General features: G+C 43.2%; 2 protein-coding genes, 4 long non-coding RNA genes, 1 pseudogene and 3 gene segments (V, D, J or C); 1 reads left to right on the top strand and 9 right to left on the bottom strand.

Annotated features, from left to right (window-relative positions):
• LOC124086135 (uncharacterized) overlaps positions 1 to 2,800 on the bottom strand; it is a 3,871-nt gene extending 1,071 nt beyond the window's left edge. The window contains exons 1-2 of the long non-coding RNA XR_006849712.2: positions 2,263 to 2,800; positions 1 to 1,974 (exon numbers count right to left, since the gene is read on the bottom strand). The exon at positions 1 to 1,974 is cut by the window's left edge and continues 437 nt beyond it. This is a non-coding gene — a long non-coding RNA (uncharacterized LOC124086135). The remainder of the gene's footprint in view (positions 1,975 to 2,262) is intronic.
• A 34,390-nt stretch (positions 2,801 to 37,190) lies between these two features.
• LOC124086063 (small ribosomal subunit protein uS19-like) lies at positions 37,191 to 39,454 on the bottom strand (annotated as a pseudogene).
• Positions 39,455 to 54,490: 15,036 nt separating this feature from the next.
• Positions 54,491 to 57,742, bottom strand: LOC124086127 (T cell receptor beta variable 10-3-like). The segment is given in 3 exon segments: positions 54,491 to 54,843; positions 54,947 to 55,030; positions 57,397 to 57,742. Coding segments are annotated over 3 exon segments (594 nt in total).
• A 13,486-nt stretch (positions 57,743 to 71,228) lies between these two features.
• LOC124086139 (uncharacterized) lies at positions 71,229 to 75,960 on the bottom strand. The gene is made up of 2 exons (XR_006849716.2): positions 74,577 to 75,960; positions 71,229 to 71,656 (listed from the first exon to the last, which is right to left on the bottom strand). It is a non-coding gene; the product is annotated as an uncharacterized LOC124086139 (long non-coding RNA).
• Positions 75,961 to 76,229: 269 nt separating this feature from the next.
• Positions 76,230 to 79,633, bottom strand: LOC131423806 (uncharacterized). Its single transcript, XR_009225865.1, has 3 exons — positions 79,522 to 79,633; positions 76,488 to 79,385; positions 76,230 to 76,362 (listed from the first exon to the last, which is right to left on the bottom strand). It is a non-coding gene; the product is annotated as an uncharacterized LOC131423806 (long non-coding RNA).
• Positions 79,634 to 85,577: 5,944 nt separating this feature from the next.
• On the top strand, positions 85,578 to 91,195 carry LOC131423803 (endogenous retrovirus group K member 19 Env polyprotein-like). The gene is made up of 2 exons (XM_058575742.1): positions 85,578 to 86,117; positions 88,736 to 91,195. Exon 2 carries the CDS (start codon positions 88,781 to 88,783, stop codon positions 89,729 to 89,731), a length of 951 nt encoding a protein of 316 aa, XP_058431725.1. The 5' UTR covers positions 85,578 to 86,117; positions 88,736 to 88,780; the 3' UTR covers positions 89,732 to 91,195.
• Positions 91,196 to 97,686: 6,491 nt separating this feature from the next.
• LOC131423807 (uncharacterized) lies at positions 97,687 to 99,493 on the bottom strand. Its single transcript, XM_058575747.1, has 3 exons — positions 99,349 to 99,493; positions 98,570 to 99,208; positions 97,687 to 97,694 (listed from the first exon to the last, which is right to left on the bottom strand). The coding sequence occupies exons 1-3, from the start codon at positions 99,395 to 99,397 to the stop codon at positions 97,687 to 97,689; spliced, it is 696 nt and encodes a 231-aa protein (XP_058431730.1). The 5' UTR covers positions 99,398 to 99,493.
• A 3,380-nt stretch (positions 99,494 to 102,873) lies between these two features.
• Positions 102,874 to 103,572, bottom strand: LOC124086131 (T cell receptor beta variable 7-8-like). The segment is given in 2 exon segments: positions 102,874 to 103,358; positions 103,460 to 103,572. Coding segments are annotated over 2 exon segments (495 nt in total).
• A 21,049-nt stretch (positions 103,573 to 124,621) lies between these two features.
• LOC124086128 (T cell receptor beta variable 10-3-like) lies at positions 124,622 to 128,470 on the bottom strand. The segment is given in 3 exon segments: positions 124,622 to 125,672; positions 125,769 to 125,852; positions 128,163 to 128,470. Coding segments are annotated over 3 exon segments (579 nt in total).
• Positions 128,471 to 134,658: 6,188 nt separating this feature from the next.
• On the bottom strand, positions 134,659 to 138,894 carry LOC124086137 (uncharacterized). The gene is made up of 3 exons (XR_006849714.2): positions 138,784 to 138,894; positions 136,297 to 138,639; positions 134,659 to 136,170 (listed from the first exon to the last, which is right to left on the bottom strand). It is a non-coding gene; the product is annotated as an uncharacterized LOC124086137 (long non-coding RNA).
• Positions 138,895 to 144,179: the final 5,285 nt, after the last annotated feature.

Here is a 144,179-nt window from a genome sequence, read left to right as displayed (position 1 = left end):
GTTCAATGCTCTGCTGTGCTAGCTAGGCTTTGGGTCCCAAAGCCCAGGTGGCCTGGGTGCCTCCTCTCACCACCCTCTCTCTGTCTTCTTGTGCTTCTGCATGCCCTTCCCATTCTCTGATTTTAAATGTCCCTCACTAAATTTTCATTTGCATTTATTCTCGCTTCCGCATATTTTATTTTTTTTCTTTCACTTTTTTCCTGAGTTCAATCAACTTTTCTCATTTCTGGCTGATGCCAGTTCTGTTCTTTGGTTTTGAACTTCTGGTAATAGGTGACTTCTCAGGGACACGCCTGCCCCTGGACTGTATCTAATTCTGTTGGAAGCACAACTTAGTTTCCTCCAAACTCAGGTTTGCTTGGGTTCGGGGGCCGAGGGGTGGCGGCAGAGGTGAGGGGTTTCCTCCCTCTGTGGATTTCACATTCCTTTGTTCATTTGTGTGTTATTGGGTTCCACTTTAGTGGCATCCTTTTCCTTCATTCTAGGAAAGTCTAGACAGCCTATTAAGTGTTGTCTGGGTTCCTGTGCCAATGTTGTCAAGTCCTCTTCATTTGTGATTCTTTTTGTTTTGCAGGACTCTGGTATTTCCCCCTTTTCCTTCCTCTTTTTTCTGTATCTGAAGACAGTGTGTCAGATTGACAAAGGGTCCATCTTTCTTCTTTGCTATTTTTCCTCCTCCTTCAGAAAACAGTATCTTTGTAAGACTGTCCTTTAAATAATCCCCCTGGTGTTTAGAAATTCCCATTCTCTGCATCTGTCCTGCTCAGGTGGGGCTCAAGGTTTGGTGTCTTTCTGGTGTTCTGGTCTCTCCCTCAAGCCCTCCAAGCAGCAAACTTTCCCTAGCTTCCTGATAGATATTCTGATTTTTCCCTGCTCCCAGTGGTAGGACCACCCAACTAAATTACAGAAAATCAAAAGACCTGGGCTGGGGATGTGGCTCGAATGGCAACGTGCTCGCCTGGCATGCGCGGGGCTCTGGGTTCGATCCTCAGCACCACATAAAAGTAAAATAATGATGTGTCCACTGAAAACTAAAAAATAAATATTAAAAATTTTCTCTCTCTCTAAAAACAAAACAAAACAATAAAACAAACAAACAAACAAAAAACCCCAAAAGACCAAAAGTGCAGGACACTACAGTTTACGCTCCATGCTAGGAAGCTCTGCTTCATTTGGTACATGGGCATTTAGGTTACTTTGCATTTGTCTGCCATTTGGTTTTTAGAAATCGCTTCATTAAAGCAAATGATAGCAGACTCTTTTTTTGTAGGATGCCCAATGTTTTCTGAGTGATAATTAAAAAATATTCATCATGATAAAATACATTTGAAATGTACATTTCTCATGAACAGGAGCTGTAGGCCAGAAATTTTTTCTAAATTCTAGACCAATTTATCCACTGTTGCTTTCCCCCATCTCTCAGATACCCTATGTCCTGGCGTCCATGCAAAGCTGCACAGGCACTGGGCAAAGAGCAAGATGAGGATTTTGCCAGAAAGAATATCCAGCAGCATGACAGTATATAAAATCACAGCATCTCCATCCACACAAATATGAGTTTGAATCCTGTCTCTGCCACTCACAACTTCTTTTTGCTCTGTTTGTTTAATGAGAAACAAAAATTAACTCCTGGAAGATGTTTGTGCCTGGCAGTGACATGAGTCTGCACTGATGTGGATGTGGAGCTGGCACAGATGTACACTGCCGAGTCTTCCAGGTCAGCTGGCTCCATCTTCAGGGTGCTGGGTCCCTCTCTGGGAAATTCAGCAGAATATCGTTTTCTTGGCATTCCTGAGTCATTGATGACGTTTTCTTTTTGGAGGTGAGACATGAATTTCAGACCTTCTTCAGGGAGCTGCTGATACCAGAAAACATTGTTGTGACCTTTCTCTGGGCTACATCTCAGAGCTGCCTCTTGTCCTCTCCTCCTGATCAGGTATCTTGGGTTCTGGGTGATGTCCGCAATTGTGAGACCTCAGAGGAGAAAAGGTAGTATGGGATAGAATTTTAGTGGCAGAAGAATGAGTGTCCTACAATCTACCAGTCAACAGTGAGCAAAAATGTCTTTGAAGTGTCCTCTATTCTCTTAAAAATTCACATGAACTTTGCTTTTTACTCCATAATTACTTTTTTTCCACAAATAAATATCAATACCTTCAGAAAATGTTTTGGCCAAGAGAAGTCCAGGTTATGTTTTTTGAGAAACAATTGCAGAGCCAGAGACAAAGCCCAATGATGCCGACCCATTAGCTCAGAACACACCTGTCCCCAGGAGCCAAGTGACCACACAGTAGAGGAGCCTGATGCCCATGGCAGACCTGAGCATGAAGGTGAGCCTGTAGCAGGCCAGGAAGGACCCAGTCTGAGGCAGTTCAGGGCGCCAGACCTCACAGCTGCTTTTCACCAGGCGGGGCTTCCTGTGGGTCCTTTAGCGTTTAGAACTAACCTTGTGGGTTGAAACAGTAGGTCTTTTGTTCTTAACTGTATACACAACCTAGCCTACCGTGTGTGTGAGGCTAGGGCAGCACTGAGCTTCAAGATGTGTACCTTCTTTATCATTCCACTATAGTCAAATCTGCAACATCTGAACGTGAATTTTCACTACTCGTTTGTTCAGGATTTTTTGTCTTTTGTTCCTTTATCTTCCTTTCTTTGGTTCAAATCACCTTTTCATTTTCTAGCTGTTGCTGAATAGAGGTTGAGATCTAGATTATTGTTGATATCTTTCTGTTGATGACTAAAGGTGATATCTAGGTACATACAGCAAGAGACAGGGAAATGGAGACCAACATTTTTTTTTTTGCTGGAAAGAAAACTGGCAACAGGAAATGCTGTGCTATTTTCTTGGCTTCTTTATTTTCTCTCCCATCTCACCTAAAAAATGGTTGCATACATTTTGAAGGAATTTTATGTATGGTTTATAATTCTTTTTTTTCATCTTTTGTTATTCCATTTGAAGTTTTGATGTAAGTAACCCACTAGGAAAACTCTATAGTTTTGCTCTGACCTCCTGTCCCCGACTATACATCCATCTATATTATTCTCTACAGACATGTATGGGATTCCTATGTTTGAAAAGTCTTCTTCCTTCTGTTGTCTGGCCTCCTTTTTTACCTTTGTAGCACTGAATAAAAATGACATGAATGTGTCCTTTGTTTCAGATGGAATGAAAGTAGAAAGAACAAGGCACCATCCCTTCCTATGTATAGGTTCCTTGAGGACAGAGGTGTAGAATTTGTACATCTAAGATCCTCCATGCTTACACCAATAAAAAAGATCATGCTCATTTTGATATCAAAATAACAATGGTTCGAGGCTTTATTTATATCAAGATCCTAAGTTCTCTTTCAAAGGGTCTCCATTGTTTTGGGGAGTGTTCAACAGGCTTCCCCACATGCACACCAATCAAAATGCAGCTGCTGTCATCCATGGTATCAGATCTGTTCTTCTGGAAATAACTACAAATCATCCATTGAAGGCACTGATGAAAATACCCAGCTTTAAACCCTTATGCCTGGCTATAAGGAACTTTCCCTGGATGTTTTTAATCCTGATAATCCCTGGGCTACTAGAGCATTGTTGGAATTTCCACCGAAGTGGGAGAAGTGAATGGTCTCCTCATTATCTCTGAGTTGCCCCTTGTCACTCTGAGCTTAAAGCAGCTCCTCTTGAGTGTAGAATCTCACCAACTAGCTTGTGAATGGCCCCATCAGCTGCAGGATAGCAGCCTTCCATAGCAAAGGGCTCCAACCTGATCCAAGGGGTTTCATAGAAACAGATGCTTTACCATCCATTTTGCTCTCTTCTGTTCACTGTGGCAAGATGCAGACTGAACTCCCCCCTCAAGACTTAGCTTCAACCAGACATAAGAATGAGTACCATTTGATGCAAACAGTAAATCATGGAAGAAAGGAGCTCAAAAACAGGGGCTTTGAAATTCTCTTAGGAATGGTGGTGATGGTATGCTCTTTGTTGAACACAAGAGTATTCCAAATCAGCAGCTCAGAAGGCTGTGAGACCCTTGATACCGGGCATATAAGTGCCTTTGGCACTTGGAACTTTCCTGGTAAAGCTTGCAATTCAGATCTCCAAACTTAGCTCTTTTAATGAAAAAAGCATCTCCCTCATGAGCACACAAAGTACTTTCTGATGCCAAAAGACTCAAAACCCCTAATTTTCTTCTTCTTTCCTTCTTATTTAAAGCTCTGGCAATATATCCCCTCCTTTCAATTAAGGAAACACCTTTAAGAGTGAAGTTATTGGCCAAAGACAGGTGGGTAATAAAAGTTATTTTGTGAAATACAGAGTTTAGTTCAGGAGATACACAAGATATAAAATACCATTTAATATAACTTATCTGTCTTCAAAGAAGTAAATTCTTTTTTTTTCCTTTTTTTTTTTTTTTTTTTTGGTACTGGGGATTGAACTCAGGGGCACTCAAACAGTGAGTCACACTCCAAACTCTATTTTGTAGATCCTGTAGAGACAGGATCTTAGCACCTCCCAATTGCTGAGGCTGGCTTTAACTCCGAATCCTCCTGCCTCAGCCTCCTTGAGCCACTGGGATTAAAACATTTGGTAAAACACGTTTGGATTTTTTTCTTTGTCCTTTCTTTGGAGGCAGCTTTATTGAGGTAAAGTGGGCATATAGATAAATTGTATGTAACTAGACAGTCAGCATTTCCACCACCTCTGTGTTTCTTTGTGTCATGTCCTAACCCCTCCTTCACACCCCTGCCCATCTCTATTCCATCCCAAAATAATTAATAATATGCTTTGTTTCTATAGAGATTTGTTTGCATTGTCTAGGTTTCACATATATAAAATGAATAGAAAAATATAGTGTCTTAGATCATGCTGCCATAAAATACCACAGACTGGCTTCAACAACAGAAATTTGTTTTCTCAGTCTGGCAGTTGAAAGTGTGAATTTAGGGTGCAAACGTGGTCAGGTTTTAGTGAGGAATCTTCCTAACTTGCAGATAATGACTTCTCAGTGCCCTCACATGGCAAGGAGAGATAAGAGACGAGGAGCTGTCTGTCATCTTTTCTTATAAGATCCCATCTTGAGGGCCCCACCTGGGTGACCTCATCTAAGCCTAATTATCTCCCAAAGAACCCCCATATCCAAAGAGCAGCACATTGAGGGTGGGAGCTTTAACATATGAGTTTGCAGAATCATATGTTCATATGATTAAACATCAGGTACACTATGCACATGTACATTGCCAAGGTGTACATCAACAATCCAATCCACATCATGTACAGTATTTACTCATTTTTGTCTGATTTCTTCCATCACTGTAATTATTTTGAGATTCATCTATAGTATGTGCACCTGTGGTTGTGTAATACTTGAGGTCAACTAAGGAGTGCATTTACTCAGTTTATATTTTAGAAAATTGGCAAGTTTGCCAACAATACTGATACACATTACCAAGTGGAGAACACATATTCCTTTTCACAAGGCTACCTTGAAAAATATTCTTTATGATATTAGATGTAGATATTTGACTCTTTTTAGGTTGAGGTGCCAGATCTTACTTTAAAAAATTGATATAGAATTCATATATCACAAAATTCACCCCTTGAAAGTATCTGATTCAGTGGTTATTAAAAGTCTATTCACAAACTTGTGCAACCCTCACCACTGTCTAATTCCAGCACCATTTCATTGTTCCCAAAAGAAATTCCATATCATTAGAATTTGCTCCATGTTCACTCCTCCCCATAGTCCAAGGTGGCCATAAGTCACTTTTCTATATCTAAAGATTTGCCTGTTTTGGACATTGCACATAAATAGAATCATGCAATATGTGCCCTTTGGGTCAGGCTTCTGTTACTTTTTTTTTTAAAGAGAGAGAGAGAGAGAGAGGGAGAGAGAGAGAGAGAGAGAGAGAGAGAGAGAGAGAGAGAGAGAGAGAGAGAGAGAGAGAATTTTTTAATATTTATTTTTTAGTTTTCAGTGGACACAACATCTTTATTTTATTCTTATGTGGTGCTGAGGATCGAACCCAGTGCCCCATGCATGCCAGGTAAGCACGCTACCTCTTGAGCCACATCCCCAGCCCAAGCTTCTGTCACTTAGTGTATTTCTTCAAGGTTCATCCATGATGCAGCTTCTATTAGTGCTTCATTCCTTTTCATGACCAAGTTCATTTTGTGGATACACTATGAGTGGATTTCAACTGATGAATATTTCCATTTTTGGCTAAAATTAATAGTGCTGTTCTGAACAGCTGTGTGAAATTTTTTTGTGGGGTCACATACTTTTGATTGTCTTGGGTATATGCTAGGAGTGAACTAGCTGGTTATGTGGTAATCCTCTATGCTACGCTGAGTAATTACCAAACTGTTTTGCACAATGGCTATAACATTTTGCATTCCCACAAGCAATACCTGATGGTCTCAATTTCTGCTCATCTGTGCCTATGCTTGTTACTGTCTTTTTAAAAATTATAGCCTAGTGGTTGTGAAATGGTGTTTCATTGTGCTTTGGATTTACATTTCTTTACTGAGTAATAAATAAAACAATGCTAAGCATTGTTTTATGTAGTCATTGACCCTTTGTGGTTATGCTTTGGAGACCTATTTATTTAGACTTTTTCCATTTTTAAATTGGGTCATTTATTTTTTTTATTATTGAATAAATAAGTATTCTCCACATATTTTGGATAAAAGTCTCTATGAGATATATTATTTGTAAATATATATGTCATTTTAGTGTTGTCTTTAAGGTGTTGAAGGTGTCCTTTGAAGCACAGAGTTTTCTTTTTCTTTTTAATTTGATGAAGTTGGACTCATCTCATGTTTACTTGGTTGCCTGTGTTTTGGGTTTCATATTGAAGAAATCATTGCCTCTCTGCAGGCAAGTCCCTAGGTGGCCTTGGGAACCCAGTTCTGGCCAATTTTCTTGTTTGAAGTCCTCAATAGTAACTGTAGAATGTACTTGGAATGCAGCATCTTGAGGTAAGGAGGAGCTGGTGAGAAGAGTCCAGACTCTGTGCTATCTCTTCTGCAACAGGAGACTCCACAATTGCTTTAACTTAGCTAATAGACCCAGAGTTTAAAACCAGGAATAGAGGGCACTTCAGATTCTCTTAACTGCAGTGCAACATGGGACATGGGCAAATGAGATTTGAGATTTTCCCATCCGGGGCAGCTCTTTTGAGCCTTGGGAAGCTACTCACCATGAATCCTGGACTCTCCTGTCAGTTGCTCCCTATCTGCAAATACTAAATTTGTTTCACTTGTTGTGTGAGTGTTCCCTCTTCTGGACTCACACAAGAGGTGGACACTGCAGTCCAAGATGCTGCTGTGGGATGAAGTGTTCAGACTCCTATTCCTAGTAGTAGTGGGAGAGATGAGCCTTGCTAGTCTCCATCCACCTGGGATTGGTAATCAGGACATAGAAAATACACTTCACATACACGAAGGTCATGAGATTTACATGTTTGCTTCTGAGACTTTTATACTTTTAGCACTTACATTCAGGTCTTTGATCTATTTTGAGTTATTTCTTTTTGTGTAAGATAGAGGCAGGGGTCCAACTGCATTCTTTTGCACAGAGATATATAGTTTCTCAGCAGAATTTGTTTAAAAAGATTATTATCTCTCCATTAAATGGTCTTGGTACTGTTGTCTAAAAATCAATTGTCATAAATTTATGGATTTATTTGAGGACTTTCAATTCTCTTCCATTGATCTTTATGTCTATTCTACTCCAGTACCATACTGATAAGATTATGGTTGCTTTGTAATAAGTCTTGAAATATGAAAGTATGAGTTGTTTCATATTTTTCATATTTTACAGGAGTGTTTTGGCTAATCATGGTCTCTGGAACAGTCACATGAATTTTAATGTTGGCTTATAAATATCTGGGGAAATTGTACCTAGAATTTTGGAATTTTGATAGGGACTTAATCTGTAGATCAATTTGGAGACTGCTGTAATCTCAACACATTAAGTATTACAGTCCAAACATAAGAAATCTTTCAATTTATTCACATCTTCTCTAATTTCATCAATATTTTGTACTTTTCAGTGTGCAAGTCTTTTCACTTCATTTGTTAAATTTTTGCCTAGGTGTTTTATTATTTTGATATAATTGCAAAAGAAATGGTGCTCTTAATTTCATTTTTTAGATCATTCACTGCTAGTATATACAACAACAGAATCTGTAGTATATAGTACAACAGAAATTTTGGTATTTGTCTTTTATCCTAAAACCTACTGGACTTCTTCATCTGATTTAGCAAAATTGTGTGTATATGTTTGTGAGAGTCCTACAGTAGTTTTCTATATACAAGAGCATGCCATTTATAGGTAGAGATAATTTATGTCTTCCTTTCCAATCTGGATGCCTTTTATTTATTTTTTGTGCCTAACTGTCCTGACTAGAACAAGGTTGGTGGTGAATCAATTTCACTTTTATATTTCTGAATAAGTACGTCATTTCAGCTTTGAGAACATATTAGCTAGGTATAAAATTATAGTTTGAGTCTTTTCTTTCAGTGCTTTATAAATGATGCACTACTGTTATTCTCTCTGCCACCCTGTCCCCCACAACTGCCACTGGGTATTCTAGACAAGATCTTCCCTGCTGTACCTAGACTTACTTAATCCCAGTAAACAAAAGCCTCATGACAGAGTTAGCACCCACCCATAATGGGGGAGGACTGAGTATGTGCACCTGCAGCTCCAGGTACCATCTCTGAAAAGGGTTGAGAAGAGATGCTGAACTTTCTTTGGTTTATTCTAGCAAGAGTGAAAATGCAACAGATGGAGGGTTCTGGGTCTGATGAGCAGTTCTTTGATTTTGTAGTTGAGAAGAATTATATCCCGAATCATGGAGCCACATGGTTTTTCTTTTGCTCTAACGGCTTTGCATGCATTTCTTCTGATTTGGAAGAACAGCATGTGATGCAGGGTAAAACATATATCTCTATATCAGTGCCATACTCAGAATAGCCTAGTTTTCTCTTTCACTATTTAAATGTATCAGTTACCATAGGATAATTGTAATTACTCTCATGGCATCAGTTTGCATTTGAGCTTTTAATCCTGTGATGCTTCTTGTTCATGGTAATCAGTGTCTATAAGGACATATCCAGAAAAATCCCCCACACAGAATTTATTACTGAGTCTGTCTAAAATTAAATCCAGGCTGCTTGTGTCTATTTAGCTTAATGGTGGGTGTAAAGAAGTCTTTGTTACACACAATATCTGGGCATATGAAATAGATGTTTGTAAGCGCACAGATGAGGCTGGTGCTCCATTTGGGTTTTCAGGTAGAGCTGTGGAGCAGCAGGTGGCTGTGTGATTATAATTCTGCCCCAATGGGAAACTCTCACTTCATGCTGAAATGGGTACATTGGCCTCCAAACAAGGCCCTCTAGGTAATAAAGTGTCTAAAGGACATCAGACAATTATCTGAGGCAAGGCTCACAAGACAATGCAAGTGTTCACGTGCTAACATTAGATCTGGACACTGTGTAGTATTTGTTTCCTTGGACCCCTCAGAAACTCTAATTAGAACTTACAAGCCTCTTAATAATATAACATTTACTTTTTCACAGTAGTATTTTTGTTATATGTTAAGATATATAAGTAAGAGGTATAATAATAAAATGAAAATTTTCAATAGTAAAAATACTAATAAACTGACTTAAAAATGGGCAAAGGAACTCAATAGACATTTCTCCAAAGAAGATACAAAAATTATCAACAGGTATATTATAAGATAGAAACTGCAAATCATAGTCATTATGAGATATCACTTCACACATATCAGATGGCTATTATCAAAAAGACAAGATACAACTGTTGAGGTGGGGTGAAGGTGGCCCTCATACACTATTGTGGGATTGCTGCAGCCATTATGCAGAACAGCGTGGAGGTTCCTATGGAAATTAAAAATGCAGCTACCATATGACCCAGCAGACTCTCACATGGGGGGTACACACAAAGAACACAAAATCAACACCTGAAGAAGATCCCTTCATTTCCACGTTGAGCATTCTTCACAACAGCCAAGGTAAGGAAGCAGCCTCATTGCTGTCCTTGGATGGTCAAATGGATGAGAAAACTATGGTATTTATAGCAGAGTTTTATCCAGCTTTGAAATAGGAGACCTGGCCCTTTGCCACACATTATCTAAACCTGGAGGACATTGTGCTTCATGAAGTAGCCCAGACACAGAAATAAAAATAGTGCATTATCTCATTTATATTCAGAATCTTAAGAAACAATGTCAAATACAGAGGTCACAGAGATGGAGAATAAAACAGCATTACCAGAGAGATAATAGGTTCAATGACATAAAATAGCAGATATATAGGAGGAATGAGTCTAGAGATGTACAACATGAGGACTAGAGTTAATCATATCATACTGTGTTTGAGTTAATCATATCATCTATGCCTAATGAGTAAGTTTTAGCTATTTTGTCATACATGATATGATGGATATATGAATTTGATTCACTACAGTGACCATTTTATTATCTAAATGAATTCTATATCTTCATGATGCATACCTTAAATACACATAGTAAAATTTATTTGAATTGAATTAGAAAATTAAATGGTCTATGATAAGAATAGATAGCTTTGTTGATCTGATACTGCCATCTGCTGGAAAAGGCGGGGTGAGAGGAGAGAGAAGCCTGGTGTGTGCCTTCTTGGGGTGTGTGTGTGTGCATGTGTGTGTGAGTGTGTGTGTGTGTGTGTGTGTACATGCATGCACGCTCCCTGGAGCGTGGGCAGCAGTAGAGGAGGCTACTGGCCATGAAGAGAAGAGAAGAGATTTTTGTTTTTGTTTTTAAAAGGATACATATGTGGCTATCTTAAATGTAACTCAATTTCAAAATGATCCAAACTTGGTATGTATCTCCCCTCTCAAAAATATTCTTTAATCTTTGCTCTGTAGATTTTCTGGCCATATTATTATTTTTGGAGTCTTAGGGTCATTTTAATCTCTTTAATCTTCCTCACCTCCATAAGTGTTAAGACTTTGTCAGTTCTATACCTGGAAATCCTTTCTTCCCTTTGAACTTCCGTTACTGTTGTGGTAGTTCAAAGCCTTACAATTTCCTGTCTAGACCATCCCAATTATTTCCTGTATTTGTCTTCAAGTGACATGCTTTGATGTTTTTCCTATTTCTTCATTTTTTGTTAGGGCAAGGAACTCAACATGAGATCTACCCTGGTGTCAAAACTTTTGGTGCGCGTACTGTGTTCCTAGCATAGGTTAAGTGTCCCCTCTCCACCTTGTTGCCAGTGGTAACTCGGTCTAATATAGACCTTGTTCAAAAATGCTCAAGAGTTCTTTTTGAAATCAAAATACCATGGAAAACTTTGAGGTTCTCTGTGGTCTAATCTGAAGCCGCCCCTCTTGACTCAGCCCCCACCTGAGCTTACTTGCACCTGCTCCGGGTTTGCTGGACTCTCCACTCTTCCCAAATTGAGCTGCTCCCTCCGCCCATGATGTCACTTTCCAATTCTAATATTCAAGATCCGAGCATCAGTCAAGGTCACAGTCAAAGATTCATTTCCACCAGTGCTGCTCTTAAATTCAACCTCTCTGAGCAAGCTTAGAACATTTTTGTCTTTCACTGTGTGTGTGTGTGTGTGTGCGCGCGAGTGCACGCGTGCACGTGCACTTGTGTGTCTGTCTGTCTTCCACTAAATGGTGAGTTCTAGAAGTTAATGTCATATTCTTGTTTGTGTTGTTAACAACACAGCTCCTGGCATAGAGTAAACTCAGAAATTCTTTCATTAAATCTCCCTTTAGTCAAGATTGACTTTATCCTCCCTGAAATTCCTAAACTCAAGAAAGCACAAATCATTTTCTTCTTATCCACCCTGTCATTCTTCCATTACCTGAGAAGTTACCTGATTGCTTATAAATGAGTGTGCGTTTCTGAGTCAGGGAGTCACCAGGTCTTCTCCAAGCTCTGAGATTGGTATCCACACTAGGACACCTGAGGCAGGACAGTCCCCTATGGCCCCAGGGGACGGCATCACGTTGAGTGGCTGATGTTGTAGGGGAAACTCTTAGAGCTCTTTTAGACAGAAGTTTTTCTCTGAAACGATGCTTTAGTCTTAGGCAGACCCACTACAAATCCTTAGGATGACTTTCTCCAAGCTGTAATGAGCAAGTGGTAGCCCGTCCCCCTCCCCATCAGTTCTAGAACACGAGACACTCCCCAGGCCTTCCACGGCTTGTCTCATTCTCAGTTCCAGACCCATGCATCTGACTGGACATCATGCCTTCTGGGAGCCCAAGGACAGTGGAGAAAGAGACAGGAACTGGGGAAAGGGCAGAGGGGCTTAGTATAATGCAATGTCAGGGAAGGGCTCTGAGACAGGCCCTGGAGCAACTGGAACCAGGATCCCCCCTCCCCTTTCAGTAGAAACACATGGCAAATAACCTGGTGGGCAGGGCAGGGCTATGAAGCACAGAGACTCTGGTTATCTCTGAATGTCTCACGAACACCATGCTTAGCATAAGAGCCTATGTCTGTCTCTCTGTGCCTCCCCTGCCTTAGCTCAGAGGCCCCAATCCGTCACCAGTGTCCCTGTATAGGTGCCTCCTTGAGAAGCAGGCCCACCACTTCTGTGGTACCCAAGTCAGGGTCAGAAAAAGTCAAGCCACAGCCTCTGAATTCAGTCTCCACTCTGCCCAGTATCAGCTGCTAGATCTAAGCATCGGTATTTCTTATTCTATCTGACAGCCATCCATCCAAACTCTCTACCGAGTCACCATTCCAGCTTTCTTAAGAGCCAAAATTTTGCTGGGTGTGGTGGTGCACACCTGTAACCCCAGCAGCTTTGGAGGCTGAGGCAGGAGGATTGCAAGTTCAAAGCCAGCCTCAGCAACAGCAAGACTCTAAGAAACTCATTAAGACTCTGTCTCTAAATAAAATACAAAATAGGGCTGAGGATGTGGCTTAGTGGTCAAGTGCCCCAGAGTTCAATCTTGGTAACCCTCACTCCTGCAAAAAAAAAAAAAAAAAGAGTCAAAATTTCTAGTTTCCTCAAGTAAGGATACTATTGTTTGTCCAAACTATTGACAAGTTTTGTGGTCACAGCACCAGGTGGCCAAGCAGAGTTTGGAGCTGTGCAAACCTCTTGTAACTCTACTTATTCTCATCTTTCTTCAGAGAAATGCATTTTTTTCTTAGAAATTTTCTACACCATTTGCCTTCCTATTTTTCTACTTCCAAAAGCCATGCCTTAGCTGTCTTTGCCCTGGGCTTTCCCTCTCTGCTTTCTCTAACTGCTTGGCCATTTCTAATTCAATATGATAATGGTAGAAAGAACTGTACCCAATAAAAATTCTATTTAAAATGCCAACTGTTCAATTGAATCGCTGTACATCTTGTACTTATCCTCTTTGAACTTCAGATTTTTTGTTGGTAAAATGGGAATAAATTACATATTTTTAAGATGCTGGTGAGGATTAAATTAGAGCATATGTGAAGTGCCTAACTTCACATATTATAATATGTTCCTCTAGGAGATTGTCAAGTGCTCTAACATAACTACTCTTAATGACATGCCATGTTTATTTCAGACACATTATTTATGTCATTCTTGTAATCTTTTTTTCCCAAAAAGGTTAATACAAAGAGCTTAGGTATTTTATCTCCAGTCTTTGTCCTGAATTATAATGGTCATGAAACTTTGGGAAAATTATTGTTTTTGAGTCTACTGAAATAGGAATGACAGTAAAAGTTCTCCCTTGTTCCTAATAATGGAAACTAGTTCCATGTAACATATGATTGTAGTATCAGCATATGCTGATTGCATATATCAATTTTGACTGATATTGTCCAGAATTGCTGGACTGACCAAGCAGGATGAAGTCTGTGGACTGATTCCATCCCTCTTGGAGGGAGCAGGCAAAATAAATGCACAATTCTGGATTAAGTTTGAGTTGAAGTAGATATTGCATTACCTATGGAGTAATAAGGCCTGGAGTTTCTTATGTCAGTGATCCAGTAGGAAATAGAACATGGGACCCAGCAAGCAGCCAGAGCACAGCAATCCTGAGCAACAGCAGCTCAAAGCTATCTACACTAATTCACTAACTTCCAGGCACTGAGCTAAAGACGTTCATGGTTTATTTCATTTAACCCAATACTATAGGTAAGATATGGTTATCTACACTTTACAAGGGAGGCCCAGAGACATTCACAAACTTTCACAAGTTTTGAGTAGAGAAATTAGAATTGTGGTCCGTGTATTCTGAGTTCTAGAGTTCTTTTAAAATTTCATTAATTTTCTAAATTAATGAATAAAAACTGTATAGAGACTACACTCAGCCATCATTCTGAACTTCCTCATAGTGATCCATGGTAGGCAGCTTCTACGACACGGGTGGCCAGAGGGCAATTGAATTTCTTCTGGTGACATCAGTGATGGGTCCAGATCTGCAGACACAGGGCTGGTGCTGGAGACTGGAATTCTGGACACATTATTACAGTTGAGACTCAAACACAGGAGAGAAACCAGAGATCCAGTTCCAAAGGTTGGAAATAGGAAAAGAACCTGGTTTGGGATATAAGATGGAATAAAGTCTAATTTCTGGGATTGAATTACTGAAGAGAAGTGAAGAGTGGCCACAAAATTGACCAGACGTTCATGCTAGCGGGCTGAAATAAGTCTCCTAAAATATCTCCTGCCTGAGGTACAGACTCATCTGAAGCCTAAAGTACAGATGGGGGCTGAGCAGTTTACACCACTCGGGATAAAAGGAGGGGCCCCAAACTCAGCCATCAGGAGAGTTCTGGCAACACCAAGACCAATTGGTAGGGATGGATTTATTCCGGAATAATTCCTCATTGGTGCTTCAATGTTCCAGTTCTTGGAAGGGATGGTGGATTTGCTCACTGTGTTTGTGAGAGAGGAAAATATACACTTCACCCAGGAAGCCTTGCCGGGGGCCTGGGATGAGAGCTCTGCCTATGGTCAGCGAGTTCCCCTTGCTTTTCTGTGTCGGGGTTTAAGGTTTGACATAGTGGGAAGGTGGCTCTGGAAGGTTGTGACCTTGCAGCTGGCACAGGAACATAGAGCCTCGTCCTGTGGCTCACAGGGCTGGACACACAGGTTAAGCTGGAAGGGACCCCAAAGTCCACCATGAAACAACTCATTCACTCTTCTTTTTATGATGGTAGATAAATAGCCTTTACAAACACTGTTAGAATTTTGTTTAAACCAGGACAGATCATTGAGGTCACTCAAAGGATTACATCTCAATTCATGTCTTGTGGCCCAAAATCTGGGTGACTCCAGCATCCCTGAAACCTGTCAGGGACGTGCAGAAGCTTCAGGCAGAGCCAGAGTACAATGTCAGATATCAGCAAGGCAACCATGTCCAATCCTGCCTAGGACTGACCTGCTCCCAGGAGACCAAGGGCCACAGAGCAGAAGACCTTGGTGACCACAGCAGGGTCAGGGATAAGATGCTGTTGTTCCTGGGTCTGGAGTCAGCTTTCAGTCAAGAACAGGGAGGACCCAGACTTCTGTCACTGCCCCACTAAAACAGAGGCCTTCTGGGACAGGCCTGCTGATCCTCAGGCCCACTGGTGCCCATCCACTCCTCATTTCCTAGGAGTGCAGGATCCGCATTACCCTGGCCCTTGTGATGACGCTAATCCTAAGCCTGACCCAGGAAGCAAGAAGACCCATGGATGATAAAACATGTGCCTTTCTTGTTTATGAATCTATTTATATAAGAATGTCATCACAAAGTTAAAATTAAATCTTTTTATTAAATGTATGCGCTTGTGTGTGTGTGTGTGTTGGCAGTGTCTGAGATACGCTAGGAAGGGGAGCCATCATGTTTATTGCATTATTTTCTTTTTTTGATTTATTTTTTATTCTAATTTGTTATATATGACAGCAGAATGCATTACAATTCATATTACACCAATAGAGCACAATTTTTTGTATCTCTGGTTGTATACAAAGTGTACTCACACCATTCGTGTCTTCATACATGTACTTAGGGTAATGATATCATTCCACCATCTTTTCTACCGCTCCCCCCTTCCACGCCCATTAGTTTCTTTTTTGAGGTGTCCCTATTTTTACCCAGGGATTTACCATAGCTACTGCCTTCAGAGTCTGAAACCCTGCATGCATGCATTTTAATCTCTCCCAATACACCAGTTTGGGCCCCAATCTTGGGTGTAATCCAAGCACCTGGAGAGAACCAGTGTGCTCCCTGGTCACTGCTTTGTTCTGCTTAGTGTGAGGTCAGGAGAGTGTCCTCCATACTGGACTTTCTGATGTCTTCCATCACTTTCATCTGGCAGCAGTGGAAGAAATTGGCGGAAGTAGATATTCTCTTTGGCATACTACATTTCCAGGGAGCCTCAGTATTGCAGCATTAGAATTGTCTACAATGCCCCTTCCAACCAGAGAGTCTCTAGATCTGTGATATATATATATATATATATATATATATATATATATATATATATATATACACACACACACACACACACACACACACACACACACACACATAAAATTAGGCTCAGATATTGCCAGGTGGCAGGGACACAGCAACCATGGTTCTCCTATGTGTGGGAAAAATGAAGATGGTCTCCATATCCAGGGTTGAATCATCACAGTCATGCCATATCCTATACACCAAATCATGAATCTCTCTGACTTTAAAGAGCAGAACACTGAGCTCTAGGGAGGTGAGAGCACTTGTCAAGGTCTCATAGAAAAAAAATAAAATAAAAATAAAAATAAATAAATTAAAATAATCCAGAGTCAGGATTAGAAAAGTTTCCCCAGGGTCTATGGATCTGGGCATGCATGAGAAAAGTATTGGCAGTAACAGAGTAAAACTTCATGCTCTCCTGAGCAGCCATTCCAGGAATTGAATTTCCTGGAATCAGTGTTTCTCTGGCACCCTTCCCCCAGCAGGGCTGTGTTTGCAGTTCTCTCACTGTTGTCCCCATTTAATCTCTGTCCTTGAGGGGCCAGGAGTCTTGTGGAGGAGGCAAAGCTGTGATAGAAGGACTATGGTAAACCTGTAGTAGTCAACACACTGTTGCCCCAAACAAAGACGTTATTTCTCTGCAATGCGCAAAGTAAGCAGGGAAACTGTGTTTGGGGTCAAATCAGTAGGAGTATTTTAAGTGTTTTGGTAAGGTAATATTGACCTGGGTCTCTGCACTTAAAAACTGGGTTAGGATCTTTACTTCTAAACCTGTAATCCACAGAACGCCTAATTCTGTGTAGTGCTCTAGTAGTTTCCAGAGCCTGAATCCTAAAGTATGCCCACCAGAGATAGTCCTACTCTCTACCGGTAGAAGCCAGAGCCACAACAATTAATCTACCTGCTTCTTTTATTCTGAGAAATAGAGATGAGAAAGAAGTCTTTTCAAATGTCTTTCTAGAGTTTAGGGGGAGGAGAGGAACCAGAGGGTTTCTACCATGCTGTGTCACCGCCACTGGCACAGTGACATATGGCCGAGTCCTCTAGCTCTACAGGATGGATCTTCAGAGTGTTCCATTAGGCCTTTCAGCTGAGAAACATCCCTTGGGCCTGCCCAACTCAATCATGGTGTTTTGGAGTTGGAAGGAAATCAGAAAGTCCATTTCCTGCCTTGGATGTTTGTCAGTACCAATAAACAATTGGACCACACTTCAGAATCACCTGCTACCCATCTCTGTAACCAGGTGGCTGGGGCTGTGGTTCACACCAGGGTCTGTGTATTCTGTGGGAAGAGTGAAGAGGAGCCTACGAAGCCATATTCTACACAGTCACCCATGGACAACTAAATTCGCCTGCACCCCAGAGACACAAGTCCACCAGCAGAGGAACCTGGTGCCCAGGGCAGGTCAGGTAGGTGAGACTCTCCCAGCAGTCAAGGAAAGGAAGGAAGCTGAGGGCCCTCATGACCCCATAAGGTAGGATCTGATTGTGGCTTTACAGTCTCTGGCAACACCCACAGCCTCAGGAAACCCTCCAGGGGAGAGTTATTTTTTTACATGGATAATAAGAGCAAGGCTCAAACCCACTTGCAGGTATTTAAGAAAATTGAAAATTAAGCAAAATCTAAGTAGTAGAAATGAGAAATAGGAAAGAAAAGAATGAGAATAAAAAGAAAGGAATAATAAGAAGAATTGCTTTGGTGCTAATACCATGCTCTTTTTGTTACTGTTGCTCTGTAGTATAGTTTAAGATCTGGTATAGCGATGCCACCTGTTTCACTCTCCCTGCTAAGGATTGCTTTAGCTATTCTGGGTCTCTTATTTTTCAAGATGAATCTCATATTGCTTTTTCTATTTCTATGAGGAATGCCATTGGGATTTTGATTGGAATTGCGTTAAATCTGTATAGTGCTTTTGGTAGTATGGTCATTTTGATAATCTCAGTTCTGCCCATCCAAGTTCAAGGTAGATGTTTCCATCTTCTAAGGTCTTCTTTGATTTCTCTCTTTAGGGTTCTGTAGTTAATGTATAGATTTTTCACCTTTTTCGTTAAGTGGATTCCCAAGTATCTTTTTTTTTTTTTGAGGTTATTGTGAATGGGGTAGTTTTCCTCATTTCTTTCTCAGAGAATTTGTCACTGATATACAGAAATGCCTTTGATTTATGTTGATTTTATATCCTGCTATTTTGCTGAATTCATTTACTAGTTCTAGAAGTTTTCTGGTGGAGTTTTTTGGGTCTTCTAGGTATAGAATCATATCGTCAGCAAATATGCTAATTTAAGTTCTTCTTTTCCTATACATATCCCTTTAATTTCTTTCATCTGTCTATTTGCTCTGGCCAGTGTTTCAAGAATTATGTTGAATAGATGTGGTGAAAGAGGACATCCCTGTCTTGTTCCAGGTTTTAGAGGGAATGCCTTCAATTTTTCTCCAGTTAGAATGATGTTGTCCTGAGGCTTAGCGTAGATAGCCTTTACATTGTTGAGATATGTTCCTGTTGTCCCTAGTTTTTCTAGTGTTTTGAGCATAAAGGGATGCTGTATTTTGTCAAATGCTTTTTCTGTGTCTATTGAGATGATCATATGATTCTTATCTTTAAATAGGATGGAATCAAACTAAAAAGTTTCTTCTCAGCAAAGAAACAATCTGTGAGGTGAACAGAGAGTCTACATCCTGGGAGCAAATTTTTACCCCTCACACATCAGAGAGAGCACTAATCTCTAGGGTATAAAAAGAACTCAAAAAGCTAAGCACCAAAACAACAAATAACCCAATCAACAAATGGGCCAAAGACCTAAACAGACACTTCTCAGAAGAGGATATACAATCAAACAACAAATATATGAAAAAATGCTCAGCATCTCTAGCAATTAGAGAAATGCAAATAAAAACTACTCTAAGATATCATCTCACTCCAGTCAGAACGGCAGCTATTATGAAGACAAACAACAATAAGTGTTAGCGAGGATGTGGGGGGCGGGAAGCTACACCCATACATTGCTGGTGGGACTGCAAATTGGTGCAGCCAATATTGAAAGCAGTATGGAGATTCCTTGGAAAACTGTGAATGGAACCACCATTTGACCCACCTATCCCTCTCCTTGGACTATACTCAAAGGACTTAAAAACAGCATACTACAGGGACACAGCCACATCAATGTTTATGGCAGCACAATTCACAATAGCTGAACTTCGAGCCAACCTAGATGTCCTTCAGTAGATGAATTTTAAATATGTGGCATATATACACAGTGGAAATTTTACTCAGCAATAAGAGAATAAAATCATGGCATTTGCAGGTAAATGGATGGTGTTGGAGAAGATAATGCTAAGTGAAATTAGCTAATCCCCCCCCAAAAAATGCCAAATGTTTTCTCTGATATAAGGGGGCTGACTCATATTTTGGTAGGGAGGGGAAGCATGGGAGGAATAGATGAATTCTAGATAGGGCAGAGGGGTGGGAGGGAAAAGGAAGGGACAGGGGATTAGTAAAGATGGTGGAATGTGATAGACATCATTATCCAAAGTATAGATATAAAGACAAAGTATAGGTATAAAGTATAGGTATACTTTATATACAAACAGAGATATAAAAATTTTTGGTATATATATGTATAATAAGAATTGTAATGCATTCCGCTGTCATTTTTTTAATCAATGAAAAAATAAATAAATAAAAATAGAAACAATAAGAAGAATTGCTGTTTTATTATTCTTAAACTGTAGCATGAACAGAAATACCAGGGATTTGGTCAAATTATGTCTATTTCTAAAACCTGTCTCCAGAAGTTCTGATTCTGGAATTCTGAGTCTTTCCTAGAATATGCCTATTTAACTTACACCTCAGGTGGTACTAAAGCAAGTTCTTAGGCTGCGTCACAGATTAAAATTTTTTGAGCCAAGGTTTTAAAAAGACTAAACCTATCAAAAAGAAGACCACTTTTCCATTCAACCAGAATTTTAAGATTTAGGTAGAATAAGAATTTTTATGGGAAAGGAAATCTATCTAAGATATAATTTTGGAAACTGCACTAAAAACAAAGAGAACACAGAGAGGAAATGGATGTGAAGGAAACTGAAGGGAAGAAAGATTTTCAGGACTTGGGGCATGGTCAGCATGTGTCAAATGCTTCAGGAGACCAAACGGGCAAGGGAACAGAATGAGACTTTTGGTTTTGAAAGTTTTGTAAAAGTTTCAATCTTTAGAACAGTTTTGTAAGAATGGAAATATTCCAGGAAAAATCAAAGATAGCCTCCAGGGAGTGGATCATTTTACAACAGAAGCAGAAGTGTAGGCCACCAAGAGCAAGAGTGGACCTGGGGTGGTAGTGGAAAGAAGAGAACATTCTGGAACACTCTCTTCTGGAGATCTGTGAGAGTGACCTGAAATGAGAAGCCATGGTATCAGGTGAGCAGAAAACGGAGGGCTTCTGTTCCAAGGACTCAGAATGGAACTATGGAATTTTGCCCAAAATAGGAAGTAAATTTGAACTTCTGGGTGCAAGATAACCGTGTCCAGCTTGTACTGAAATAAGAGCAGGTGTGACTAGAGCAAACACATAGTGTCTCAAAAGATGAATGGCAAGTGGCGACCAGATTTGCAAACAGAGTGGATGGTTAAATTTTAACAGAGGTGCTTTGATTCTGAATCTCCTCCATGTGAGTGCAGCCTCCTACCAGGTAGAGCAAACCCCAGAACACCTCCTGCACTGGCCTGGATGCTGAATGCATTGTCTCTCCATACAATGGTGTCCACTGAGGATTTTTTTAACTGCTGCCACATTAGATGTTTTTCCACTGTGAACATATCAATCTTCCCTCCCCTTTCAGCTCCAATTAAGCACTTGTCAGGTCTGAAGTTGTCACACAGCTGTCATGCTGAAAATTAACATGCTTTTGTGTCATTTGGACTTAATCCTTTAAAACAAGATTAGCCAGAGTCTTTGCTTGGTTTGATATTTTTTTTCCAAACAAAGAATTTGATCTCCATCCAAACTCTTCTCCTTTCCCAGGGTCTGTATCTAGCAAATTAAATTATTGCCCCTCACTCCTTACTTATGATGCATATCTTTTGTGTTCCCTAGTTCCTCATCAGGGAATTGCTTTCCTTGAAAACTTTATCCCACACAGGTCAGAGGGACAGGCTTCCAGCTCCTTGTTGTTGTAAATAACCTATAACCCAACCCTCTTGCCTCATGTTGAAAAAAGCAGGATCAGGTTTTTTCCATGTTCTGGATTTATAATCTAGCATGACAGAAAGTCAAGCTGGTCCTTCTCAACAAGGCTGGAGGGCTGACATCTGAATCTATAACCTTCTCATCACTTCCAGATCTGAGAAATGGAAATGACAATTTATGGCAAAAAAGAATAATGCGGTCAACAAGGCGGAAAAAAGAAATAAGAGTTGTCAAGTCAACCATGTCATGGTTCCAAAACTTTGTTCCAATTTGCTTCTGAGAAATTCCTGTGTTCTTTTTGGGGAGTTCTATGGGACACATATTTAGCCTTAGAGTAAATTCCCCTTTGCCTTGAGCTGTCTCTAATTAGTTTCTGTTATTTTCTGCAAACCTCATGCCACCTGCTTCCTGAGCTGGGCCTGGGGTGGGTTTGTGCATGGAGATCAGCGAATATTTCACAGTGTGGGTTCGCTGCTGGCACACAGGTATGTAGCTGAATCCTGCAGCTCCGTAGGCTGGATCTCCAGGCTGCAGGATGAGTTTTGAGAGCACTCAGCTGAAAATCTTTCCTTGGGCATCCCTGATTGATCAGAGACCTTATTAAACTGGAAAGAAACCAAGAACTTGAACTGTTTTGCCAGGATCTGTTGGTACCAGAAAAGGTAGTTGTGTCCTTTTATTGGGACACAAAACATTTTTACTCTCTGTCCTTTCCCTTTGATCAGATGCCTTGGAGTCTGAGTCACTTCTTGACCAAGAGAGCCTGTAGAGAAAGCAGACAGGAGTTGGAGGCTGAGGCCAGCAGGGAGTCTGACAACATGGAGGAAAGGCTGAGAGCAGGGACCAGGGTTTCCCAAAGGGACTTGCCTGCAGACAGGAGACAAAGGACCATGAAGCAGGTGCGTGTCGTACACATGGTATCTGGGAAAGAGCAGAGGCGGGAGGCTTTCTCTGAGACTCGCTCTGACACTAATTGCAGTTTCTCTGTGACGTCATCACCTGGTAGAATCCAAGGATCTCTGTTCTGCTCTGTACAAGTAACCAAATTAGGCAGAATATATGCAACAACCATATTCTTTCGTTGGAAAACAGGCAACACAGGACAGCAATTCTGCTAAAGCAAGAAAAAAGATGTGGCAATGTCTATTCAGAGGGAGGGGAGAAACAGTACAACCAATTCTGAGTTGTAGGACAGAGTTTGAAAGATTAGACAGGTAGGTGGCTAGAATTTGTGAGGAAGACTGCCAGAGAGGAGGAAACTACTCAGAGAACCCAGTATCTTCCCAGGGATCGGCTTACATTTCCCACTAAACAGCAGCAATCTATGTGTAGGGTGAGACTCTAGGAGGCATTAGATTAGGACCTCATAAGGACTCCCCAGCATCCGCAGAAGGGCATGCTTTCAGAGAGGGACACAATTAGGCTGAAACAGGAGTTGGCAAACTGCACCCACAGGCTGGTCACCTGCCACCTGCTTCTGCAAACAATTTTATGGAGCCAGGGGAAATATTTCCAGAATGCCAATGTAAAGAGCTTTGCGTATGCTCTTCCCAGAGGGGGAAAAAAAAGTCACTGCTGAAAATTTTAAAACTACTACTAGAGGTCTCTGATAATTGTGCTAAAGACATCCAGCAAATAAAGAAACATTTATTCAGGAAAATCTAAATCTCAGTAAAAGTAGTGAGGCAGGATAGGGGGTCTGTGGCCTTTGAGCCAGGACCCAGTCCCTCCCTCAGCACCCTGAAGCTCAGGGTGACAGAAGCTGTAATCCCGGTGGGGTGGTCAAGAGCAGTGCACCCTTCTACCACCTCCTAGTCCAGGGCCACAGTTTCTCTCTACCCCTGTTCCTCTACTCACTACTCCTTGCAGTAACTATCTGCATTTTGATGCTGTCTTGGTCACAAGCAAAATAATTGAGAAAAGGCATATTGCTTGCCTGTGTCTCAGTTTTCTCATCTGTAAGATGGATGAGACTGTGATAGTTCTTACCTCAGGGATTTGTTATAAACTTTACATGAACTATATAAGTGAAGAAATTTGAAAGTCTAGTGTATAGTAAGTGCTTAGAAAATGTTAGTTATTATTAACATCATTAATATCATTAAAGCAAACAATTTATAAAAGAATTTTTGTAATAGACCTTGTCATATTTTTCCTAACTTATCTTTAATGTGAAAATTTTATATTTTTAGAAAACCTCATCACTGTATATTTCCTGCTTTTTGTTGGAACACCCTTCTTACTGAGGGATACAGTTATACAGCAATATGTAAGTATGCACTCCCGTGTGACAACTCACAGCCAGCAGTGCTTCGTGCTCAGCCCTTCTTCAGCCTGTGGTGCCAGGGATGCAGGCCCCCCATCTTCCCCACCCCTGAGGATCTGCTTATTGACATTGTAGGAGTGCCCCTGTGCCTCATTAGCATTATTACCCTTTTCTACCCAGGTGACTCCATGATCACCATCACCAATGTTCTTACTTTCCTTTATCTACTGTGGCTTCCATTTGGCCACAGCATGTCCCACTCCAGATATGAGTAAATGAAGGCATGATTTTTTTTTTTTTTAAAGATGGATTTTCTCCTAAGAGATTTTTCAACTTGGGGCATTAGCGATGTAGTTTCTCCAGGTCTGGATGAAAACATGTGGTTTCTTATGGAATGTTAAACACTATAAGAGTTCACTGAATGCCAGATTTGAGTGTTCATGAATTCTGTCTCTGTTTTGTGGGGGGGGGAGTCGGGAGGAAGAAGGAAGGAAGGGAGTGAACTTCTGTCCATCTACCACAAGAGACAGAGGGCTATCAAGAGGATCCTGGGAAAAGACCACTAACAGGAACGCACATGTCACTGCTTTTCTACACGTGACATAACTGTCAATGTTTTGTGCAGGTTTTTGCCTAACTCTGTCCACAATGAGAAAAGGAAAGCCACAAACCCACTTCCTATTGTTGAGGGAGGGAAGAGGTGGTTCTGGAGAAAGCACTTGGATCTGGGAAACAAAGAGGTTTCTGAGTAGAGGGGAGGTAACCCTGTGCCTCTGTGTCTCTGCTGCTGGCACACAGGTACACTGCTGAGTCCTCCAGGCCAGCTGAGCGGATGTCAAGGGAACACAAAGAAGTTTTAGGCCGGCTAGCTTGGAAGTTATCTGAAGTGTCTGTTTGCTTATTCAATTGATCATCGTAGTAGTAGAGCAACAGCTTTGGTGCGTGGCTTGGTTTCTGTTGGTACCAGTACATGGTATCATGATTCAGAGTCTGAGAACAATTCAGGGTCACTGGCTTCCCCACCCTGGTAATCTGGTATCTTGGGTTCTGCATGACCATAGCACTCACAGGACCTGCACAGAAAGAAAAAGGTGGAGTGAGTTAAGGAGGAGACCATGAAATGAAGGACAGAGAGCTGAGCAGAAGATACCCTTAGCCAAAGATTTCCTTTCCGCTCAGGACTCACTTGCTACAAGGAGACACAGGGTTATGCAGCGGAGAAGCCCAGGACCCATGGCAGGGCCAGAGCAGGAACAAGGCATCTGTCTGTTCCAGGTTGTGATCCCTGGTTTGAGAGGAGGAGCTCTGTGAGTCCTGGGTCCTGATAGGAAGATCTGCTGTGACTTCAGCAGGGCAAGGCTCCCTGCTCACTGAAATACAATACAGTTTCCTAGTTGGCAGGGAAGCCTGGGATTGGGTAGGAGGGGAACATTTATCCTCAGTGCCATTCGCTGCTTATTGGAGACAAATGTTCCCTGATTAGTTGCTCCTGTGTTCTCCTGGCCTCTTCACTTATCCCAGCTTCTCCCACCTTCTATGAGGCAGCTCAGAGCTTCCTCCACACATGAACAGCTTCTGGTAAAATTTCACTTGCAAACCTGTTGAGATTATTAGCTACTAATATTACAGGTGGATGACATGTTTATAAACAACCTACATCTTAGTATGGAAATTGAGCCCAGGAATCACTCCATATCCATTTTTCAGAGAGTATTAAGGAAATTCTCCAGTTTTAGGTTATCAGTGGCACCACACTGCCTCCTGGTGGTCAGCAAGAAATTACCCAGAAATTGCTTTCCTATTCAGAGCCAAGGAAATCACAGGGAATAAGAAGGTTTGGCAGGGTTTCACCTTACATTTTGTTCCTCATTCAGATCTGCACCACCAACAGACAGAAATGGCAAAAGCTGCTAGGTCTTTTTATTCCTTTAAAACTGAATCAGCACATTCTCATCGCAGGTGCCTGAGTTTGCTGTTACCGTGTTCAGGGTCCGTTCAAATGTTTGAGGAAACACACCATAATATTACCCTGAGTATCCACCCACATTCACATTTTGTATGTGTTTTGTATGATATGAGCTTCTTTTATTTGTGTGTGTGTGTGTATATATATATATATATATATATATATATATATATATGCATTTCCCCTCCTTCTTTCTAAAACACCTCCTTCCTGCAGTCTGTAGTACAGCCAAAACCAGACAATTTGGCGATTTCTGAGTTGGTGCACTTCCTGAACCTAGGAAAATGACTTCATACAACTTGGAGTACAGAGACATATGTGGTAAACAAGGTCTGGGTCAAGCCTGGTGCAGGGGCTATGCAAATGAGTACAGGGGCCATATGACTGTCAGGCATGAAGATGTTATCTAGAGCTTGGCTACTCAGTGTCATCCATGGCCCAGCATCTTGGCATCATTGCAATCTTATTCAAAATGTAGAGAATCTCAAGCTCTCAAAGTGTGAAAAGCATTGAATTAAAGATTTTTGCAGAAGTAGGAAAACATGTGAAGAGAATATTAAGGGTATATTATAAGAAATGATATAATGTCAACACATGTAGACTTGAGTTCATGAGAGCCTTCCTAAGGAGAGATCTATATCTATATCTATCTATCCATCTATATATCTATAGATATAGATATATATGGATATATATATATATATATATATATATATATATAGAGAGAGAGAGAGAGAGAGAGAGAGAGAGAATATGTGTGTGTGTGTATATATATATATATATATATATATATATTCTCAAGGAGACATTTAGAAGGTGACTGTGAGAAACTTTCTGGACTAGCTATTCTGAATCTGTACATTTCTCCACTGGCCTAATTAAAGAGGAGAATAAGAATCATCCATTTTAAGCATCTGGTAAAAATCCATGATTTTTTGGTGGCCTAGGGGGTTCATAAAAGGTTCATTATTATAAAGGGGTAAATTATTCTCAAATTAGAAGTCATTATACCATTTTAATTAAATATCAGATTGGATAAAGCTGATGATATCTTGGCAAACATAAAAATCTGGGGTTATGTCATGACAAAGGCATAAAATCACATTTGCAGGCATGGGCACAGCATGGTAAACAGTGGGGGCTATTTGAGGTTGGAGGTGGCTGTTTCCATGGTTACTTCCAATGGCCTGTGTCTTACCTGTCTTCCCCCAGGGATGAGGGCATTGTTAGAGCAGCATGTTTACAATCCTTTTGGCATGCCAGCAAGCTCTCGCTACCCTTGTAGGGGGACTCTGCCCCATCCCCGGCCACCTTGATCAGCACCCTGTGTACCTCATGTTACCACCCCATAAGTTAGTTCCCTGCTGAGCCCACTTCTGGTCACCACTTCAGAACAATGAGAGTGACAGACACCATGAATCGCCCACAGCTCTCCATTCTGGCCGATCTACTCATGTGTTCTATATTCCTGACTGTACACCCTGAAATCCACCCATTCCTAATCTTGTGAATTGTATTAGAAATATCTAGATCATTCTTGCAATGTCTTCTAGATGTGTCAAAGAGTGGGGTCAAGGCCTAGTGGACTTCTTCATGATTGTCATATGCATGTGTCCAGGTTTGGGATGCATTTCACATCCCAGAGTGATGATTAAGAAAGTTGATTTACTGATTGAAAGAAAACTGTAAAGGCCAAGGGCAGTGTGAGGAAAGAATACACAGGGCCATCCTCCTTCTCTAATCCCACAGCGAGTTGTGCTGGGACCAGGGTCCTGCTGGGCCTGTAGTATTCATCTTCCTTATGAGGGAAGGATTTCTTCCAAAGCCCCATGGGATTTCCTCTACCAGGCATGCATACACAGGCTGCTTAGCACTCTGGATCCAGGGAAGCCAGCTGTACACAGAAGTTTCCATCCTTGATTATTCACATCTAAGTTAAATTTTAGCTTTTATCACTTCTTAGAAAATGTGAAGAACTTAGAGCCTTTATCTCTTTTACTCACCCATCTTTTATGATAGTACTCACCATTATTTCCAGCTAATCCAAGGATACCTATTATTTGCTACACCAAGGTATATTTTCAATCAGAATAGGAGTAGATGGTTGGAGTGAGCTTCAAAGTTCTGGAGCTCTGTCATCAACATGGTAGCTATAGTTAATAATGCTACATTGTATGTTTGAAATTTGCTAACAGAGCAGATCCCCATCTTACTAAAAAGAAAGAAAATGGTAACTGTAATCATTCCACACCAATACTTGTATCAAAGCATCACCTGTACCTTAAATATATACAATTTTAATCTGCCAATCACACTTCAATAAAGCTTAGAAAATTAAGTAGGTTATGTTAGAAAAATGGTACAGATTTTGAAAGGTCTGAAGTAATAGAACTAAAAAGGGAAATATTCTCTATGGTAGGCTAGAACATTAAATGTCTGTAATCTAAAATGTCAATGTACTTAATTAAACTTTCACTTGATATCCAGGAAATTCATCCATTGAGAACTTGGTTGGCTGGATAGCTGATATTTTTAGATGTAAATGAGAGATAAAAATTAGAAGAATAAATTGATAATTTGACTACTTATTATGGTCAAGTTATATAACCTAGTAAAATAAAAAAAGCACTAGTTTTGAGTTCCCTAAATGGAATTTTGAATAAAAATTCATGTCTATCATGTGACTTGGTTTTAAAAATCAATTAATTCTTGTGTTGGTTGTCCTAAAGTAGGAAGTAGACAAATCAAAAGCATGATGCATATTTGTGGTAATATAATAGAAATGGAATATGTCTATCAATATTACATCTCCTCACAGAAAGACAAAGTACAGATCATCTAGAAATTTTAGCTTTGATAATTAGAAAAGAAACATGGGATTTGATTAGTTTGGAAATTTTAAAATCAAAGTTCGCCTGTAACCTTTTCCCATTATCCATTTGTCAAGTCAACAAAGGAAATAAAATCAATAATGACTTGAGGTGCTTAAGAATTGTCATAATTGGGGAAAAATTATTATTAGAATATATTTCAGGATTTTTTGTAGAAACCTGGCCAAAACAAGAAAGGAATATCTGAATTCAGACTGTAAAAAAGACTGTAGAATCAAATAGGATATATTATCTTTGTAGGCTTCAAAAGAATTGTATAGCTCAATTTCTGTGACTGGAAGTGACCTTAGAAATGTTCTGGATTTATTGACACATATCTGCATATAGTGCCAACCATGCTTTTTATAATAAAAAATCAGACTGTAGGTAGACAGGAAAGTTAGTTTTGATTTCTGATACGAACATGGATATTTCACTAACAATGAGATATTTGCAAATGTTTGGGAATTTTCAAAAGCTTGAAAAAAAATGTACCCTACTTTTATCTCCACCACCTTTACTGTCATTATTGCTGTAAACATCATTGAGCAACCAGCAAACCAACAGCAATGCATTTTGATTTGATACTTTAGCTCCATCAGGGAGACTGGGTTAAGTCTGGAAGGTATGGACCCACAATCAGAGTCACAAACCCTTGAAAGCAGCAAGATGTGCAAGAAGCCTGCTCAGCTTCACACCAGAGTAGCTATCACACACCCGAAAACCCAGAAATGCTAGAATCAGGTCAGTGGGAGGAGCCTGAGAAATCTTTCCACATACATATCATCCAGATTATATTAAAATACCCTCTCTTCTTCTGGGAGAAGGCACAGGGGGAAGGTTTAGGGCCAATGTGGGTTGAGAGGGGAAAAGGAGGTGGGTTTGCACAAGAAGGACATGGTTGGGCACTGCATCCTGGCTGCTGGTACAGCCATGAATGCCAGAGTCCTCCAGGTCTGCAGGATGGTCCTCAGAGAGGATGTGCTCTTCGTCCTCTCAGCCGAGAATTTATCATTGGCCATCCCTGACTCAACCAATTTATTCTCTCACTGCAGCTGATTCTAGGTCTCTGGGAGTGCTCTAAGCCTAGGGGCAAGCAAGATTAACAGCAATGACACAAGCTGGCTTGGTACAGACTCAGTGACCCCAAAGCTGAAGAACTTCCATCTCATGAGTTGTAAAGGTAGCACATAGTCCTCTCTACCTTTTGCTGGACATCCCCCAATGTTAATATCATACATAATCATGATAGAGTTATCAAATCTATAATCTGTAACATTGGTACAACTAAACTGCAGACTAGCTGCAGATTTTCCCTGTTTTTCTAACAATTTCCTTTTTCTGCCCTATTACCTAACCGAGGATCCCACATAGCATTAGGAGTGATGTCTCCTTAGTCATCTGCAATCTGTAACAACTTCTCAGTCTTTCCTTGTTATCCCGGAAATTATTATCAAACAATGGGTGGACATATATTAAAACCATCACATGAATGAATATTTGGAGGATAACACTTTGCAACAGAGCAAATATTCTGTTTCTTCTAAAAGCCTCACCCACTAATTTCTGCCATTCATCATTGGATCTTACATGTGGCAAGTATTACAGTGGTGTGTCTAATGGTGATATTTTATTTCCCTCCATTTATTATTTTTTAATATTTATTTTTTTAGTTGTGGTTGGACACAATTACCTTTATTTTATTTTTATGTGGTGATGAGAATTGAACCCAGGGCCTCACACATGCTAGCTGAGTGCTCTACTGCTAAGCACAACCCCAGCCCCTCCCTCCATTTCTTCTACATAGTTAATTTGAAATTCTTCACTGAAAGATTTGCCTTGTCTCCTTGTTTACTTAATCATTTAATTATTAATATGAATTTGTGGATTTTCTTAAATTCTTTGCATTAAAAACCAGTGCATCCTTTATTTATTTTGATGCTGAAATTTGTTCCAGCCTTGGTTGCTGGGAAGTCTTTCACAATGATCCCTCTGTCCTTTGAGATGCCTCATTCTTTCTTTTTTTCTTCTTTCTTTTCTCTTTTTAACAACTTCTTGAAACATGGCTTATCTTGCGTTTTTCTCTTCCAGAGTCCTAGAATCACATCTATTTACTTTACCTAGAGAATAGTATTTGAAAATTTTGGGGCACTAATGAGCTGTTGCTAGTGGTATTCTCAGTAGACAGAGCTATGAAATCTATGTATGTACACTAACCCACTATACAAAAGCATATGAATTTATTCCTATATCTCTACATTAAAAAGCAACTTCATACTGATATCTCTAAGTAGATACTATTGGATCCTGTAAATACTCATGACATTTGTTCTTGGGTTTGATTAAGCTACTTGGAAATAGTGATCTTTTGAGGGTCTTGCATTTATCTATCTATCTGTCTTCTGTCTGTCTGTCTGTCTGTCTATCTATCTATCTATTTTTGTACTGTGAATTGAGCCTAGGGCAGTTAACTACTGAGTCACATCACCACTCCATTTTTTAAATATTTTTTTTTAAATTTCAAGACAGGATCTCACTAAGTTGCTGAGAGTCTTAGTTACTGAGATTGACCTTGGACTTGTGATATTCCTGCATCAATCTCCTCAGTTGCTGGGATTATAGGCATGGGCCACCATCCCCAGCTGTGGGATTTCTTTAAATTGGGCCAGATGGGCCCAGAAAAATGTTTAGTGAAGAAATTATTCTGTTTTAATACAAAGGCAAAAACGGTCAGAGAACTCTACTGATTGCCCCATGAACTACCGAGTTTCCCTTCCTGGCTGGGAGGAATTGTTATGCCCAGGCCTTCTTGAGCTCCGGACATTGTTTTCTCTTTCGTGGTGAATGTTTTTTTCTCCATCCTCTAAGAGTTTGACCATATGTGTGTTGGCGAAGACACAGCTGAAGAGTCAAGGGACACCCTCTGATCGTGTCCAGAATTCTCTTTTCATAGCAATCATCTTTCCAGTTCTCTGCCTGTGAAATTTAGCTGCTTTGACCTCCTTGTATTTCCAACTCTTAACTCAGTGAGATCACCAAGGTCTGCCTAGTTTCTCCCTCTGAAGCGCACAGCCTGGAAACTCCCTCCGGGTATCGGGATGTGATGGTCCTAGTACTTAGCTTGGTTGTTGTCCATCTCTCAGGACCACTCTCTTTTGTCGACTGATTTCCAATGTCTTAGAAACTGTCATATCACATTTTTTAAAGCAATTTCAACAAGAAGGTTAAATCTAATTCCTGTTAATCCATCTTGGTTAGAAGTAGAAATTCACTACAAATATCATATTGAGTTTCTTATTACTGGGCTCTCCAGGGTTTTCAATGGTTTTGGGATCTTTGGGTCAGTTTTTGACATATGGATTCCATTGCACACAAGCAGTAGGAAACGTCATTTCATACACATGTGAAGCACAGCTTGAAGTTCCAGTTTCTCTCTGCCAATTTATCTTTTTGGTCTGTCACCCAAAGGCCTGATCGAACATTCAATTTCTTACATGCATTTCTGGGTCTTTGGTTGTAATACTTTTAGTCTATGAAGAGTGGAAATTTTGAGGCTCTGGGATTAATGTGAGAGATATAATTCTAACTCCTTTATGTCATCTCTTTCTTAGGGGTCTTAAACCCCCAGTTCCAATTGTGAGGCCTGTACCTGGTATAAAAGAGAGCAATACATCATTATGACTTTACCTTTCCCTAGAACTGCTGATGAGCTATCTCTTTTTTCTACTATATATAGTGAATTTTAATTTCTTTTTCTTTTTGGATTACCTGTATATTGTTGCTTTACTTTTAAATTTTGGTGGTGAGGAGTGTTTCAATTGTGTGTGTGTGTGTGTGTGTGTGTGTTACAGAGATTGAACTTAGGAGCACTTAACCACTGAGCCACATCTCCAGCCCATACCCTTTTTAATATATTTTATTTAGAGACAGGGTCTTGCTTCACTAGGTTGCTGAGGCTGGCTTTGAAATTGTGATCCCCCTGCCTCAGCCTCCCAAGCCACTGGGATTATAAGTGTGAGGCACCGTGCCCAGTGTTTTAATTTTAAAAAGAAAAACAAATAGGCTAAAATACGGATAATCATCTTTTTACTATTTCTGTATTCCTTCTCTCTCTGGGTAGTCAGCAATACATTTTTCTATTTTCTTCATCCTTACATATACATGTAATAGTATATTTGAACTTAATTGGGGGCACTTATTGATTTATTTTTTTCTTAAATAATGTCACATGCCATGCATTATTTTGTAAATTATTTCCCTTTGACCCTCCCCGCAAGTGAATAAATAAATATGCTTATTTTGCTTTCTTTTAACTTCCATGTGCATATAAAGTAAAAATCAGATATTCTCTGTGCATAATTTTTAATGCTGTTATTATTGATAGAAGTTTCATTATGATAGATGGATGCAACTCATTGACAAATAGCAAGTTCTTTTAATAAAAGCATACAACTGCTTATGCATAGGAGGCCTTACGGAACTCCAGATAGACTGCACAGTTGTAATACTGCTTGACAAGGACAAAGAACTTTTTGTGCTATCCAAAGGGACATAGGGAACGCACTCCTTCCACCCCCACCCCCCACCCCAGATAAAACACATAGAAGAGAAATGTGATTTGAAGATATGTCAAGAATTTCACAATATTCTTAGAACATGGTCTCTTAAGTATAGAATTTGATGATACACATGGCCGTTTGCAGGAGATGTTGATCAGCGATCTGAATGAGGTGAGGAATGGCGGATGGAGCCATACAGATAGAAAGAGGAGACTGAGGAAGGAGGAAGGCAACAGGATGTTTGAGAGCTATTTTTCAGGTTTCAAATCCCTTGTAATTCTGAGTCTAAAACATGAGAATGGAAGTGAATATCTGAGATGGTTAGAGGAACTGATCAACAGATGTGAAAAAACTTAGAAATCAAAGTATTATTTAGATGTTGGAAGACATCAAGGAAGCTGGGAGTTTTTAGGTAGAAGAAACAAGAAATGGTGCAGAAGACAAAATAAAAAGCAAAAGGGACGATAACGATGGTTGTGCCCTGGCTGCACAGCTTTAAGGCTACACAATCACACCAGAGCCCCATGTGTGACACTGGCTTCCAGGTTGGACTGCCCCTTGAGAGAAAGCTGTGAAGCCTCAGGAGCCAGCACCCGCCCTCCCCTGTCCTCTTACCACAAGCTTCCTGGTGTGCTGCGTCATTGTCATTGTCCTTGCCTTGCAGAGGTCCAGTAGAATACCAGACCCTTGTCCTTCCTGAGATAGAGGAGCAGCCTGGGGAGATAGAGGCTGGGAATTAGAGAAGGGGAAGGAAGCACCAGGTTTCTGCACCTGCACAGGGTGGTTCTGCAGTGCTGTGGCTAAGCTGCTGGCACAGAGGTACACGGCTGAGTCCCCAGGTGCTGTGGGCTGGATCTTCATGGTGGAGAAGGAGGCCTCAGGCATGGCAGCCGAGAATCGGTCCTTGGGCATACCTGAATCATCCACAAGAAGCTTGTTGTTAAAGTAAACCAGCAGCTCCAGCCCCTGCACCATAGTCTGTCTGTACCAGAAAATGGTGTCATGGTTTGAATGTGGTTCACATCTCAGAGTTACTGTTTGTCCTTTCTGTGTCACCTTGTGCCTGGGTGTCTGAGTGACGCCAGCATCTGTAGGTTCCGAAAAGAGAGAATCAGCGTACAGATTAAGGAGCAAAATTGCCACCATAAGTAATCATGAACGAAAATTCAGATTCCTTATTTTTGGAGACTTACCTCCTCCCAGGAAACAAAGAACTACCCAACAAAGTACCTTGGTGACCATGGCAAGGTGAGATAGGGAGGCTTCACCCACAGGAGGCCCTCATGAACATGAACAGTGGGGCTCTTGTCTCCCAGAGTGGAGGGTGGCTTGCCAGTGACGACATCACTGTCCCTGCCACTGCTCAGAGAACCTCCTTTCAAATGTGAACATCAATCTTCTTCAGAATATTGACTGAATTAAATTATAGTTGCTCTGGAATGTGGTTGGCTCATGCAGAAACTTCAAGTGCTTCCATCAGTTGACACTTGTCACATGTGACAAGCAGTCTCCCCCTCCACCTTCCCTGATGGATCACATATCAAACTACTTATGGCTATCTCCACTTTAAATTCCAAGCATCAATTAATTCCTTTCTAAGTTTCAATGGCTTCATTATTCCTCTCACTGAAAAGCCCCACCTCCCAGACATACAGAATAACAATTTATTATTGAGTTAGGACTTTTCCCAGAAGCTTCCTAGAATCATTTGGACTTGATCTTCATAACATGGACAAAGGAAATGCCCTGGGAAGAAAGGGCACTGTGGAGGTCTTACTTGTAGTGAAGCTACAGGCTGGTGTTCTTGTGCTGCATGGCCTGTCCCTGCCCAGAGCACAGTGCAGGCTCACATTCTGTTCATCCTTCAGGTGCTGGTGCAACTGGATCAGAGATAAATGAAGGCTTTGATCTTGCTTAAGCACCTTAATAAAGAACTCTGATATTACTTCTAATCTTCTTACATCTCGCAAAGATATTTCAATGATTAAATCTGACTCTATAGTAATACCTAAAATTAACTCTTTCAGGTGAGATCAACTGTCATAAAAAGAGAGAAAGACACATGACTAGCTGTCTTGGAAGTCAAATGGTGAAACTATCATGATGGTGGAGAATCAGCCATGCTCACTCCTCCCTGGTCTAGAGTATATTTGTGCCAGTGTGTGTGTGTGTGTGTGTGTGTGTGTGCATGTGTGTGTTTTGTTCCTTCTTGTCCTGTTTCCCTGGCCAGGTGTCTTGAAGCTCTGGGCTGTGTGAAGAAAGCAGAGCTGGATCCAGGGCTTGGAGAGAAGATAGTACCATAAACACTTAGATGTCCCTTTGAATCAGGACGGGGCATCTAGGGTGGAGAATCTCTACCTGCACCGAGAGTTGAGCTCCAGGATATGAGGAGTCACAAAGCAGGACCTGTGATCAGGTAAGAAGCTCAGCCCATGACTTTGGCATCTCTTTCCTCAGTGCTATGGCACTTCATAGGGAAATAAATCAGACTCTGGACACCTCAGACCCTGGAAATTTTTTTTCTCATGATTCAGTATAGATGTGGGTTTCAGAGGTTGAGGGTCCCTCTAAATCACTGTCCCTCTCTGGGCCCTGGTATGAAATCCCCATCACACAGAAGGGTGGGCCCAGCCTAGGATGCAGGAAAGCCCTTTCCATCAGCTGTGATGGTAACTGTCTCTGTGCTACTTTTCCAACCTCAGGGCACAGAGCTGTCCCACCAGCTCCTTCTCTCTCCTGCCTATGCAGGCCTGGGGGCGGCCCACAGAGCCCGGGTAGCGGGCCATGGAGGTTGCTTTCCCACCTCCTTCAGTAGCCAGGAGCCGTCTGCCTTGGTGGTCTATGTCTGCTCACTGAACAAGAACTTCTTTTCATTGAGTCCGCTTCTTCAGCAGGAAGGGTGACTGTGATTGCACTGTCACAGAGATGTGTCCTGTCCTTCTGTCTCCATGTCTATGTGGGGGTGGATCAGGGCAGGATCCTTGTCTACTACAGCTCTGGCCCCTAAACAGCGATCTCTGTGGGCTCATGAGACACAGGCATGTGAGTGGGAGGGGATGGGAATCACATGTTCCTCTATTAGGAATCTGGTCTTGTCCATGAGAAACAAAATAACAAAAACAAACAAACAAAGAAAAAAAAACCCTATTTTGACTTGACTCTATTGTGGGAGTGCTAAGTTACTAGAGCTTTATGTGACAACCATTGCAAATGTACCTAAAAATTCCATATGCACTATTCTTTTTAGCAAATCTGCACAGGATAGAATATTAGGGTCACACCTTTATTTCCAATGTTTTCCTGGCAGCCACAAGTATGGTTTATGGTGCAGAAACCAGGCCTGAGCCTTCCATTAACTCCCTCTGCCAGACACTTCTCTCAGCTCCTCTGCAGTCACTGAGTGATGGAAGAGCCACAGTGTCCCCTGGTGGCCAACCGGCAGGCTCACCGGAAGTGAGCACTTGGCTAAGACCCTGTATGAATGATGCTGTGTTCCCCTGGTTCAGAGGGGGTAGAGTTGTTGGTGTTTTAGGGTCCAAGAGCACCACCATTCTTTCTGATTGAACATCAAAAACACTTGAGAGAGGAATGCTGAGCTCAGAGAAACTAAAGTCCAAACATCTGCCTTGGTGCTGGGATGGGAGGGGCTCACCTATGCAGCTGTGGCTGGCCAGTGTCCCTCTGGAATGAGCGTGCCAACCCTGGATCCTCCTGTTCTATAGTGGCCAACTCTCCTACTGAGTGAAGAGCCTGCTCCTAGTTGTGCTGTAATTCTGTGCAGGAGACTGGAAAGCCTCTTCCTCACAGGTGGAGAAACACAAAAATCAGCTTAGAGGGCCTGAACTGAGCATGCCTAGCTCTTCCTTCAACATCACAGTCAGAGCACTCAGTTTTCCCACTAGGGAGAAGAATGAGGGGAAGAAACACTGCCCATCAAGGGCAGCTCTCCAGGGAACAGTCATTTCCCCTAAGATGCTCAAGGCTTGCATGGCCCTCACACCTTGGACTCAGCCATTACAGGGTGGGCCAGGAGGGGAGCAGGCGGTGAGGACTGCACTGCTCCCACCTTCTGGAGGTGTCTCCTTCAGAATCAACCACTGCTCCCCTGAATACATCTCTGGCCCCAGAACATATGAAATGGTTCATGACAGTGTGGCAATTCAGTAAATTCAAGGCTTTAACCCAGGCTAAAAGGCTCAGAATTAGCTTTCTATTCCTCTATTCTCAGTTTTTTTTTATTAGTTCTAATCAGTTATACATGACAGTAGAAAGCTCTTTGATTCATTGTACACAAATGGAGCAGAATTTTTCACTTCTCTGGTTGTACATGAAGTAGAGTCACTCCATTTGTGTGATCATACATGTATGTCTCATTCCACCATCTTTCCTACCTACCCCCCGTGCCCCCTTCCCCACCTTGCCTCATCCAAAGTTCCTCCCTTCATCCTATGTCAGTTATATTTCTTATTATAAAAATAGAGATCAAATGACAAGCTTAAAGGATAGTGAATCATCAATAATAAAAATAAAACCAAGTGATTCTCCAAATTTGAATATGTCCTACCTCCAACAACAAAAAAACATTCCTTGTAAATTCCCCAGGGAAGACAAATCTCAATCAACAGTATTTTTCATAAACTCAATCTCTTTTCTCAAATCCAGTGTCTTCCAGGAACAGAATAGTGTTCGTTTCCACTGCAGTTTTTTTTTTAACTTCTACAAGAACAATAACACTTAATGTTTTTTCTTCCTCTGCTATTTACTACCAGCCCTTAACAAAAAAAAAAAAGCAGCTTGATTTCTGTGTTTAAAATGTTTTTTTTTTTTTAAACTGTCTTGTTTCTTCTCAACCAACAAGTAGCATTAGCCATACTTACTGGCATTAAACACCATCTTTAATTTTATGTTTGAATTCTGACCCACGTCATTAGCTACCTAATATGTTCTGTAGATCTGATTGCTATGATTTCGCTGAGGAGAGATGTGCACTTAGTGAGTTCTGGGGTCTGGGTCATTTTTTATTTTTCCTGGAGCTGTGTGTGCCTTTCTTGCCCAGGCAGGCTGCTTGAGGGGGATGAAGGGGGTCGAGCGGGTGGCCCCAATGCCAGTTGGGGCAGTGCTTCATGGGCTTGTAGGTGCTGGAGAACTCACCCAGGTAAGGTCCATTCATCTCAGCCTTGATCTCCACCTGGTTGAAGGTCTGAAGGTCTGGCTGTTGTAGACACCAACCATGCTGCCCACCATTTCAGGCAAAATTACCATGTCCCGCAGGTGTGTCTTCACCGCCTCTGGTTTCTCCCTGGGAGGTGCCTCCTTTTTGGCCTTGAGCAGGCGCTTTAGCTGCGAGTGCTGCTTCTGACTAGGTCCTGGTTCAGCCGCCGCTGTGTCCTAAACAAGTGCTATTAAAACAGAAACTGCACACCTTCGCTTGTCCTGCAATTCCACCTAAGGCGCCCCCTCTTTGTTCTGCTGGCTTCCCCTTTATAGGTTCCCTAGTGCATTGGACTGTCTAAGAGTCATCATTTTAAATTAACTAGGCAGACTCTTGGAGGCTCAGACTACAGCTGATGGTATAATGTTGTGAGTATTGTCATTGATCTCTCCAGGCACCCCGTCAGGACTGTCCCAGTTGTATGTGACCTTCACATGCTAGTGATTTTCAGAGCCACTCCTCTAAAGACCCAAATCCTGTCTTCCTCTGGGGTGCCCCTCCAGGGTGCTCTGAGATCCTACAGCTTTCCCCCTAATGAGCTGTATTGAGTCTTTTCTGCCTTAGTAATAACTCTACTAAATCTCTCTGTTTTCTACCATCCCCTTTGAGGGCAGTGCACCCTGAATGCATTTCCTCTTTTCCTGTAGTCTCTCTTTCCTGGACTTCCTGTCACCTGAGAACATGACATCTTCTAAGGTGCTGTCCTTGCTCCTGGGGAAATCTCTTCTTTAATGATTCCAAGTTTCCATTTTGGTTTGTGGTGGTTTTATCAATAATTTTATAAATCTGTCTCAAATCTCTCATGTTTGAGTCCCCTTTCCTCCATTTATTAGCTGAGTGACAGTGGGAAAATGACACACACCTACTTTGGTTCCCTCCTCTGCAAGATGCAGCGCTGACTGAATGTTTTCAGCACCCAGTGGAAAGCCCCGGGGCATAACAAACTACCTAAGGCTTCCTGTTACACATATTCTTCCTTTATTCCTACTCCAAAGGTTAGAAGGAAGCTGAACTTCCAACCACTGTTGAGTCTCATCTGTTCCCTTAGCAGATTCAAATTCCCCGTGACAGCGTTCTTCAGCCATCCTCTAAGATTTTCAATAATTGTGCTGATTGTATTCTTCTGTGTACCTGATCTAATTCCCTTTGCCTCGAGAAAACTTTTCATTACGTTTTTCTTCAGCAGAAAGTGCCTGGCTCGTTGTTCTGTCACATGCCATCACAGGCGCTGAATCACTTCTGTCAAGGAGCTCCCTGTAACTCGTGGTTGTCTCTCTTTGATTTTGTGGAGAAACTTGGAAATAGAAATTCTCCCCTGAGAATCCCCCAGGTCAGGCAATCAATGAGTATTTGTTCACCGACCGAAAGACTCAAAGCAGACACAGCCTTGTATTTGTTCTTACTCTCCTACCAGGTAACAGGGAGGTTGTAATCACTGGGATCTCAGAAAAGGTCCAGATAAGCAGCTCTGTGTATCATGGGGGACCCAGAGCGTGCGGCTGCCTCATTCAGAATACATTCTCCACATCTGAATTGAGCAAGCTGAGATGTTACGAGGTTTTTTACTAATTACAGATACATCTACTGGACATTATTAGTGAATAAATATAATAATGTAGTGTGATGATCAAAGGACACACCTTTTCTTTTTTAATTAATTTTTTTAAATTTATATATGACAGCAGAATGCATTACAAACCTTATTACACATATAGAGCACATTTTTCATATCTCTGGTTGTAGACATATTCACACCAATTTGTAGGACACATCTTTTCTATGTGAGCAAGAATTAGACTTCTGTATCATATTTTTTTAAAAGGAGTATTATTGAATTCCTTCTTATGTGTCCAAGAATCAGCCTCATCAAAAGCTAATGACCCTATTGGAGAGTCACTCAGAGACATCAGAAACTGTTTTTAAGAGCACAGCATCCAGTAGGAAAAGGGCAGAGACTGGATAGACCTGCAGGATCTGGGAGGTTCCAGGGGGGCTCCATATTGACTGTTCCAGGGGAAGCCGCTCACCATCAGAGAATTGTTCTCAGCATTCCAAGTCTACAGGCGCCTTCAGGCAGTGGTGGGCTCAGCTCAGGCAGGACAGACACAAATAGATCCCTGCATTTCAGGACTGGTAAAACACAGCTAAAATGCTACAATGCATGCTTTATCATGCATTGATAAGTGTCTTGAAAAATCCCTTCAGAAATGTTAATTCAAAATTAGTACTAAGAAAGAAATGTCCAAAATCACAGTAAAGAGCTTTCTTTAAAAATCAAAAAAACTACTATACTACCAAAAGCACTATACAGATTTATGCAATTCCAATCAAAATCCCAATGACATTCCACATAGAAATAGAAAAAGCATTCATGAAATTCATCTGGAAAAATAAGAGACCCAGAATAGTTAAAGCAATCCTCAGCAAGAAGAGTGAAACCAGAGGCATTACTATATAAGATCTTAAACTATACTACAGAGTAATAGTAACAAAAACAGCATGGTATTGGAACCAAAATACACTTGTAGACCAATGGTACAGAATAGAGGACACAGAGACTAACCCATATAAATAGAATTATCTTATATTTCACAAAGGCAGCAAAAACATATATTGGAGAAAAGATAGCCTCTTCAACAAATGGTGCTGGGAAAACTGGAAATCCATATGCAACAGAATAAAATTAAACCCCATCTCTCTCACCATGCACAAAACTCAACTCAAAGTGGATCAAGGGCCTAGGAATTAAACCAGAAACCTTGCACCTAATAGAAGAAAAAGTAGGTCCAAATCTCCATCATGTTGGATTAGGTCCCTACTTCCTTAATAAGACTCCTATAGTACAAGAATTAAAATCAAGAATCAATAAATGGGATGGATTCAAACTGAAAAGCTTCTTCTCAGCAAAAGAAACAATCAGTGAGGTGAATAGAGAGCCTACAGAATGGGAGCAAATTTTTACCTCATGCACATCAGATAGAGCACTAATCTCTAGGATATATAAAGTACTCAAAAATCTTAAAACAAACAAACAAAAAAACACAAATAATCCAATCAATAAACCGGCCAAGGAACTCAACAGACCCTTCTCAGAAGATGATATACAATCAATCAACAAATATATGAAAAAACATTCAACATCTCTAGCAATTAGAGAAATACAAATCAAAACTACTCTTAAGATTTCATCTCACTCCAGTCAGAATGGCAGCTATTAAGAAAACAAACAACAATAAGTGTTGGCAAGGATGTGGGGAAAAAGGGCACACTCTTACATTGTTTGTGGGACTAAAACTGGTGCAACCAATCTGGAAATCAGTATGGAGAATCCTTGGAAAACTGAGAATGGAACCACCATTTGACCCAGCTATCCCACTCCTCAGTTTATACCCAAAGAACTTTAAAAACAGCATACTACAGGGACACAGCCACATCAATGTTTATAGCAGCACAATTTGCAATAGCTAAATTGTGGATCTAGCCTAGATAACATTCAGTAGATGAATGGATAAAGAAAATATTGTATATATGCACAGTGGAATATTACTCAGCATTAAAAGAGAATAAAATCATTGCATTTTCGGGTAAATGGATTGAGTTGGAGAATATAATGAAGTAAGCCAATCCCCAAAACCAATGCCAAACTTCTTCTCTGATGTAAGGATGCAGATTCATAATAGGGACTTTGGGGGCGGCATGGGAGGAGTAGACAAACTTTAGATAGGGCAAAAGGGAAGGAGGAGAAGGGATGGGGCAGGGGGTAGGAAAGACGGTGGAATGAGACGAACATCATCACCCTAAGTACATGTATAAAGACACAAATGGTGTGACTCTATTTTGTGTTCAACCAGAGGCATGAAAAATTGTGCTCTACATGTGTAATATGCATTGAATTGCATTCTGCTGTCATATATAACTAATTAGAATAAATTTTTAAAAGAAAGTAAAACAAACCAAAAAAAAAAAAAATCAAGAGAACCCATGGGGAGGAGGGACCTGTTACAGTTGGGATGAGGAGAGAATGAAGAGGCAGAGTGGAGGGGGAGACACAGCCCTTGTTAGGGTCCCCCACACCTACCTGGGGTGCACATGCAGGAAGGCAGGCTGCCAACCCTGTGGGTACTAAAGTTTTCCCTGACATGTGAGCTTTGAGCCCACAGACGGTTTTCATGGCTTCCCTCCAACCTACTGGGATCCCTCCAGCAATATTTCCTGCCCAAGATTTCAGGGTTGACACCTTTTCATTCTGTCTTTGTCCTGTCCCAGGTTGATTTGGTCCTTACGTAGAGGGAGGGGCCGGGTAGATTTTTCTCAGATCTGCTGGGGCTGGAGGGAGAAGGAAAAGTACCAGGGTTTCTGCACCTGCAGAGGACCATCCTGCAGTGCTGTGGTTGGGCTGCCGGCACAGAGGTACACGGCTGAGTCCTTGGGTTCCGTGGGCTGGATCTTGAGAGTGGAGGAGGAGGCAGTGGGCATCTCAGCTGAGAACCGGTCCTTGGGCCTCCCCTTGTCATCTACAACAGATCTGCTGCTGAAATAAATGAGAAACTCCGGCTCCTGCCCCGCAGTCTGTCTGTACCAGAAAAGATGAGTGTGGCCTGATATGGGCTCACAGCTCAGCGTTACAGCTTGTCTTTTCTCTGTCACCTCATGCCTGGGTGACTGGATGACCCCAGCATCTGTGTGCTCTGTAAAAAAAGACAAAACTGGGGGACAGAATAAGGGAAATATACAGAGTTATCATTAGGGGGGCCCAGCAGGATGAAGCTGAATATTCTGAGACTCACTTGGTACTAGGACACACAGGGCCACACAGCACAGGGTGTGGGTGCCCATAGCAGGGTGACAGCAGATGCAGAGGATCCAGAGGGCCTTTATGAGCAGGGCCAAGGAAGTAAACCTTGGGACAGTTTATTCTCACAAGGTGCATCTGCCATGACATCATCAAGTGAGCCACCGCCCCCAGCTTGAAAGCTCCTTTCAGAGAAGGTGGCACCTCTGGGAGACGAGTGGAGCTGGTCTCAAGTGTAAATGACCTTAGATACAGATGGACACATCTGGAGTCCTCCTGCAGCTTTGATTGACGTTACTGATTTTTAATGTGTTCTCCACAGCATCCCTCACTTAAGAGGCTGCCAACTCTTTGAATCTGTACCTCAAATTCCAAGCTCTTAAACATGAATTCCTCATCTTACTGCAAACCAGCTTCTCCCCAAACTTCCACATTCCTCTCACTGGTGGCTGGATGTCCCAGTCACACATTTACACCCAAATCACCCTCAGCTGGGCAGGAGTTGACCTGTGAGCTCTCCAGGAAGAGCAAGATGTCAACTCACTGTGAGGGCAACAGGGGCTGGATGGATGTCCTGAGAACTGATGAGATTGGAAGGCTCTTCTTCACAGTGAAAGAATCTGTGTGCATTTATGCTTGAGCTGTCTGAAGTTCCCACAGCCTATAGCACACACTCCCCCACGCTCTTTATACCCTTGGTGACCAAGCAGAGATTGTCATGTTCTTCGGGCTTCATGAAAGAAATGCTCCAGATTGATTTACATTCTATACTTAACCCCTAGAAAAGCCCATCTATTTTAATCATTAATACCTGGCCCTTTCCCTATAAACGAACCTGCCCCACCAATCCACTTCCTCTTGGCACACAGGCTATGGAGAGTTGAAAGAGGCCTCTGTTTCTTGGGGTGATAGATTAAGTCGTTTGCTAACAAATAAGTTCCAATTTCATTGTTCACACAGAGACACATGACTGAGTCCCCTACATCTGAGAGCCAATTTTTAATAGCAAACAGTCAGCTGTTTGGTTGGTGTCATCAAAGACACCTGTTTCCCTAGAAGGCCCTGTTTTGCTGCAGTATCTCTTGAACCCAAAATGTAAAACCGAGGTCATCCTTGTTTTCAAAAAGACCATCATATGTTCCTTCCATTACCAGGTGCCTAGATGTGATAGGTCAGATAATGTCCCTCCACAGATGGGCAGGTTTAGTCTCTGGAGCTCGTGAATGTGTTAAATTCATAGCACGTGGGGAACTGAAGTTCTCCATGGAATTTAGGTGGGTAAAAGCTGTCTTTAATGTAGGGAGATTACACTGGAATTTCCCGGTAGGCCTGATGTAATCACAAGAGTCCTACAATATGGAAGGACAAGAAAGAAGAGTAAGAGCAAGGCAGCCACTGTTGACTTTGAAAATGAGTCAAGGTGCTGGTGGCCTCTAGTAGCAGAAAAAGACAAGAAAACATCCTCTTCCTGAATCTCCAGAAGGAATGTGGCCCTGCCTATAACTTGATTTTAATGCAGTTATGCCCATTTTGGAACTCTGGCCTCCAGAACTGTAAGAGAATAAATTTGTGTTGCTTTAAACCTGCATTAACTCATTACAACACCAATGGAAATCTCAACGTTATGGTAACTGAGGGAGTCATGGGTGAAAGTCAAGGTACATGTAAAACACAGGTGTGAGGCAGAGGCACAATCACATGGAGAGAACTTGAACCTAAGTCCAAAGGAAGCCAAGAAAAATAATTATTTTCTCAGACCTCATCTGCTTCCGGGAGTCACACAGGAGACTGGAATGAAAGACAAGGGCAGCTGTAGACTGTGTGAGAAGACTCTACCGTTCAGACCTGCCTCGTGAGCAGACTTGCTGGTGGCATCATTGTAACTGTCAGCTCCCTGAAGCCAGGTCCCATTTCTCCCGCTCTGCCCTCTACATTCTACAGAGCAGGTGGGACTGCCAGGCCTGGGGTCAGGTTCTCTAAGGTTCCTCTGACACACAAACAGCCACTCTACTTTCCCAAACAGAATTCTAAAGCTGCAGCACCCAACTCCTCCTGCTTTCTCATTTTAAGTAAGCTCAGAGGTCTCCCCTGTAAACCCATCTGCAACTCAAAGCTCAGTTCACAGCTCAATTCAGGGAAAAGCCCATCTCCACAAAAACAGGGAAGAGGGTGGTTCTCTAATTCCTTTCTTCTCAGTCATCATTCAAGACATCTGCAAACAAACTCCTGGAATCTAGCTAGGCCTGGTCCCAGGATTTCCTTGAACTATTCACTTCCAAGTTCTCCCCATAGACTCTGAATTACAGTGGAGCCGCAGTGCCTCCTGGTGGCCAGGAGCAGAAACAGCACAACTTTCCTGTCTTGCCAGCACACTGGGAGCTGTGAGTTCTTGATTTACTACAGGAGATAAAGGATTTTGTGATTTTGGAGTCTTAGATGTTGAGCAAGACATTAATGGTATTCTGGCCAAACATGGAGCCACCTTAAGACAAATATTGGAGTCAGATAGGTGGAGATCGGGTCAGTTTTAATGTGGCTGAACAACAGGGCTCAGATATGAGATGATGTGGTCCACTTAACATTATGCTGAATTAGAATTTAACCCATTCTCTCTCCCATCCAAACTGCTGGCCAATGTTGAAATGGGAAAGAAAGTTCACCACTGATGTTAGTTAGTGCATGTTGAAAAAGCAGCACAGAATCTACCTTTTCTCTAGGTAGTAAGGAAGATCATGAAAGACTCAACAAAGCAGATATTAAACAAGTGACTTATTACCTCCCAATAGAGAAGATGGGGAAAGGGACAGGAAGATGTAGACTGCAGCTGTGCTTTAGGGAAATCCTCCAAAAAGGGAATGTGGACAGATGCTGCCCCAGGAGCCTGACTGAAAGTAGACAAGGACATGTGATATAGCCACATGGTACTCCCTTAAATTCTAACCTCTGCTCCATGGGTTTATTTATGAAACCCAGCAGGAGTGTGTCTCAACAGCATAGAAATCCAATGGCTTCCACACTCTCTCTGCACTCTCACCAAGTCTGTTATGGGCCAAGCTATATGGACAATGACCAAACGGACTCCAATTTACCCTGATACTCCATGTCATGGTAGAAGTGTTTCTCCCATGAGGAAATTCCTCCTCTGCAATTTTAATCCTGCTGAGCACAGCCTGCTTAGAAACACAAACATTTCTGTTCTTCTTATACAATGTAGAATTGTTCTCTTTTTGGTTCCCATTTTTCTTGGACAATGTATCCTGTCAGAGGATGTTTGTCTAGACGTTAGTAACCATTCTTTAACTTGTACTCAACAGGGTCATTTTGACCCACTTCACCTTCCGCTTATGATTTTAGATCTCATGATGTTTGTTTATGGTTTGGGATCATAGCAACAGCCACTTATGATTAATGTGGTTTTGGACTATAAAGGTGTACTCAAACCCTTGAGGGGGGTCGAAGAGTGGAGACTTGCAGCCTGCCTCTTGATGCATAAATGTTCAGTCTCCTGCTTTTGACTCAGTGATTTTTTGCAATCTCACCATAGCAAGTCTAAGCTCTCACTTCCTCTTCTGTGTTACATCTCACCACAAGATCCAGTGGAGCATCAGAAGTTGTGCATTAAAAGTAAATAACAACATAAAAACACTCTGATAATAAAATGCCAAAACAAAATCATGTCCCAATTTAATTATAAGTCTTTAAGAATTAAAAAAAATTACTGTGGTTGAAATAAAAGTCTGGGTATAACATCCCCATGCCATTATATTTAATATCAAAGAAGTCACTGAATAAAAATCTAATATTAAGATCCAAATGAAACTGAAATTCCAAATAAATGTCTTTAACCCCAATCCCAGTGATTATAGGGCACACACCCTTCCTATTGTTATCTACATAGTTGGGTAAAATAAAAAAAAATTAAAACATTTAATAAGTAATGTTCTAAAGATACAGTGAGGAAACACAAGGCTAGAATCTTGGGGTAGAAAGAACCTGGCAGGTGAACATAGATCTCCCTTTTTCCTTGGGGACATTTAGTGCCCTACACTCAGCCTTTATGGTAGGATCACAGGCCAGGTAGTTAAAATCAAACATCAGACTATACCAAATGTGATCATTAACAAGCAAGAATAGTAAACATAGGCCAGAGTTAAACCTGTTTTCCAGGTGACCTGGAACACCTCAGCCTTGAAGTCTGATTCAGGGAGCTCCAGAGTATTTGTACCCTACACACGTCACAGAAGCAAATAACACTGTCTTTGGAGGACGATACACCCATCCTACGCCAAAAATTAAAAAAAAAAAAATATATATATATATATATATATATAAATTGCATGTATACATATATATTCATACATATATATTCATACATATATACATATATATGTATTTCTACAACTATAGTGTCAGGCACAACATGAAAGATAGTCAAATTCATAAAAAATATAAACACTGTGAAAATCTGACCACTGAACCAGAAGCAAAACAAAGAATGCATGAAGATCTCAGAGGTGAAGATGATGAGGCAGACTTGGAATCAATCATGTTTCCATGTTCAAGGAAGAAGAGCTGACCTACAAAAACCAAATTTGGGTATTAGTAATTATAAATGTGACAGAGCAGATTGGAACAGCGACCAAATAAAAACTCTGGTAAAGAGATAGTTTGTTTTCCATCATTACTGGGTTTTCATAAATCAGGTTTTCATAAATGATTTATGAAAGTCTGTTATGGTCCATAACAGCCTTGGTCTCTGTGTGGAGAGAGCAGTGGGCATCCATGATCCTGGTGGTTGCACTGGGTAAGGAGCAGGGGATGCAGGGGCTTCAGAGAACGCCCTCCCCATTCTGCATCCCACTCTGGGGGGCTGTCCCCCAAGGGCTTCCTGCAAGCTGCCCTCCCAGCCCCTGCAAGCATGCTTCACAATGATTTCTCTTGACCAGAAGATCCAGGCAGAAGTTACAGCCGGGCATATGGAGCTAGACACAATCTTTGTGTATGATCAGAGAGGGCAGATGGATGAGGGCACTGGAATGCACAAGAAGTTCTTATTTGGAACGTTTGAATGCACCAAGGAACCATTTCAGTATGTGAAGACAGAACCGGTTGAACCAAGCTTAGATTTGCTACTGGGGAAAGGATAGTTGTGCTGAAAATTTAGAGAACTCTGGAAAAAATAGCATTTGTTTTAGACCAAGATTTGGGAATGGTTGCCAGGACATTGTGTGTATTTCTCTGAAGTTGAAAAGTTCCTTAGAAAAAAATAATCATCATCATTATCAACAACAGCAACATCATTATTATTAACAATTTCCATAGAAATGGGGAAAAGTCTTTCTAACACACACTATATGAGAATTTCTTGGAGAAAACTCCCAATGTAAAGGCATAGAAGAATCTAGATAGTGAAGATGTCTCCATTTAAATCATGCAGATGTTGACAGCACAGAGGGACATCCTGCTGTTTGTTAGTCACATATAATCACCATCTGTAGTATTAAATTGATGTGTTTAGTGATTGCATATTTTTATAGAAGAGTTGTCTCTAGACTCTGAGGACTGAAGCTCTAATAAGTCACTTTCAGTTTTGGATTGTCACCAAAAAGTGTTTCAAATCTCAGAGATATGATTATTTTCAAACAATTGCAGACCTCATGTTTCAACAAAGAATTCCCATCTTCTGTTTTAGGAATCATTCCCTATATTTGAAATCCAACTTCTTTCCTGGAATGATGAGAACAGGAAGCACTCTGCCCAGAGCTGCTGGGAGCCGGGTAGAGGGAGACCCACAGGGTTGTGTGCACTGCGAGAAGTGTCTCTGTACTTCTGTGGCTAAGCTGCTGGCACACAGGTACACAGCGGAGACCCCCAGCTGCACAGGCTGGATCCTCAGAGTGGAGTTTGCTCCTTTGGACCTCTCTGCAGAAAACCGATCCTTGGGCAACTGGGAATCATCCAGAACAGCCTCATTCTGAAAGTGAATCAGATGCTCTGGGCCCCCTCCTGGGGTCTGCCGGTACCAGAAATAGGATCACACCAAAAAGCCACGGCCCGTCTTTCCTCTGTTATCTCATATCTGGGAGACTGCGTGACTCTAGCTCCTGTGAGTTCTGGGGGAAGAAGACAGAGGTTCAGAATGGAAACGGTTGGAATAATCAGTGGGGTGATGCTATGTGGAGGTCATGGTGTTTGGGAGACTCACCTGTCCCCTGGAGACAGAGGGCCACCCAGCAGAGGAGCCTGGTGCCCATGGCATTCAGGGCAGAATGGAACCTCACCAAAGCAGGGTCTCCTGAGCAGCAGCAGAGGAGGAGGGCTGTCCCTCGTCCAATTCGTCAGTTCTCACAATGACATCACTGCCTCACAGAGGCATGCAGTCTAGAGACCAGGAGGAGTGATCTCAAACAGAACAGGAGGCTGGTTAGCATCTTCATAGACTGCATCCATCCATCCAAGTGTCCTCGCTCACGGCCCCAGGGCTTGGGTCATGTGTCTCCCACTGCACCTCCAGCCCCTCCTCTAACTCTCTGCTGGACGTTTCTACTTGAATGTGCCAAAGGCAACTCAAATTTGAAGTGTCAGTTAGCTGCCCCCTTGTCTTACCTGTTATTAGCCTTCTCTCTGGGAGTTTTTCTTTTATCAGATTCTCCAGTGACAAGGTGGGGACTGGAGCAGCTTTGACAGCTTTATCCCAGCAGCGACGTGCTCCAAGCCGAAGTCAGATGATGCCCTGAGCATCGAGTTAGAAGGTTTACTGTGTCTGACGCCTGTTGTCCTCGTTTCACCACCTTAATTCTCATTAGGGACCAGAGTTTTCGTCAGGGCACTGCCTGCTCTTTTAGGTCACCAGTGAAGTAGATGTCAGGTCTGCTTTGTCACCTAGGGAGGGGGGAGAACCTTCCCATCTCTGACCTGATTGGTGTGGATATTGGAACCATCAATGCAATATTGAACAGACCTTCTGGAATCTTCAAACTGCCTGAGTGGTGGAGTGGAAAGTGTCGGGAAGTGGAGCCCCAAGAGTTGTTATGACATAACAAGACAAGGACCAGCAGGAACAGCACAGCTCTGTGACTAGGGATTCTGCCAACCTGCCCAAACGTGGGGGCACAGGACGGTGTGTCTGGTGAAGCTCAGTAAGTGCAGAGTTACCAGAACCACCTGTTTCCCTGGTGTGGTGTGAGGTCAATTTATGTTGATGACCATGATGTCCAGTGTGTTCCCATCACGGGCTCACGACTCATTCCAACCTCTGACGGAGAGATGAAATACACAGTGACAACCAAATGAAATACACAGTCTTTGATTTTATTGTGGAAGAAAGATAAGACCTATAAAGTTCACTTTGGGACAACTGGAGAAATTAAAATATGAAGTCTATTTTATGTAATATCTATATGAATGTAAAATATTACCATAATATTTTACATTCATATAAATATTGACATCTATAGTTATGTAAAAGAATGCTCTTTTCAGAAGCGTAAAATATATATTTAGAGATGAAGCAAATATTACAAAATGTTAACAATTTGTACACAGAGGTATGTGTTAATACTCTTCTATTCCTTTGACTTTTCCATTGTTTTGACAACAGCATTAGGTGGAGCTGAAGACAAGTCCCATCAGGCTACATGTGAAATACTTGAAATCAAGGTCTGCCAATTCCAGGGAAGAATTTTCCCATGTGTTTCCATGTGCTGCCTCCTGGGGAGCATGACTGAGGGAATCCATGACAGAATCCCTGTCTGTGCAGGAATAAGGCATCTTGCTGTTCAGAGAGAAATGAGGGCAGTTCTGGGAAGTCTGAATCTTATTTAAAATGCCAGAAATTTCAGGCATGCCTATCTGGCAACATCTAGAATCAGCTTCTTAGCACCACCCACACATCCCTTCCACCTTCCTGCACATTGTCCAAGGGGTATTAGGAAAGGGTACAGGTGCAGAGTTGTAGCCTCTCAGCCATTCCCTGAATTAGTCCTCCTTCTTTTGCATGGGTTTCTGAGGGTTGAGTCCCAGCTCCTGGCCCACCATCTGCCTACCACATGGGCTGAGAATATTCTCCACCTTGTGATTCACTACAGTTCATGTTTCACTGTGGAACACAGCCTACCTGTATTAGTCGAGGAAGAGCCCCTGTTTAGTACCTCCTATTCCACTGCCACTCATACCACCTGCAAAACAGCTACTGGATGCTAGGATGAAGCCACAATTTTCCTTTAAACTCAACTTCTTAGGCAGCACCAGGTCCTGTTTCAAATATATGTCAGCTCCACCAAATCCATGACTCCTGATGACCCAAGGTTCAGATGCACTGGGCTGAGGACCTCCCTGCTTGGCCCAGGGAGACTGCTGCAATTGCTATGCTACTTGCATTAGAATCAAGACTGATGACAGACAGTGTTAGGAGGGACTAGGAAAAATCCTCCCAGCTCCATCTGCTCCAAGATCCACCTAGAGGCCCCTCCCCTTGCACATACATCGTTCTGTCCTGCCATATCTTGGGATAAACATTACTCTTCCCCTATTTACATTCAGCTGACTTCATAAAGTTTAGGAGAAATTAACCAACCTCTGGAGTACTCAGAATCTCTTGACAGATGAAAATGGCCTGATATTTACTAAAAGGCTCTTGGTGGACACTGCTGACAAAATTTGGTGCTCATCTCAGACATGGAGAGCTGTTCTCTCCTCAAACTGCAAAGATTCTTATCTTGTGGCTTTAAAAAATATCATGACTTTTTCTTTTGGAAAAAAAAAAATCACAACATGTCCAGAAAAAGAGCCTTGGTGCATTGTTTTGTGGTAATAATAGAATATTTAAAAAGTATTAAAATTTAGTATAAGAAATACTTCCCATCAGACCAAATAATGTCAGCATTTTTAAATCTTAAGGTTTTTTTTTGCTACAGCTTCTTACTTAAAAAAAAATAATACCCATGGAAAAGTCAAAAGAATATAAGAGTGTTAACACATACATCTATTTACAAATTATTAATATTTTGCAATATTTACTTCATCTCTCTATATATTTTACTCTTCTGAAAAGGGCATCTATTAGATAACTATAGGTGTCATCATTATGGTAATATTTTACATTCATATAAATATCATATAAAATAGACTTCATATTTTAATTTCTCCAGTTGTCCCAAAGTGAACTTTATAGGTCTTATCTTTCTTCCATAATAAAATTAAAGATTATATATTTCATTTGGTTGACAGACCTCTTTCATTCGATTGTTTATTGATATATTTATTTATTTACTCATTTGATATGGGTTTTCACTGTGTTACCCAGGCAAGTTTCAAACTCCTCAGTTCAAGAGATTTTCCCTGCCTCAACCTGCCTAGAGCAGCAAGTGCAGGGGAGGACTTCTCTGAACTCCTTTTATCTGCCTAGATCCTCCAAAAGGAAGTCAGTCGCCATGAGTCCCCTTCCCAGGAATCCTGTTAACCAGAGAAGATTAACCTGAATCAGAGGGGAGGGCCTGGGGTCCATACCACACCCAGGTAGACTGTCACAGATGACCACCTACTCTTCTGTGGGCTGATTCATCTTTCTACACGTCATCTGCTTTCTCTAAACTGCCTGTGTCGCCTCTCCCCTGCCCGCTAGAAAGAGGGGAAATTATTATTTTCTATACTGAAATAAAATTTTCTCAACTGAGGATCATGAGTCATTGTGCCTAGACTGTTGGAGCAAACTACATTATATTGAATACCAATATAATATTTGGGGCCTATGTTATTGGTGCATAGTAGGGAAAGAAGGCCTCTGTGATCAGCTTTCAATAAAATCTCTTGGACACCAAGTCTCTGTGGTCCATTGTCAAAACCATCGCACACATGTTCTTGACCATTAGCTGATGTGGGAGAATAAGCTCTGTGTGTACCCTCCTGGGAAGAAAGGAGCACAGGGAAGTCTGAGCATGGGTACCTCCAGATGCTACCCTAGTGTCTTTCCCTGTGATCTGCTGCTGAACATGCTATGTCACTATGATAAGTCTTAGCCATGAATCTATAAAATCTCCAAAAATGAGAGATTAGGGAGCCCCAACAGAGTGCCATGGGACATTTCGAAGGGCCAGACATGGGAATGTTTTATATTGCCCTTACCCACATCCCCATTTCAGAACTTGGTGATAGGTTCCTGGCTCTCCAGCTGCAAGTGAGGCTGGAGGCCACTTTGGGGCGATGGCCTCCTTCTCAGGAATTCTTCACTTGTATGCCTTCCTCATTCTCTTGCCGTTCTATGGCTTGACTTTTCATTTTCTATAGTACACTTTGACATGAACAATTTAATTAAATTAAACTGAAATGATAAAATCTGTTCTTTATGACTTATGTTCTTGTATCTCTGAAAAAAATTATCCCTCAATGAAAGCTAAAAATATTTCCCTTATTTTTTTCTTGTGAAATTAAAGTTTTCCTTTTCATAATTTAAAAAATGTATCTGAAGTATATTTTCATATGAGAAATGATGTAAACATTCAGGCATAAGAGAGAGGGACATAGGGCTGGGGCTGGGGCTCAATGGCAGAGCGCTTGCCTAGCATGCGTGAGGCACTGGGTTCGATCCTCAGCACCACATAAAAATAAACCAATAAAATAAAGGTATTCTGTCCATCTACAACTACAAAAAAAACTTAAAAAACAAAAAGAGGGAGGGACATAAGTCTAGTGCAGAAAGAAGCCCATGGGGCAGGGAAGATTCCCAGGGGGAAAATAACAATACAGAGGAGAGTGTGACAGGAGCTGACAGCCAGCCAGAGGACAGGTGCATGGAGGATGGAGAGACAGGAAGGCACATGACACAGACCCCTAGAGCTTCCCCCCAGGATGGAGGCAGCCAGGATCAGAGGTCATGGGGGAGGAGACTCAGAGCTGAAGTAGAAGAGCCTATAGGAGGATGAGGAAGACACTGAAGCCCTGGGGTGAGAAGGTGGTGGCCTTGAGACTGGCAAGGCCTTCAACAGGAACCTCCACTAAGATGCATTTTCCTTTTGCAGGTAGAAAGAGAGGGCTGCTGAAGAGAGCAGCAGCAAGCTAAGGGGGCTGGGAGGTCTGAGGTCAGGCTGAGACTGGCAGGGGAGGACCTCAGCACTGAGGGCCTGTTGCCCAGGCTGTGAGGTCCCCAGGCTGGCAAGGGCTCTGTGACTCTTGGGTGATGGGAGCTTCCTGGTCTTCCTATTTATACTTTATGTGCAGAGAGGAGGTGACCCTGTAGCACTGTGTTGTCACTGGTGGCACAGAAGTACACAGCTGTCTGGGAGCGGGTGGCCGACTCCAGAGTGAGGGGGAAGTCTGTTTTGTTTGATCTGGAGACACTGTACCCGTCAGACACGTCTCCTTTGGCAGTGTTGCCAACACCATATGAGTAATGGATCAGCTGCAGCCCTTGCCCTGGGTCTTGGCGATACCAGTACATGTATTCATAGTTGTAGGTCTGGTGGCAGCGCAAAGTCACCTTTTCTCCTGTCTCTGTGATGATGTGTCTTGGGCTCTGGGTGATTTCAGCCTCCAAGTGTCCTATAGTAGAGAAGGACAGAGCCTGACGATGTCACCTCAAGAGAAAGACTTGGATTGAGGCCTTGGAATTCCCGAGAAGGAAGCCCCCATGGCCAGCACTCACCTGCCCACAGGAGACAGCAGGCCACACAGAGGAAAAGCTTGGTGCCCATTTTAGGACCAATGCAGAATCTTGCGGCTTTGAGTCCTATTTAGGGGAAGTAGAAATTGGGCTTCAAGTGAGTCAAATGATGTCACTGTCCCTTACAAATGCATGAGCTGCATAATTAACCTGCCACATCCCTTCCTACAGAAAGAAATCAATTTTTAGTTTTACATATAATTTATGAATATTAATTTAATTCTGTGTTGTACATAATGACCATTTATGGTATATATACACAATTTAACAACTCAGAATAGAAATAATTTGTAGTCTGTTTTAAATGACAAGTCCATATGCTTTTCCTTGATTTTAGTCAGGATATTTGTTCCCCTGGGCACATTTTATTTCCATTATGATACAGCCCCTTTATCTATACATTCTTGGAATAATTCCAAACATTTCTGCAGCCCAAGGAACACTCTCATGCCAGTTCTGGTGCTGCCTGTAGGTTTTCTGCTCAAAAGTCATCTCCAAGTATTCTGAGTTTTTCTCTTTGGCTGAACTCTGGGAGTTGGCCTTAGTCCACAGTGCTATCTTTGGCTACATGAGCCACCAAACCTCTAGAAAGGTTTTAAAGCACCAAGGTAAGGGGGGGGGGTTACAATTTAAGAACTGATTTCTGCTGTTTCACACCAATTCAGTCCTGCCTTCCAGGGTGGTCTACAGGCCTCAGTGTGTCCCTATGGATATGAATTCTCCTTTTGTTTCAGTGACACCATGGACTCTGGATGGCCAATCCCTCTTGAGCATGTTCCATGTCTAAAGAGAAGGCTCATTAGTGATGTGGATGTGATATTTGAAAAGAATTACATGTCTGGTGGCTGCAGGCCACAGGAAAACACTGTCCTCATTCTCAAGATCTTTTATTAACCCAATAGAAGAATATTGGCTTCATCATTTGCTGTCTTACAAAATTTACATCTACTCAATAGTTTGTATATTGTTCTTTCCTATATGGGCCATATTTCCTGGTGAGGCCTCCTCTGTGACTCCACACTATGGTGGGTTCTTGATGGGGACTCTCCACAATCCTGCTCTAGTGAGAAAGGACACAGGACCAGAAAGAGAGAATAAGAGGAGGTCAGTCAGCACCCACAGGGAGGCTGTGGCAGGGGCTGGCCAGCCCAGGAAGGGCTCTCCCATCTGTGTTCAGAGCTCAGCTGGCCCCACAAGCCTCCAACAAAGGACACATGGAATGTCCTGGCACTGAGCATCATTTCCAAAATAAGGCATGGCCTACGAATAATGTTAGTCTTCCAAACAATGCTTGAAATTCCTGGGGGGAGATAAGCATCCACCAGGAATATGTCCTTTTCATTTATTTTTAATTAATTATCAAATCACAAATTTTCTGTTGTTGGAATGTACACTTCATCTGGGAACCATGACTGGACAAACATTCCCTGGCTTAATACTACATGACTTAGAAGTTAACAGGCCATAAACCGTATTAACCACATCCCGTAGTATGAGTTCACACTGCTGCTCGGCTAGTCTACAATGAGGAGACTCTGCTCTGTTACACATGCCTGATCAAGACCAAGGAGCATCATGGGATTTCAGAGGAATTTTTAGTTTTGAAGCATAGATATAGGTTTCTATCCTGGTTCTGACACTTGTAAGCACGAAGTATTGGGAGAGTTAATAAGCTACACATAAAGTGATAAACTGAGATCATTCTTACCTATAAAGTGGTCACTAGTGTCTATCCTTACCAAACTCATCCTAAATGATCACACTCTAGCACAGAGTGGGGGCTCCTTCCACTTGCTATGGATGGGAGGGTGTGGGCTAAGATGTGAGAATATTCAGAGGACCTGACACATAAATGTCAGGAGTACAGTCTGGCTGAGCTCAGCAGGGCAGTCTGAGGGTTGGCAAAGAGCTAGAAGCATCCACAGGACTTGGCTAAATCTATGTGGCAACTCCACCTCCCTTCCCTAGTGCAGCCTCAGCAGGGACAGGAAGGTTAGGGTACAGAAAGCCAGTGGCTCTGCAGGGCTGTGCAAGCTGCTGGCACACAGATACGTGGCTGAGTCCCCCAGCTCCAAGGAGCTCATGTTCAGCTCAGAGTGATAGTCATCAAACTGCTGAGCTGAGAATCGATCAGGGAGGTTTCCTTTGTCCCTCTGCATCTTTTCATAATACTCAACAAGGAACTGAGGCCCCTGACCAGGAGCCTGCTGGTACCAGGACACGCTGGTGTGTCCAGACATGGGATAGCACTTCAGAGTGCCCTTTCCTCCCTTTGCTCTGATTAGGTGTCTCGGGGACAGGATGACTTCAGCATCCACTGAACCTGGGGAGGAAGGAGATAGGAGTGAACACCTAACCCAAGGAGGAGTTTGATCCAAATCAACAAGGAAGGACTGTGGCTCCAGGGGCTGTCCCCTGTGCTCAGGACTCACCTGCTCCCAGGAGACAAAGGACGATGTAGGAGAGGAGCCTGGGTCCCCAGGCAAGGTCAGGAAGGACAGGTCTAAACATCTTTGCACTCAGGGTGCTGGTCTCCTGGGCTGAGAGCAGGCACTTGGCTCCTCCCTTTTCTCTGTTTGGAGGGTTTTTGGTGACATCAGTCATGTCACCGTTCTGATGCCAGTGTGCCTGTGGGTTCAGTAGGCCCCCTGCAGCCCCTGGGTATGCTCAGTTGATGCAGTCCTTTCCCCTCTGTGGTGATTTTGTGTAGCAGGGGCAGCTGGCTGTGCTGAGCAGGGCAGGTCAGGGTGTGGGGTGGAAGTCCATGCCCACAGGTCTCTAACTTTCCTGTGATTCAGGGGCTTCTCTCTCTCCACCTGGATGGTGGCGTGAGCTGCCCCCTGGAGCCCCATCACACCCCTTGTCAAATGCAGGCTCCCAGAGAAGCCTTGATTCACCAAGGTGCAGTTCATGGCTTCCTACCATGAGTGATTCACATGCACATCATGAGATATGTGGAGACCATGACTCATCCTTCCTGTCTGGCTCCTCAGGTGTTATCCCTCATGCAGGCCCCCAGCCAAGACCCTTGAGCCATCCCTCTTCCAGAAGCACTGGCTGCAGCTCACTCAGTGGACCCACAGTGCCCTCTAGTGGCCACTGTGCAGTTTCTAGGATGTAACAGTAGGGAGGCTGGCTGGGGAGATACGGCTTTCTAAATGAGGCCTCAGGAACTGCAGGGTACAGCAGAGAACCCACAGATTTGATTAACTTGCTGTAGACTCAGCTGTCACCTAGGAGTGAGGGAGGCAAGAAGCAAGCTCCTTCATTTTTCTGAGAAAGGGAGTAAATTTAATTGGTAAATATTTAAATTTTACCAAGTAATCTTGTAGGAAAGGAGATGCCTGCCAATCATTAGAGGCCAGCTGCCTGGGAATAGAACAGGATCCGGGAAAACCAAGGCATCTCCTAGAGGGTGATCGTGGTCTTCTATCTTCAATGAGCCTCTAAGCAGCTGGGACATAAACCACCTAGTCCCAGGAACAGGAACATGCCTCCCTACACATCTTCTTTCTTTTGAATACTCTCTTCCAAACTCTTTTACTCTCTCTGTTTTTTTATCTTCAGATTGAATTGTTAGTCTTCTTTATGATTGATTTGTAGGAATTCTTTGCATTATAAGTATATATGAAAGTAAATCAGTAAGTATTATATATGTATGTATACGTCTTTGACGTACTTAGTGATCTCTTTTCAAGAACTTTTATCAAAAAATTGATAAGAAGCAGTTTAATCTTTTAGGGACAGGATATTTTTGTCTCTTTATTGAATCTGCATCCTCCCCAGGATCATAGAGAGTTTGCTAGGATTTCTTTCAGGAGATTTATAGTTGAATTTTTAGATCATCAAGAACTTTGAAACATCTCACTGTAAATTTTGCTTACGATGAGGGTCAGCAGACTTTTTCTGTAAAGCGTTCTACACATCACGTAGTGTGTCCTGACTGCTCCACTTTGTCATTGTAATACAAAAGCCGTCAAAAATGTAAACACCATGGAAAACAAGCACAGGTGGAAGTTGGTTCTTGGGTAATAGTTTGCCATGTCTGTCTTATGGAATAAGATTGTGATTAATTAATTTTCATTTTATTATACAGGTTTTCCTGTACCATTTTTTAAAAAATCCTATTTATCTTTTTTTTCTACTTTCTAGTGTATAATATGTATCTCTGATGTACTGCAATTTATCTACAAAATATTTCATTTAGCTAAAAGTTTTCCTTAAATGCACTTTATTACAGGAAGGAAGTTTTGTATGACTAGAATCTGCTAATATTTTTTTTTTATCAGAAGTGGACATTGAATTCTGTTCAATGTTTTATATACATCTATGGTTTCTTTTGTTAAGTTAAATGATAAACATTTGCATTAAAGTTAAAATCCACTGTGTCATGATATATTATTCTTTTTAAATACTGTTGGATTCACATGCTGTCATCTTAAAGGGACCACTGAATCTGTGCTCATGAGGGAGAGTCATCTGTAGTTTTTCTTTATCATAACATCTCTGACTTTGATACCAGATTATCACTGGCCTCACAATGAACAGAATATCATTGGCTGTTCCTCAGTTTCCCCCAATTATTACTTTAGTGACATCCCACCAAATTTGATATATTGTAGCTTTATTTTTGTTCAGGTTATAACTCAAATTTTGACATTTTTCGAATTTTTACAAAGATATTTGGGATATTGTTCTCTAATTCAGTTCCACTGTGGTCAGATCACATCCTTGGTATGACTTGAGCATTTCTAAATATGTTGATGTGCATCTAACAGTTCAGAGTTTATAGTCCATAATCATAGTTGCATCTAACTGAAGATTATAACTATGCAAAGGAGGAAAAGAGAATCCCGTTTTGAGTTCTGTTGCTATTGATTAGGTATTCTGTAAATGTCAGTGAGTGAAGTTGGTTGACAGTTGTTCATGTCTTCTCTATACTAACTGATGTTTTGTTTTTCTCTCCACTTGTTGAAACAATCACTAAAAGAAATTTCACCAAAACCTCTAACATGGATTTGTCTGTTCTTCTTGCAGTTGTTTTTGCTTAGTATTTTGAAGCTCTGCTATGAGATATATACTTATTTATGACTGCTCTGACTTTTTGAAAGATTGTTCCTTTTATTATTGGCATACGACCTTCTTTATTCCAGATGATATACCCTGCTCTGAAATTTAGTTTGCTATTAATATACTGAATTTAGCTTTCCTATGCTTAATATTAACATGGTTCATCTTTTTACTTTTTACATTCTAGTTCTTTATATTTATAGGACACACACACAAACACACACACATAAAGCCTTTCTGATAGAAGAAATATCTTTTTTTAAATTTTTTTTTTGTTCAACAATATAGTCTGTGCTCTGTAGTTGGGGCACTGAGACTAGATTTAATGTGATTGTTGGTCTGGTTACATGAGTATCTGTCATCTTGTATTTGGTTTCTATTGGCCCCATCTGTTCTTTGTTCCTTTTTAAAATACTATCCTCTGAATTCATTGAGCACTTTTATAATCCCTTCTTTTTGTGTTAGCTCATTAGCTAAAACTCTGAGCCTTGTTATTTTAATGGTTACTTTAGGGTTTGTAAGCAAAAATAACCAACATGATTTCTTCACCATTATAAAAACACGAAGCCCACTTCAACAGGGTCAGCAAGCTTTCCTTTATTCGGCAGCAGAGTCAGTCAGTGGGGGGCGCACTTTCCGGGTAGAAAATGGCTGCCAGTTACAGGAGGAGTCTGAGTTTTATAGGTCAGGTGAGTTAATCATTGGAGACTCAAGCAAAATGTGTTGGTTTGGGCAGTCAGGAAAAAAGTTGTAAAAATTCCAAAACTCACTGTTACTCATTGTTTTTATAATGGTGCAGAAACCATGTTGGTTATTTTTGCTTACAAACCCTAAAGGGATGAAATCTCAGAACTTGGCTGGAGTTTTGTTTATCTTCTTCCTTTGGGACCCATTGTTACCCAGAGTTTCACTACTTTTCTCTTTCCAGGACCCAGTATCCACCTCCTCCCTTCAGGACCCATTGTGGTTGGGAAGGGATGAATGTTTTTGGTGGAGACTGGAGATGAACCCAGGAAAGGATGAAAGTTTGCTTTTTCCTTCAGGGCCCATTGTTACTGGGAATGGATTCACTGGGAAAGGATTAATGATTGCCTTTATCCTTCTGTTTCTCTGGTCAGACAGTTTTGGGGGTTGCCATTTCTCTGTCCTGAGGGTTGTCATCTTCCGTATCCTTCAGTGTTTGCAGTAAAAGTCTCCATTTTAACATAGCCTATCCTCAAGTAACCTCACAGAGATTGGGAAAGCTTTACAATCTTATAATATTTATTTATTTATCTATCTTTTATATTTATATTAGTGTTTCAATAGATTTAATTTCACATACATTATAAATCCTGAGAGATGTTAAAATTATTTTGGTAGATAGTCAATTATCCCATAAAGAAATTTAGATTAAAAAAAATACTCTTAGTGTCCCCAATTACATGTTAGGCTACTTAAGTTAAATTCCCAGCTCACTTAAGACCTTTTTCTTATGTTTCATTATGGATTTTATATTGATTTATCTTCAAATTCACTTACTTCCTTCTTTCATGCCTAATCGGCTGTCCGTCAAGAATTTTTTTTCATTACAGATCTTGGAATTTTTACTTCTAGAAGTTTGATTCGGATGTTTTTGTATTTTCTCATCTCCACAAAACTTTGACCATTGGGCTACATTTCTACACTGTGTTTGCATCTTCTCCTGGCATTCGTCACTGCTGGCTTGTTCAATTCCCCCCCCCCCTCATTGGGGATCATGTTTTCCTCCTTCTTTGCCTGCCTGGCTGTCCTCTTTGATGAGATGCCCAATATTGTGCATTTTACAGTTCTGAGTGCTGGCTATCTTAGTGTTCTTGCTAATATTCTTAGCTTTGTCCTGTGATGCATTTAAGTCCATTAAAATCAAAAAGCCCAAACTTCCTGACAGGCATCTGCTTTTCCTGAAGACTTTGGCAATAGGATCCTAAAATAAGCATGAAAAACAAAAAGAAACAACAGGGTCAAGTTTAAGGAATTAGATACAAGATGCCAAGAACTGTCATAAACCAGTATATAAGACAGTGTGTTGATAGAACAAGAAGTGACAAAAAGACCAGTTGAAGAGGCAGAGGCCCTGAAAACAGACCCACACATACACAATGAAAGGCTTATGATGAATGTAGTACTATGGAGTATTCCACCCATTCTAACATGCTTCTGCTGGGGTGTAAATTTCTAAAAATTACTATGGAAACCTCAAAGAATCCTGCTTGGTGGATATAAATTTGTTAGGGTTTTGATCACTTCCCTTTAACACCTTCTCAAGTGAGGTTGTATTGTATGCAATCAAGCTAGCAGTGAGTTTCTAAAAGGAAATTAGACTGGAGAAGAAGAAAATTAAACTCTGAATGACTGGATTGTCAAAAGAAATTACAAAGCAGCGTGAGGACATGGGTTAATGTGCATGACTATGGGGGCAGGGGCTTCTGAATAATTGATGATGGCAATTCTTACTGAGGATTCCAGTTTGTTTTTTAAGGCTGGTTCTGCCAGTGCCTTACCATGGCTTTGTTCTGCTGGTTCCCTCCTTGGTATAGCAAGGTCTGAGTTAGACATTCAGCATAAGAGGTGATCATAAATGTACTAAAAATTTGTGGTTGTCACTATCCCTGAAACCAAGCTCCAGTATTCAAAGCCAATGGTTGAATCTTGTCTAAAGCTGAAGAACACCAGAAAGTATTCACCAGAATTTTCTCTATCCAGCATTATCTGTCCTAGTAATTCAGGGTCACTTCCTGACCTCCTCCTGTTGGAAGAACCCCTGAAAATCCAAATGCTTCTTTCCCTTCCATGAGGGAAGAGACACTCCCTCCTGCAGAGCTTTGAGAACATGAGGAGGGCTGAGCACAGGGGGTTTGTGAGCAGGAAGGAGGAGCCTGTGCCACACTGTGGCTGGGCTGCTGGCACAGAGGTACACAGCCGAGTCTCCCTGCACTGTGAGCTGGATCTCCAGAGTGGAGAAGGATCCCTGTGGCCTCTCAGCAGAGAACCGCTCACTGGGCATCCCTGACTTGTCTGCTGCAATTTTATTCTGGAAATACATCAGAAACTCCGGGCCTTGCCCTAGGGTCTGCCGGTACCAGTAAAGAACATTGTGTTCAGGAATTGGATCGCATCTGAAAGTTACATTCTGTCCTGTCTTTGTGACCCTGTGTGTGGGGGACTGGGAGACTCCAGCATGGGTGTGGTCTGTGGAGACAGAAATGGAGAGTGGAATAGAAAAAATAAAGTTAGTCAACACACACACCACACACACACACACACACACACATGCCACAATGAAACCGCTTGATGTTCTGAGGACTTACCTGCTCCCAGGAGACAGACGGCCACCCAGCAGAGGAGCCTGGTGCCCATGGCAGGTCAGGAAGTGGGGAGTTTCACCAGGGCAGGGTCCTTGTGAGCAGGAGCAGAGGAGGAGGGCATCCTTTTTCTTCACATAGTAGCTCTCACAGTGACATCACGGAGCCTCAGGAGTACCTGATATTACCCTAAATGCATGAAATGCCGGCATCTCTGGGATGTACCATTTTATTATGTACCAGTAAGAAAGCAGAAGATTTCTGTAACTCATCGTCAGAAATCTTAAAGGGCCAAAGTGCTGAGGCACAGAACTCAAGAAGAAGAAAGATACCTCAAAGGCAGATTTCAATACAGTCAGATTCTGTGAGATCCATTTGGCTTTGCACTGCTCAGCGCTCTAGGTGCTGCTGCCTGGGTTCTGCACTGCATCTGTAAGCAGTATGTCCATTACTCTTGGGTTGTTTTTGTGTATGTGTGCGTGTGTGTGTGAGTGTGTGCCGAGGATGGAACCCAGGAATCCTTAAACACATCTTCAGCCATTTTATATATTTTATTTAGATATAAGTTCTCACTAAGTTGCTAAGCCTGTCTTTGAACTTGCGATCTTCCTGCCTCGGCCTCTGGAGCCACTGGGATTACAGTCCTGTGCCACTGCGTCTGGCACTCTTTTCACTTTCTTGACTTGACACACCCACCTGGATGTTCCAACTGGAGTCACTTTGGAAATCTCAGTGCTGACTTACATCCTCCATTCCCAACCCAAGGGTTGCCTTCCCTGCCCTGTGCGTGGTTTGGGAAGGATGGGAGCTGACTGGGTAGTGGATGGAGAATGTCCAAATCTCTGTCCTGAAAGCAGTTTCGATTCATAGTTCAGAGTGACAGGGGAAGAAATGTTGCCTCTGCCAGGCACCAATCCAAGTTGGGATTGTCAATTCTTTCTAGAGCATTAAAAAAATTCCCCCATTATTTCATTAGTCTCCACACTGCTTTTGGTCCAGTTCCTTATCAGGCTTCCTCCTGCATTTCAAACACACTTCTAAAAAAAATTTGATGTCCCCACACCTTGCCTTCGGTGGAGTCAGGGCAATTTTACCCTTAACATTCTGGTAAGAGTTTTAGTGTAAAAAGTGAAGAATTGAATTAATCCTTGTAGCTCCTAAAGGTCTGCATTACAAGTAATTATTTGCTGGTTTAACTCACGAAACTTCATCGGCAGCTCCTTTTATGTGAGGAACAGTCACCACAATCCCTTTTACTGTGGGGAAATTTGGTTTAGATTTGGGAAGACACTGGAGAAAATAGGTGCAAAAGAGCAGAGTGCTTAGCAAGGTCCTTGCTGTTGGTCCAAGGTGAGCCTGCTGTGTCCCCCACATCAAGGGAATGCAGGTGCTGTCTGTAGTGAGGGGTCAGGCTGATCAGCGTGGAAGATGCCGGCATTTTCCCTATTACAGTTCTGTGCAATTGGGGCTGCTGAATTTCAAGTTGATGTTGAATTCAGTAAGAGATGCCACAGAGCAAAGGTTATCCCATCGGTCATTGTCATCCCTGTCATATGCTTTTAAGAGGCTTTGTGAACCCAGTGACTAGGGGACCCTCATGTGGAGACTTGTGTGAGTTCAGTGACAAGCAGACACAGGGGTGGAGATAGAAAGCTACATGGCAACTGTGCAGATATTGAGGACCAACAGTTGCAGGGATGGAGATTCCCCCAAGGGTACCCTCTACCTTCTGGGTCCAAAAGACAAAGGAAAATTGAGCAGAGGAATGTGGAATCTCTTAAATTTTCTGAGAGTGAAATTTTCATTTTCACCCCAAACCTGATAGGTTTGCAGTACATAGACTTTCTTAGTCAAAGTTTGGCAAGTTCAACACAGAGTATATCAGGCTGCACCTGATTTTGAGAGGCAAAGATAGTTCAGGAGAAGAAGCTGAATTACATGGGGGTATGGGGTAGGTAGAGGGCATCTCAGATCTCCAGTGCGTCAAGGATAGAGGCTGGGAGCTCTCCTCTCCCTGTACCTGGTGAGCACATGGGTGTGAGTGATCCTGATGTCCTTGCTTATTTCCCCATCCAAGGTCTTCCTGGGATGGTCCAGGCTCCAGTCTCCTCCCACCAAGTAGGCTGTTCATGGAATTATTCCCACAAAGCAAGGGGTTCAGGGATGGATGATTCAAGCTGACTGCAAAGACTCCTATTGCTACAAATTTTCTGGTGTTTTTCTCAATTGTGATGCTTGTACCTGCCTGAGGCCATAGGTATGGGAATGAGGATGAGAATGGGGATAGGGATTTAGAGAGAATGGAAAGATCCTCCCCCCATCCCAGGTAGCCACAGGTCCAAAAACACCTGGGCCCCCTTCAATGGTAAGAGTTTTAGGTTTAACACTTAACATTCAGCACAGATTCTTCTTGATTCAGGAATCGAGCAGACTTTTTTTAACTGTGGTGTCCCTGGGAAGTGCTCATTCCCTGATCAAGCTGCTTGGTGCAATCAATCATGCATTCTCTAGGTTTTGAAGCCAGCCCTTCTTCTATAGGGGCTGAGGGAATCCTGGGGTATCATCCTTCTACACCCTGACAATCAAAGCAATCTGAGAGAGTCTTCAAAGAATAGCTATGGGGGACTGACAGAGCACTGAAATGTGTGTCACAGAAAACTCTAGGTGTAGGTAAGGAGGTCCAGGCAAGGGGGGATTTTTACAGTTCTCCTACCTGCACTCATTTTGCTCCTTATACACCTGCGCTTTCTACACCCAGGAACACTTCACAAGTGCTCAGTGTGCAAGGCAACACGGATGCTCACCTCCATCAGGAAGGATCCACACGTCAGGCAGATGATGGATGCAATCCACTCCCTAGCACAAGTCACTCACAAGGACGACTAATGGCCTGCATCCTGAAAACTGCCAACCAATCGAGTTACGTCCATTTGACCTCTGGAACATCAATCAGCTCACCAACACTAAAGATGAGTCATTCCCACTGACTTCTGGGAAAATTCCAACTCCCACCTCCTCTGGTGCTCTGAAGCCCTCCCCTGGTTTTCCTCCTTGTCTATTTTCTGAGCTCAACATCTACTCCTCAGGCCAGTTCGAGGTCTTTCTTCAGCTTTCTCTGCCTCCTTAGCGAAGAAGAAGGACTTGGCTCCTCCAGGCTGCCTCATCTCCATGGCTCCATGAAGGTGGGGTTTGGGGATGACAGAAAACAAGGAAGTAGAAACCATTCCTCTTAGTGCTCTGATCACGCCTGCAGCCATATGCTTCTTTGGAGCCTGGAGTTCTCATTACTTTGAGTTCAACCCCCACCCCCCACTGCCACTGCCATTGCTTCTATCCTTGACCTCAGGGCGACAAGTTAGTGAATATCAGAACTGACAAGGTCATAGGAATAATCTCCTTTCCATTTCCAGGTGCAAGATGGACTTCTTACTAACACTGAGTCCAGCTGCATGTCTGGATTTCCACTAAAACCACTTGATCACGTGCAAACACACAGAAGCTGTTGAGAGGAGAAGGGTCATATCACAGCCTCACAAGTGCTTGGTATTAGATATCCTTGGTCTTCACAGTCCTGTGGCCCCGTGCTGTGTTCCTTGACTACCTGTCTTCCTCCCCAGGGCCTGTGCCTCCTTTCCTGTGAATCCAAGGAAGATGTTTCACATAGATGAAGCCACCATGATGCTTCCTCGCCTTCCTCCCTTGTTTTAACAAGAGCTCACTTTTCTAGTTTGTCCACATCTGTGTCTCTGCTGCATCTTTTAACAGAAATAGTTTTCCCAAAGTTCAGCTCTTCCAGTACCAGTACCCTAATCAGCCATCTCTAGACCCTGTCCACTGCCAATATCATGATGTTCTTGTCCTCTGTGCAGTAGATGCAGAGACCCTTCTGCTCCTGGTGCCTGATGAAGACCGACAACCCCAAATAGTCTGAGGATCCCCCTTTTCAGCTCCAATGTCCCATGGCTCCTATGACACTCTACACAGAAACAAAGAGATTGCCCTTGGTCATCTGGATGTACCATTTTTTTAGTTCTGAGTCCATGAAAACAGCTATTAATTTTTCTGACCTGAATCTCCCCATCTGCAAGACATGGACAGCTCTTTCACAGTGTTCTATGAGGACTAGATGATACGGTGCAGTGTCTGGGGGACTGAAGTCTATCCTGTCTCCCTCCCTGTCATATCATGAAAAGGGGGTGGTTGGGCTCTCAAATCTGCTAGTCCCATGAGGAATAGAAGAGCTGAATTCATCAGGTGGGTGCTGAAGTAGGGAGAAATCAGGTGTACAAAGAGGTCATTCAGTCACTCTGGGAAAGACCTGGCAGAAATCAGGAATTAGTCAGGAAAGAGATAAGAGGTAATGATGGAGCAGGAATGCACCTGTGGACCCTCTTCAGACACCATGAAACAGCTAAGAGGAGCAAGACAGGTCCATGTCCATCTGCAAAAATGAAGACCTAAGTAGATTCAGAGAAAAGTTTTGCATGTGGCAGGCAGTTATTGTGAAGGTCTATTTGGGTAGAAACATTTCCATGAACCCACAGAAGAGGGGTGTTTAACACACTGGAGTGTCCATATGGGTCACCAACAGAAGGCGGGACTGGATTGGGAGGTTGTGGGGATCATTAGCAATTTTTTTTATATCATTGAATTTTCTAATTAGAAACCTGATCACAGGAAAACTTGAAATTCAGATCTTTGATCAAGTAGTGGAATTTGTAATGTCTAAATGGGCCAAGTACGAAAAGGCTATAATCATGGAACACTGTAGAAAGGCGCATTTTCTATAATAAACTGAGATTAAACTGTGCCACATAAAATAGCTAAGACTTTTGGTGCCCATAGCTGGTTTGTCACTGGGGAGGTGAGTGAACAGGAATTCTGGTGCCCATGGGTGGTCTGTCTCTGGGGAGGTGGGTGAACAGGGAGGCAGATGCATTTGATGTTGACTTCAGTTAATGCTGAGTATGAGCTAATATGGCTTCTACCTCACTCTTGAGCAGGCTTTGAACAAAACCCTTATTTGAAAAGGAAGGTAAGTGAGCAACTTCACTGCCTACATTTCCAAACTCAATAAGAGTTAACATCCAATTTTACATTTTCCAGGCTCTAGAAAGGCTCACTTTGATTCTAATTCAAGGAGTAGTATCATGTCAATCCCAATGTTATCCCAGGGTTTATCAATAGGCCACAGCTTTCTCAAGTATGGCTTTAGCACATGGAACAGAAGAGATGTTGTCCCCAGGGAAGATGTCCTAACTTTAGCTTTTTAACGTTCCAGTCTTTGAAATAAGGAGTTTATTTTTGGTCCTCGCTGCCTAAGGAGATAAAGCCACATTAGCCTTTAAAGCAAGGATGGGACACATTCAGGCAGAACTAAGGCTTCGGTTCACCCTTGGGCCCCCCTAAGTGACCACATATGTGATTACTTCCACCCAGAATGACTCTCACAAGTCTTCAAGGACTAATACAGAGAGAGCCTTGCTCTATAAATGGAATCTCTGTGTCCCAACCAGCCTTTCCCACCCAGTGAAGGAGAAGAATCATGCAGAGGGCTCAGAGGGCTCTGAAATACTCCACATCCTTCCCCGTGGTCAGTGTGGACTAGAGGAGGCTGGTGAGCACAGCTGTGGGTCCCTGGCATTGCTCATCAACACTGAGAAGTGGGCATCCAGGATTTGGTTTACAGTGTTGGGCCTCATGACCGCAAAGCCACCCAAGAAGTATTTCTGCCTGGGGGAAATCTCCCTAGCCTCTTAGGGAGGTCATCCATTTTCTATTCCCTCACTTTTTAACTCTAATGTGTTTGATCCTTCTGCCAGTGATTAGCTTCTCTGTCTGGGAAATTCTAAAATCCAAGAGATCTATGAGGAAAGAAGATCAAGAAGGAGACAAGCTCAAGAAGGTGAGGGGAAGAAGCTCAGTTCTGCAGAAAGTCTTAGGATCTAGGTACATGCCCCCCACAGAGCTTTCTCAACTCTCTCCAGGACTTCCCTGATCCCAAAAGGCAAAGGGGTATAAGTTCCCAAATGATGAATTCAGACCTCTGAAAAGGCTGAGTTGGAACCTTGGGGTCCGTCTTTATTCACACATTCTCTAACAATTGGCCACTAGCAGTAGAACTGCTCCTGTATTGGCAATAAAAATGGGGGTCAAATACAGCCATAGTCCCTACAATAATGAGGTGTCCAGTGTAGAGCTCAAGAGAAGTTAAATGGACACGCAAATTCATGTAAAATTCATGTAAAACAACCACAGTGCTAAATGCTATGAATATTAGAAGGTGTGAATGTCTATCATAAAGGAGTGGCCTAGTGAAATGATTGAAGAAATACTTCCCTAAGGAGGTGGTAGTATGGATCTGGGAGAACAGAAAAGGAGGGAGGAGTTGACCTAGAGAATCCAGCCTGGAAGAGGAAGAGCTTTTTAGTGGGAGGAAAGAGCAGACCCAGGGACTTTCAGGAATGAAGCAAGCTGTGGGGGAAGGGTCAGGAAGGAACAGAGAGGGACAGACACAGTCTGGGAAGCTTGAAACTGAGATTGTCATCCGGTGGGAAAGACGGAATCAGCAACAGCCAATGGGGAAAGGTGACAGCTCTGCAGTCTCCATGGTGTGTGTATATGTTTATTTTCAACTAAACATTCAGTTCTGTGGGCAGTGACTTAGAGGATATTCTGCTGAGGCCAGAGCTGATGCAGTTCTACTGAGAGAGCAGGGACCCTCCTGCTGCAGGAGGGGCGTGGAAGGGAAGATTGCATCCACTGATCACAGTGCCAGTGTGTCCCCTTGTTCCACTGAAACTGGCCTTTTGCTTTCTGCACATTTTGATAAAACTAAGAGGAACTGTGGGTCCTGACTCAGGGCCTGTCACCTGCAGGACTGGCAGAGTGCCATCTGCAGGACTGCTTAGAGCTCAGGGGGCCACAGCCTGGGCAGTCTAGCAGAGGATCCTAGGATACCGTGTTCCCTTGACTGCTTGGTGGCCTCATGAAGATGAGGCCACTCCTACCTTCTGCAGTGTTGTGTGCAGAGAGAGGTGGCTGAGGGGTGACTGCTGGAAGATATGGCACAGAGATCTGGGAGGGTCTGCCACACACTAGGGCAACATCTTTGGTTTGACCAGATGTCATTAGCCCTCAGGGATTTCTCCTTTGTTCTTGCCATCAGCTTATTTTCAGTCCCATTGATGCCTGCACTTATAGTCGCAGACAACTATTACAGTCTCAATATCCCTTTCTGCCCTAGTCTCATTGCCTTGTGTCTTGTGGTCCGGGTCATCCCAGGAGGTGTGGAGACCCTGATGGAGGGAATCTGACTCTGGAGACAGTGCCAAGGAGGGTCCCTACACTGTTGATATGATGTAAAGGCTCACATCGGTCCCTGTTGAGCCCAGGTGAGGGTTTTAGATGACCCAGCACCACAAGGAGGGAAAGGGTCACAGAATAGAGCAGCCTGGTGCCCCAGGTCAGGGGACTGGAGGGAGGGAGAATGTCTTTAGTTTGTGTGTTGGGGAACTAAGACTTGACTCTCAGTGGAGTCAGCTGGCTATGTCACTGTCCCTGCCCTCTACCCTCTACTACATTTAATTTATAGTCACAGCCCCCACCTGTGTGTTCTCTTCTGTGGACTGTGGCCCTATAGATTCCTATGTCTTTTGCCCTCCATCTTTCCTCCCAAATCTCAGGTTTTCTCCTTCATGGACCTTCTTGTACAGGCTATTTCATCTACATTGAAAACCTATCCCCCACAACACACACACACACCAGGTCCTTACTTTGTTTCTTACATAAAAATATACCTTTCAATAGATTTATTCTTAATTGGGAAAAACAAAATTTAAATTGTATTAAAGTAAGGAAACATTTTGAGGCATTTACTTGAGAAAGGATTTTATTTGAGACCCAAAGAAAACTATCATTTCAGTTGCATTTAATCAAATATTTGTACATAAACGTGCACAATAAGAGATAAACACACAAGCTGCAGAACAGGAGAGCCCAGGAGGACAACAAAAAATGAAGAAGAATCAGTGTAAAATCATATGCTCCTCGGAGGGTCAGAAAGGGGCTGTGGCAATGACCTGTGATGACTGTCGAGGTTTCTACTGCACAGCTGGATGCAGGAGGGCAGCGCTGGGACTTCCTCTTGCGGGCCAGGATGCAGAGGGTAATGATGGAGCAGCGGAGTGTGTGGAAGATATATAGAATTTGTACACATAGACAAGTCTGTCTCCAAGTTCTGCTTCTGAAAACTCATGAGGCATTGGGGGAAATGGCTTATGGTCCCTGAGCTTCTCACCTATAAGAAGGAAATAAGAATATTTATTTGCATGATTGTTGTAAAACATTAAAAACATTTTGTGTTTACAGAGAATCTAGCACACCTTAAGGGCTCGCTCTCCTAATGAACACCTGGACTGGACAAGTTACAGAAGGTGCTAGTGGAGAGGAGGAAAGTTTTGGTGCACACAGGCGAGCTTGGCTTCTTCAGGTTGGGTGTGTGCTGAGCTCAGCAGGACACCAAAATGCCTTTGACCCAGTTGAAGGAGCAAAACCTTGAAGAAGAAAGGCCTGAGTAGAAGGCCCTGCATTGCCTGCCAGCGCCAAGCCTAGGACTCTGCACAGAACATCTGTGATTCTGGGGGCTGTGCAAGATGCAGGAACAGAGGGATGCCTGGCTGCCTTTCCCAGCTCCACGGTGCTCTCGCTCCGCTCACTGCTGAGCTGAAAATCTGACAGGGGCATTTCCTTTTGCTTTCTGCACATTTTGATAAAACTAAGAGGAACTGTGGGTCCTGACTCAGGGCCTGTTGGAACCAGGACACACTGAGGTGCCCAGGTATAGGAAAACATCTGTGTTATTTGCTATTGTCTTGTATTGATCAAATGTTTTGGAATTTGGTTGAATCCAGCCTCTACGTGGAAGAAAGCTGACAGAGAAAGAGCAGAATGAGAGAGTCTGGGGTGCCTTCCTAGGGGAAAGTGGAGGATTCAGGCACAGTATCTCCAGGAAAAAAGTCTGGGGCTCATGATGCAGCTTCAGGAAGAATCATTGTGCCTTTGGGCTCAGGCTTGGTACCCCTGGCTGAGAGCTGAAGTGTCTCCCACCCCTGTCTCACTGCTCCTTATTGGAGAGCTGTCCAGTGATGCCACGGTGCTGCTGTGAACCTCCTGAAGGCTTCCTGCAGTCCTGGAACCCATGATATCCATCTTTGTCTCTCCCTCCTCCTCCCCTACTGCTTGCAGGGTCCTTGCTGGGCATCTGCCCAGGAGCCGAGGACTGGCAGCCTATGATTAAACTCTCCTGTTCTAGCTCTGCCTGGGCCTCCTCACATTGTCTCTATGATGCAGGATTCAAACCAAGGTTTCCTTTCCCAGGCAGTATTCCCAGCTCCTCTCCTGAATTGCCAGTGATGCAGAGTTGCCAAAATTTATTCCATCTGATCCAAAGGGAGCCTAAGTTTTCTAAATTACTAGTAGTAAGGGTTCCCCTAAAACAATTTTGCAACTTGAACAGCTACAATATAGAACCAGGTAGTTTGGAGTTTACCACCCTAAAGATCATCCTATGCATTGCATGGTACAGAGTTTATGTTTTTCCTTCCATATCCATCCTATGTTCAAAGGCTGACCCTGATGGACTATAGTAACTAAGTCCCTTTTCTTCTCCTTCCTAAGTGAATTTGGCTTAGGGAAGACAATGTCAAGAGTGTGGGGAGAGGGAGGGCAACCAACCTTCCTGGTTTGCAAGATCTATTCTCCTGGCACCTCTCTTGCTAGAATGCATTCCCCAGTACCTGCTTTTCTCTTCTAAATGGCACAGCGCCTTGTAGAAAGCTTTCTGTTGAAGCCACATCATATGAACTACCCAGGGCTTCAAAGCTTCTGATCTTTATTTGAGGCCAATGTGAATAAAAGTCACCCATTAATCGTAGGCCCAGGTGCTGCTTCTTTACTTGTCAGTTTTCCTTAGCTTTCGGAGCTTTGCAAATAATCCATTCATTCTCCCTCCTCAGTCTTCCCAATACCCTAACTAAAAGATAAACAAGGGGAAATGAACCTTGAGAATATGTGTTGCCCTAAACAGTGCACAGATTTCTAACATGCTGCAATTATCCTTGCTAAAAGAGCCAGGAGAAACTGAGAAAGAGGCAATGTGAAAATAAACAGTGTGGCTTAGGGACATAGCAATCAAAGGAGATCCAGATCACCTGCTTTGCCTGAGGGGAGGCTGCAGCAGCGAATATTCACATCTGTACAGGTGGACACCATGTTGCTCCATCTGGATGCACACTGTAGCAACACCCTCCCACCCCCAGGAGCTGTGCCTCTCCCTGGGCCCCAAGGAAGAGAAGGAACAGTGACCAATGGAAAGAAGATGCTAATAATGTCAATAGCAGGATAACAAACTGAGGGAAGACAGAGGGACGCTCACCTTGTGATTTTGGAGGTGGAACCTTTTCAGCAGATGACAAAGGACAAGCCACAAGGTTGCTACAGTGGAGCAGTTGAACAAGTACCAGAAAAGGGCAACTCACGACATGGGGAGGGCAGAAATGTCTTAGGATGCAAAGTCACGGGGCATAAAAGAAAAAGATCTAAAGCAGACTTCACAAAAATTTTTAAAAATCCAGTTCATTTAAAGACACTATTAAGAAAAAAAGAAAGGGCACTTGTCACTTTGTGACAAGACAGGCTCAGTAATGTACCATCAAAAGACTCCACTACAGACTCACTAGAACGGAAGGATTGAAAAGACTGAGAATGAACTGTGGTGAGGGTGGGCACCGGGAAGCTCGCATCCCTTAGCATAATGTATCAGAAGCTACTCCAGAGAAGAGTTAGATTGTTTCCCCAAAATGTTAAACAGGCACCTACAGCATAAGTCAGCAATCCCACTCCTATGCCTATACCTAAGGGAAGTTAATTCACATTCACAAAGAATTGCTACAAGAATATTCCATGCAGCTTTATTTACTAGAGTTGAAGACTGGTGTCAGCGAAATTGCTCTAAAAGAAAATAGAGAATCCTGGTCCATTACAGAAGGCAACACCCTTCAGCAGTAAGAAAAAGTGAACACAGCTGCATGAATGCATTTCAAAAAATATCAATTTTCAAGGAATATTAATTAATAAAAGGTGGCACATAAGTCTACTTCTATGATATTCAGGAATAAACAAAACTTATCAATGATGATAGAAATCAGAAATGTGGTTACCTCTTGAACAGAAATAAGTTGGAAAGGAGCACGAGGAAGCTTTCTTGGGTGATGGAAAATTCATCAAGCAGTCCACATATTGGTTTGAGCATTTTATTCCTGATTATACCTTAATAAAAATTACATCAAAGAAAATAAATTAAATGCTAAATAGTGGGAGATGTGTATAGATGTATGCTCCTATTTTATTCTGTCCAATTTAAAACTTATCTTACAAAATAACCAAAGATGTAAACACACATATTGCACAAAATATTATGAGAAGTGTTCAGTGGCTGAAATATAAAGCATCCAAATTCAGCATCAAAATAAGGCCAGTTAACAAGTTTGGAAAAAAAATCTGAGGATGATTCCAGAATAAAAACTGTAGACAACACAAACTTAAAAAAAAAAAATACCCAAAGGCTGCTGAACTCATTTATGAACTCCTATAAATGTCTTAATTTGGAGAATTGATCACTCATCAGTCTTAACCATTCAGCCTTTCATTTGGGCTTTTACCAGGTGGGTCAATTGGTGAATTGACGTTTTACCAATAGCCATTTGCTTCCCTCTTCACGCGTAGGGCCCCTGGGAGCCAGTGCTATGGCAGCCTCACAGAGAAGCAAAGGGCACAGTGTAGCCACCTGTGGTTTGCATGTCCTGTGAAGCCAAGCTGTGGGCCTCATGGTCTTGCAGATAACAGATCTCAATTAAGAAACCTTCTTCCTGAGTGTGGGCTTCTCCCTGTAGGTGCTAAGGAGAGAGAAGGGCTGGAGGAAAAGAGAACAGCTGCCAATATTACTATGTATCAATCATTTCACAAGAAATGCATGGAGGTGCTCAGGATTTAACTCACGCCAAAGTAATTAAAGAATTAAGTCACTATCTTCATCTACCCTCAGAAGAGGACAAGCACTACTCAGTCTCCAGAGGTCTTTGGGAAAGACTGAGGTAGGTATCTCTTTTTGATAACCCTGTTGGGACATCTGCTAAAATTTCCTATAAGTGGTTTAATCCTATATGCATTTTTAAATGTGTTATTGAGATTTTTAAAATTATTTTCAGATAACACTTGCATGGAATCCAATGGAATTAAAGAAAAAGTGACATTTTATAATATATTTAAACTTGTGGAATCACAGATCATCCCAGAAGTTAAATCTGCTTAGGTTTTTTTTTTTTTTCATTGTTCTTCTCCCTAGAAAAGAAAATGGAATAGAAATTGTATGTTGGAAGCTCAGGTCTCTCTCCTTAACTCAATTGCTAGTACATTTCTAATTGAGCAAAATGACATAAAATGGTATGCGTATTCACCTCCCCTCCCCACACTAGTGAACCTAGGTCTCATATCCATGCTGCATGAGGTCCATGGGGTGGAGGCTGGCAGTCTTGGAGGGGCTTCAGGACAATGTTCTCTGCTGGCTGAGGCAGGGGCTCTGGAAGGAGAGTCCACCTGAACCCTGTGGCTGCGCTTCTTGTGCAGAGAGCAGCTGGCTGTGCCCTGCTGTGGCTTCGCTGCTGGCACAGAGGTACAGGGAGGACTGGCTGGTGCTGGGGGACTCCAGGGTCAGGGGGAAATGCTCCTTCTGATCCCTGGAGACACTGGACCCTTGGGGGGCTTCTCCTTCAGCTGTGCTGCCAACACTGCCTGAGTAGTGCAGCAGCTTCAGCCCCTGTCCTGGGTCTTGTCGGTACCAGAACATTGCATAATGGTTCAGGTTCTGAGAACACTCCAGGGTTGTCTTTTTTCCTGTGTGTAGGATAAGGTGTCGGGGCCTCTGGGTGATCACAGCGTCCACAAGGCCTGTGGAGAGGGAGCATAGGCAAAGTCAAGACTGAAAAAGTGTCTGTATCTGCAGAGGAAAGGGAATTTGGGAGCCTGGACTTGGCAAAGCCATGACAGGGTTTTCCAGCAGCTGCAGAACTCACCTGTTCCCAGGAGACAAAGCATCACACAGAAGAGTCTGGGGTTCATGCAGGTCCCCATGGAAAGGAGCTCTCCCAGCTAATGCTGTGACCACAGGATGACAGCTGGGGCTCTGAGGCTCCTCTCCAGGCACCTGAGAGGTGGGGCCCTCATGCCACTCCTCCACACCCTGTGGGTTCTCCCTGGCCCAGGGGCCTCCCCACTGGCTCAGGCAAATCAACCACTCCACTCCTGGATGCTGCTGCTTAGCAAGAACTGGGGGACGGTGGGTGTGGCAGCAGTGCACTGAGTTGGGGCACCCCACCTGTGGTTTCCCTCCTCCCTCTGGGGCAGTTTATGCTCCATCTTTAGCTGCCCTGACACCTGCAGCTGTCCTGCCCACATTCTTCAACTGTGCATCTCAGCTTAGAGGGACCTCCTACCCCTCCCAGCGATTAGGTAGCCAAATAACTGAAAACTTCTCACACCAGCCTGATGTGGGATCCAAGTCCAGGCTGTTCTTAACCACTTCCCTCCTGTGTGCTCTTCCAGACTCTCCCTAGACACCACAGGAGCCCAGTGGCCTCACAGTGCCATCTTGTGGCTATTTCCTGAGACTGTATTCTCTGCATAATTAGCAGGGAAAGATTTTCAGAAGTCGTAATAGATTAGTTTTAGGATCAGTTTCCTTGAACCCTGATCCCAACACTGATTCTAGTCCTGAATATGTCTTTCATTTGCCACATTTCAGAAAACACCCTCATCTTCTCTCACAGACGTGGCAGTTTTTGTCTTAGATTTTCTTCCTTCAAACTATCATTTAAAGACAGAGAGAATGAGAGGAATGGCGGGAAATAATATTTATTGTAAACTATTAGTAAGGAAAACACAGGAATTAAAGTATAATATTACTCATGATAACAAAAATGCTAAGAAATCCAAACCACCATAACCAAATCATTACTTCAAAAATATAAATGAGCAAAGAACTGGGCTAATAATGAGATCATTTTTTAAGACAGAGTCAAATACGTGGATAAAAAGTTAATTATAATGTAAGAAAATGTGGGCTAACCTTAAGGCAACAATCATGCACAGAGCAGTATCTCATGGGGAAGGCAGCGGTGGGCAGAGGGAAGGGGGACCAAGGGCATCCTACACCAAGAAGGACTTGGACAATGCACACCTGTTGATGTGAGCAGCTGGGAGGGAGAGATGGTTCTGGAAGAAGCAGAGGAGCAGAGAGGGCTAAAGGCAGGCTGGTGCAGAGACAAGCTCAGTGTACCAGGAGACTCTGTGCTGGATTACAGAGCTGTGTCGGCCCAAAGGACCATCTCCATTTCCAAGCATCTGCTCCTGCATCCCTGGCTCCACCCTAGGTTAGACCAAGTCTTCCTTGGATTCCCAAAACCAAATCATGGCTCCATCATGTTGGCTACCATCTTCAGGAGAAGAAATGTCTCCTTCTTTTGATAGCCCCTAATAATGATGTAGACTTCTCTCATGGGCTGATCACAGGCTGTTTAATCTTAGAGCTTTTCATTTCAACTAGACTGAAAGAGTTGCATGTGGACAATTAGCCTTCAATGACACCTTCTTCCTAGTGATACCGCCAGCGTTCAGTGATGAGTTCTGCTTCCTCACATGTTGAAGTTTGAACATTAGAGAAGCACCCCAAGGCAAGCATATAAAGCAGGGTTTATTTAAAAAGGGGTAACATAGACTTCTCCTGGGAGGGAGAAGGGGGCCATAGCTGGTATCCTAAGAAGCGAGGTGCTCTGCCCTTTTTATAGGTGGTAGGCTTCCTTTGTTCTCCTGCCCTCTTCCCTTCATCTTTCTCCTTCCTGAGTATGTGACTAGACCCAGGAGTGCTCACTAGATGGGACAGTCAAAAGGTGGGAAACAGGTGGGCTGAAGGGGGAAGGGCAGGATGGAGGAGCCCAGGACACATTAATTAACACCTTTATAGCTCTCTGTAGGGAGGGGCAATTCCTGGGACAGGTTATCTTAGCAACAGGTTGGAGCAGAGGGTTCTTGGTAAGGGTGGAGGAAGGGCTCTGAAGGAATTAACATTTCAATCCCTCAGGGGACAGTCTCCAACTTCCCAGACTCAGTCAAACTTGGCCTCCTTGATCCGACCTGACTCGATTCACCTATGTATGCTGACTGCCTGTCTAATTCTGGCTTCACTAGGACTCATAAAGTGATGCCCTGAAAGCTGGGCGAGCCCTGCTGTTGGTCTCACTGTCGTGGGCTGCCAGTGAGCAGAAGAGCTGAGCCATTAAATGATTTCTGGATGCCAGTGACTCACAGAAACCTCCCCAAGAGCCATAAACAACACAAAGCCAAAGGAATCACCCTCCTAATGGATGTGACCAAGGATGAAACAGAGGCAAAGAAAATGCTATAAAATATTTGAAAGGAATCTCAGAATCCCACATCCTGCCCAGTGCCTGGGAGTGCTTCTGTGGTCTCTTTCCATTCAAAAGACAGCTGATGTCCAAGTCCTCCTGTTTCCCTTGTAGGAAAAACAGCAAAGAAAGAACACTAGGTGTCTCAGAGCTTCAAGGAGAGAGAAGGATGAGGTTTGTGAGCAGGACAGAGGAGTCTGTGCCACACTGTGGCTGAGCTGCTGGCACAGAGGTACACAGCCGAGTCCCCGGGCTCTGTGAGCTTAATCTCCAGAGTGGAGAAGGATCCCTGTGGCCTCTCAGCAGAGAACCGCTCACTAGGCATCCCTGACTCATCTGCTGCACGTTCATACTGGAAAGACATCAAGAACTCCAGGCCTTGCCCCAGGGTCTGTCGGTACCAGTAAAGGCTAACGTGTCCAGGAACTGGATCACACCTGAGAGCTATGTTCTCTCCTGTCTTTGTGACCCTGTGCCTGGGGGACTGGGAGACTCCAGCATGGGTGTGGTCTGTGGAGAAAGAAGATGGGAAAAGAATGAGAAAAATCTTATAGTCAACATGCACGCTCGCACACACATAATACATGTGAATACACACATATACACCCACACACATACAATGAACCTGCTTGTTCTGAGTAATTACCTGCTCCCAGGAGACAGAAGCCCACCCAGAAAAGGACCTTGGTGCCCATACAGGTCAGGAGTGACTGAGGCTCACCAGAGCAGGGTCATTGCTAGCAGCATCAGAGGAAGAGGGCTGTCCCTTGTCACCACAGTGACATCATTTCCTCTATCTATCCCCTCAACTTCAGAACACATGATTTACTTTAGAAAATACATAGATGACATGTTTAAATATTTATAAGCCTGTAGTGAACAAAAACAATGCATGGGTCATAAATTTCTGCCTTAGTGCTACAGGATACTGAGGTCTCACATTCCGTGTCCTTTCCAAAAATAAAGAACAAGGGGTTTCTATTGACTTAATATATAAAATATATAATATGTAAAATACATGTGATGTATAAAATATATAACAACGGATATTCCACAGAGACAGAATTATATATGCAGACTGTACACTTATTCAGTAACGTATTTTAGATACAAAACTCCTCTGACAAATTATCTGCAGAAATGAGAGCTCATAGGCTTGTGCCTGTTCAACAAGTGGCTCTTTGTTCCAAACCCACAGCAGACCACCTCACACCCCCAGACTCACTCTCACATATTCTGAACCCTGGACTGGGTAACTGGGAACTGAAATGTGAAAACAATTAGTGAGACAGGGGCAAGTGAGATGGGGGCAAAGGACAGGTAGTGATCATCAAAGAAAAAGTAACAGGTAGATGGCACACGCCCATTGACTGGTTGCTAACCTCCAGAGGAGGGGAAGGATGGCACATTCCAACACAAGCAATCTCCCCCTGGATGGCTCTTTTCCTTGCCCTAGGCAAGATAAGAGGAGGAGGGGAGTGAGAAGAAAGGAAATGTAAAATCTCTAAAGGGGCAAGATATACCCACTCTCACTGGCCCCAGCTCAGGGTACAATCCTCTCTGCAGGAGTCTCTCTCTCTCTCTCTCTCTCTCTCTCTCTCTCTCTCTCTCTCTGTGTGTGTGTGTGTGTGTAAGGCTTGCATCTGAAATGTAAGCTACAGAGGTCATTATACCAAACCAGTTTGAGAACACAGTGCAAAAAAAAAGTGTCACATTTAAATTCAAGCCACTGTAGCACATAAATGGCTAGCTATCTTATCTGCTCTCCCACTCTACCACCCCGCTTTCTTAACAAGTTCCAAACTAAACATGATACAGAGAGGAAAACTAAAATGATCTCATGTATACAAGTCTTCTTTTCCTTGAAAATCTTTACCTGAGGAATTTAGGACTCTCACACACTTTAAATACCTGGACTGACTCTAATCTGACCCAAAGTGCACTATGACATGATAAAGATGTTCTGCGTGCTCTTTACTAGAGTAAATATTGCCATTTCATTGTTTTAGAATGCTTGGATTTTTAAAAATTTCTATATTTTGGAGCTCATGGTTTTATGTTGAGTTCACATTTGATCCTGTGTACCTAGATTAATATATTTTCTGATCAGTCTTATTTTATTTAACTATAGAGATTTTCACACTATTTCTTTTTTTCAGAGGCCAATTTTCAAGGGTTAACTCTCAATACAATGAAAAATCTCCTTTCACAAAATCCTAGAAGGACAAAGACATGGTGATGTTGGGAATAAATCTGATATCTATCAAGGACAAGTGGCCACCTGAACCTTTGATTTCAGTGTCCACCATGGCTGTTTAACATTTACAACTGCACATTCCTGTCCTATATTTAAGTCATAATATAAAAGTCTGACAGGCTGTATTTTAATTTCTAATAGGTTAAATCTAATCTGCCACCATGTTGCCAGAACATTCCAGGCATGATAGGGAGGCTAGAGATCTGATTTCTCACAAAAGTGAGTGATATAATGAGGCCCAAACAGAGAGGAAATGAATTAAGATTTCCTTCTATAAGGATTCTAGGCTTCAGTTTTTAACACTTAGGAGTGAAGCATTTTAAAAATGGCTATAAGCTCTTACATGTCTCCCATGAAGGTGTGAGGTTTGTGTCTCCTGTCTAGAAATCTGGATAGACTTGTAACTACTTCAAACAATAAAACTTGATGGAGGTGATACTATGTGACCACCAAGGCTGGGTCATAACAGGCAGTGAGGTTTCTTCCTTGCCCACTGGAACACTTGCATTGGAGTCACAAGCTGTTGGTTATATGTTTAACTACCCTGAGCCTGCCATGATTTGGGGGAGCACAGCTGCATGGAGAGGACTCATCTCCGCACTCTGATTGACAGTCCTGCTTAGCTCAGTGTGCGAGACATCTCAGCCCAGGTGTGAATGAGACTCCCAATGATTCTAGTACCCAGCCATCAAGTTCCCCTCATGTCTTTGAGTCTTCCTAGATGAGATACCAGAGAACATGAAGTAGAGGCAAGCCATCCCCTCTGTACTCTGTCCTCATTTCTGACCCAACAGGACCTATAACCATAATTCAATTGATATTTTCTACTACTAAGTTTTTTTTTCCATTTTCTTTATTCACACTTTTTTATTAGTTGTTCAAAACATTACAATGCTCTTGACATATTTCATATGTTTGATTCAAGTGGGTTATGAACTCCCATTTTTACCCCGTATACAGATTGCAGAATCACATCAGTTACACATCCACTTTTTACATACTGCCATACTAGTGTCTGTTGTATTCTGCTGCCCTTCCTATCCTCTACTATCCCCCCTCCTCTACTACTAAGTTTTGAAGCACTTTGTTAGTGAGCAATATTATTCAGATTTTGATGATAGTGGAAGCCCCTCCCACTCTGATAGTGGAAAAGATAATATCCTTGCGAAAAAGAGCAGATCCGTTATTCCAGTTTGTGCCAAACAATTGTTTTTTTTTTTTTAAAAGGATTAACGCATAGCAGTGTAACATAAGTTGACAAGTTTTATGCAGAATTCATTTATACTTTGGTTCTCTGCACAAACCAAATGCATGTGAAACACTGTGAATAATTTTTCTATCATGAGTACAACAGTATTCCATGTTCAGTAATAAAATAGGATAAATTTTTAGATATGAATGCTTTAGTTTACAACAATAAGGCATTTATATGCTATAAGACAACAGAAATATACAGTTACAATTTATTATATATATCAGGTAATGCTCTAGACATATTATATCCTCCCAACCAAAAGACAGGCGATTACCAAAGGGGGCAAAAAAATAACTAGATAGCACTTCCCCATCAACCAGTTGCTAATACCTCTGGGCAGAGCATGGTTTGCACTTTTCAACACAAACAATCACTCCAAGAAGGCTCTTTTCCTGCCTTTTGGTCACATAGCCATGAGAAGAAAGGAAATGTAAAATCTATAAAGGGGCAAGACACAATCACTCCCATGGGCACTAGCTCTGGGTCCCCTACCTCTCTCTCTCTCTCTCTCTCTCTCTCTCTCTCTCTCTCTCTCTCCCCCTCTCTCTCCCTCTCTCTCTCTCTCCCTCCCTCTCTCTCTCTCTCTCTCTCTCTCTCTCTCTCTCTCTCTTCTGTCTCTTAAATAAAATTTACATTTTACTCTTGCCTCACATTTCTGAGGTGTTTAACCTTCAACACCTGAGAACAAGTACCCAATCCTGATTTTCAAGACAGACATCAGCTGGGGGCTTGGCTGGGATAGTCACAGAGGTAAGTTCCTCCACATATTTTTCTGAGGTGCACTTACTTGTCTCTTTCTTTCAGAAGGATAATAATGGGCACCTGTCACCTAATTAAATGCAGTCAGTGCCAGCTGCCATTCTACAAGCCTGGGGTGAGAGGATCCATGGCCTAGGTGGCTGCTAGGTTGCTGTGGCAGCAATGTGCTGAGCTGGGGCCAAACCTGGCCCATGGTTTCCCACATTCCTCTGGGGCAGTGTGTGCTCATCTACAGCTGCCCTGACACCTGTAGCTATCCTGCCAACATTGTTTAACTATGGATCTGTTTAGAGGCACCTCCTATCCCTCCCATAGCTCTAATAAAAGCTTCTCAACACCAGCCTGATATGGGATCCAAAGCCCAAGGTGTTCTTAACCCTTTCCATTCTAGGCTGTTCTTCCAGACTCTCCCTAGAGATCAGTGGTGTCTAGTGGACTCACAGTGCCATCTTGTGGCCAATCAGTGAGACTGTATCCTTATTTCCTCTTCTGAGGCCTTAGGAATGCCTGGACATGTCAGCATAATTAGCAGGGAAATAATTCCAGAAATAGTAATGGAAAAGTTTTAGGATCGATTTCTTTAAACACTCATCACAACGCTGATTCTAGCCCTGATTATTCCCTTCAGTGGCCATGCTTTATAAACCACTCTCATTCTGCTATCACAGAGGTGGCAATTATGGTCCCCTTCAAACTGTCTTCTAAAGGCAGAGGGATACAATGGGAGGAATGTCAGAAAATAATATTTAGTGTAAAACTATTAGTAAAAAAACCACAGGAATTGAAAAGTAAGTTTCTTTATTCTGTTACTCAAGATAAACAAAAATGCCAAGAAATCCAAACCACCACAACCAAATGACTGTCACAATTATTTTAAAAATATATGTGATCAAAGACCTGTGCATATAATGAGGTCGTCTTCGAGACAAAGTTAAATGGGTGAATGAAAAGTAGAATTATAATGTAAGAAAATGTGGGCTAACCTTAAGGCAACAATCATGTACGGAGCAGTATCTCATGGGGAAGGCAGCAGTGGGCAGAGGGAAGGGGGACCAAGGGCATCCTACACCAAGAAGGACTTGGACAATGCACACCTGCTGATGTGAGCAGCTGGGAGGGAGAGATGGTTCTGGAATGTGGGAGACCAACCTTGCATGTGACTGAGTCACTCCCTGGCTGGGTGATTGAGGCAGTTAGGCAGCATCATGCTGCTAGACTTCCCTGCCCTTCTTGGGTTCCAGGGAGGGTGTCTCCTGCATGTCTTCCTATGTCCCCACGGGTGGAGCTATGCTCACCTGTTTCTTTGTTGGGAATGCGAATCAAGTCAAGATGGCACCTGGCACTTGGCCAGGAGGAGTGGTTTGTGAAGCAACACCAGCGAGCCATTAAGATGATGAGGATTCCTTATTGGCTGACTGCTGTATCTAGATGATGTTAATTGAGTCAAGTTGTGTGTAATTAGTTAGATATATATATATACCGCTGTTGTTCCGTAATAAAGCAGTTCCCGTTTCAACCTTCAAGTTGCTTGTCACTTCCCTGTTACTTTGCCCAGCCAGACTGTGGCACCCCTTGCCCTGTTTGGGATAGACCGTTCCATGGAAACACCCTTTGTGTGTCCCCTTATCTTACTGTACCCTTGGGTGTGGCCTGCCTAGATGTCAGTCAACCTGCTGACAGCTGACATCATGAAGCTAGACTCAGCCCCTTGAAACCTGATCCCTTGCCTCATTTGAATGGCTTCTCCTCAATAAAATGGGTCAGCACGTGGGAGCTCTCTCTCTCTCTCTCTCTCTCTCTCTCTCTCTCTCTCAGGACCCTTAAGGTCAGAGGAGCTACGACAGCAACCCCAAAGAAAAAGGTATTTCTGTCTTGTGTGGTTATTTCGCCCAGCCCAGTTAACCCAGTTTCCCTGTAGTGACCCCTGAGTGTTTTAGTCATGAACAACCTGGCAATTGGAGTCCCTGGGTGGGCTTATGGGGGCATCCATGACATTATAAAAACTGAGTGTTGGTCGCATGGTGGAATTGGTGCCCACGAGGGGGGCATTCTAGATTAGCTAGATTGAGTGGGAGCGCGCTATAAAGATAAAGATAAAGGAAGTGGTGACAATTTAGAGTCACAAAAGTACCTGGAGATATTGAAGGAAAGAGACGTTAAATTAATTAAAATGGGAAATTCAACTTCTACGGATAAGGAAATGTATCTGATTATTTTAGACAGTATAATTAATCAGAAAGGAAAACAGATAAAGAAAACTCAGTTATTACAATTCTTAAAGATTATAGGCAAATATTGTCCTTGGTTTTGTGAACAAGAGTCTCCAAATTTACTTACTTGGGAGAAACTAGGAAGGAAGTTACAAAAAGTTTGTCTTTCTCATGAATTACCTGGAGGCATAGAGAATACTCGGAAAACTTGGACTGCTCTGGAAGTTTGTCTTTTTGAATATATGGGGCAGAGTTCGTGGCCCCCCTGAAGACCTATTAAAAGGCATTCAGAGAGCTATTAGGTCTATTCAAATGGAAAATCCGCCTGAGGCTAAGTTAATTCCCTTTCCCTTGAGCCATTTAAAAACAAAGGCTCTAGGAGCCAAACCGAAGGTTAAGAATGTGACTTTAAACTTGCAGGATCAGGCTAGCCCGCAGGGAGATTATAGAGAGGAAGGTCATAGAGGAGAAACCTCTGCAGTCCTAGAAAGTCCTCCGGAAGAGGTAGAGGATCTTCCTGGGGAGGAAAATCCGGAAGAGGTTCTTAGAGGGGCACAGAGTTCTTCTCCGCCACGTGGCTTAGAAGCCCAATTTCAAAATGGCGACAGCGCAGAGTCTACCCATGACTCGCAGTCCGAGGGAGAAGAATCAGACGTTGAAATTCAGGACTTACAGAGAAATTTTAACAGGCTGGGTTTAACACCGCCTGCCCAGGCTATTCGAATTCGGCCATTACCTGCTAAAAGGACAAAATTTAACAGGTACACTGAATTAACAATTACCTTTCTTACCCCGTTCCAGCGAGGTATTAAAAAAGCACAGGAAGCTTGGGAGGATACTAGCGGTTTTCAACTTTTTCCAGTTTTTGAGCAAGTTAATGAGCAAGATCAGAGAGTTAGAGTTCATGCTGTAATCCCATTTAAAACCATTAAGGAACTAAAAAGTGCATGTGAGACGTATGGTCCAAATTCGCCTTTTGTACAGAGCCTGATAGAAAATATTTGCTCACAACCCCTTCCTCCTAGTGATTGGATTTCTTTAGCTAGATCTTGCCTGAGTGGGGGAGATTTCTTGCTCTGGTGTACTTATTTGACTGATTTTTGTACTGAACAGGCAGAAAGAAATAGAAGACGAAATTGAGGGACGCCGGTAGAAATGTTTTTAGGAACAGGTGAATTTGCTGATTTAGAAAGACAGTTAAATTATGAATTTGTAGTATACAATCAAATAACTGATTGTGCGAAACGTGCCTGGAAGCAGATTATCTCTAAAGACCAATCCAATTTAGTTCTTACCAAAATCAGGCAGGGTGCAAGTGAACCTTACTCAGATTTCGTAGCCCGATTGTACCAGGCCTCAAACAGGTCAATCAGGGACCCGGGGGCATGTGAATTTATTGTTAAACAATTGGCATTTGAAAATGCAAATATCAAGAAATATGTAATGTTTTGAACAACCAACAATAAAAAATTTAAAAAAAAAAAGAAAATGCAAATAAATATTGTCAGGACGTTCTTAGGCCGCACCGTAAAAAAGGGACAGTTTCTGAGTTTATCTGCTTATGTTCTGACATAGACTCTACCCATTTGCAGACAGTAGCCCTAGCTGCAGCACTAAAAGAAACCTTAAGGCCACAAGATTTAGTACGAAAGCCCCGCGGGAGATGCTACGTTTGCAGGAAAAGTAACCATTTTGCGCACGAGTGTCGCATGCGCAATTTTAAGTTCAGGGCTCCATCTACTGTTGATAATAGATATTGCAGGACTCAACCCCATGTGGCGGATCAAGATGGCGCGGATGAGCCCGCCTTCGTGTCATCATTTCCGCTTGGCCGAATCACAAACTTCTGGTCGGCCCCTCCCCCGGCCGAGAATGAGGAAGTAGGTGATGGTCGCGCAATGTGACGTCATCACGCCGACCATGGGGGCCGCTATCTTTAATTTTACCGGAGCGAAACAGTTTCCGTACAAACCCCTAATGATTTTCAAGGCTTTTAAGAGATATTAATTGGCTGAAGTCATCCTTAAGACTGACTACTTCTGAGTTAAATCCTTTATTTCAGATATTACAAGGAAATCCTTCTCCAACCTCTCCACGTCAGCTAACTTTAGAAGCTAAAATGGCTTTAAGGAGAGTTGAACATGCAATTAAAAATGCACAGCTTACTAGAGTTGATCCTAAAGAAATAGTATATTTACTAATATTTCCAACTGAGCATACCCCAACAGGAGCCATATGGCAAAGATTAGGAGTTATTGAGTGGATTTATTTATCCCACTCCCTTCATTAATTCCTTTTCATGATTCCATAGCTCAATTAGTAATTAAGGGCAGAACTAGGATTTTACAATTAATTGGATCTGAGCCTGATATCATAATTATTCCATTTTCTGTTCAACAGACTAATTGGCTTTTTCAAACTTCTAGCTCATGGCAGATAGCCTTTGCTGATTTTCCTGGCCAGATAGATAGCCATTATCCTCGTGATAAGATTATACAATTTGCATCATTAACGTCACTTATTTTTCCAAAGATTGTACGTGCACATCCTATAGATGAAGTTTTATTGGTGTTCACGGATGGTTCTAGCTCAGGTAATGACAAAATTGATAAATTAGTAACTTTTTGTCAACAGATATCTTCATATGACTGTGCACTAGCTTCCCATTCCTTGCATCATCAAAATGCTTCTAGCTTACGTAAAAAATTTAATATTACCAGAGAACAAGCTCGTCAAATTCTAAGCCAATGCCCTAAGTGTGTTATTCACACTCCATCTCTGCCATCAGGGGTAAATCCCCATGGATTAAAACCAAATCAAATATGGCAAATGGATGTAACTCATATTCCTCAATTTGGTAAGCAATGTTATGTGCATGTCATAGTGGACACTTGTTCTAGATTTATTTTTGCCACAGCACGTACTAAGGAAAATACTCAACATGTAATTTCTCATTGCCTAGCAGCTTTTTCTGTGTTAGGGTGCCCTATGCAGATTAAAACAGATAATGCTCCAGCTTACGTAACCTCTTCTTTTCAACAATTTTGCCAAGAGTTTCAAATTAATCATAAAACAGAAATTCCTTATAACCCCCAAGGTCAAGCCATTGTAAAACGAGCTCATTTATCTATTAAACTTAAATTACAAAAATTAAAGGGGGGGAATAGGGTTATGACTCCCCAAAATAGCCTCAATCATGCTTTGTTCGTTTTAAATTTTTTAAACTGTGACGCAGGTCACACTGCTGCTGAGAGGCAAATGTCTCCCTCAGTAACAGGCCCTTTAGGCAGAGTTTTGTGGAAAGATTTACAGACTGGTCAATGGAAAGGCCCAGACCCAGTGATTATGTGGGGCAGAGGTCATGCTTGTATTTTCCCAGAAGGTGCTTTTCGTCCTATTTGGGTGCCTGAACACGCAATCAGACATGGAAGAGATAGAACCCAGATTCAAGCGACTGAAGATTGACCCAGAGGAGCCCCTATCCAAAAGGAAGAGATATCGGAAAAAGATGAAGAAAGACCAGATTGACCCAGCCGAAAAGCTGATTTCATGGGAAGATGTGAAGAAGCTAATAACCCAGGCTTCCCGAATACTTCAACACCTAGGAAAGAACAGGACCCCAGTGATGATGGTAGCAACAGTAATTGCCCTGCTGGGCTGTCAGGTAAAGGGGAATCAAGTAGACACTTACTGGACATATTTCCCAGATCCACCCCTGGTACACCCAGCTGTGTGGACTGGAGAATCCATTCCAGTATTTACTAATGACTCATTCATGATGGGAGGATTTACAGATACTCATATTACTCCCAATCATGTGACTAGATTTAATTATTCTGGCTACAGTGCCCAATTACTTTTGTGTTGGTCCCACGATAAACATTCTGGCTGTCTGAAAGTATCATTTGAGGAAAAGACAGCGATTGGTAGACCTAGACTGACAAATAATTCTATTTATGGAGACTTAAAACCTTATACTAGATCAGTAATTAAGATGGGACTTTCCCATAACAAGCCAGTCATTTCTGCAAAACCCCCACGGATACCCCACTGTCCAAATAGTTCTACAATTGAGATTGGCACCTTTCCTAGATGGATGAATTGTGTAAATACCTTTCCTGTACAATATAAGGTGTCTAAAGATAGCGGGTATATTTTAGACTGGTCTCCAAAAATTGATAAGAGACAATTACGAAGAAATTTTGCTATGACACCTGCAGGATTTGTTAGTAATATTTTGACTTATAGTGAAGGTGGTGTTCAAAAGGATGTTTGGTGCTTAATTGCTGCCTCAGAATTCTTACATTTTAGAGATAAGCCTTTACCAAAATTTGTTGGCAAGAACTGTAAAGAGGGATCTTGCTATGGCTTATGAGCCTGTGTCCAATTTCCTTATGTTTTAATTATTGGGAGTGTAAAAGTTAAATGGATAAATGACAGATATATTGTTACTTGTAATAAATGTAACCTAACCAATTGTATTACTAGGTATAATGGAGGAAAAGGAGTGCTGATACTTCATCAGCCCTCTTTCGTTTTATTACCTGCTAATATTTCAGAGCCATGGTATGCTGATACTGGTTTAAAGTCTTGCAACAAATTCATGCCCAGCCAGCAAGACCGAAACGTGCTATTGGAGTTATAATTGTTGGTGTTTTGGCGTTAGTCTCTTTTATTGCCTCCACTGTCTCTGCGTCTCTGACATTGTCTCAAAATATTCAGCATGCAAAATTTCTTAATAATTTAGCTCAAAATACTTCCAAGGCTCTGCGTAATCAAGTAAATATTGATAAAAGGATTGAGACTAAATTAAACGCCTTAGAGGCGACTGTTATAGACATAGGTAATGAACTTTCAGCTTTAAAATTTAAATAAAGGCTTAAATGCCATGCAAATTATAAATATGTGTGTGTTACAGCTGCCAAGTACAATGCTTCTCTCTGGGATTGGGAGAAGGTTAAAAACCATTTGTTAGGTATTTGGCAGAATAGTAATAATAGCTTGGATATTCTGGAACTTCATCACCATATCCAAGACATTCAAAATAACAGAGCTGATTTTTCAGATCCTTCTTCCTTGGCTAAACAAATATTGAAGGAGTTGAATGGATTCAACCCTGGAAATATTCTTAAACACTCAGCCTGGTACATTATTGGATTATTCTCTTTGCTGTTAATTCTCTTTTGTTTTGTAATTATAGGATGGCGAGTCTTCGGAACAAGAATACAGAAACTCCAAAGAATGAACCACCGCCTCATTTTTAAGAAAAGAAAGGGGGAATATGTGGGAAGCCATTCTCACATGTGACTGGGCAACTCCCGGTTTGGGTCTGAGGCGCTCTGGCTAACTGTGTTGGAGCTTTCCTGGCCCTCTCCTGATGAGAGAGCCTGTCCATAGGGGGTTGTGACTGACCACTGACCCCGGGGGCCAATCACTGACCCTGACCTTGGAGTGTGGCCCCCCTCAACCTTCATTGGACGGAATTCTCCCCTGAATTTCTTGTTCCCCAATAAAAGGCTACTCCCTGGCGTGCTCCCTCTCTCTCTCTCCTGCTAGTCCTGAGTAATCCTTGCTGCCCTACCGGGTGGTTAGAGGTGAGAGCCAGAGGGGGAGCCGTCTCAGACCTGGTCATAGAAAAAGGTAACTGAGTCTGTGTGTTTTATTTCGATCTCGCTAGCTAACTTTTATGCCAAGAACCTCATTAATGAAACCAGTGTGCTGGTCGCATGGTGGAGAAGGACACCGCCACTTCTTTGGATACTCAGCTCTGGGACCCCATTCTCTGTGGAGAAGTTTATCTCTGTTCTATCCTTTAAATAAAACTTGCTTTCTATGCTTGCCCTGGTGATTCTTGGGTGTTCAGTCTTCATATCTGGGGAAACAGAACTGGACATCACTGGTAACACCACTACCTGTCGCACACATGAGCTTTTGAGGGACAACCTGAATACTGTGCTCCTTAGAAATTTCTTCCACCAGATTAAGAAGTCCATCACCTTTAAAATCAGCTTCGCAGAAAGGCTCAGGACACTGGCAAAATGCAGACAACTTCTTAGCCAGTACATAACAGGAAAGGCCTGTAGTTCAATTTCCAGCAGTGTCTTCCTTCTCCTCTGAAACCTCAGTGATACTGGTCTTGAAAATCAAGATCAGGTCCTTGCTCTCCTGGTGTTGAAGATCAAACACCCAAAAAAGGCTGAGCCAAGAGTAGAAAACAAATTTTATTTAAAGGACAGGAGACAGAGAGAAAGCGATACCCCTCTAGAGGAAAGCCAGGGACCAGAGATGGTACTCATGTGTTTTGCCCCTTTATAGACTTTAAGTTTCCTTGCTTCTCACCGCCCCCCACCCCACCTCTTATCTTGCCTACATGACCATAAGGCAGGAAAAGAGCCATCCAGAGGCTGATTGCTTGTGCAGGAAAGTGAGATGCTTCCCCTCCTGGAGAAGTGTTAGCAACTGGTTGGTGGGGAAGTGCTACCTAGTCATTTTATTTTCTTGGATAACCAGCTATCTGTCCTCTGCCCCAGTCTCATTAGGAGCCCAGTCTTTATTGTGCACAGTCCTACCAGCATTCTGGTCTTCTGAACTCCCACCACAATTGCCCATTAACACTCACTTCAAAAATTCTAAAGCTTTTCCAGCTTGTATTACTAAACTTCCCCAAATTCTTCCCACAATTTCCCAAAAGCTCCAAAGGTTCCTAAATTGCATGATCAGGTTAGTCACAGCAATGACCCCACTTCACAATACTAATGTCTGTATTAGTCAGTGTTTTCACTGCTGTGACCAAAAGACCTGACCAGAACAATGTACAGGAGGAAAAGGTTATTTGGGGGCTCTCAGTTCCAGTGGTCTCAATCAATAGATGACTGACTCTATTCCCCAGGTCCTGATGAGGGAGAACATCATGGTATAAAGGCATGGAGGAAGAAAACAGGTGAGGACATGCCCAGAGAGAGAGAGAGAGAGAGAGAGAGAGATCCACTCTCTACGGACAAAACATATACCCAAAGGTACACCCTCAAAGACCTACCTCCCCCAGTCAAGCCCTATGTACCTACAGTTATTGCCCAGTTAATCCCTATTAGGGGATCCATTCACTGATTAGATTAAGAATCTCAAAACCTAGTCATTTCACTTCTAAACTTCTATGCACTGTCTCACACATGAGCTTTTGAGGAACGACCAATATCTTAATCATAACAGAGACCTAGGTAATTTCTGTATTTCATCTATCTATCCATTCAGTCATTCACTCATCCTTTCTCTATGAAATAAATTCACTGGGGACAGGGCACCTTAGGGGATAAAGGAGCAACCTCAGCCCCTGTCCTCAAGGAGGAATAATCTACCAAGAATCTGGAAAATTCCAGATGTGCTAAATTCTACTGATTAATAGACATAGATAAGGGAAATTGAGCTGGGGAGGGAGAAGAGGGAACATGTTCCTCGGGAGGTGAATTCCAGGAACCTGGAGCCTCCTTAGGATTTTGTCTTTGCCTAAAGCAATGGAGGTACCTTTGATGTCTCTTCAGTGGGAAGAACCATACTTTGATGAGAGTTGGCAGTATGGCTGGAGCAGAGAGAGCAGAGGGAGGTGAAAGGAGTAAGACCCAACAGCACCATTGTGAAAACATCCATATGAGAGAGGTGAGCAGCAGCAGATGCCATAGGAGAGAGCCCGAGAGAGAGAAGCCCGTGGGTTCCCAGGAGAGACAGGGAGTCTAGGTGGATCTAAATTACAAACCACATTCATCAAGGAAGACTGCTGCAGTCTGGCTGGGCACAATCAGGAGCCACTTGTCAAAAGAAACTAACTTTATTTTTAGAACCACACACGCCAAACAAAATAGCCTCTCAGGAAAAACCCTCAGAGCCTCAACTGCCACCACCGGCTTTCCACAAGCCTCTCTCTCCCACACAAGCTTCTCTCTACCTCCCACAATCCTCCTGCTCTTAAGGCCGATTGGCTGGGTCACGTGGGCGGAGCCAAAAAAGTCCCCCAATGAGCAGCTCCGTGGTCTGAAAGGGCAGGGAAACAGCCCAATGAGCATCACCGCAGAGGAGCCAATCAGCTAGATGTTGCTGGGGCCGAGGAGCCAATCAGCTAGATGTTGCTGGGGCCGCTGTGAGCCAATCATCAGCCAGCAGCTGGAAGTTTGCTGGCAGCTAGAAGTTTGCTGGGGCCCCTTTGGCTGTGGCTCTCAACAGAAGACGTAGACTACAGCCTGTGACTTGAAAAGTAAAGATGGTGAAAGAACATCCCACCCACATGGCATGGTCCAGAGCAAAGACTAGGGTGCTCTAGAAGAGGCATCTGAGCCCAGGGTCAGGTTGAGGCCTGGCTGAAATGGTCTGAAGGCCATCAAGCTGAGATCCCCAGAGCTGCCTGGATTCCTCAGAGCTCCAAGTTCCCAGTGGTGAGACACTGTCCAGGGTGACACTGAGCCTGGGGCACAGGGCCTCCCCTGCCTTTCTGTGCAGAGAGCAGGTGGCCCTGAAGCACTGTGTAGTAACTGGTGGCACAGAGGTACACAGATGTCTGGGAGGGGGTGGGGGACTCCAGAGTAAGAAGAAAGTTCTCTTTACTTGACCTGGAGGCACTGTATCCATCGGGAACTTCACCTTTTTCCTCGTTTCTAACATTATGTGAGTAATGGATCAGTCTCAACCCCAGCCCTGGGTCCTGTCGATACCAGTACATGCTGTCATGGTTCATATCTTGGGCACATGTCAAGGTCATGCGTTGTCCTATCTTCAGCATCTGGGATTTAGGGCTCTGAGTGATTCCAGCTTTTGTTGGACCTGTAGAGAAGGATAAGAGAGAAGCTGGTGCTGCAGCCCCAGGTCACAGGTTGGCACTGGGAACTGGAAATCCCACAGACCTGCCAGCACCCACCTGCCTGCAGGAGACAAATGGCCACCCAGCACAGGACACTGAGACTCATGGCAGGGGCCGGGCAGACAGAAGGGTCTTCTAGGTCCCTGTGCTGCAGAAAGCAGAACAGGAACCTCCAAGGTGTCACTCTGGGACCTCAGGAAATCCAGAGACTTCCTGTCACGTGGGGCCATGCCCCTTCCCCAGAAGGTCAGCCCCCAAATGAATGCCCAAGTAAGTGGCTTAGAATGGAACCCATTTGTCCAAAATGACACAGTCATCACGTTTCTCTTGACCATTTTGTGAAACAGTCTGTAACCCCATGGATATTATGTTCTAGTGACGCTGTCACTCTTTCTTACTACTTTGGTTCAGTCATCTAACATTTCTGGAGTCCAGCAACTTAGGAAAATCCTTATGGCTGCCTGGTGGCTTTTGACCTGTGTGTCCCAAATTCTCCTTCAAGTATGATTTTCAAATGTTCACAACTGATCACAACACAGCTAAAGCCTTTGGCCTGCAGTGAATAATACTTTTGGAGATCCAGTTTCTAAATCCCAGGAGGGGCTTATGAGCATTTGAGTCATGTTTGGTCTGTTACTTGTGGATTCCTTGGCAGGTGGGACATCTGGCAAAGGTAGCTAGGGCACCTTCTCATCCACCCAGAGCACTTGGTCCCTGTGCTCAGGTGAGATCTCAATGCAGAGAACCTCATTTTGGTGATTTCCCTCCCCTTGTAGAGAATGGGGACCATTCAGGTGACCTGTTGGCACAGAGAGGAAGTATGTGGAGGACTTGGAAAGAGTTGGCTGATTCAAAGATGAGAAAAAAAAATGCTATTCTTCTTTGAGACATTATGTTTCATAGGGAATATCCCCTTGTCCATGTCCCTGTCATTATTAAGTGCTAAAAATAGGGGAGCTAAGAAACTGTATCCTGTTACACAGAGCTCCTAAGGTAGAAGGACCTCAGGGTTGGTTTAATAATCTGCTGTTATTATCTAGAAAATTCTTAATTCTTAACAATATTTGAGCAAAGTTTCAACAAGTTATGAAGCTGGTATATAATAATGATACATATAATATAACATATATTATATGATATTGTGTTTTAGATGGAGATGGAGGAGCACATAGTACATCAGCCTAGTGCCCAGGGCCTATGTTTCTTACTTAATGGGCACTCAGAATCAAGACAATAAGAGCTCTCTCCTGGTGTGGTACCATCCCTCCGTTAAGTCACTACTCCCTGGTTTGCTCAGCTCCAGCACATTCAGTGTGCAGATGCAATATCATGAGGGCTCAAAATAATACCCTGGGAAAGTGATTCATTTTGCAAATATGAACACAAAAGAATTTGACTGAATGACTACATGAGATAAGAAATGAAGGCAAAGGAGTAAAAGTGGAATCCGCCTCTGCCAGCGGGGTAGACGTGAAGATCCTTTTACCACATCTTCCATCTTCAGTCAGAATTGTCCCTATCATGGATCAGGTATGTCATATGGTCTCAAACACTTCCAAAACCACAGACTTTCCAGAAGCAACTCCAACTCTTAAATGCTTAGCTAAATGTTAAAGAGAAGGTGTTATTTTAAATTGGTAGAGATTTAAAATTTCTGTTAACATGTTTGAAGAAAAACTATTCCGCTGCAATATAAATCATGTCATTGATTAAAATGGATGGACAAATCAAATTCATTGAAAGGATCATGATGAAATTTACCTGGTGCTGGACATATTTTATATATTATTCTATATATCTTTCTGGTGGGGGGTTATGTGAGTATATATATATATATATATATATATATATATATATATATACACACACACACATATATACATACATACATACATATAAAATCATTAGCACATTTATTTAAAATTTGTAGTTTTTACTCCCTTGATTTATATATCTATCAATAAGGCTAATCATCAAATATCTGGCTAGGGATGTATACTAGTTAATTTCCTGTGGTGAACCATCAGGCATATATATTTCCATTTCTGTGTGATGTTTGAATCTTCAGCTGTAAGTCAACTAGGCAAAATGTGCTGGTATTTGCTTTTTCACAAAAGGAATGATGGACGAGGCTCTGAGATTAGCAGAGGGAATCCAGATATCAGCATTGTCATTCTACCAGATTCCATGGAATTTATATTTATTGTATCTGTATACATCTCTGAAGATGGTGAGTTAGGAAATTTAGTGTTGGCTTGTATGACTACTGCCAGGATAGTTCAGTCAAACATTATTCTAGAAATTTCTCTGAGGGTAGTTTTAGATGAGATTATCATTTAAGTCAGTAGTCTTTCACATGAGATTAAACTAACATTTTCACCAGTAGAGAAAATTAGATCATCCTCTGTAATGTGGATGGCACATCAAATCAATTTCAGGTGTGACTAGAACAAATAAACAAACCCTCCTGGAGGTCAGAGAGTATTGTCAGCTGACAGCCTCTGAGCTGTGTGTGGCATCTGCTCTCCCTGGCTCTCCAGCCCACAAGCCCACCCTGCAGATTTTGGATTTACCAACCTCCATAATTGCATTAGCCAATTGCTTATAATGAACATAGATAGATGACAGATAGATAGATAGATAGATAGATAGATCCTATTAGCCTGTGTCTCTGGAGAGCTCTGACTGATAGAGACATTCTTAGATGAATATACTCAGCCAACCACATCAAGAAACTGGTCCCAGTCTCGAGGAGCTCGTTGGAGCTGTAGTCAGCAGGCATATGTGGCGCTCACAAGATCTTTTTACTATCTAATGAAGAATGGATGTCTATTAATGACTTAATTATATCTAGGCCTGAAGGGACAAAGGGGACAACACTGTCATTGTGAATGTAGTGATCTTTCTTTATGAATGTTCATGGTTGCATAGAATTTCAAACACAGGACTTAAACCAGGGGTTGAGTCTCAGGTCTCACCCTAACAGCTATTTGGTTTAGTCAAGTTATTTTATTTATAGGTCAATTCCCTCAACTGAAATTGTTGACAATAATAGCATTTTCTTCTTAAGTTTTTCTCTGATAACTGCATTTCTGATTAAATGAAATGTTCCAAGTGAAGAGTATGTTTCATACAAAGCAAATTTGTAATGAACAATGACATTGTTATTATTCCTGAGTCTTCTCCACAGAGAAGTGTTGAGCTGTGAATGTATATTAGAGTACTTGTGCTTGCGGTCTGCAACTGTCCCCAGGGACACTAGTGTGATGCATGGTTTCCATAGGAAAGCCAAACAATGTACAGTTTGAAAAGTGTCCACTTAAACATGGTATATACATATGATGGGATATTACCAAGCCATAAAAAATGAAGAAATTCCTGCCCTATGACACACAGCCACACCTATGGAGGACATGCATATTGAAATAAGCCAGTCAAAAATAGACAAATACTGCATGTCACCTTATAGAGGTGATCTAAAATAGTCAAACTCCTGGAAACAAAGAACCGAATGGTGGTTGACAGGGCTGGCAGGTAGGAGATGCAGGAGCTGCCATCAAAGGGTACAAAATTTCCATGATGCAAGGCGCACAAGTTCTAGAGATCTGCTCTGCAACACTGTGTCCATACATAAAGAATACTGTGCTCTTCAAAGCTTGGTGAGTTAGAGCGCATTTAATATCTGGGCCACAACAAAATAAAGCTTTCAAAATGGGTAGTTAGCTAAAGAGTAAATGTGCACAATTCAGAAATTGATCAAAATCCTGTACACGTATGTATATTCAAAGGCACAAAGCAGTTTTTTTTTAATTTTTTTCTATTTTCCTTTCCCCCCATTTCCTTGATTTTTTTTCTTCTTTTGTGAACTATGCTTTGGACACAGTCAGGTACCAAAAAGTGTTTGTTGGATAAAGGTATAAAGTAAATGAGTGACTAAAAATGATACCGTTTCTTCCTCTCAGGTCTGACTGTCACCCATAAGAAGATGACACTTCTGCAAATGCCCTTCCTCTTACTCCCCAGCTGGGAACTCTCACTACTCTCAGGCGACCATGAGAGAAATATGATGTGGCCTGGTCTATACCAGCATTAGAGGACCACAGTGCAGAAAGTTTTCTGTTTCTTTTTCTTCACGATGCAGTACCCATTGGGATATGATTTGCCTTGAAGTCACAGTTCCTTGGACAAGTCACCCAAGAGGTTTTGTTTTGTTTTGTGGTAGATGGACACAACACCTTTGATTTATCTATTTATTTTTAATGCACTGCTGAGGATCAAACCCAGTGCCTCACACGTGCTAGGCAAGCTCTCTACCACTGAGCCACAACCCCAGCCCACGCAGGAGGTTAAGATGCATGTTTGCATGACCTTTCCAGCCTGCTAGTGGGGACCTGGGAGAGGGAAGCCAGTGGAGGGGGCAGTTGCAGAGTGAGGGGTGGGGGAACACCTGGGTTGAGGAGCTGACATCACCCAATGACTGCATGAGACCAGGAAGCTGCCTCCCCTTGGGGATGGGAACAGGTGAATGCACTGCCCTGCACCACTGCTGTGGCACTAGAGCAGATGAATGCACTCCACACTGGGTGTCTGGGACAGGTTGGCAGCTTCCCAGGCCTGAACTCGCTTGGCTGAGGCTCCACCCTCCTGGCCACTTCCTGAAACGGGCAGGAATGATTTTGTACTGAAGGCTGATGCTCATGGGTGGCTGTGCCCGGCTGCTGGCACAGAGGAACAGAGCCGAGTCGCCCAGCGCCAAGGAGCTCAGGTTGAGTTCAGAGCTGTAGTCAGGGAACTGCTGCGCTGAGAATCGACTGGGGATGTTCGTCCCTTTTTCTCTCTCTTCCCCACTGTAATACTGAAAGAGAAACTGAGGCCCCTGGCCTGGGGTCTGCTGGTACCAGTACACAGAGAGGTGTTCAGGGAGAGGGGAGCATCTCAGTGTCACTTGCTGTCCTTTTGCTTTGATCAGATGTTTTGGGGTTTGCTTGACTCCAGAGTCCACTGGGCCTGTGGGAGGAGATGGAGCTAAGAGCAGAGCCCAGGAGCAAGGGTCCCGCTGAGCCATCCTGGGCTGACATGTGCTCCAGGAATAATGATCACAGAGAAGAAGCTGTACCCAGGACTCACCTGTCGTACCCAGGACTCACCTGCTCCCAGCAGAGAAAGGGCCACCCAGCAGAGGAGCCTGGAGCCCATAGCAGCATCAGAAACCCAGGGTCTCCTGGCTGAGGGGTGGGGCCTCCTGGGCTGAGCAGGAGGTTCTGAAGTTCTAGTCTCCCCAAGAGCATCAATGTCATGCTCTCACATGACCCTCCCTGCAGGCCATCTGTACCCAATGACAAGACCCAAGCTGTACCCACAGCGCCCTTTGTACCCTGCACAGCCCCTGATCTGAAGGTGGGTCAGCTTGAGCACCCTCCTCCTGGGCCAGTTTCACACCCTATGTCCTTCCATGCTGCTTCCACCTCCGCAGTGCCACTCCCGGCCTGACACTGACCCTTTCCTGGCCACTCCACCTTTCACTGCCCATATAGGAGCAGAGAAACTTCCTTTCTTGTCCCATGCCCTCTTCTCTCCCCTGACCAGTGATAACTCTGTTTAATTTCAAGTGTTCGGGACCAACTAAGAGAACTCAAACTGCTTTGCTGTTCGAAGCATGCAGCCAGCTTCCCCATCATCCCTGCTCTCCTGGGACACCTTTTAAGGCTTCCCAAGACTCCCTGCAGCTCTATGAAACCACAGCGCCCCCAAGTGGTCCACAGCCAACAGTGTCATGGAGTCCACCTTCAGAGCTCATGTCATGATTGACTAAATCAGGAACAGAGGAGATTCCCCACCCTTCGTCCCCTCTTATCCATATTCATTCTGCTGCTTTCTCATCCTGGACAATTTAGGGTTGATCTTCAAGTCCAAGTGGAGGATTTCAAAGCCTGTGGAGGCAAAAAATATTTTAATTTGATCATTACCAAATTTTAATAGTGAAATTTACAAAGAGGGATTCTAAATATTACATATGTTTTTCCAGTAGAAAACTCTATCTGCTATGTTTAAGGCTGATTTGGTTGGATATGAATTTGTTGTGACTACCTAGAAAGGCCAGTGAGTGCTTCTAAGTGACACCGCGCCTCAGTATATGTCACCAGAGAACTGTGTCCAGGTGGAGGAATCTCCAAAAGAAACTACACGTGCATGCATACACACACACACACACACACACACACACACACACACTGTCTCAAGAAGACAGAACTCTCCTGATTGGGATAACTTCCCTTGTAAAGAGAGAGCTAGATAGTCCTCCTACTATGGGAGGACACAGAGAGAAGCTGCCATCTATGAACCAGAGGGCAGGCTCTCCTGACACATTGAATCAGCCAGTGCCTTGACCAGGGACTTCCAGCATCCAGAACCGTGAGAAATGAATGTGTGTTGCTCACAAACTGCCTAGTTGTAGAATTTTGTTCTGGTAGCCTAAATGGAACACGACAATGAACAACTGCTCGATATATATCCACAGAATGCAAATTATTGAACTAGAAAAACTAAGAATTTTAATAAACCTGATAAATTATACTATGTGAAGATTCTCAATGCAAACAAGAATGACAACAATGCCCTACACATAATTCAGGTTAATTCATAGCAGATCATAGTTAGCACATCTGACATATTGAATATTATCATTTCTAAGGGTTTGTTATGAGGAAAATGTTATATGAGTCTCTAAAAGAAGCCAATTTTTAGTGTAAACACTTAGAGGTTTGTTCTTAAGAACAAATATGTATTATTAGTTTTATAAAATAATGACACTTATCATCACTTTATTGCTTAACCTGTTTTAATCTGTGTAAGATAATATTTTTTTTGATCCAGATAACACTTGTGAAGTTCTCTCCTCTTTGAGAGCTACAGGAAATGTCCTAGGGCCCAAGGTATAGAAATCCAAAGTCTTTCCCAAGATTTCTGTGATTCTAATGAATGTCTATATTCCCATGGGCTTCTCTAAGCCAGTCTCATGATCTGGACAGAAAGCTACGACTGTCCTTGATTAGCTCAGCAAACCCAACACACCTAGTATGGTGAATTTAGAAGGGTTTGGTGAAGACTTTGGGAATCCTTCCAAAAATTCTTACGATGCAGAGCCTAGCCTTTCCCCATTTCCCCTCCTAGCCTTAATCTTACATCTACTTTCAAGTCTTCCCAGGATTTCCAGGGTACCCATCCTCCCATTTCTTCTAGCATTTATTTTACAAATTTTGTAATTGTAAATTCTTTCTTTGCCACTTTGAAATCTGTGTAAATCATTTTGAAAGGTATATAAACATAAGCTATGTTTATATTACCAACTTTATAACCAGGAATGTCTCTATCAATGATGTGCAAACCATCTCTTTGAAATGTAATGATGAACGGGGGCACCCTATCTCCTAGTGTCTGTGGGAGGGTCAGCTCCTAACATAGAAGCCTACTTTAACTCAGTAGGAGCCTACCAAACTCAAGTTCAGTCCAGTCAACTTCCTTAAGAACTTATCAATGTTCACCTACAGAACATTTGTGCAATTTTAGCATGGATTTTTACATTCTATAGATATGTTCATAGATATAGATTCATGTCTATATTAATTATCTATTTATCATCTATCTACCTACAATCCCCAATTTTATAACAATATTTGAAGATGGAACCTGCCCTCTGAATATGATCAAAAATAGAACTGTAGCTGGTATTAGCCGGCACCTGAGGCCTAACATGAGAAGGCAGCATGAAAACAGGGGATGGGCATGGTCAGTGGAATGAGGTGGGGTTGCAATCAGAACCCCAGAAGAAATCAGAAGAAAGAAGAGTATGGAGCAAGGGAAGGAGCACAGAGACTCTACTGAGGTACAGTGAGAGCTGTCGCCTGTATAAGGAAAGTAAGAACCTTTCTCTTCAAAGAGCAGAATCAAGGGTATCTTGAAGAATGCAGAATGGGAAGATGGGGGTGGAGGGAAAGGTACTAGGGATGGACCACAGCCTGGTGGAGCAGACATGGGGCACTGCCACCTCTCTCTTGTGACTGCTGTTTCTGCAGAGAGATCCCTGTGCTGTGCTGTGGCTGAGGCTGGCACAGGCAAACGTGGAGAACTGATTGGGCACAGATGCTCTGTAGGAGAAGGAGACAGAGCCCTGCAAGGAGCCTCCTCCTACTGTCTCTGGCACTTGGTGCCATCCAATCAGCTAAGAGAGGTAGAAGGTCATTCATTAAGAGCATTATCCAGAATAAACAAGTAGATACAAATATGCACTCAACTAGCCTAGAGCACTCCATCTCTCACACACATGGATAGTCCTGGTTCCCAAAACAGCCTCCCTGTATTGGTCCCGGGGTCCTGAGGGGCCTCTGCCTTTGCCACCTACTATTCCAGATCATTCATCCTGATCAGACCCAGACTTTGGTCAGATCTTCCATGTAATGGAAAATTTTCAGGTGAGGATAATTTTCAGGTGTCTTCATGAAAATCCTTCATATTCTCTCTAGAATACCTGAAAGATGGAAGGCATACTTTTCAAAATATGTAAAAATAAAACCCAAGACTTGAAGAAGATGCAGAGCTTCAGTAGAGAGGTTTATGAGGTCAGTCCTATGGCTGTATTTGTTCTATACTTTGGTCCACTGTCCAATTCTCTGGTATCTATGGGCATTCCTAGACCTTGATAGCCCAATTGCTATTTAGTCTTCTATTAGAGGTACTTTAACCTCCACTGGACCCCTGCAGTCCCACCCAGTGCCCACCCTCCTGAGGCAGGAAGGCTGCTGAGAGCTGGGGCAGAAGCCCTGGAGTTTCTGCAAGGGCAGGAAGTGTCTCTGAGGGGCTGTGCCTAAGCTGCAGCTGCAGAGATAGGTGGCCGAGTCCCCCAGCTGTGTGGGCTGGATCTTCAGGGTGGACAAGGCTCCCTCAGGCCTCTCAGCTGAGAATCGATCCCTGAAAAAGTCGGCCTTCCCTGAAGGCTGCTTGTTATAGAAAGAAACCAGGATCTCCAGTCCCTGTCCTGGAGTCTGTCGGTACCAATAGAGAGAAGCCTGACCAGCAACAGGGTCACAAGTCAGAGCCACATCCTGTCCTGCCTCTGTGACAGCGTGACTGGGGGCTTGTCTGACTCCAGGCTCCATATGTGCTGTGGAGGAGGCAGAGGGCAAGGAGAGAATGAAGGGCAAGTTTAGGATTGCCCTCAGGTAAAGGTAAGATGGGAATTGCCCAAGCCCTCCCAGGACTCACCTGTGCCCAGGAGACCAAAGATCACCCAGCAGAGGAGGCTGCTGTCCATGGCAGGGTTGGGCAGGATGAGGCCTCAACCAGCTGGGGCTGTGGGGCTCAGCAGTCCCCGGAGGAAATTCAGTGACATCTCAGCCTGTGCTGCACCCACTGACTCAAGGACGCCCCCAAGAGAGCAGAGACTTGAGTAGCATTGTGAACTGAGTTGCCCCATGTCACACCTGAGCATCCTGAAGTGTGCATTAAGTAGCGTGGCTGACAGGGGCCCTTTGGTAACCTGGGTCAGGACAGTGAGGCAGGGTGCTTACACCAAATACAACAGCAAGACCCACTTTCCTCCCCACGGGTCTATGCAAAGTCCACTGCAGAGGCTCTGACCCTGACAGTTCCAAATGTTGGGGGAAAAAAGAGACATAGGACGGAGAAGGTAACACTATAAAGATCACTATGAAGAGATGATCCAGAGAGAAACTGAGTCCTGAAACCCACAAGGACATTTCAGAGCAAGGGAAGAGGAATGGGGGAACAGCAAGCTGCCAGCTGAGTGGGTCATGGGCCATGAATGGGTCAAGGGTTCAAAGAAAGTGACCATGCAGCTGTGGAGCTTCCATAAGGGGAGCATTCAGAGTACAGCTAGAAAGGGAAGTAGAGGTTGAACTAGAGACAAGCTGAAGTGAAGGAGAATAGAACTGGAAGAGTCACTCTCTATGTCTATATACGCGTATCTTTCTAAGTCTATATAAATTATACACACAGAGGTGAGCACTCCTATTGTCCTTTGTATGTGGCTGGCTCCACCTTAGAACCTGTTTTGGAAATCCCTTCTCTGTTTCCCTGAGCTCTGTGCTGCTGACCCCTCAGGTGGCAGCAGTCCTGAGGGGGCCTCCTTGTAGTGAGAAGAAGTTTTGAAGTGGTAAAACCTGAGCAGAACACCTGGGGGACAGGGTTTCCTCTCTGGCCCTGCATAGTATGTGACAGAGGTGGCACAGGTGTTGTGTAGAGGACCCAATTGAATTCTTCAATTAAAAGATCCACTGTATGGCAGCCTTCTTTTACTTTATGTTAGAAAATGAATTTTAAAAAGATAGTTACAGTGGCACCTGCCTATAACACCAGCAGCTAGGGAGGCTGAGGAAAGAGGATCACAATTCAAAGCCAGACTCAGCAATTTATGGAGGCCCTAAGGAACTCACCAAGATTCTGTCTCTAAATAAATATATAAAAGGGCTGGTGATGTGGCTCAGTCGTTAAGTGTCCCTGCGTTCGATCACCAGTACCAAAAAAATAAAAAAAAATATATAAAAACCTAGACCCCAAATGTTCATCTTTTCATCAGTTGACAGAGCAGAGTCACAACAGTGCAAGAAACCCCTATAGATGCCATCCAATATAGGGCTGCCAGTGGGCGGAGGTGGCAGGGGCCTTTATGGTTTGCAGCTTCTGTCTGGGGTCCTACAGGGAATGATCAAAGCCTTCAGCTGCCCCAGCTTCCAGGCTGTCACCACAGGTTTCTGTACAGGGGGAGGGTGACTCTGGAGCTATGTCTCAGCTGCTGGCACAGAGGGACACAGCTGAGTGCTGGGGCTCCTAGGAGGCAGGTGAAGGGACAGTGAGAGTGTCAGGCACTCAAGTGAGAAGCACCTGGGCACAAGCTGGTTTTCAACCAGTCCCCTGTGATTGCAGAGGACATGAGCTCAGGGGCTTCTTAGTATCTGCTTGTACCAACACATGGCATTATGCCCCAGAGTTTACTCACGTTCCAAGGACTTCTTATGTGTTGTCTCCATGATGAGGTGTCCTGGTCTCTGGCTAATGCTGGTTTCCATGGGGACTATGGGGAGAAAAGGACAAAATTCAGACTGAGCCCAGGAATAAGGTTCTTATTGTAGCTCCAAGCAACAGCTTGAAGTCCAAGGACAGCCCCTGGGAGCCCAGAACTCACTTGCCCTAAGGACACAGATGATCACACAGCAGAGCCACCCAGAGCCCATGGGGGAGTCATGTCCTACATGGGCATCCTCTGGCAAGGACCCTGGCCCAGGGCTATCTCAAGTCTCCAGGCCCTGGTTGGTTTTTTTGCATGTAATGTCAGTATTCCTGACTGTTTCCCCGGGTCCAGGGGATATTTATTCCCCACAGGACTCTCTACCTAGATTCCTATTGCAGTGCATCTGCATTGACCAGGCTGGACCAAGGGCATGAATGCACCGGAGCAGAGCCCTCTTTCTGCTCCCCAGGATTCTCCTCTGACAGTTGCCCTTTGCCCTCAGCTGCTCTCCTCGTTATGCAGCTCCCTCCACCCTCCATCCCAGGACCCCCTCTCAAGGCAGACCACTTCCCCCTCAAGTGATCTTCCTTCTCCCTTACTCAGTCACAGCTCAGAGACAGAACCCTGGAAACATCGCTTTCTCCATGTCTAAGTTTGAAGGCCCAGCTTTGAGGAGGAAGGGTGATTAGATGGCCATGGTGCCCTTCTGGACCACTGTCACCATTTAAGGTGCATGACTGTGACTCCAGCCTGGAGCCAGGGTCTGGGGAGGTACTGGGAGGGGTAGCCTCTGTCCCTGTCTCTGTCCTTGAGACCATGGGGGTTGGCAATGCTTATTACAATCATATCTGGCACACAAGATTCAGAAAGAGAATTCCATAACACAGGGGCTGCAAGACAAGAGGAGTCACTTTGGAACTGACTCTGGTGACTTGTGTAAACCAATGCGCCCCATAGACAGGAGGATGGAGTCAGATGCTGAGTCCTCCTCTCCACTCTCTCCACTTCCTCCACCCCTCCCAGCCCAGCCTCACCCCACAGCCCAGCGCCACCCTGTGGCCAAAGCCAAGCTTCTCCAGACCTCAGGTCTCTCCAGTTCCAGCCACAGCAACCCAGACTTGCCCCTTGTGGCACTGAGCCAGCAGCCCCTGGGGAGGGCTGGAACAGCCAGGGGAGAATGAAGAATCTGAAACAGCAGAGGGATTAGCACCAGGAGCCACACACCCAGGACGGTCCATCTCAGGATTCTTAGCAGTGAGCTGAGCAGATACAGACCTTTCAGCCCTGAATATTGACCAGTGTGCTTTGCTCAATGGATGTGAACTGAGCAACAGCTAGGAATAAGCAGAAGAACATATGTATTCTTATCCATGGAATTCCATTATGGGGCAGCAAAATAATAATAATCACAATAATGAAGACGATGATGATGGAGGAGGAGTTCAGAGTACAGTAATGAAGCAAACTAAGTATGTAAAATGAGCATCTCTATATAAAATAAAAGCAATATGATACTTGCTGATTAATAAAAAAATTATGTGATTACAAGACAGCAAGTATTTGGGGTATAGAGAATTGAAAAGGAGCCAAAGAATATGTATAAGGAGGTCTCTTTTTTCCCCTTTATGGCATTTCCTTTGTGTGCAGAAGGTGAGACACCAGAAGGGTAAGAAGAGAATAGGTCTGGAAGGCTAGATAGTTAAGGCAATATTTCAGAAGACACTCAACCTGGAGGACTTTGGCATTCTGACTCAGATGTGGAGTCAGATGGGTGATGTTGATGTCAATTCCACTAAGACCACAAAAGGTCATGCTTGAGAAATAATGACCCCATGCTAAGACTACCCAATGGGAGGGCAAAGTTGAAGATCTTATGTTCAATCTACTAGAATAAACAGTTTAGAAGGATATAACATAATGCAGAACCTCCACCCTCTATTTTCCATAGCACACTACATAAACTGCATTACAATTCACATAGAATATTTTAGAAGATTCCTAGTTGTTCATTTCCTCTAAAATCTATCAGCCTTCTATACCACACTTCTGCCCATGTTCTTCACCCAAATGCAAATCTGATCATGCCTTCTCTGTCAGGTGGGACCAACAGTAGAGATTTGCCTAGAGATTTGTGCCCAAGTCCTTCCTAAGCTCCCAGCATGGTTCATCATTGGGATGCTTCCTGCTTGTGAGGAAGGTTCAAAGATAACTGTCAATTGGGATACGGACAGGAACTTACTAAACATCTTCCTGAAGGGCTGAAGTCTCCAAAGCAGAAGAAGTTGGATTTACTTTTCTGCCACCCTTGATTTCTGCTTCACCTGAGCCAAGCATGGACATGTGTATCCAAAAAAGTATGTGTGTGTGTGTGTGTGTGTGTGTATACACATACATATATACCTACATGATATTTAATTTACAAATTATAATATATTTATGTATCATTATATGTATACATTTATATATTGTATACATATACTTATATTTTTTATATATGTATATATATTATAAATATTTATTTTGCTAAAATAACTCTTTGAAATTAGGAATTCATTTTGATCATGGGAAGATTCACCCTGGCCTCTTTTCAAGTTTGTGCTTATCAAAAATTTTTAACAACTGTGTCTTCATTGATAACATAATGGGCAAGTTTTGGCCATATGTACAGCAGATAAGGGCAATGAACAGCTGCTCCATCACGTAAGGTGTTCAGTCCTCCATCTTTGGTGGATTTGTATGGGCGAGTGACGATAGTGGAGTCCCTGCTCAGCTGACCAGAGGGATTCTGCAGGGCTCTGTGTGTGGAGAACTCAGCTGCCCACCATTCACCCTGGAGGCTGCTGCACACTGACACTCCATGGGGCCCACAGGAATGGAGAGCAGAGCCTCAGGCACAGGGAACTCATTGTCACCACAGCTTCCTGGCTGCCTGGCAGGTTTGTGCACGGGCAGCTGGTGACTCTGCAGGGCTGTGTCTCGGCTGCTGGCACAGAGATACAAGGCAGAATCCTCTGGCTCCAGGGACATGACATGAAGGTTTAAATGAGCTTTGTCTGGAGATTCAGGTGAGAAGCGACTTGGAACCGTTTCATTTGCAATCATTTTCTTATTATTGTAGCTAAACATCATCTTCAGTGATTGCTTGGAGTCCTGCTTATACCAGTACATAGCATTGTGACCCAGATTTTGCTCACATTTAAGGAACTGCTTCTTTCCTGTTTGTGCAAGGAGATATTTTGGAGTCTGGGAAACATCGGAGTCCAAGGGGCCTGTGAAAGACAGAAGCAGAATTCAGGAAAATCCCAGGAGCTAGTCCTGAATCTAGGCAAGGTCAACAGTACCATGTCCCATGGGCCCAGGACTCACCTGATCCCAGGAGACAGAGGGCCACACAGCAGAGCAGCCTGGAGCCCATGGTAAGTCAGCCAGATCAGGCCAGGCCCCAGCTCAGGATTCCAATCTGCAGAGTTAGAGCAGCTGCAGCCTCCACAGCTCTGCCAGGGGCCTTGCTGGTGACATCACAGCTGTGACCCTTTCCCTGTTCTCAAGGTCTCCATGAACTCAGTCTCCTCCTTTTCCTGTCTTGAGCTTGCTCCTGTCCCAGTGAGTATGGAACTTCTGGAGGAGGTGTGAGCTGGCTGGGCCTGCTACCTCCAGGCTGGTCTGACAGCCATTCCTGCACCAGCAGCTCCCTCCCTCCCTCTGAGCCCCAGGAGGAGCCACCTCTGCCCTTCCCCTCCTTTTCAGGACAGTGTCAGAATGAGGCTGGTTTCCCTGCTCTGGACCCTTCCTTTGCCTTTCCAGTAATGCTGGAGGACCCCACTCACATCATGGCTCCCTTCAATGACTGCTTATGCTCAGTGGCCCCTGGACAATTTAGGTGTGGGCAGGAGATTGCTCTGAGTTCTCACCCAAACACCAGCTGCAGCCATTTAAGTTGTGTGAATGTGATGTCTGTCAGGAACACTCTGTTGATGTGATCTCTAGGGGACTAAGCTGCAACACTGGTGCCTGCAACGTTCTCTTTAGAGAGGCAGAGCTGTGTGGTTCTCTGCTTGAGAAGGTGGCTAGAGATTAAGAAGTCACTGTGTATTGGGAGCAAAAATTTTATAGAGGTCATTGACAGCCTGTAAGTTGGGGAAATCCATGTTGAATGATTTCGCTCTCCTTAAGCTATCAACAGATGGCCCTCTTTTGGGATACATAGTTTACAGTTTGTTACTGAACCATGATTTATCAATGTCAGTACTATTTACACATTGTATTATATGATCCTTAGTTGAGAGGTGTTGTGTGCATTGTAGAGTGTTCAGCAGCATCATTAGCCTCTGGAGTAGCACCCCATTTCCTGCTCAAGAGAACCAAAAATGTCTTCACACAGTGCCCAATCGTGCTGGTTAAGAGTCACGTTCCCTTATGCCTTCCAATAGTCCCCTCCTCTCCCAGGCTGCCTGCCTTCCACCCCAGTCTCAGAGCTTGGTGGGGCAATAGCGCCTCCTATTGATGAATGAAGCACAGTGTTCACATGGTGGTGTCCTCTGTCAGTAGAACCAGGTCAGCATCCACCAGGATCAACTCCTGGTGCCAGGCAGGCTTGTGACTCACAGGGATCCACACATTGGAATTTCACCATGCTTCCAACTGCTGGGGAGCCCCCTGCAAACCCTTTGTATTCTATTATGTTTTACTGAGCACAGAACTCACATCAGGAACACAGCTGTAACAGGAATGACCAGCATGATTCCTGAGCACCAGATATGTTGTGCCTGTTGATGTCATGGAAGGAGAATGGCGTTCTGTCTTTCATCGTGTATATATTCTGACCAGAGCACAAAGTAGTGCACAGATTATCTGTGGAATAAGGATATGAATCAATGTGCAGGATAATAAGCATTGTTTCCATTTAAATTCCTTAGAGGCACAACACTTTCTCATGTATAATATGATGGGATGAATCAATGATATTGAGCATTCTGTCCAGCTCTTGAAGCACTATGAGCTTAACCAGGGCACACCTAGGTATAGGACATATTGACCAGGGTGCCTGCACCCACCTCAGGCACCATAGAGCTTATGTGTGAAGCTTTTCCAAAGAGGAATTAGGGAGAGAGGAAAGGAGGAGGGAAGAAAGTGAAATGAAAGAGGCTTCATACAGTTGTGAAAGAAAGAAGCAGAATTCAGGAAAATCCCAGGAGCTAGTCCTGAATCTAGGCAAGGTCACATGGGCCCAGGACTCACCTGATCCCAGGAGACCGAGGGCCACACAGCAGAGCAGCCTTCATGAGCACATGAAGATGAGACCATTCCTAATGAAGAGATATCAGCATTTACTTTTCCTGCCATTTCATACAAGTGACCTTGAGCAAATCAAATGGACCATCCCTGGAAAAGAGGCTCCAAAGAAACAGATATTAAGAAGCATTGTGTACATGAGCTCAAACTAGTTTTTACTGTTATATATTTTTGGCAAGAGATTAGAAAAGAAGATGGTTATTATTATCAAGAAGTGCCCAAGGGGAAAAGGGAAATAATTATATGAATGATTTGGCACCTTCTTTACTGACAGGGGAGGCTGGACTATAGAAGCAGAAACCTCTGCACAAGGATCCAGGGCGGGTGCTGGGATCCTCAAGAGCCAGGCTTCAGTGAAGAGAGTAAAGGAGAGAGGAGTCTTGAAAGGCTTTTTGTGTGGTAGGTTCTTAGTCCACAGAAAAGATGGAGAGCTGTGAAGCCCCTGGGAATGAGAAGATGCTGGAGAGGAGCTGGAGCACCCATAACTGAATGGAACGACTCCCAGATACAAATTCTGGACATTGGTTATGATTTTTCTGTTCAATGTTTAAACCTCTTCTTACATCTGTGCTGAAGCTGGGGTCTCAGGGGGCCAGGCATGTGCATTGGTGTGTTCTGTAAACAAAATCTTTCATTCTAGAAACACACCCAGCATGACTGCCTCTGCTCTCAGTGATTTCCAGGAGACCACAGCTATGCCTGGCACAGCTGATTCCTTCCCCCAACTCTCTAGGAACACAGGGGAATGCTGTGCCCTGGCACAAAAGGGTTGAGGGAGAATCTCTCCTGCCAATCACATCAAGTGACACAGAACTCCTTGGCACCAGGAGTTCTGTGTCACCAGATTCACAGTTCTGTGTCACAGTTCTGTGTCAGTTCTGTGTCACAGTTCTGTGTCAGTTCTGTGTCACTCTTCACTGGGGCTCAAAGTGAGCTTCTTGTACAAGGAGCCCAAGGACAGGCATCCTGTCCATTCTGCCCAGATGGTGGCTCAGTTCTGGTATCTCTGACCCAGAAAGCAATCCCTTTCCTTCCTGTCAAAATATGAATGTCAACTAGTGCAATCTTCTGTCTGCAGGGGGCTCAGCAGCTACCAGCTTTCCAAATGCAATTCAGATCCAATCCAGAAGGGCATCCTGTCACAGATTTGTACTTCATCTTTATAAGTCATTAGTTCAAATGATGATCCAATTTACCTACTGAACATTTATCTATCCATGTAAAACCTTTACATTTAATATTTTTACTCTTATATGGATTATATAGGATTTAATCTACAGTCCTTTGAAAGCAATATTTAAAAATCAATACAAGAATATGATGCATAGTCATTGCTCATTAACTTTAAAAATGACTTTAAACACTTATTTTCACTACTGAGAAAGGGGTCTAAGTGATTCGTAAAAGTAGGAGTGAGAAAAGTCCAGGGGTACTTTGAATTTCCTGCCTTGAGTTAAAGTTATTTGCTTTTAGTATTTAATTTTGAGCTTAGAAATGTATCTTCCATCTGGGTAGCATGGCACACATTGTGATCCCTGTGACTTTGGAGACTGAGGGGGTAGGATTGCAAGTTTGGGGCCAAGCTCAGCAACTCAGTGAGACCCTATCTAAACACAAAAGATGAAATATAGAGAGGTGGTTGGAGAGGCAGCTCATGGGAAAGAAACCCTGAGTTCAATCCCCAGCACCAGGGTGGGAAAAATAAAAAGGAAAGAAAGAGAAGTTAGTGTTCCTGCGTTATCTGATGTTTATAACTTTCAGCAGATTTTGAAAATGGCTCATAATTAAAAAGTTAATAAACTTATAAGGCAATACAGAGACATGAGCCTTCTTCAGTGGATTCCTTTGTTCATTCCAGGGTGAACTTCAAGACCAGACTTCCCAAGTTGTGTCAGTTTTCTGTTCAACCATTTTCCTGGACTTTCACTTAGAGCATGTGGCAAAATCAACCTGGTAGCAGAGAGATTCAGAAGCTGCCTTCTCTTGCAAGAGCATTAGAGCCCTCAGAAAATGTAAATTTTTTTTTTTTTGCCTTCTGAGATTTGGAAGAAATGCAAGAAATTCCAAATATCTTAAAATAAAAAAAAAAAAAAAACAGTTGAAGCGACAACCTTGAGAGAAGACAAAATGAAAAATCTCAACTCTCATCTGTGCACTGGATACAGTTCAGCACCACGTCTTTGTGTCTCTGGGTGACTTGGTATTATCAGGCAATTTTTCAGCTGGACAATTCTAGATTCCATGGGTTCTTTGAGGTGGAGACAGATGTGGGAGGTAGAATCAGGAAAGGATTGCTGCTATTTTGATGGAAACATTTCTCATCCAGAATAGGAATTACCTGCAGTGTTAAACAGCCTGCCCCATGTTCACAGAGAACCACCAAGTAGAAGAGGAAGAGTAAAAACCTTTCTAGTTCAGTTTTCTGATATTCAGGAATAAGGGGAAAGGGGGCTATAGGTCTCATTTGGCCTGAGCACTGGAGTTCCCCCATTTAGCTATCTCTGCAGACTCCCTAAGGACACCCTGGGCTTTCAGGATCATCACCTGACCTGAAAGCTGCATCACCACGGGGCTTGGTTGGACAGGATGGAGTGAGCTGAGCTGCACCCCCAGAACCTCTCTTATTTCCATCAGGCACAGGTCCCCAGTCTGCACCTTCCTGAGTCTCCAAACCTCCTCAGTTCAAATTTTCCTCCTTCTAATCCCAGGAGGCTCACATGCAACAATCTGACAGTCCAGGCTGTTATCTGGGACAGCAACACCTGCCCTTCACTGTAAAGGGCACAGCTGGGTATATAACAGCCCACACCACAGCACTGACACTCAGCTCCTGCAGACCACACTTTCCCAGATGTATGAACCCAAACTTCCCCTTAACTCTCTCTCTCCCATCCAGAGCATTCTCTCAGGACTTGCTCAGAGTTTGCTAGATCTCTACAGAGTCACAGCTCCTCCTTGTGGCTCCAAGGTCAAAAGTGCTAAGACTTTGTCCTGCAGTGAAGCCAAGGCAGTATGGTGGTAAGGGTCTTAGTAACAGAGACCACATGGGAGGGGAGAGTTTGATCCCTGACCTTCTCATCTAAGATCTGTTTCTCAACAGACCCCTTCTGAGGATCCTGGTGCCCCTCGTATGAACAAGCCAGGCATGGGGTCCCCCAAGGTCAGGCTTACGCCATCAGGAAGAAAAGAGCCCCTGAAGGACTGCTGGAATAGTGATTTGATCCTCTTTGAGGCGCCTCAGCCTTAGAAGCAACTGCCACAGGAAAAGAGAAGGAGCCTCCACCCCAGGAAGACACCAGTGACCAGGACTCCCTCTGCCTCTCAGCCTGTGAAGTGGACAAGCACGTGGTCCAGTCCCACGGCAAGAGGTAAGCTATGTGGCAGAGGCACTGCCAAAAAACTCAGCCCCTGGGATGATAACCCCGGGACAGGGACCAAGAAAGGACTATTGACTAGCTTCTCAGAGGAAATGATTGGTGGGGTGATATCAAAATCCCAGATTTTTCAAAGAAAAACATGTTTTAACTGTTCTCAACCAGAGATCGTGTGTGTTGTATCTCTTGGGGGACCTTTGTAAGCACTAGGAGCAGTTGCTTCCCAAAGTTATCAGTTTTCAAAATTCAAATACAGTTGAAGAAACCCTCCTTCAAAATGGAATTATTCTATCCCAAATCTCAGTTGAGTGCCGTTGATAAACACTCATAGTGAAAACTTAAAAGGACAGAAATTAATGAGCCAGCCCTGTATTTTGGAAGAATCTGGAGAAGGCTTCTTTTCTTATTCAGAGCATAAGGAAGATATCTCAGAAATCAATAAAGCCTACATTTGGACCAAAGAATCAGAGTTTTGAAATTTAATATGAGATGACTACAACAAGTGACAAGTGGATTCACTCCTCCCTCTCTTCTGGCTGCTTCCACCCAGAATATGCTAAACAGTGTAAGATTGTACATTCTCTGTGCTTAAATTTTAATGGTTTTATTATTTTCAGGAGTTTGACGATGGGACTGGAGATGAAGCTCAGTGGTAGAGTGCTTGCCTAGCATGCAAAGGCCCTGGGTTCAACCCCAGTACCACACACACATACACACAAAGCAGTTTGACAATAATTGATGGATGGAACCAATAAAGTCAAACAAGAATTGCAAGTTTCTTAAGTAAAAACATAACTTTCTGTGTACATATGGTCATACAGACCTCAGATATACACTATAGTTGTAACACTGCTTGGCAAAGATAAAGGAACTATTGAATTCCTTGTGCCATGTGAAGGGCCATTGTAGAAGCACCATTCTTTTCCAGACAGAGAAACAGAAAGGAATTTGATCTGATGATATTTGCAAGAATTTCATCACTTTCTTAAACCATGGACTCTAAGTAGGATAAGGAGGGAATTCAGTACACCAGGAGGTGTCACAGTGCAGTTGGCAGGAGATGACCACTAATGGTCCTAATAGGGTGTGGAATTGCTGCCCAGGAAGCATCAGAAGCAGAAAGAGAAGATTGAGGAAGGCAATAGAAGGTTGGGCAGAGCTATTTTGTGGATAGTTGAAGTTATTTGTAATTCTGAGTCTAAAATATAAGAATGGAAGTGAATATCTGAGATGGGTCAGAGGAAATGATTACTAGAAGTGAAAAAACTGAGAAATCAAAGTATCGCCTAGATGTTGGGAGCCATCAAGGAAGCTGGGAGTTTTTACGTGGAAGAGAAAAGAAATAGTGCAGAAGATGAACTGGAAAGCAAAAAGGGAAGATAATTATTGTGCCCTGGCTGCACAATTTTCAGCTTACACAGTCACCAAGAGCCCCACGTGTGACACTGACCTTCCTGTTGTGAGACAGCTGTGAGGCATCAGGAGCCAGCACCCCACCCCCACCCTAAGTCTTTCTACACAATCTTCTGGATGTGATGTTTTGTTGTCATCTGTTCTTGCTGTGCCTAGCTGCAGTAGTACACCAGACCCTTGTCCTTCCAAGATAGGACAGCAGCCTAGGACAACCGCTGAGAGTTGTGGGAGACAGAGCAGGGAAGCAGCAGGGTTTCTGCACCTGCACACTGTGAGTCTGCAGCGCTGTGGCTAAGCTGCTGGCACAGAGGTACACAGCTGAGTCCCTGGGTTCCGTGGGCTGGATCTTCAAGGCAGAGGAGGAGGCATTGGGCATGGCAGCTGAGAACCGATCCTTGGGCATCCCTGTATCGTCTATGGGAGCCTGGTTTCTAAAGTAAATGAGTAACTCCAGCCCCTGCTCCACAGTCTGTCTGTACCAGAAAAGGGCAGTGTGGCTCAAAATAGCCTGACATCTCAGAGTCACTGTTTGTCCTTTCTGTGCCACCTCGTGCCTGGGTGTCTGGGTGACTCCAACATCTGTAAGTTCTAAAAAGAGACAGAAGTTGGGTACAGTGTGAGGAACATGATGGCATTCATAACTAGCTATGTTCAAAAGCTCAGATTCCTTATCTGGGGACTCACCGACTCTCAGGACATGCAGAAGCACACAGCTAAGGATCTTGGTAACCATGGCAGGGTGTGCAGGAGAGGCTTTACCCAGAGGAGGCCCTTGTGAACAAGAACAGTGGAGCTGAGCATTCTGGGACCTCTTGCCTTCCCAGGGTAGGGGTTGGCCTGGCAGTGACATCACTGTCCCTGTCACTGCTCAGAGCACTTCCTTCCAAATGTGAATACTGACCCTCTGCAGATTGACTGCACCTCCGGCAGTTGTAACCTCTCATGTTACCCCTCCTATGCAGCCTCCCAGATCACTCCACCCTCCCTCATGTGTCACATATCAAACTGTTATTAGGTAAATCTACCTGGATGTGCCTTCAGCACCCCAATTCTGAGACTCAACAATTTTCTTTTTAAATCTGAAGAGCTTCATTATTTCTCTCACTGACAAGCCCTAACTTCTAGGACACACAAAATCAACCAAATTTATTGTTTAGTGAGGGCTTTGCCCCAAACTTCTCCAGAATCAAGAAGTAGTCAGTATGAGGATGTCAAAGCAGATCCCTGGGAGGAGATGGCCTCTGCAGCACACACTCCTGGTGCAAGCTAGAGACTGCTGCTCTTGTGCTGCACGGTCCTCCCCCTCCCACACCACAGTGCAATCTCAAAATTGGTTAGTCCTTCAGGCACTGGTGTGGACTGAACAGAGATAAATGAGCCCTTTACTTTTCTTTAAGGCATCTCAATAAATTCCCCTGTAGTTATTTATGATCTTCTCACTCTTATGACAGGTTTTCAATATTAACATTTGATTTGAAAGAAAAATCCACTGATACCAACAAATTAAGGTTCTGGTGAGCAGATGAAAATCTAGGAAATGGCCTGGTGGTTAGGGTGTGGATAGTAAAATGATTTCTGTTCCTAGAGAAGACAGAACACACTCTAGTTCCATGTTCTTGGTGTTGGTGCAGAAATACATCTCAATTACCCAAACTGGAGAACATGGACCCTGAGAAAGACCAGTACTGTGTGGCTAGGATGTTAGACAGTGGAGTAGTCCTACTGGCAGGGAATCAGCTGTGTGCACTCATTTCTTCTTAGGGTTTATTCGTGTCACTGTGTGTGTGTGTGTGTGTGTGTGTATCAGTTCTGTTCACCCTTGTCCTATCTCCCTGACCAGGTGTCTTGAAGCTCTGCAGCATCCAGGGACCCTGGCATGAAGAAGGCAGAAGCTGGATCCAGGGCTCAGAGAGAAGATGGTACCCCTACCCCAGGGATATCACTTTGAATCAGGACCCAGTATTCCAGGATGGGGAATCTCTACCTTCACCTAGGGCTGAGCTCCAGGATATAAGGAGTCATGAAACAGGAACTGTGAAAAAATAAGAAGTTCAGCCCATGACTGGGGCATCTCTTTCCTTGGTGCTATGATCCTTCATAAGGAAATAAATACGATTGTGGACATCCCAGATCATAGAAATTTTTTTTTTTCTGGTGATTATACAAGTGGGCTTTAGAAGGTGAGGGCCCCTCTGACTCAGAACAGCTGCACCATCCCCTTGGGGACCCTGGCTTGAAATCCCATCACACAGTAGGAAGGACCCAGCCTGGTTACAGTCTCTGTGTTGCTTTTCCTGCACCAAAGCACACAGATCTCCCACCAGCTCCCTCTCTCTCCTGTCCTATGCAGGCCTGGAGGTGGCCCATGAAGCGTGGACTGAGGGCCATGGAGGTGCCATTCCATACCTCCCTCAGTAGCCAGCTCACAGCTGCCTCAGTGGTCTTCATGTGCTTGCTGAACAAGATCCTCCTTTTCATCAAGGACTGTCCTGCTGCAGGAAGGGAATTGGATTGCACTATCACAGAGATGTGTGCTTTCCTCTGTCTCCATGACTATTTGGAGTGGTTCAGGACAAGGTCCTTATCTACTACAGCACTCGCCCCTAAGCAAATATCTCTGTGGGTTCATGAGACACGCGTAGGTGGGTGGAAGTGGATGGGAATCATGTGCTCCTCCTCTTTTTCACATGTGTGCCTCTCTGTGGAAAACAAAAGCAAAAACCAATAAAGTCCCCGCCCTCCCCAAGAAGTGTACTTAAGCAGTGCTCAGCCCCTGCTCTGGGCTCTGGGCTGCTCTCCCTTCTTGAGTGAGCGCGGAGCCCCAGCGCGCTGGAATGGATCCCCAATAAATAAATCCCCTTCTGCAATTGCAAAAAAAAAAAACAAACAAACAAAAAAAAAAAAACAACACCCTATTTTGACCTGACCTTATCGTGGGAGTGCTATGTTCCTGACTGTCTGAAGGATCCCAACCATACCTAGACCTGATGCTCACTATAGGTTTCAACTAATTTGCACAAGAATAGGGTTTCAAAATTTTTTTCCCAGTGGTTTCTTCTTATCCACACATAGGGTTCAAAGTTCAGGGATCAGCCCTGAGCCTTTCATTAACCCTAAACTTCAAGATATTTCTCTCAGTTCCTGTAGGAATGTAAATTCCCAATGTCAACCTTGGTGCTGGTGAAGGAGGGGCTAAACTTTGTAGCCAAGTGATCTGGCTAAGAACCCTCCAAACTGAGCATACCAAGGCTTGACTCTCCTTTTACACAGTGGAGGGGGGCTTGCCTACTGATTAATTTTACTATAATTGTGAGTCATGAGGCTAGAAAGAAGCATCTTCTTCATGGGTGAAAAAACCCAAAGATAACTTAGAGGGCCTGAGCTGAGCATGCCCAGTTTTTTTCCTTCAAAAATCACAGACAGATCATTCAGTTTTCCTACCATAGAGACAAGTGAGGGGAAGAAATGAGGCTTCAGAGGATCCCCACCCCTGCCCATCAAGGGCAACTCTCCAGGGAATAAGTGTGTTTCCTTCTCCCTAAATTCCTTTCAATGCCCAAGGGAATAGCAAACTAAATTCCCATGTTTTTCATCAACTCAATCTGTTCTGAACTCTGGTGTGTTCCAGGCATTGAACGGTGTTTGTTTCCATTGCAGGTCTTTTTTTTTTTTAATTTCTATTAGAATGATATACGTTTAATAATTTTCTCTCCCTATGCTATTACCTAATGATTTAAGATTAAACAGAATTTCCAAATGTTTAAAATGCCATTTGAAAGTACACTGTTCCAACAAGAAGCATTATCCTTTTTCAGTGCCATTGAACAAGTTCTTTGATTTTGTGTTTGACTCCTGGTTCACATCATTAGCTTCTTAGTGTTTCCTGCTAGATGGCCTCTATGATCTTCTCTGAGGAGAGGTGTGCACTTAGCAAAGTCTGGGGCATCTTAAACAAGCACTATTAAAACAAACACTGCACACCTTCACTTTCCTCGGTTCTACATTTCTACCTAAGCTTTGTTCTACCTGTTCAGGTGTAAGATGCTTACACCTTCCTAAGCATCATCATTTTAAACTAACTAGGCAGACTCTGACTCTCGGACTACAGTTCAATGTCCTATAATGACGTGAGGGTTGTCATTGGTCTTGCCAGGCACCCCATCAGGACTTCCCCAGTTATACATGACATTCATGTCTAGTGATTTTCACAGCCATTCTTCCAAAAACCCTCAATCCTGTCTTCCTGCGGGGAATCCTTCCAGGGTGCTCTGAGATTCTGCATCTTTCTCCCTAGTGAACTTTTTTGGGTTACTTATCCTGGGTGCCTTAGTAATGGCTACTAAATCTCTCTTTTCTACTAGTTCCTTTGAGATCAGTTCACCCTGAATGCATTTCCTCTTCCCTTTAGGGTCTGTTTTCCTGAACTTGAGTTTCCCTTTTCCAGTGACATGGGAACACAAAGACTTCCAAGATAGTAGCACTGAGGAAATTCTCTTCCTTAATGATTCAATATTTTCATTTGGGTTGGCAGAGATTTTACAAATGCTTTTATACATTTGTTACAAATTTCTCATATTTGAGACCCCTTTCCTCCATTTATCAGCTGAGTGATAGTGGGAAGATTATACACACCCTGCTAAGGTTCCTTCCTGTGCATTATGGCACTGACTGAATGGTTTAAGCACCTAGTGGAAAGCCCAGGATGTAACAAACTACCTAAGGCTTTCTATTACACATATTCTTCCTTTCTTCCTGTCCTGAAGGAAAGAAGGAAGCTTAACTTTCAACCTCTGTTGAGTCTCATCTCTTAGCAGATTTAAATTCCCTGTGACTCTGTATTCGTGTTCCAAGCACAGCATCTATAAGCATCCTCAAGATTTGTGATAATTGTGCTGATTGTCTTTGGATTCTGGAAATTAAAATTCTCCAATGAGAATTCCTCTGGGAAGGATTTTCAATGAGTATCTTCTCACCATCTGAAAGACTCAATGGCACATATGACCATACATGTGTTCTTAAACTTCTAGCAATGAACAGAGAGGTGATAATTACCCATGATCTCAAAAAAGGTCCAGATAACAGTACCAGCCAATGTGCAGCTCTGTGTATCATTATGAACCCAGAAACCAGCAGCCTCCTCCCACTAAAAACATATTCTGCATTTAAATTGATCAAGTGGAGATGTTAATAGGCCTGCTACAGATCACAAATTCATCTATTGGATATTATTAATGCATGATTATAGTAACATCTTTTCTACAGGTGAAACAATTAGACAATTATATTTATATTTTTAGAAGCAAAATTATTGTATTTTGTACCCATGTGTGCAAGAATGAGCAGAATTGGAGAAAGCAAAATCTAGTGACCACATGTGAGTCACTTATAGACACCTAAAACAGTTCCTAAGTCCTGATTCCCAAGCAGGAACTGCAGATAACACTGTGATGTATATTTAAATTTGAAACAAAACAGGGCCCAGTAAAATGCCTGATCTTCAAATGTTTGTAAAAAAGAGGCTAATCGATGAGGATGATTCTGATCATGATAGGTGCTTCACAAAATGAGTATCTGTTACTCATGAAGAAGAAGTAAGCTCATGTGCCATTTCATAGAGAAGACAGCATTTGACCAGAGTCTTGAGGGATTGGAAGGACTGGAAAGATGTAGAAGGTGGGAGAAATTACAAGAGCAAATGCACAGAGATAATAAATTGCATAAGAATATTTTGTAAGGAGATGACTATTTGGATCCCTAAATGTTATGAAGCATCACATAGTACAAGCTTAAAAATTCAAATCCCCAAATTGAGACTTTTGTGCTGTGATCAATGGAGAGCGGCTGGATGTACAAAAATTGGAAAGTGTATCTTAAGAAAATTGCTGCATTGTGTCAATAGAGTAAATTAAGGCTTTTTGCAACAATAGAAAAGTCAAAGCAGGAGAACAGGGAGGCTTGGTGGGAAAGAGGTCAAAGCACCTGCTGCACCTGATGACAAGGGTGGTGCTTGATGACATCGCCTTCGAGCTACCCTGATGGAACACAGATTTTGCCACGTGTTATAGAACAGCAGCTCCAAGCACTTGATTTGCATTTGTTTCTTTAAGTCTATTTATTCCTTGATTTATGCAAAACCTATGAATTTATTAGCTTCCATGTCAAATACCTAATTATTATCAGTGTAAAAATGTCAGTGTCCCCACCGAGGGAATCTTAAGGCTAAGAGAGAGAAAGATTCATTCCTTCATTCATTCAGCTGATAATTATCTTGGGAGAGAAGCAAGTCCTCAGAAGGGAAGAGGTCAGGAAACAGAAGAGTCAACGTGTGTATAAATTGTCCACGTGAGGTTACAGACACCAAGAGTGGTGGCAGGGCCAGCAGTGGCAGTAGGGCTGAATGAGAAGACAGAGCTGAAGGTAAGAGCACAAAACAATAGAATGCAACTGTGAAAGGTGACATTGCAATGTCACACATGCAAATGGGTGGGGCATTAAGGCAGGAGGGAGCAAAGTGGTCTGGCAGCAGTAGAGAGGAGCCAGAAGGAAGAACAGATACAAACAGGATGTCTCTCGATGCACGTTCCAAATCCACTATACTTCATTCTGCATTGTTTTTACACTGAAATCCAGAGCCTGAAAAATGTAACATGGCTATGGCTATGTGGCAGACCTCTGGTAAACCCGATTTGTCTTGGCGACTTGGACACAGGTATCCTTGGCACCAGTACACAAGGATAACCTGGTTGGGTTTGAGAAGCCATGGGTATAGAAATAAGATCCTAGAAGAGAAGAACTGACATCATTTCCAGGAGATGGCAGACGCTAAGGAGACATTGCTGGCACAGATCAGAAGAAGCATGCAGATTTGTGTGAAGAACACTGGATCTGGTGGAAAGGAGGCAAAGTAAGACAGGAGAGACCTGCAGGATCTGGGAAGTTCTAGTACGACTCCACATGAATGTTCCAGAGCAGGCCGCACACCATCAGAGAACATTCTCAGGATTCAGAGTCCACAGTAGCCTTCAGCTGGCACTGGGCCTTGCTCATGTGGGACAGAGACAAATAGATCCTTCAGTCTAGGATGGGTAGCTCACAGATAAATTGTCCATTTTACCAAGTGCCTTTAAAAGACTCTACAAAAATATTAATTCCAATTAGAAACAAGAAATAAAAATGTTCAAAATCTTAGTTAAGAACTTTCCTTTACAATAACGATAACTCATGGGGGAAAGGATCTGTTATACCTTAGGAGGAGAACATTATGGAGAGGCAGGTAAGGTGGCAGGTCAGCCCTTATTGGGCTCCCACACCCACCTGGGGTAAAAAAGCTGGAAAACTGTTTTTGGTCTACCCTGTGGGTCCTTAAGTTTTCCCTGACCAGTGAGTTTGAGCTCACAAAAAAATTTTGAGGAATCTTGAAACACATAACCTAAATGTTATTTTCTACCAAGATTTCCAGTGTTGATAGCTTATCATTTTCTGTGTTCTTCACACCCCAAGTTGGTAGAGATCTAAAGTGGAGGGAGGAGCAGGGATGACTTCATTCACGGCTGCTGGGGCTGGAGGGAGAAGGGGAAGCACAGGGTTTCTGCAGCTCTGTGGCTGGGCTGCTGGCACAGAGGTACAGCGCTGAGTCCTTGCGTTCTGTGGACTGGATCCTGACAGTGGAGGAGGAGGCATTGAGCATGGCAGCTGAGAATCCGTCCGTGGGCCTTCCGTTATCATCTAGGACAGATCTGCTTATGAAATAAATGAGCAACAACAACCCCTGCCCCACAGTCTGGGCCAGAAAATATAGGTATGTCCTGATGTGGGCTCACATCTCAGCGTTACTGGTTGTCCCCTCCCTGTCACTTTGCCTGGGTGTCTGGTTGACCCTAGCATCTGTGAGCTCTGTAAAGAAAGAGAACTGGGTGACAGGAATGTAAAATATAGGGAGTTATTAAAAAGGAAGTTCAGCAGGAGGAAGCTAAATATTCTAAGAACTCACTGCCACCAGGACACACAGGGCCACCCAACACAGGGTCTGGCTGCCCACAGCAGGGTGAGAGCAGATATGGGACACCTAGAGGACCTTTCTAAACAGGAACAAGAAAGGAATCTTAGGACATTTTATTCTCAAAGGTGCATCTGTCAGTGACATCATCCAGTGAGCCACTGTCCCCAACTTGAAAGCTTCTTCCAGAGGAGGCTGTACAGCTGGGTGATGAACTGGCCAGAACTGGATTCAGTTTTAAAAGACCTGAGATACAGATCTACACGTTAGGCCCTCTGCAGTTTGTTTGACATTATCATCTCTCAATGATTCCTCTCCAGATCCCCTCACCTCAGAGCCTGCCCATTCCTTCCATCTGCACCTCAAACTCCAAGCACTGAAACACGAATCCCCTATCTCATTGCAACCAGCTTCTGCTCTCACTGATGGCACAAGACCCCAGTCACACACTCACAACCAAATCACCCTCTGTTAGGTACGAGCTGACCTGTGGCTCCCCAGGAAGAAAAAGAGGTCAACTCACTGTGAATCTATGGGGACTGCACTGATGTCATGAACACCTGCCTCTTCCCTATAGAAAGGACCTGTCCCCAGCACACCTCCTCTCAGGTTGGCCTTATGGGAAGCTGAAGCATGCTCTGTTTCTTAGGGTGGTCAATTACGTTATCTGCTTACAAAGAAGGAACAGAAGTCCACATGTGCTGTGGACACCCAGACAGCCTTCTGAGTCCCCTGCACCCGAGAGAACCTGACAACTTTAGATAACCCACAGTTACAGGCAGGCTGGAGGCATCTGATGTGCCTGCTTCCCTTGAAGGCACTGTCCTCTTGCAGGGTGTCTTGAACCTTTAGTGTAAGACTAGGCTCCTCACTGCTTTCTAACCACCAGCATTGTTTGTTCCTTCTATTTCCAGGTGCCTACATGTGGCAGGTCAAATTATGTTCCTCTGCAGATAGGTGTGACTAGTCCCTGGAGCCTGGGAATGTGTTACACTGCATGGCCAGGGGGGACTTAAATTTTCTAATGGAGTTAAGGTGGTTCATCAGGGGACACTGATAACAAGGAGGTTACCCTGGAATGTTCCCCCAAGGCAGCTACAATCAGAAAGGCCTTAAGATGTGGAAGGAAAAGGAGGAAGAGCCAGAGTAACACAGCCCAAGGGAAGGCTCAAGTGGTCACTGTTGGCTTTGAAGTTGGAAGGTGCCATGAGCCCAGGTGCTGGTGGCCTCCAGTGACTGAAAAGACAAGAGAACAGGTCCTTCTCTTGACCTTCCAGAAAGTGTGATTTAAATTAATAATGCTTTAATACAACTGCCATGATAAAAAATCATTCTTTATGGCTTGTCTTCTTTTGTGTCTTGAATAAAGTCAAATCCTCCTTCAAGGAAATGATAAAACTATTTCCTTTATCTTTTCTAATAAATTTAAAGTTTTGCATGTCACAATTAAGGATTAGTGTACCTGAAATACACTTTCATGATGGAATGAAGTAGACCCAGGAATGAGAGGAGGGACATATGTTTAGTGTCAAAGGAACACCCTGTGAGGACAAGTCCTCATGGGGGAAATAACTCACAGAGGAGAGTGTGACAGGAGCTGACAGCCAGGGGACAGGTGCATGGAGGATGGAGAGACAGGAAGGCACATGACACAGACCCCTAGGGCTTCCCCCCAGGATGGAGGCAGCCAGGAGCAGAGGTCATGGGGGAGAGACTCAGGGCTGAAGTAGAAGAGCCTATAGGAGGATGAGGAAGACACTGAAGCCCTGGGGTGAGAAGGTGGTGGCCTTGAGACTGGCAAGGCCTTCAACAGGAACCTCCACTAAGATGCATTTTCCTTTTGCAGGTAGAAAGAGAGGGCTGCTGAAGAGAGCAGCAGCAAGCTAAGGGGGCTGGGAGGTCTGAGGTCAGGCTGAGACTGGCAGGGGAGGACCTCAGCACTGAGGGCCTGTTGCCCAGGCTGTGAGGTCCCCAGGCTGGCAAGGGCTCTGCTTCCTGGGGTGGCCAGGGCTCCTGAGCACAGGCAGCCACAGTCTTCCTATTTATGTGCAGCCAGGAGGTGGCCCTGGAGCACTGTGTAGTCACTGGTGGCACAGAAGTACACAGATGTCTGGGAGCGGGTGGTGGACTCCAGAGTGAGGGGGAAGTCCTCTGTGTTTGATCTGGAGACACTGTACCCGTCAGACACGTCTCCTTTGGCAGTGTTGCCAACAGCATATGAGTGATGGATCAGCTGCAGCCCTTGCCCTGGGTCTTGGCGATACCAGTACATATAGTCATAGTTGTAGGTCTGGTGGCATCTCAAAGTCACCTTTTCTCCTGTCTCTGTGATGACATGTCTTGGCCTCTGGGTGATTCCAGCCTCCATGTGTCCTGTGGTAGAAAAAGTGAAGTTTATGTCACCTCAAGAGATACTTGGATTGAAGTCTTGGAATTTCAGAGTAGGAAGCCCCCATGGCCAGCACTCACCTGCCCACAGGAGACAGCAGGCCACACAGAGGAAGAGCTTGATTCTCATTGTAGGAATGAGGGAGAGTCCCATGTCTTCTGAGTCTGTTTTGGGGAAATAGAACTTTTGCCATTAGCAGCCGAGTGATGACTTGTCCCCTACAAATACGTGAGCTGTGCAAATAACTTACCACAACCCTTCCCTAGGGAAAAGTCAACTTTCAATTACATATATATGTATATATAATATTGTGAAATATGGCAATATTTTATGCTGCATATGCACAATTCATCATCTCTGAATGGAAAGAATTTGTAGTTTGCTTTAAACTATAAGTGTGAATCATCCTTCCTAAATTTTAGGAAGAATATTTGGTCCTCCATGCAGCTTTTATTCCTATAAGTATATAGTTTCTTATTTGTGTGTAACTAACTTTTCCCAATATTTCTTCAATATAAGGAACATCTGCATGGCAGTCGTGGTGCCTTCTGGAACTTCTCTGCTCAAACATCATCTCCAAGTTCCTTACACTAGTTCTTCCATTTGCCTAAACTCTGGGAATTAGATGTCAGTATGCCATGCTATTCTTGACTACAAGAATCATTGACCACCAGAAAGTTTTAAGAGCATCAAGATCAAGGTCACTTCTACTTGAAAAACTTTTTTAACTAGTCTCACAAAAGGTCAGGAACAGGAGTCCTTCCATATACTCTGAAGCCTTAGTGCATCACTATGGATATGAATTCTTTGTTTTAGGTGAGTCCTTGGAATCCTGGCCACTTAGGTCCCCATGACAATATTTCTATTCAAGACAAGATATGGATCATTAGTGATGTGGATGAGATATCTGCTTGTGACCTGTGCCTCCACTGTCAGAGGGAAATGTTCTGTCCTCGTTCATATGATCTCATATCCACCAAATACTAAAAGATTCATTCAGTCGTGAATCTTCTATCATGCAATAGCAGTGAATGCTGTTCTTTCCCACAGAGGCCATATCTCACTGTGAGGCCTTTTTCCGTGTCTCCACACATTGATGGACTCTTAATGGATACTCCCTACAATCAGGCCTAGTGAACAGGGTGCAGAAACACAGAGACACCAGGAGGAAATCAGTGTAGCACTCATAGGGTTGGCTATGGCAGGGGCGTGGGCACCCAGGACGGGCTCTCCTATCTGCGGCCACAGATTGGCTAGTCCCAATATTCACCAACAGAGGACACTTTGAATTAACTACCTCTAAGGATCATCTCGAAAGTAAAGTCTGAATTACCAACAATACTCAAACTTCCTTGGGGAGATGAGCATCCCCTGGGAATATCTCCTTTTACTTGACTTAGTAATTAATGATAGGGTCACAAGTTTTCTGTTGTTGGAAATGTACACTTGAGCTTGAAGCTATGACAGGACAGACAACAACCCCTCCATTAGTTTCAAGTGTCCTCAGTATTGAAAGGCAATAAGCTACGCAACTCTATCCCATAATGTGCCTTCCCCCTGCTGCCCAGATGGTCTTGAATGCAAGAGGCTCTGCTCTGATACACATTCTTGTCCAATATCAGGCAGCAATAATGGATTTCAGCAGAACTTTTGATTTAGGAGATGTAGGTTTCCATTCTCTCTTTGATACTAGTAAATATGAAATATAGGGAGAGTCCATGAGCTACATGCAACTTCCTCTTGATAAAGTGATATACTGTAATCATCTATAAAGCGAATACGAGTGTTATCATAAATACCCACACTCTAGCACTGAGTACGGGTTCCTGCCACTTGCTGGGAATTGAAAAGTGTCGGCTTAGATAAAAGAACACCCAGAAGGGCTGGGGTCTGAATGACAAGGAGCACTCTGGCTGAGCCTAGCAGGGCAGACTGAGGGTTAACAAAGAGCTAGATGCATCCAGGGGCCTTGACTGAGTCTATGTGGTAACCTCCACCTCCTCTGCCTAGAACACCCTCAGCTGGGACAGGAAGGTTAAGGTACAGAAAGCCAGTGGCTCTTCAGGGCTGTGCAAGCTGCTGGCACACAGATACATGGCTGAGTCCCCCAGCTCCAAGGAGCTCATGTTCAGCTCAGAGTGATAGTCATCAAACTGCTGAGCTGAGAATCGATCAGGGAGGTTTCCTTTGTTCCTCTGCAGTTTATCAAAATATTCAACAAAGAACTGAGGCCCCTGACCAGGAGCCTGCTGGTACCAGGACACACTTCTGTGTCCAGACATGGGATAGCACTTCAGAGTGCCCTTTCCTCCCTTTGCTCTGATTAGGTGTCTCGGGGATAGGATGACTTCAGCATCCACTGAACCTGGGGAGGAAGGAGACAGGAGTGAACACCTAACCCAAGGAGGAGTTTGATCTAAAGCAACAAGAAAGGACTGTGGCTCCAGGGGCTGTCCCCTGTGCTCAGGACTCACCTGCTCCCAGGAGACAAAGGGTGATGCAGCAGAGGAGCCTGGGTCCCCAGGCAGGGTCAGGAAGGACAGGTCTAAGCATCTTTGCACTCAGGGTGCTGGTCTCCTGGGCTGAGAGCAGGCTCTTGGCTCCTCCCTTTTCTCTGTTTGGAGCATCTGCCATGACATCAGAGATGTCACTCTTCTGATGCCAGTGTGCCTGTGGGTTCAGCAGGTCTCCTGTAGCCCCTGGACATGCTCAGTTGATGTAGTCCTTTCTCCATTCTGTGGAGCTTCTGTGGGACAGGGGCAGCTGACTGTGCTGAGCAAGGCAGGGTGGGGTGTGCGGTGAAGTCTTTGCTCACAGTTTTCTAACTTTCCTGTGATTCAGGAGCTTCTCTCTCTCCACCTGGATGGTGGTGTGAGCTGCCCCCTGGAGTCCCATCACTCCCCTTGTCAAATGCAGGCTCCCAGAGAGGCCTTGATTCACCAAGGTGCAGTTCATGGCTCCCTGCCCTGAGTCATTCACATGCACATCATGGGATGTGCAGAGACTATGATTCTTCTGTCCTGTGCAGCACTGCCTGGCTCCTCAGGTGTTATTCCTAATGCAGGCCCCCAGCCAAGACCCCTGAGCCATTGTCTTCCAGAAGCACTGGCTGCAGCTCACTCAGTGGACCCACAGTGCCCTCTCGTGGCCACTGTGCAGTTTCTAGGATGAACAGTAGGGAGGCTGTCTAGGGAGATTATGACTTTCTAAATGAGGCCTCAGGAACTGCAGGGCACAGCAGAACACCCACAGGTTTGAGGTTTACCTGTTGCAGTCTCAGCTGTCATGGTGATTGAGGGAGGCATGAAACAAACTCCTTAATTCTTCTGAGAAAGGGAATAAAAATTCTAAATCTTACCAATGAATGTAGTAGGATGGAAGATGCCCACCAGATAGATATTAGACGCCAGCTGCCCTGGAAATGGGGTGGGAGTGGGCAAACCACTTTCTGTACCTAAAGTCAGTCCTTACAGGGGGGATAGTGGACTTCTATCTCCAATGACCCTCTAAGCAGCTGGGACTAAAACCCATCCTCTGCAGGAACAGGAACTCAGTATCTTCTGACTACTCCTTTCAACACTTTGACTCCTTTCCTTGTTTGAACTGTTTGTCCTCTTTCTGATTGGTTCATAGGAATTCTCGGTATTATGAATACCATAAGGGCCTTTCATTCATATTTATATAACATTATATTTTATTTAGAAAGAGAACAATATACTCTTTTAGGAATATCACATTTTTTGCCTCTATTAGGAACCTTGGCCTACCCCAAGATCTTGAGGGTGGTTAGCTAAACTTTCTTCCAGAAGCTTTAGGACTGAGTTTTTAGATCACTGAGGACTTCAAATCACCTGAAATTAACTTTTGTTTGTGGCAAGTGTCAGCAAACTTCTTCTGTGAAGGCTCCTATTTTATGCGTTATGTGCCTACCATGCAGTGTCTGTCTACTGACTACTCCCTTTCCATCATGGTACAAAAGCAAACACACACAATATAATGAAATGAATGTGGCTGTGTTCTGTTAAAAGTCTATCATTACTGAAATTGGAGTTTTGTGTAATTTTCACATACTCTGACATTAAAAATATTTTCAATAATTCACAAGTGAAAAAAGTCACTGTTTGCCTGGGCCCTATGAAAGGAAGCACAGATCACACTTTACCCTGGGTGATAGTTTGCCTGTGTCTGTCTTCTTGAATGAGATAAGAGCTGAGATTCATTATACCTTCATGTCAAGATGCAGTTTTTCCAGTACTGTTTGTTGACATGATTTTTCCCTTCTTTTTTTGCTACTTTTAGCGATTATCTAGGGACTTCAAAATGTATCTGTGAGTAACTACAGTCTACCTAAAAAAAATTGTATTTAACCCTACATTTTACATTAGAGCCTTTTATTAGGTAAAGAAAATATATTACTGACAGGTTGTTAACAGTTTTGTCAGGATTGGATATGGAATTTAAATAAATTTGTGTTGAGCATCAATAGATGTGATCATATATTTTTTTCATTCTGATGTTCTAGGTGAATGTTAAAGCAGCCCATTACTGAAGTAAGTTTCACTTGATCATGAAATGTTATTCTTTTTAAGTATTGTTGGACTCAATATGCCACTTTAAAAGAATCATTGGCTCTGTGTTCATGAGGCATATTTGGTTCTCTGTTGTTATTGTTGCAATATCTCTGATTCTGGTGTCCAAGCGGTGCTGTCTCCAAGGAATAGGGAATATTCCCTGTTAATCAGTTTTCCCTAAGTTCTGCTTTAGTGACATCCTACCAAATTTTGCCTGTTATATTTTTGGTTTTATTCAGTTTAACACATTTTTAACTTTTTGTCTTGATTTATTCTTTGCTTTAGGAGTAATTTAGAAAATTGTCATTTAATTTTGAAATAGTGAAGATTTTTCCAGACTATTTATTTGTGTAATTGTTTCTTAATTCAGTTCTACAGATGTCAGAGACTACATTTATGGTAGAAGACATATAGGTTTTTTCCCCCTGTTTTGTTCAAAATTATACTATATGCTTTTTAATGTGGACATTACGACCACTTAGATTTGATGGGATTGCTAATTCGGTTAAGGTCTCCTCTGCCAACTTGTATTTGTTTCCTATCTCTCCTTTGTTCCATTTATTTTATTCTAGCTTGTAGAATAATTGAGCACTTTTATAACTTGATTCTTGCTTGCCAGCTGATTAGCTTTAACTCTGGGCTTGTTATTTTAGTGGCTGCTCCAAAGTTTGCAGTAAACATCTCTGCTCAACACAGTCACCCTCAAGTGGCTTCATGTACATTATGCAAAACTTTCAGTGGGTTGGCATTTCATCATTTGTGCTCTTCCTGTTTTCTTATTACTGTTGACTTGATTTATATTTCAGATAGTATAAACCTTTGCTGTGTCAGAATTATTTTAGTAGAGAGCAAATGATCCTTTTAAGAAATTTAAATTTTGACATGTACATTTTGGATCTCTTATTGCATATTAAGTCTCTTCAACCCTTTTCCAGCTCATTTATGGCCTTATGCTCCTCTGTTTCATTATGAATTGCATACTGTTGTATGTTTTCTTAGTCTAATCTCTTTTTCTCTATGATGTCTAATCTGCTGCTCCTTATGTCCAAGGTATTTTTTTTTTTCATCACACACACTGTTTGATGTGTGATTTGGAAGTTTGATTTGGGTCTTCTTCTATCTCCCCATCTCTGGGAAATCTTGCACCTATTAGCTACAGACACGATTAATTTTATATTTTATTCTGCAGATCGTCACTGCTGGGTTGTTTTGCATTGATTGATTTTTCTCCCCACTAGGGTTTATATTTTCCTCCTGTGTACGGTTGGAATCTTTGATGAGATGTCAAATGGTGCATATTTTATACTCTTTGGAGATAGATATATTAATATGGTTAATGGTCTTGTTAATATTCTTAGAGTTATTCTATGATGCACTTTAGGCACTTAGGAAAACAAAGAAAATTGTCAGCAGGCATATTGTTCTTGAAGACTTTGGTGAGACATTATAAAATATGTATGAAAAATAAAAAGAATCAATAGTCATCACGAGTCCTTAGCAAAAAGGAACAAAACATCAGGAAATGAGACAGTGTGTCATTAGTGCAAGAACTCATGAAGCAGATGAATTAAACAGAGAACCAGAAAAGAGACCAGTGCTTTTCCAGGGCGGTGAGGAAAGATAAGACCAGTGGACTCTAGCGTTCTAGACTTGAGGTGAAGTCAGACAAAAGGACTGAAATATAAGAAAACATAATCATTTGGAAGTAGACAGCAATTTTCTAATCTGAATATCAAAACACAAAGTGATAACTACACAGAGTCCTGAAGTGTGTTGGATAGAAGGTGTCTATCATAGAGTCCATGTGGGCAATGTAGGAATGTTCAGAAGTGAAATGGTTAGAGTATGAGAGCTATAACCTGATTGGTATTAACCCAGTAGACAAACTGGTGATTTGAATGGATTATTGGGTGGTAACTGTAGGCAGGCAGGGCCTGGTGGATAAAGTAGGTCACTGGGAGGGTGCTCTTGGGGACTACATTTTCCTTTCTCAGGAAGTGTGCCCAGCTCCTCACCTGAGTTGTCAGTGATGCAGAATAACCAAGATTTATTCCATCTGAGCAGGTAAAAAGGGAGTCTGGATTGTCTGTAAATTGTTACTAGCAACATTTCCCCAAAACATTCTGCAACTGTTTCTGCTAACAATACAAGATTAGCAAATTTGCAATTACCACCCCCAACACCATCCACTGAGTAATACTATGCAAAACTGACCTTTTCCCTCCAGATCCATCCTGCTTTCCAGAGGCTGACCACAATTTATTATATTAATGGCCTTCATTCATCTCTCGCTCCCTAGTGAATGTGGCTCATGGGAGACAATGTGAGGAGATGGAGTGACGGAGGGCAACAACTGTCATGGTATGCAAGATCTATTCCCAGGGCTCCCTTCTTGCTAGAATGCAGCTCTTAGTGGCTATTTTTCTCTACTAAATGGCACAGGACCTTGTAGGAAGGATAAAAGAATAAAACAGACATTATTACCTTACATTATTACCTTACCTACCTACGATGTGATTCTACAACATGTACAATCAGAAAAATAAAGTTATATCCTATTTATGTATGATATATCAAAGTATATAAATATTTTTGATTGTCATGTATAACTAATTAGAACAAATAGAAGAAATTTAAAAATCTTGCTATAGAAGCCACTTCTCATGCCCAGAGCCTCAAAGCCTCTGATCTAGATTTGAAGCCAATGTGAATAAGAACCACCCACTAATTGTAGCCCCAGATGCTTCTCCTAACCTTGATAGTTTCCTGTGAACCCGTAAGACTTTGTAAATAATCATTCATTCTCCCTTCTCAGTCTTCCCAGGACTCTGACTAAAAGACCTAGCAAGGGGAAAAATGAGCTTTGGAGTGTATATTTTGCTTTAAAAAAATCCACAAGAGATCTAACATTCAGCAGTTAGAGGTATCAAAGTTTCTAACATTCTGCAATTAGATGCCAAAACTTCTAACATTGTGCAATTAACATTGCAAACAGAGCCAGGAGAAACACTGAGAAATATTAATTGTGAAAATAAACAGTGATTTGAGGTCATAGAGGCCAAAGAAAAGAAAAAATCCAGAAAACATTTGCCACACATCTTCATGTGCTCCTCCGGAGGAAAGACTACTGCATTCATCTCCTGTGCAGGTGGACGTGGTGGGGCTGCACCTGGATGCCCTCCTCAACAACACCTACCCATCTCCACTTCACTGGGCTCTAAGGAATCCAAGGAAGAGTTGACAAGGGAAAGGTGAAGCCAGTAATGTCAAGAGTCAGGTGTGGCAGGATAGACAGATGTTCACCTCCTGATTTGGGAGGCAGAGCCTTGTTCACTTATGACAAAGAACAGGAAAAGAGGCTGCTACAGTGGAACATAGAGTAAGAACCAGAAAAGAGCAACTCATGACATTGGGGAGGGAAAAAATGCCTTAGGATGCGAATGACTAGGCATAAAAGAACAAGATGTGAAGCAGTCTTCATTCAAATGTAAAACTTCAGTTCATCAAAACATACTGTTAAGAAAAGAAAATGGTAAGCCACTCTGTGAGAAGACAGACTCAGTAGTTCAATCACCAAACGGCTCCTATCTAGAATATACAAAGATATTCCCTACAAATCAAAAATAAAATCAAATAATTCAATTTTTAATGGTCAAATTTAAAAGCAGACATTTTACAAAGGGAGGAAACATAGTAAGAAGTTAGGAAGAACCAATAAGTACACGACAACAGTAAGTAGTATTGCTCATGAGGGATGTGGGAAGGAGACACCACTACAGACCCAATAGGATGACTGATGATGAAGACTGAGAAGACCAAATATTTCTGAGAATGTGGACCTGGGTAGATCCCATTCCTTTGTATATAGTACATCTGAAATAAGTAGAGAAATTATTTTGCCCTTACATAACACAACTTTGCAATCAAAATGAATAATCTACTGATATACCAAACAACATAGATACATTTCAAAAAATGTAATCTTTTGTGTGTGGAATAGATCTCAATAAAAAGGAGTGGTATATAACTCCATTTCTATGAAGTTCAAGAACACACAAAACTTGTCAATGAGGATAGGAATAAGAAATGTGGTTACCTCTTCAACAGAAATAGGTGGGGAGAGGCATAGGAAGCTTTCTTGGGTGATGGACATATTCTTAATCATGATTTTGGTTATGATTGCAATGGGGTATGCTGTTATCAATATTTGGCAAAAGTCTACTGATTAGCTTGAGTATGTTACTCCTTATTTTACCTTAGTAAATAATTAATATGACCTAAATAAATGAATCATGTGATACATGCAAGTTATGTATGAAACTTTGCTTGTATTCTGTTTTTTAATTTAAAAATTTTCCAAAAATATAAACAAACATGTGCATACATATATTACACAAAATACTTAGACTATAAAAGTGTTCAGGAATGAAATATACAACATAAAAATTTAGCATCAAAATAAGCCACATTAACAAGTTGGAGAAAAAAAACATCTGAGCATTGATTGCTGAATTAAAGTTGTAGACTAACAGAAACTTAGGAAAAAATCCACAAGGCTGCTGGACTCATTCATAAATTGCTCGAAGTGTCAAAACTTGGGGAACCAGTCTCCATCAGTCTCACCAATCAATCATTCATCTGAGCTTTCATCCATTCATCATCTGTAAACTGACATTTTACCAACAAGCTGCCTGCTCCCCTCTTCACACACAGGGCCCTGGGTGAGCAGGTGCACGCCTCTGGCAGCCTCATAGAGGTGCACAGTGTGCACCATAGACACTTGGGTTTTCTGTGTTCTTAGAATCCCAGCTGTAAGCCTCATGGTCATGCAGAAAATGGGTCCCAGTTTAGAAATCATGCTTATGTGTGTGGACCTGTTCTGCAGGTCCCAAGGAGGAAGATGGGCTGGAGGAAGATAAAATGGTTGTCCAATATTATGCTGTAATACTTTGTAAGAAGAACATTAAGGTGATCATGGATTTTAATCCCAGCCAACACAATGAAGAACCAAGGTCCTATTTCAAACTACCATAAGATTCAACACAGTTCTGTGAAGACTTCGTTTATTGTCTCTCTTTTTTTTTTTATAATTCTCCTAATGTATTTTCTTCAGATCTAATGGTATTTTGGTGCCTCTAACATCATTTCCCCTCTCTGGATAGTTTATGGGTGTGTTTTAAAACTTGTTAATGAGATTTATTTAACAGGGTATGTTTGCTTGGGATCTAATGGAATTAAAAGTGACTTTCTGCAATGGAAGTAAACTAAGAAAATCCTAGATTATCTGCATTGTTCTTCTCCCTGGAAAAGAAAATATAATCCAAATTTCATGTTGAAGTGATTTTCTCTCCTTGAATCAATTACTAGAATCCTCAGTTGAGAAAAGTGACATTGAATGTTATTTGTATGTCAGGACAACACACACACACACACACACACACGTGAACCTAGCTCTCATATCCATGCTGTACAAGGCCCAGGGGCTGAGGCTGGCAGTCTTGGAGGGGTTCAGAACAATGTTCTCTGCTGGCTGAGGCAGGGGCTCTGGAAGGAGAGTCCACCTGAACCCTGTGGCTGCGCTTCTTGTGCAGAGAGCAGCTGGCTGTGCCCTGCTGTGGCTTCGCTGCTGGCACAGAGGTACAGGGAGGACTGGCTGGTGCTGGGGGACTCCAGGGTCAGGGGGAAATGCTCCTTCTGATCCCTGGAGGCACTGGACCCTTGGGAGGCTTCTCCTTCAGCTGTGCTGCCAACACTGCCTGAGTAGTGCAGCAGCCTCAGCCCCTGTCCTGGGTCTTGTCGGTACCAGAACATTGCATAATGGTTCAGGTTCTGAGAACACTCCAGGATTGTCTTTTTTCCCATGTGTAGATAAGGTGTCGGGGCCTCTGGGTGATCACAGCGTCCATGAGGCCTGTGGAAAGGGAGCCATAGGTAAAGTCAAGACTGAAAACCTGTCTGTATCTGCAGAGGAAAGGGAAGTTGGGAGCCTGGACTTGGCAAAGCCATGACAGGGTTTTCCAGCAGCTGCAGAACTCACCGGTTCCCAGGAGACAAAGCGTCACACAGAAGAGTCTGGGGTTCATGCAGGTCCCCATGGAAAGGAGCTCTCCCAGCTAATGCTGTGACCACAGGATGACAGCTGGGGCTCTGAGGCTCCTCTCCAGGCACCTGAGAGGTGGGGCCCTCATGCCACTCCTCCACACCCTGTGGGTTCTCCCTGGCCCAGGGGCCTCCCCACTGGCTCAGGCAAATCAAACACTCCACTCATGGATGCTGCTGCTTAGCAAGAACTGGGGGACGGTGGGTGTGGCAGCAGTGCACTGAGTTGGGGCACCCCCACTTGTGGTTTCCCTCCTCCCTCTGGGGCAGTTTGTGCTCCATCTGTAGCTGCCTGGACACCTGCAGCTGTCCTGCCCACATTCTTCAACTGTGCATCTCAGCTTAGAGGGACCTCCTACCCCTCCCAGCGATGTAGGTAGCTGAATAATAACTGAAAACTTCTCAACACCAACCTGATGTGGGACCCAAGTCCAGGATGTTCTTAACCCTTCTCTTCCTAGGCTGCTCTCTCAGACTCTTCCTGAGATCACTGGAGCCCAATGGCCTCACAGTGCCATCTTGTGGCCAGGCAGTGATAAAGCGTCCACTCCAAAATTAGGATAGAATTCCACAAGTAGTAATGGAAGTTTTAGGATCAACTTCCTTAAACCCTAATCCCAACGCTGATACTAATTCTGACTATTTCTTTCAGTTGCCACGCTTCATAAAACACCATCAGTCTTCACTCACAGACATGGCAGTTTTGATCTGAGATCTTCACCCTTCAAATTGTCTTCTAAATGCAGAGAAATAAAATGAGAGGAATGACAGGAAATAATATATAGTGTAAAACTATTAGTAAGAAAACACAGGAATTGAAGTGTAAGTTTCTTTACTCTATTACTCAAGATAAATAAAAAATGTCAAGAAATCCAAACCACCACAACCAATGCCTGTCACTGTTAATTCAAAAGTATATATGAGCAAAGACCTGGGCATGTAATGAGGTCAACTTCAAGACAAAGTTAAATGGGTGAATGAAAAGTAGAATTAGAATGTAAGAAAATGTGGGCTAACCTTAAGGCTACAATCATGTACGGAACAGTATCTCATGGGGAAGGCAGTGGTGGGCAGAGGGAAGGGGGACCAAGGGCATCCTACACCAAGAAGGACTTGGACAATGCACACCTGCTGATGGGAGCATCTGTGAGGGAGAGATGGTTCTGGAAATAAAAGAGGAGTGGAGGGAGCTAAAGGCATGTTGGTGCAATGCCAGGAGACTCTGTGCTGGATAATAGAGCTCATTCCAGGTCTGCTATGTCACCCAAAGAACTGTCTCCAGTTCCAAGCATCTGCGCCTGAGTCCCTGGCTCCACGCTGAGTTAGAATTGCTCCAAGTCCTTGATTGTCCTAGGGTTTCCCTGACACAACTCCCTATTCCATTCATGTTGAGAACCATCTTGATGAGAATGATTTTCCCCATCTTTGAAATCAGCTCATAATGACAGAGACCTCTCATATGGGCAGATCACATGACCTTTGTTCATGTAGCTTTTAAACTGGACTAAAAGAGTTAGGTGTGGACAACTGCCCTTCGATGACCCCTCATTCTAGGATGCCTAACGTGATGCTCTGAAAGCTGCACAAGCTCTGCTGTGTGTCTCACTGTCCTGGCTGCCTATGGGGGGGGGGGAGAGCTGAGCTATTGAAATGACTGACTTCTGGATCCAAGGGAACCACAGAAACCTCCCCAAGAGCCATAAGCAAATCCAGAGGCATTGCCCTCCAGATGGATGAGAACGCAGGATGAAACAGAAGGCAAAGCAAATGCTACAAAATGAAAGGAATCTCAGAAACCCAATCCTGCCCATCCTTGGAAGTCCTTCTGTGACCTCTTTCTACTCAAAGGCCAGCTGACATCCTAGTCCACCACCTTCCCTTGAAGGTTGAAGAGCAAAGAAAGAACACTAGGTGTCTCAGAGCTGCAAAGAGAGAGAAGGATGAGTTTTGTGATCAGGAAGGAGGAGCTTGTGCTACACTGTGGCTGAGCTGCTGGCACAGAGGTACACAGCCGAGTCCCCAGGCTCTGTGAGCTTGGTTTCCAGTGTGGAGAAGGATCCCTGTGGCCTCTCAGCAGAGAACCGCTCACTGCGCATCCCTGACTCATCTGCTGCACATTCATACTGGAAAGACATCAGGAACTCCAGGTCTTGCCCCGTAGTCTGTTGGTACCACTGAAGGCCACTGTGTCCAGAAATTGGATCACACCTGAGAACTACATTCTTTCCTCTCTTTGTGACCCTGTGCCTGGGGGACTGGGAGACTCCAGGATGGGCGTGGTCTGTGGAGAAAGAAGATGGGCAGAGGATGAGGCATGCATCATAGTCAACACACCCACACCCACACATGCACATACACCCACGTGAAGGCACATATGTGCACCCACACGCATACAATCAAACTGCTTGGTGTCCTAAGGACTCACCTGCTCCCAGGAGACAGAAGCCCACATAGAAAAGGAGCCTGGTGCCCATGGGAGTTCAGGATGGATGGAGACTCACCAAAGCAGGTCATTATAAGCAGCTGCAGAGGAGGAGGGCTGTCCCTTGTTATCACAGTGACATCATTTCCTCTATCTATCACCACAACCTGAAAACACGTGATGCACATTAGAGCATACTTGCATGACATGTTTAAATATTGATATACTTCTAGTTAACAAAAACCAAAGCATGGGTCAGCACTTTCTGCCTCAGTGCTATAGTATACTGAGATCTCATATTGTGTGTCCTCTCCGAAAGTCCAGAACAAGGGCTTTCTATTCATTTGTCTTTCAGTATGTCTTTCAATTTGTCTTTCATATTTTAATATGAAACTTAAATATGAAAATTTCTATATCTGTAGATATTCACAGTGACAGAACTATATATGTAGACTGCACACTCATTACAGATAAAGATAATCTATATTTTAGAATGGAAACTCCTGTGCCAACGAACAAATGATCTGCACAAATAAAAGTTAGGCTTTTGCTTGTTCAACAAGTTGCACTATTCCTAAACCCAGAGCAGACCACTTCACACACCCAGACTCACTCACTCTCACGCATTCTGAGCCCTGGGAACTGAAAGGTGAAAAACACTAGGACCCCAAGTCTTAATATCAAGGATTTGTTCTACCATTTGGGCAACTGAAGACAATTAAGCAGCCAAAGTACTCATTTTACTACTTAGTTCCAACTAATTCAGAGACATCGCAGTTGAGTCCACGATCCACGTGAAGCAGGTATATTCAGAAGAGGAGGAGCTTGGACACCACAGCAGGAGTGAGATGGGTGTGCCACCAGAGAAGCTTTCCTCATCTGGAAACATCTTTCCAGAATGGTCTGGGTGACAGCTGGTCAAGAGGCGTTTATGTAGAATTAGCAGACAGAAACAAAACAGCCACCACCACAGGTGGAAGGTCCTTGTGGTTAGACAGGGAGACAAGGTGATAGTTACAAAAGTGTGCACAGACCACAAGGTCCTCTGACTTCTGTACTCTGTGTCTAGCTTTCCTCCCAATGTCCACACAGGCAGGCTATGGAGCCCCACACAGAGGCAGCTGCTTCCCCAGAAGAGGGTTTCCATGCACTTTGGCTCCTGTGCGAGTACCACCAGGCGGCTGGGTGTGCTCTGAACCCTCTTCCCTGCAACCCCAGGCCCAGATCCTGTACCAGAATTCCAAGAGCACTGACTGCTGGCCATCACTTGACCTTTGACTTCTCCCTTCCAGACCTGCTCTGCCTCAGCTCTGCCCACATTTGTGTTAGGCCTAATTTCTCTGATAAACCTCTTCCCACAGTGCTTCTAGCAAGTCTGTTGCACTGATGGAAACTTGTTGGTACCAGAAATGGTTCCAAGGAAAGAAGACTTTAAGGACAGAATTCTGAAAGTGTCTTTCAGATCTGATTAAATTGTTTGTAGACAAAGAGGTTGAAGAAGAGAACATGCATCTGGAGGAATCTGTCACTGAAGCCACAGAAGGAAACCTTGAGCCAGGAGGGATGTCTAGGGGCAGAGACTGCTCATCAACTGCATGCCCACTGTGACCCAGCATCAAAGGGTGTGACTTCTCTCAGTTAACGCTGGACCTCTGCCAGGGTAGAGTGTGACCTAGGGTGCCTCTGTTATTGGTTCATCCATCCATTCAGTGGATCATTCACTCATCCCTTCTCAAGGAAATGGGAGTTCACTGTGGACAGGGCACCTCGGGGATAAATGGAGCAGCCTCTAACCCTGTCCTCGTGGAGGTTAAAAATGGAATTGTGGAATGAAGTAATTAATCAGGGATCTAGAAAATTCCAATTGTACTATTTCTACTGATTGGCACATTATTTCTTGAAAATTTTTACACAAGGGGAATTGTGCTAAAGAGGGTGATGAGGACGTCTTGCCCTCAGGAAGGTGGTGGTGATATCTTAAGCCCAGGTAGGGCTACTCCTCTGCCCAAGGCTGAGGAGCCCCCCTTGGATATGTCTTCAGTGGGAAGAACCAGGCCTGGATGAGGACTGGCAGCATGGTTGGAGCAAAGAACAGGGAGGTGGGAACACCAAGACCTGAGGGCACAGAGGAGATTAACAGTCCATATGGGAAAGATGGGCTGGCACAGAGGGCACAGGAGGGATGGGATTGTGGGAGAGCCCTAGAGAGAGAGGCAGTGGGTGCCAGGCAACCCGGGAGTCTAGGTGGATCTAAATTACAAACCACACTCCATCCTGCAAGGCTCACACTCAAGCCTGAGAGTAAAATGTCCCTGTGATGCAGACAGCAGCACAGGAACCTCCAGGGTGTCACTCTGAGTCCTCACTCTCCCTGCCTGGGCCCAGAGCCTTCCTGTCACGAGGGGCCATACGCCTTCCCCAGAAGGTCAGATCCAAAAGGAGTGGCCAAGTGAGTGGCTTAGAATGGAACCCATTTTTCTGAATTGCCACATTCTCTTGACCAGTTTGTGAAACAGTCTGTAACCCCGTGGATATTATGCTCCAGTGACGCTGTCACTCTTTCTTACTACTTTGGTGCAGTCATCTAACATTTCTGGAGCCCAGAATCTTTGGGTAAGTCCTTATGGCTGCTTGGTGACTTTTGATCTGTGTGTCCCAAATTCTCCTTCAATTATGATTTTCAAATTGCCTCAACTGATCACTGTGCTGCTCAAGCCCTCAGCCTGCAATGAATGACACTCTTGGGTATCCAGATTCAAATCCCAGGAGGGGCTTATGAGCATCTGAAGAAGGATTTGGTCTGTTTTTTGTAGATTCCTTGGCAGGTGGGACATCTGCCAAAGGTACCTAGGGCACCTTCTCATCCACTCAGAGCATTTTGTTCCTGCGCCCAGGTGAGGCCTCAATGCAGAGGTGATTCCCCTCCCCTTGTGGAGAATGGGGACCACTCAGCCCTGTAGGGGGCCTGTTGGCACAGAGAGGAAGTATGTGGGGGACTCGGGGAAAGGTGGTCCCAAAGGTGAGAGAAAAAGCTCTTCTTCATTGGGATGTTATATTTCATAGGGAACAGCCCCTTGTTTATGTGCCTATTATTATTAAGTGCTAAAAATAGGGGAGCTAAGAAACTGTATCCAGTTACACAGAGCTCCTAAGGTAGAAGGACCTCATCCTTGGTTTAATAATCTGCTGTTATGATCTAGACAATTCTCAACAATATTTGACCAAAGATCCAGCAACAAGTTATGAAGCTGGTTTATAGTACATGATTTTGTGTTTCAGATTCTTCCTACTCTCCCTGGTGATTATTTTTCTTTTTGGCACAAGCTCATTTCTGAGGCAAGGTCACTCAGAATCTGTGGGGCTCAGGAAAGAAGGACACAGAAATCAAATGCAGAGACACCGCCAGGAGAGTTAAGTTAGACATTCATCTAGATCTCTCTTTGATGTTAGTTTGGATGAGATTCATATTTAAGTTAGGAAAGTTTCACATGCGAGTGAATTGACATTTTCATCAGGAGAGGAAATTACGGGGAGACTGGTGCCGTGCCCCTAACTGAGACTGTAGAGGTGGCAAGCCCACCAGAAGGCTCTGTGTCTGTGCCCAGGAGTTCTCTGGTGAGGAGACAGAGGGACACACTGCATAGCAGCCTGGTCTCTAGGTCACGGCCAGAAGTAGCTCAATGTTCGTGTTCAATTGGTGAAATACTCAAGGTCAACACAAAGAGAGCTCTCTCCTGGTGTGGTATCATCCCTCAGTGAAGTCATTAATGCCTGGTGTGCTCAGCTCCAGAACATTCAGGAATTTATAAAGGGAGTCCAGGTACAAGCTCTCTGATGAAATCTCAAATAACATCCTGGGAAATGATTCATTTTGTCAAAGTATGAATATAAAAGAATTTGAGTGAGTGAAGAGATGAGAAATGAATATAAGTGAGTAGAATCTGCCTGCACCAGCTGGGAAGATCGTCTGAAAATCATTTACCATGTCCTCTATCTGAAGATGGGCTTGTCCCAATTGTGGGTCAGGTATTCACTTGGTTTCAAACGTACTGAAGCCATAAGACTTTCCAGGAGCACCTTCATCTCTTGTCTGTTTAATGAGATATTGAAGAGGAAGTATTTTATTCAATAGAGATTTTAAATTTCTGTTAAAAAGATGCGTGAGGAAAGACTATTCTATGATGATAGAAATCACATTATGGATTAAAAAAGATGAAGAGATGCATTGGAAAGGGGCATGAGGGAATTTACCTGGTGTGGAAATATCCTATGCCTTTATATGGGAGGTTTCATGGCTGCATATATATTGCTCAAAAATCATGGACTAATTTATTTAAAATGTGTCATGTTTATTACCTGTGGCTTATATATCAATAAGGTTGATTTCCAACGTTTGACTTGGAATGTATGTTTATTAATTTCATGTAGTAAACAGGCATATATATTTCCATTTCTGTGGTTTTTGAGTTTTTCAACTCTAAGACAACTAGGCAAAATGTGTGGTTATTTGCATTTTCACAGAAGGAGTGATGGACGAGGCTCTAATATAAGCCAAGGGAATCAAGAGATCTGCATTCAACTATGTGCAGTGGACTTTATATTTATTACCTTTGCATACATCCCTGAGGATGGCGAGTTGTCCACTTCACTGGGCCACTGCCAGGATAGTTAAGTTAGACATTAATCTAGATCTCTCTTTGATGATAGTTTGGATGAGATTAATATTTATGTCGGGAGAGTTTCACATGCGAGTGAATTAACATTTTCATCAGGAGAGGAAATTACATGGTCCTCCATAATGTGAGGGGGCTTCATTGAATCAGTTGAAGATGCGACTAGAATGAATAGACAGTCCATTCCCCAGATCAGAGAATGGTCCACTGACTGCCTTTGAACTGCAGCTTCTGCTCTCCCTGAATCTCCAGCCCACTGTGCAGATTTCAGATTTAATTGCATTAGCCAATAACCTATAATGAACATAGATATATGATAGATAGATCAATCGATCTTAGTAGTCTGTTTCTCTGGAGAACTCTGACCCCTATAGATAGAGATTCTTAGAGGAATACACTCAGCCAAACAGGTCAAGAGACTGGCCCAGTCACGAGAGTGTCAGGCACTCAGATGAGAAGCACCTGAGCACAGTCTGGTTTTCAACCAGTCCCCTGTGATTGCAGAGGACATGAGCCCAGGGGCTTGTACCAACACATGGCATTATGTCCCAGAGGTTGCTCATGTTCTAGGGACTTCTTATGTGTTGTCTCCATGATGAGGTGTCCTGGTCTCTGGCTAATGCTGGTGTCCATGGGGACTATGGGGAGAAAAGGACAAAATTCAGACTGAGCCCAGGAATAAGGCTCCAAGGAACAGGCTTGAATTCCAAGGACAGCCCCTGGGAG

The sequence above is a fragment of the Marmota monax genome, unplaced genomic scaffold (genome assembly GCF_021218885.2).
Source record: "Marmota monax isolate L192 unplaced genomic scaffold, Marmota_monax_Labrador192_F-V1.1 WCK01_AAM20220418_F8-fsc00122, whole genome shotgun sequence".
NCBI lineage: Eukaryota > Metazoa > Chordata > Mammalia > Rodentia > Sciuridae > Marmota > Marmota monax.
This window is presented reverse-complemented; position numbering and strand designations above follow the sequence as displayed.

What these genes read in the sequence shown, in the direction of transcription:
- LOC131423807 (XM_058575747.1), bottom strand. Translation starts at nt 99,397, where the DNA reads ATGGGCTCCAGGCTCCTCTGCTGGGTGGCCCTTTCTCTGCTGGGAGCA. An exon ending in CCTTTCTCTGCTGGGAGCAG is followed by an intron (nt 99,209 to 99,348) that starts GTGAGTCCTGGG and finishes CTCCTCCCACAG; the next exon opens with GCCCAGTGGACTCTGGAGTC.
- LOC131423803 (XM_058575742.1), top strand. Translation starts at nt 88,781, where the DNA reads ATGGAAGAGATAGAACCCAGATTCAAGCGACTGAAGATTGACCCAGAG.